Below are 125,741 nucleotides of genomic sequence, written 5' to 3' on the forward strand. Positions count from 1 at the left end.
CCGGTTATCTGGATGACCGGCATAATCCGAATCCGTGTAACCATGCACTAATGCATCCTGTTTGCCAAAACATATGCACATATCCTGTGTGCCCTTCAGGTATCTCATGACACCTTTCACTGCTTCCCAATGCTTCTTGCCAGGGTTGGCCATGTATCTAGAAACCACTCCCACTGCAAATGCAATGTCCGGCCTAGTAGCAACCATGGCATACATGAGACTGCCACAAGCTGAAGCATACGGAACCTTGGCCATATCAGCCCTGTCTCTATCTGACTGTGGGCTGTCCATAGCACTGAGTTTCACATATGGAGGCAAAGGAGTACTAGTCTTCTTCCCCCCGTCCATATTGAACCTCTGCAAGACTTTGCCAATGTATTCCTTCTGAGACAAATACAACACATGCTGATTTCTGTCCCGAAGTATCCGCATACCCAAAATGTGATTTGCATCACCCAAATCCTTCATATCAAAGGTTTGATGCAGCCTCTGCTTCAAAGCATCCATCTCTTTACGAGATTTCCCGGCAATCAACATATCATCAACATACAAGATGAGGATCAATAGACTGCCATCCAAAGCTTTCTTGGTGTACAAACAGTGATCTATGTCACTTCTCCTGAATTTCTGGGATTTCATGAATGTATCAAATTTATGATACCATTCCCTTGGTGCCTGTTTGAGCCCATAAAGACTCTTTTTCAGCTTGCATACAAGCTTCTCCTTTCCACTCACTGCATAATCCTCTGGCTGTTGCATATATATCTCCTCATGGAGATCACCGTGAAGAAAAGCAGTCTTCACATCCATCTGAATCAAGTCCAGATCATCATGTGCAACCAAAGCTAACACAGCTCTAAGTGTGGTCATTTTGACCACTGGAGAGAAGATCTCCTCAAAGTCCACACCATATAATCTGGTGCTGCTCTGCAGAAATCTGATGCTGTTGGAGGGCTCTTCAGGCGTGCTGCAGAATTGGTGGAGACACAAGCTGTTGGTGATGCTCAGATGGCTGGCTGCTATGAAGCTCCCTGGCCCTTCTGGATCCATCAGCCCCAGTGGATCAAACCCATAATCACCTGGCAAACTGCCATCCAAGTAGGCTAGACTCTGCTTGGAAGCAAACCATAGCTGCCTGTCGGCTTTCACAGGCTTGTCTGAGGCAGCGCGCACAACGACAGAAGAGCGCTTGGTGGAAGGCGGCAGAGAGGGGGCGGCGAGTCGGAGAGACCTGCTCCGCCTGCTTCGCCTGAATGCGCTGGCCTCCTTCTTCGCTGGCCTGCCTTCGCTCACGCCTAGTCCAGCGCTACACGTACTCGCTCACGTAGCCAACCGTCGACCAAATCGCCACGCTGCCTTCGCTTGTGTTTGCCTGCTTCGCCTAGCGCCAGTCTGCACCCAGCGCTACACGCTTCTTGGATTCAGCGCTTGTTCGCCAACGCCTTCGCCCAACGCTTCTTCTTCGCTCACTTCAGTGGCTCGCTACACGATTAGCGACCAACGCTTGCTGCTGTATGGACGTATGCTGCCCAGCGCTGACACCCCTGCATTCGCCTTCTTCTCCACCTGCACCTGGGAGAGCAGCACTGCTTAAGCCAGCTGATAGCAGTCACAGGGTACGACCAGCACAGGGTACGACCAGCAGAATGGCTCTGATACCAGTTGAATGGGAGAATGAAGAACTAGGGTTAGAGATTCATGTGGGAGACATACACAGAGAGAACAAGGGAGAGAGAGAGAGAGTTGTGGGGATAAGTCATTTCATAGGAATGAGTGTGTGACTCCCCTATCACACATGTATATTGCACTAGTACACATAGTGCACTTAGTACATTAAAAGTACTAAGTGTACTATGTACTATAACTTATGGGCTTGTACACACTATAAGGGTGGGCATAGTGCCTTTACCCCAACACCAAATGGTGACAACAACCCTGCTATTGTAAATATGTACATACCTCTCAAATGCTTTACCTATAATATCTAAGGCTTCTGTAGGTTAGACAAATGGAGGCTTTTATGGGATCACATAAATAAAAATCAGCCTCATATGGTTTGTTTACAAGAACACAACAAACATGCTTTTGCTGGCAGGGAAGGCTCTTTTGCAGGGTATCACATCTTTGACATGTAGATGGATTCTTGATGTCCTCACATCACAACCCTGTTATTGTAAATATGTACATACCTCTCAAATTCTTTACCTATAATATCGAAGGCCTCTGTAGGTTAGACAAATGGAGGCTTTTATGGGATCAAATAAATAAAAATTAGCCTCATATGGTTTGTTTACAAGAACACAACAAACATGCTTTTGCTGGCAGGGAAGGCTCTTTTGCAGGGTATCACATCTTTGACATGGAGATGGATTCTTGATGTCCTTACATCACAACCCTGTTATTGTAAATATGTACATACCTCTCAAATTCTTTACCTATAATATCCAAGGCCTTTGTAGGCTAGACAAATGGAGGCTTTTATGGGATTACATAAATAAAAATCAGCCTCATATGGTTTGTTTACAAGCACACAACCAGCATGCTTCTGCTAGTAGGGAAGGCTCTTTTGTAGGGTATCACATCTTTTATGGTGGCATGCGGTACTTTTCAGGAGTGGTCATGTTGATTTGCCATGTGTTGCATATAATGATCTGTTGGGAAGATGGATAGCTCTTAAATATTGGAAATCATCTACTTGGCTATTGCATGTTAGTTTGAGAATAATGGAATTCATTTTAATGGCTTATATTTAGTTTCACTTGCAGATTTTGATAGTTTCATGTCTGTAGCATTAGCATGTTTGTGGCGTACTAAGCTGGATAGAAAACGCATCAAGCTACTCAAAAAGCATTTGGTATGTACATCAAGGATGCATGGTGGCCTCAACATACTGAGTTTTCACTTTCTGTTATTGCCAGGAAAGCTTCTCTTCTTTTGAGTTTGTTGGAGAAAAAACAGCCCTGGGGCCTGGACTTTAATGTTATCAAGTCTTGTTGCAACAATGAAAATTCCAATCTTTGGGCATTGGACGATTAGTCATGTTGAAGTTATATTTGGATGCCCGTTTTCTACGAAATTGATTCAAGACTGGCAGATTTGATGGCTCACATTAAATGGTTTGGTAGACCGCCTAATCAAGGCAGCAACTTCCTTCGCAAAGAGAGCATCCATTGGAGTCGTGCATTTAAGCAACCTCTTGCTCTTTTACAGCCGAGAAGGGCTTATTTCCTTTCTACCAAAGCAGTCAGACATGTTGAGGATGTGATGAATGATAGGGGCTATGTACTTTCTTTTCCACAAGCTTTGACACTTTATCATCTAAGTCTACATCAGAGACGAATATGGTGAACCATAGCTTCTTTACTGCATGATTTTCTCCCTATGATGGTCTCACCACAGAAGAAGTTGGCCTAGGGGAGATCAATGGTTTCTTGCTGGAGGCAGCTCAAAGCAGATTGGAGGGGTTTCGAGAGCAGGACTGGAATCTGAGGAGGGGCCTAGCCTCTTTACAGCGGCTTCAGGAGAGTTCCCCAGATAGCCCATGGGTTGAGAGACTATCCATTGAGGAGAGGAGGGTGGTTTTCCCCTCTCATCGGTCCTTGTTACTGACTCCATTCACAGCAGAGGAGTTGGCGGAGGCGATGACGGCATTACCCAGGGGTGGATGGGCTTCCAGTCTCTTTCTTTCTTGGTCATTGGGACCTCATGGAAGGCGGCCTTCCAGCTGCCTTGAATGAGATTATTGTCATAGGTGCCATGCCAGAGAGGCTCTTAGAGGGTTTGATTCACTTGATTCCAAAGGAGGGTGGTGACAGATTGGGGATCCGACAGAGGAGACCCATCACTCTTCTAGGGACCGCCTATAAGATCTTGGCCAAGGCCATCAACAGCATGAGATGTCAGCCCTTTCTCTCGGACTTGATTCATGACACTTAGACCGGCTTTGTTGAAGATCGGAGCATTCTGGACAATATTTTCAGCTTCTAGGAGGCGACATTGTCGGCCACGATGCAGCAACAGGACCTCATAGTGCTACTCCTAGACTTTGAGAAAGCTTATGATAGGGTGGATTGGAGCTTTTTGGAAGGCCCGATGAGCCGGATGGGATTCTCCATGGAGTGGATTCGTGGAGTCTAAGGACTTTACTGAGTATCACACAGCCAGGTTCTCATTAAGGTAGCCCGTGGCGATAGATTCTCCCTCCTGTGCTCGGTTCGGGAAGGCAGTCCTTTGGCACCTTACCTCTTCCTATTCGTCGCCAAGGCCATGAGTATTTTCCCTTAGCCCAGGAGACCGGGCTTCAGGGATTGCGTCTTAACATCCGCATGTAGAACGAGCTGCTTGACTCAGCGTTTTTGCAGACCACACAACAGCCTTCCTTTCAGGAGACGTGGGGAATCTCTAGAGATTCGTGGAGGCGATCCAGATTTTCTGCCGCGCATTAGGAGCACAGATCAACTGGCACAAGTCATGTGGTTTTTAGGTAGGCTCAGCACCCGCCTTGACCTGCCGCCCAGTTGAGGCTTTCCAGTGGATCTCCAAGGGTACTCCAGTTCTTTATCTTGGTTGCAAGGTGGGCATTGATATCTCTCCCAAGCAGCAGCTCGCCCCACTTCTTTTGAGAATGCGGAAGAAGCTTTTATACACTGGAGTTCTGTGAGGCTCTCCTTAGCAGCTAGAGTGGTGGTGACGAATGAGGAACTTCTTGCCACCATGTGGTACATCGCTTCGTGCTGGGCCTTCTCTCGGGCATATATTGGCTAGGAACAACCATTGAGCCGAAACTTCTTATGGGCCGGTAGTGACTGCAGGCCAACCATGGCCAAGGTGGCATGGAGAGTGATCATTCAGCCATGTCGTGGAGGGGGGCTAGCCTATACCTCATAGACCATGTTATTCAGAGCCATGTCCTGCTGGGCAAGCTGATTGTTAGCTGATTGTTAGAGGACAGCTTCTTGTTGGTGAGCTCTGGAGGGATTTCTTATTGGCCTAGATTTCAGCCCCCACCCCGAGTCTTGGGGGCCCTTGGTCGCAGAGTACCACATCGATTTTCACAGAGATGCGGGCCTGCGGTTTTAGTCCAACGTTTGAGGACAAATTTGTAGCTAGCTTACTTCGAGCTTGGGATCATCTCAGGTCGGCCCTTAGACAGATCGCTTCGGCAGCCTCGGAGAAGCGGCTTGGCAACCTTTGGTTTGGAACCTCGTGATGCGTTTACCCACTGACCACATGTTGGGGGCCCGACCCCATGTATCATGGGGCGCCTTGAGCATGGGACCAACGAGGTCTCTTGGAGATTGGATCGCACACAGACAATTACCCCCGAAGGTGCAGGAGAGAGGTCCGGGGTGAGACAGGCTCAACATCGACATCGACTCAGCTATCCCTTAGGAGTGCCTGACTCCTATGCTAGACCCGACCCCCCCAATGTGGCTAGGTGTGTTTACCAGACATATTCTCGTGGCGGTCCACAGAGCAAATGAGGACAATTGTCTGCTCACTTTTTGTATTGGATCCCATGGCATACTTGAGAGATCCGAGCTTCCCATAGAGGACTTCAAGGGATGCACCTTGGAGAGAGTGATTGGCTTTCTGGCACGGGAGTGGCACATAGACCCACCACCGGCCAAAGTGGCCAGGGAGATATTTTGGCGACTATGGATATGGGAGTGCCGACCAGTGAGAACCGGGGGAGTGGACTTGGCATGATCCCGCTGATCGGGAGGAGACTCTAGATACCCCTTCTTTGCATATAGTGTGCCTGAGGATCTAGATACCAGAGATTGATGGCACCTTGGCAACAACAGCACATTGGTAGTCACAGGTTCTCTCACCGTGTTTCCTTTTAGATTTTTGGAAGAGGCTATGGGACAGTTTTCGGCTGAGAGAGATCACCCTCTTTATTTAGCTGATGGCACATAGGAGCTTGGCAGTTGGAGGTAGGCTAGCAGCTTGCCCGCGGTGCAGCCACCCTTAGGAGTCTCAGCGACACTGTCTTTGGGATTGTCCGAAGGCTCAAGAGATCTGCCAACGGATTCTCCGTATCTTCACTATGGACAGGGGCTCGACTTGGATCATTACATGGGGCACTATTGCTTCGGCCCCAGAGGCTGTGGTGGTCAGGGCTTATGAGAAGCATGGGGGAGGGCTAGCCCTTCAGGTCTCTCACCATAGTATTTCGGCAGTACGAGTCATAGTCCCACCTAGAGATCACATAGTATTTCGACTAGGCTCATGTCAGAGATGGAAGATTTGCAGCAGCATTGCAGCCTGGCACATTTGGCGAGCTAGATGCAGCGAGGCCATCAAGGGTACCCATACTCCTCCTGTTGAGCCCATCAGGAGCATTTGGCTCGACATTATTCATACCCACCGCGGTCAGTGGGGGAAGCTTCATGGAGGTTCTGACCGCATGCGGAAGCGGCGGGCTGGAGGCTTTGCCCTTTTGTCACAGAGAGGTGGTGACCCCACTTGACACTACAGTCCCCCTTTGTGGTTCCCGGGAAGAAGCTAAGCTCTTGAAATGCCCTTTATTTGTGCAATTTACATTCTGTACACGTTGTGATTTACTTTAGTTATTGAAATCAATCACGTTTCTGTTCTTTCGTGTGCAATTTTGTTTAAATTTTGTCAAGCTAAGGTATGTTTGTATGGATGTCGTGAATGGGAGTCAGCTTGTGATAGTTTAGGAAATTGCGGCCAGGAATCAAATGAACTAATTTGCGTTGTTGTGATGAGCAGGTTGTGAATAAGTATGGGGTGATCTTTGTAAGCAGTGCTGGTAATGCTGGGCCATCGCTGAACACAGTGGGTGCTCCAGGAGGTACTTCATCGAGCATCATAGGTATCGGAGCATATGTGTCACCCACTATGGCTGTTGCCGCTCACTCTATAGTGGAGCCACCTACTGAAGGGCTTCAGTACACTTGGTGAGTTATTTTAAATTTTAATGCCTATAAATGAAATGTTTTCAAGTTTGTATCCTCAACATTTTTTCCAGCAAAATTAGGACGAAAAGACCATTGTTTTGTCTACCTTGTACAACCTGCCTTTATTTTTTGAAGAAGCCTGACTCTATTCGGCAATAGAAATCAGTTTTTCAGCACACTCTTACTGGGTTCATTCCTCGTTCAAATCTTAACTTCTTTGCAATTCTGTTTTCAGGTCAAGCAGAGGCCCTACAGCTGATGGAGATGTGGGTGTGTGCTTGAGTGCTCCTGGTGCAGCTGTTGCACCAGTTCCTCAGTGGACTCTTCAATGCCGCATGTTGATGAATGGAACATCAATGTCTTCACCATGCGCATGTGGTGGCATTGCACTCGTGCTCAGTGCATTGAAGGTTAGCTGTTTTTAGCGTGTCACTAAACTGTAATCATTAGGAACGTAAAGTTGATTCTGGTTGTCATCCACCCATGTACAGGTTATGTATTCAATTACACTGCATGTACATAGAGCTTATGCTTCTTTTGAAATAGAGAGTTTTTGAGTTGTAAGAGTGTCTGGCCTGCTATACACATGCGAATACATGTTGCCTTGGACATTTTAAAAAGAGTGCAAGTAGTTACTTTTTACCCTATGGAGTTGCAGGCCCAAGGCCAGACTATAAGCCCATGGGTAGTACGCAAGGCCTTGGAAAACACAGCTGCTTCTATCGGAAATGATCCAGAAGAAATCTTAACAACTGGCTTTGGACTGCTACAAGTAGACAGGTTTGCACCTTCTCTTTCTAAGGTTGAAACTTTCCAACTGGCAGATACATTCAGTATCTTTGAAAAACAGGGTGATTTAAGAAACCCATAATGACATTTGGTTCATTAAAGTGGTTTACTTACTAGAAGCAGTATATTTAGCTGTTAGTGGGTGGCACATTTATTTACTAGTACTTCTCTAAAATCCCTGTTAAAAAGTAGAACTAATAGAGGCAATCCTCTATAAAAATCCCAGTACAATGCGAGCGCCGAGACCCGTAGGCTCGTATATAAACGCACATTATATATAATCACACATGGCAAGAACCATAATACATAAAATCATAAGGAAGTACAATCATGCCTAGCATGCACCATGGGAGCAGTAGAGGATAAGGCCCATTGTATGTCTAGGTGTCCGGCTTACCACAAGATACGGGGCAGTTTCCACTGCCTTCTGGAGACGGATTCAGGCCACTCGCACAGGCGATACAGGACGAGGATTAGAGATGGCTGGGCATGTACTTGATGGAGCTCAGACCTTACATTAGGTGGCATGCTGAGAGATAGGCCCAGCCCGGACAGGACACCCCCCACAGAGTCATCACAACGCATTTTTAGAGTCGGGAATGTTGGGGATGGAAGCATCTTCCCATTCCCATTCCCGTCCCATGTCACTCTATAGTCACAGGGAATGGCCATTCTCAATCTTTTCCATCCCCGTTCCCCGTCCCCATTTCGTGTCCCATGTGACTATGCATCAGAGATATCTTTGTGGTACATGCATGCACTACAGAGGCCACCACCCATACATACCAGTGCCTTTGCTTCGACTCCAGAGCCCACCGCCCATACATACCAGTGCCTTTGCTTCGACTTCAGAGCCCACCTCCGGCTCCACACCCTAGAGACAAATTCTTTGTGTGAGAGTCGATCTATTCTACGAGCCAGATGCGACTGACCCAAAGCATCAAGACCCTCCACCACACAGAGACAATGTTCCCATTGCAGAGGAATGGCCCTCTTTCTGTCCTGAGATTGGTACTAGCTAAGGATGGATCATAGGATAATCATTTGCTATCTGATGTTTAGAGACATGGCTGTTTTTTGCATTTTTTAATTTCCTTTTCAGTTCTTCCATGGCTTAGTATATCCATGGTACCATTGTATTACTTTTGGTCTCTGAAACACGGGTACTTAACTTATCCTCAAGAAAACAACAATTTCAAGCATAAAACCTTGAGAAAATCTGAAAATAAACAAAAGAGACATTAGAGAGAGAAGACACCACACTAGGGGTTGAAATAATGTTGGGCTGACCCCCCCCCCCTTTTCTTTGTTATATTAGATAAAACTCCTTGGAGGAGTCTTGAGTACAAGTTCTTAGAGCTAGAGAGCTCTATTGTCTTTTTACATGTCTCACCAATGAGAGAATAGCTGAGTTTGTAGTTCTTGCCCAAAAGCACTTCAGAAAAAGCACTTTAAAACTCACTTATAGTCCAAAAAGCATCTTTTTAATAATAAAAGCTCTTCTCTTTTTAGTTTTCAAAAGCTTTTAATCTTTTCGTTTCCAAAAGCTAGTCGCTTTATACCAAGCGTATAAGGTCATGTTGCGTTGTTTTCTTGCCACGTGTCAATCCCACAGCCCACGACACCATCGCCACATCATCAATACCATGCCACTTTTTATTCAAATTTTTTTTTGAAGTTGTTATTATTATTATTATTATTTTGCGTGCGTTGCGTTGTTGAAGTCTCCACACAAAAAATGCATGTGAAAGCCAAGGGTAGGCTCTGAATTTTTTCCACATTTGAGTTCTGATTAAAGAAGTCCCTAATGCATATACACCACCGGATTCAAATGTCTGTCCATTCACTTGGCATTGGAGTACTATCCATCTTCCCAACGGATTATTACATGCGACACATGGTTGAAATTCATAGCGAATCAACATGACCACTGCCACACAGAATTTCGGACGTAGTGCATCCCCCCAAGCATTTTTAATGGCTGAAAATTGTTCTTGCAAAATATGTATGAAAGTTTGAAGCGTCGGATTTTCACATGCATAAGGATCCGCTTGATGAATTGAGAACTTGGGGAGTTTGTAGATATTATCTCCTCTTCTGTGAGATGCAATGGGTTCTATTACAATGGTTTGCCATTTCGAACAGAAGATTGAAGCGGCAACCACTTTTAAGAAAAAAGTAAAAAACCTATGTTTTATTACCAAGAAACAATATTCATGGGGAGGAAGTACTTCACAGAGAGGAGTCACTCAAGGAAGAAAGCTAGAAACAATAGAAAAAGACTTCAAACTCTGGGATATCAATAGCCTCCAGATGTCGACAGTCATGGCATGAAAGAAAGGATAAGCATCCAGACAAGGCTGTCGAAACATAATATGGTTCGTAGCCTTCCAAATAGTCTAGAGTGCGCTGTATCTCATCCAGATGATGAAAGTGTCAAATCTAGCCCATGCAAGGTTGCAAAACACCAAAAATCCATAAGAGTTTTCTTGCTTTGAACGATGGAAAATGTCCTTGGATGTTGTGAGCAGTTGTTGCGAGAACTTCCTGGACTTTGTGCAATGCCAAACAAGATGGGGAACGGACTCTGAATGTTGTCTACATCTATCATTGGAGATGTGTCGTTTGCCAGAAAAGTAGAAACTGGAAGAATTCACACAAGGCATCTCCATAAGAATAGACACTGTTTGCGAGGCAGCTTACAACCCAACTTATTCGAAGCCTTCATTTCCATCGTTTAGTATTCTTATGCAATCCCCATAACGTATCGGCATGAGGCTGAATCCACGGGGAAGGAAGCAACAATTTGTACACATTACTTGCCCAAAGCACATCCAATCGAAGAGAATTGGTATGACCCAACAAGTTTCCTATCATGAAGTTTGTCCTGATCATCCAAGGGTGGGATGGGTTCAAAAGGCCGGAACAAGGTAGTAATAATTTTCCACACTTGCTTGTGATGTAGATGCAAGTTCTATTTCAAAAAGGCTTGTGGAAAAGTCAACACAAATCCCTCATCTGTTACGACATCCGCCATATTGGTTAGTCCAATAGAGGTCAAAAAGCAGGCCTTTTGTGGTTCCTGTATGTTAAGCGGTTGAGGAAACACTGAAGACCTATGGATGCTTTTCGATCGAAAAGAATTCCGAGTCAGCGCATCTCTACCATCCCGGTGAATAGAAGATAAAGTCAATTTCCAATCACGAAGAAGGGAAGATGCATAAGGTTTGCTTCGAATTTTTTCTTCAAATGTACTAAGCACTGCTTCCAGTGAGAAATGTGCCAATTGCCATAAGCTCTAGTATTGATGGATGCACGCATTCCTGCAAATTTATGGCCCATGGCTGCCGAAGTTGAAAAAAAGTGGCAATCATGGTGGCCTTTCTTGCCAAGAGATGATAATGTGGAACAAGTATATATAATCCACCATGCATTTTAGGAGTGTAGCCCAAAGATTGCCTCCAAAGATGCAGTGCGAGAATGAGAGCAGCTCGAGAAGAGTCGGTGGTGAGGCAGGCATATAGAATATGCCTTGTAGCCAGTGAAGATGCAGGACATGTGGCGAGCAGCAATTTAAGGTAGTGGTGGATTGCACGGGAAGAGGTGTTGGTTGACGCGCCTAATTGAGGGAGGACCAGTGTGGGTGACGCTCCTCAAAAGCGGCACTCAGGTGTGGTAGAGAGGTGATTGGGAGTGGTAGCCGGGCTGAGCAAAGAGGGCGAAGCAATAGGTGGAGCCCAGCAATGTACAAGCCAAAGTAGGTGGTGGTGGCGAGCAACCAGCACATGGCAAACAAACATGTCAGGCACAGGCAACAATGACGATACTGTAGGCACAACTAATGCGCAGTGGAGGCGTTGGCAGCTTGGCAAAGCAACACAAGGAGGTGCGACGGCTGGAAAAGACGCATGGGCATAGTAGAGGTGCTGCCAGTCAGAGGGATGTGATAGCTGGAAGCGCTTGCAGAGCACCGCTCGTGAACAGACATAGAAGTTGGAGGCGACCAGAGACGACATGGAGCACTGCATTGGCTGTTTTTGCTCGGCTGCGCTCACGGTGCTGCACTGGCACTTGGCGGTGCACAACAACAACATACAATAGTCAAAGAGGCAGGAGTTCACAGTAGTGATGTGTCATTTGCCTAGCGACGAGCAGTTTGAAGCAAGCGGGCGAGGAGTTGACGGGCAAGATGATGGTGGCAATCTTCGTCGAATGACGGGGCCAATAGTAGCTGGGCATTTGCTGGTAGATCTCACCAGAGATATCCAATACACATAGTTGTCCTCACTCCTACCTGACATCCAATCCAACAAGGCTCTCTAAGGAACATGAACTCCAATGGGATAGCCCAAATGTCTAAAAATATTGCCATGGGTATAATTTTAACATGCCTGCCCATATTAACCAAATAAACCTCTGTGCCGCTAAGTAGGGCTGATTTGTGCATATTAGTACACAACCGCGAAGCGAGAGAAAATAATTTCGATGCTTCCATAGTTTTATCAATATTTGATTTCTGAGCCCGAAGGAACATGAACGTGTCATCTGCAAAAGCCTGACCAACAATTCGCTCTCCGCTAGGCAATCGCAAACCAACAATCTCTCGATTAGCCGTTGGCTCTTCAAGATAAAAAACCATAGGGTGAGTGACAATAGCAAACAAAAGTGGACTAAGCAGGCAACCTTGTTGTAATGATCGAGTCAGCCCGATGCCTTCCGTCACACTCCCATTAAGCAAAATCCTTGCCACTCCCTGATTGCTGATAGTGTGTATAAGCTTAGACATGCGAGCACCAAAACCCATTACTTGCATAAGCTGTGATAAAAAGGGCTAGCTAACATGGTCATAAGCTTTTCCATATCCAATTGAACCATCACAACTTTCTGATGAAAAGCCTTAGCATGGTCAGCCATCTCTCTCTCTCTCTCTCTCTCTCTCGCTCGCTGTCTCTCACACCATGTCACAGCGGCCCATGAGGGATGTATTAGGGTGATATGAGAGCTCTGTGCAACAAAACCGCAAAACAAAACCCTAAAGAAAGCTGAAAACAGCAAAATGAAACCCTAAAACAGAAGAAACAACAAAACAAAACCCTAATTTTGCAAAAAAACAGCAAAACGAAACCCTAATTCAAGAGAAAACAACAAAACGAAACAACTCTCTTAGAACTCTCTCTCTCTCTCTCTCTCAGTTGGAGATTCAATTGATCCCAATAGTTATAGGGCGATCATGATTGGCCACACATTGGCCAAACTCTATGGATTTGTGCCAAAGGCGGAGCTCAGTTTATTTGCAGAGAGACAGGGATGCAATGCCTTAAAACAGGTAGGCTTTTGGAGGAGCTAATCTACCCTTGACCACATTTTCACCCTCCGTGCCATCATCAAGAGGGTAGAGCAAAACATCAAAGGATTTACTGCTGCTTTGTGGAATTCGTAAAGCTTTTGATACTGCACCCTGAGCCCGCATCCTACACTGTCTACGAGTCGCATTTGACACGCCCTGAAAGAGTTCATCACCGGACGAGTGAGAGCCCTAGGAAGTACATCGTATGAGGTCTGGAGCACTATTGGGGTGAAACATGGCTGCACTCTATCACCTACACTTTTTGGCCTCTACATTGATGAGATCTCGAGCTTCATTGACGGATTAGGCGGGGCTGGTCCAACATTGGCAGGCATATTGATGCCCATACTACTTTATGCAGATGACATTGTCCTCCTCTCAGATTCAGCCGAGGGGTTTCAAAGATAAATGGATGCCTTACAGGACTTATGGACATAGTGGTTGAGTACTTTAGGTACGGTGCGGTATGGTACGTGTACGGTACGAGTATGTAAAGTATGCATCAAGATAAGTACTTTAAGTACGCTCACGTTTTTTACTATATATATAGATAAGTACTTTAAGTATGCTCACGTTTTTCACCCCTTCACATCCAGATTGAGCTTCACATATAGAGGGGATCCTCTGGAGATTGTGTCATCCTATGTCTACGTTGGTGGCACTTCCAGTGGCCCATGCTTCACCATGCTTCCCGCAACACACGCTAGAGTGACACGGGGATTTGTAGCCTTGAGCCTACTTGAGCGGCAGTGTTTCTAGGTACATTTCCAAGAGCCCAACACGAAGGGTTGGCTTTCTCACACCGTCGTCACACTTGCCTTGATGTATGGAGAAGCCTTCTGGGGCCAGATTTATTTGATGAGGATTGGCAGCGAGTTGAGAGGCCCCAAGTCATGATGTTCTCCCTAATGATCCGCAGCAAAACATTAGTCCCAAAAGAGATTATCGAGGCAGAGTTTGTTGTAGTCCCGATGGTAGTGGATGCACTCTTCCATCAGTTGCATACCTCCATTGCATCAGTCACACGGATCCCCACATGTACCCAAGGCTTGCCCTAGAGTCCTTGAGACATCTAGCACTTGAGGACCACTGTGGAGTATGGTATGCATTATTTTCCGCTTGGTTCTCAATATATGGACTCTGCATGGATTGCCTACCACCCCTTCACTACAGTTTGGACTCCCCTTTTCTCTGGCTCTCTCACAAGGATACCAACCGGGTTATCTGGTTAGATCTGCTCAGCCTCTACACCCATTGCACATGGATCACACCTCGAGAGCTCCCAACAAAGATCCACTTCTTTAGAGATCGCTTCCTCACACTCAGTGAAGATGGATTCATATAGCAGCCGGGCTACCTAAGTGTTCACATGTCCCATGCCATGCGGATTGCGATTGGCCAGATACGGGTTTCATCGTGTAACTCGCGGCGGTGCCCGGGGAACTAGGGCCTTTGACACACTTGTTGATACCATCAATGCATATTAAAACATTTAAACATGGCCACATCCTTAACATATATCCATCATCACTTTGCATAAAACATAAAGCTGGACAAAACATCCACAAATGCGGAAAATGGAGCTTGCACATGTGACACTGCATAGAGGCCGGAATGGGCCGACCCTCCCCCCCCCTTGGAGTATTTAATTACCCAAGGAGAATAATATCATGTACAAGCTTTGAGGGCCTTACTCTCCCCACGGGAGATGCCGGATTATCCATATACAAATGCTATAACACAGCCCAACACGAGGCAACTAAGCCGGAACTCAAGCTGTAGAAATGCTGAACCAACAATATAATCCATATACCTCCGTGTGGGTACTGATTCTTTCCCAAAAACCATGGGTCTTCATGCAATAGAGTTGATACAACAAGTACAACTCTCCATTCAGCCGGTACAGTAGGTACAGTGGCTGGTACAGTAGGTACAATGGTTGGTACGGTAGGTACAAAGGTTGGTACAACAGGTACAGTGGTTGGTACAGTCGGTACAATGGCTGGTACAGTAGGTACAACCAGTACAAGGGCTGGTGCAGCCAATACAGTGTCTGATACAGGAGGTACAAGGGCTTGTACAGTAAGAGAGAAAGAGAGTAGCCATCATTAGGGCAGCCTGCAACGGTGGTAGAGGCTAGTGTGCAGCAAGAGAGCCTCTATTAATGAAGAGAGAGGGCTCCAATTTATAGATGGGCCTCCCAAGAGCTAAAATGGCAAGAGAAGGCTACAATGACAAGTGGAGAGCCACTTTATAGCTGGAGTGACAAGTTTGAGGTCACCTGTCTCACTTTGATCCACTTTCTGACAAGTGTGAGGCCACTTGTCTCACTTTGATCCACTTTCTTGCCACATGTCCCAATCTAAGAGATGTGTTTTCCCTTAATCTTTACCTCTAAAAATATCCCAACTAGTAGACATTCTGTCATAGGCACTTTGTCAACTCTTGGTATCTGCTCAATTCCAGATGTAATGACGCGAACAGAATTTCCATCGGAGTCGGTCAAAAATAGTAACTCTCCTAAATTTTAGGAGTGTTCCCAAAGCTTGTACTTTCCAAATATTTAGACATCCTGGAGTCCACTAGATCCCTTTCATACTGGGAAATGTCGAGGCTGGTGACACATCCCAGCGCCTGGAGATAGGACGAACTGAGCGCGTCCTTAGAGCCGAGAAGCTCATACGGAGATCCAGAGAGGAGAGGTTCTGCCGATTATGCTACACAGAGGTTGAGACGGAGGAGCATTACATATGTAGGTGCCCAGTATACTGAGAGATTCGCGGGAGATTTTACTGTCTGTTTCGTGAGGGATTTGGCCCACTCTCCGGGATCATTGACTACCCGGACCAGCGTTGCCTAGGCCATAGTAACCTGGACCGGCAGAAACGGTCGGTTCGGACCGGGTTGGAAACGGTGTTTCCGAGTTTCCGCGAGGTCGGAAATGGCAAGAAACGGAGTTTCTTTTGAATTTTTTTTAGACATGTAAAAAACATGTATAGAGACATCCTATTAAATAAACTTATGTCAAGAGATGCAAAAAACATGCATAGAGACCTCAAACAAGACACATCAAAGACTCGAGTGGACATTAGAATCATAACACTTAACAGAATGTAGATTATGGACATGTATGATGTCGCGGCAAATTCATGTGAACCATAAAAAACTAAAGGCTGAAGGCCGAAGCATACATAGCGAGCTGCAAATTGTGATCATAATACATCATATACATATCAGCAATGATCATCAAACTTGGGAGTCAGAGGTTCAAAAACTACAAAATAACCGACATGCCGGCTGTCCATAATCCCTAAGGATAAGAAAAACTAAACAAAAAACATGGAACATCAGTGAATCAGTGATCACTGTTGAGCCTCATCTGAAGCACCCGAGGAGTCTGAATCCTCCTGAGAGTCCTCATGGCTCTCGCGTGTGTCCTCACTGCAAGAAGATGAGTCCTCTCCAGTAGCCTCCTCTCTAGCAGCACTAGTACTAGCTGCAGCCGGCCTCCCTCTCCTACGACGACCACCACCACGTGTGTCGTGAACTGGTGTTGTGGACTCCTCGTAAAGCAAAGTGTAAAGATCTCGGTCCTCTTGTAGAATTGTGGGAATATCCCGCACCTTCTCAATGTCAATCTTGTCGACATTCACTTGCATTGGCTCAGGACCCATAGCTGCCCGCTCAAGAAGCTTCAAGTTACAATTGCAGAAAACAAGACGCTCAAGTTGGGCTGTAGTCAACTTGTTCCTCCTCTTCGTATGGTAGAGCGCCCATGTGCTCCAATTCCTCTCACAAGATCCAGAGTTGCAATCTTGTGAGAGGACTCGAATGGCAAGACGTCTCTGTTCAAAGAGCAGATTTAGGATTAGTACATTATACAAATAAGGTGTCGCCGTTAAAGCTTAAGCAGAGGGGCTTCTTACTCACCAACGTAGGCACACCATGTCCATATTTCTCCCACCATGAGACCGGCTGAAGCTGCGTTTCTCGAATTTTTTCAGTAGGTCTTGTGAAGTAGCCAGTGTTGTTGCGGAAAGCAAGGAGATCATCCTCTAAGCATCGCAACATCTCCAAATTGCCACCACACCATTTCTCCACATAGGTTTGGAAGCCATCGTTTAGCTCCTCACACTCAAGCTGATCCTCGCTACGCCATAGAGGATGCAACACATGAGCCACGGCATGGATTGGTCTATGAAACCAAACCCAACGGTTTTGCCAAATCTGCTTGATCTCCGCGATTCTACAAGTAACAAACAAAACCAAAGAAAGACTTTAAAGTTAGAACTTAGAAAAGAGCCAAGACAAAAAGGCAATTTGGCAAAGGCTCATGAGCCATGAGTCATGAGCGAAGAAATACGGACCTCTCTACAGATAGGTAGGCATTGTTGTCTAGTGCCTTCCCGATCCTATCCATGTACTCATAAATGAGGCCTAGTGTACTTCCCTCCATGTCCGTAATGCGCAAGACCGTGTAGATGAGATTTAAGGTCTTCACTAATGCCTCTGCCTCTTCCCACCATGCTTCATTGAGGATCTTGCGTCTAAAATCCACAAACTTTGGGGTCATACTCTTACCCGACTGGATCCATGCATCACAGCTAATAGTGCGAATCAGATTTGGCCGCACACGAAGAAGCCGCTCAAGCACTACGAACATGTATGCAAACCTCGTAGTGGATAGCTTGAGAAGCTCCAAGGTACTATTAGCCCTGTACATGCTCAAAACCTTTGGTCTTTGTGTCACAAATTTGACAATGCTCCTCGCGGTGGCAAAGATTTCGCTGACCCAAGAAATTCTCCCCAAATCCTCAATCAATAAATCAAGACTATGGGAGGCACAAGGGGTCCACACAATTGTTGGGAATGCATCCTCCAACATACTCCCCATGGAGACACAATTGCTTCCATTGTCCGTAATAACTTGCACAACATTTTGTGGGCCAATCTCCTCAATCACCTTCTTGATGTGTGTCCAAATAAAGAGACCTGTAACGGTGAGACCCGCAGCCGATGCATCAATGGCCTTGTAAAACATGGTGCCTTTGCAAGAGGAGATAAGCACATTATACACATTCCTCTTGCGTACATCTGACCATCCATCACATAAGATAGTGCAGCCATATTTCTTCCATGTTTCTTTCAAAAACTCAAGCTGGCCTTCTACGTTGAGTTTCTCCCTCTTTAATTCTCGTGTGCGGATTGTCTCAGTCGAGGGACCCTCGCACTCACAGCCAATGCGGCTAACGGCCTGCATGGTCTTCTTCCATTGTATGGTGCGAGCCACATTGAAAGAGATAGCACACCGTATAAACAAGCGCGTGACCTCCCTTGTTGCCTCCTTCATGGCTTGCTTTTGCAAGCCTGCTGTAATGCTTGCTCTTTGCAATGAACCCTTTGCAGGCACTTCCACACTAGGTAAAGGCGTCCTCTTTGCACTAGGGCCCTCACCCACACTCGAAGATACATGTGCACTATCAACATCTGTCTGGCTCTCAACTCTAGTCCTCTTTGAAGAGGCCACTTGGCTCGAGGATGCTTCACCTGTTGCATGTGCTGCCATATGTTGCTCACCAACATCCAAACCAAGGCGTTGCTTTCTCCAACCCTCAAGTGATGCCAATACATCGGGCGGCACATTTTGACATAAAGCGACATCTCTGCCCGGGACATGCCCCAAATGGTCTTTTACCCGGGTCATTGAACCTGTTTTTTCATATCCACAAAAATTACATTTCCACTTGCGGGAACCCCCACCTCCGACATATCCATCCCCTTTTGTTGCATACTGCTAATAGGGATCTGTAGGCATAGTGAGACTTGAAAGCACTTGCCCTCGAGAACACTTGCCCTTGGAGGCTTGGGCTTGAGCCTTGAAGCCTTGAAGAATGGGCTGCCCGGCAGCCACCTGTGAGACTGGAGAGCAGGCTGTTGCAGAGTACAGGCCTTGGGCCCTTGTGGGAGCAAAGGCTTGAGCCTTAGGGCCTTGGCCTTGAGCCTTGGGCCGTTGTGGTGATAGGCGCAGGGTTCGCAGAAGCGCAGGAAAGGAGGAGCGAAATGAAAAAAACGCACGCGGCCCCCCCTGTTTAACCTGCAAAAAAAATGTATGAAAACGGCGTTTCCGCCGGTCTGCCGTTTCCGAAAACGGCCGAACCGTTTCCAGGGGGTGGAAACGCCGTTTCTGGTTACTATGGCCTAGGCCTCTTCTTGCTTGAGCTCCGTAGACACAGTGACACTTTCTTGAGAGAGCTTTGGCCCTAGCCACCTCGCCTCTTCCCTCGCCAGCCAACCATCACGAGTTTCTTCGAGACCCAGGCGATGGACACTGATACAGTGCATCTTGTGGACCCACCTCGAGCTGCTCTGGACCCACCTCGCTCGAGAGGAGTTACGTCTCGGCACTCCAACGTGCTCGACGCCCCCGGCTGTCGGCCATGATCCCCTCAGTAGCTCTAGATCAAGGACATGCTCCACTGCCATGGAGCTACCTTTCCACGTGACATCGTTGAGGAAGACCTCTTGGCCATACTCATTAGTGCCATGCTTGATATTTTGGAGAGTGGTATACCATCTACTGGGGGCTGATGCTGCTCGCATGTTTCTATGTTCCTAGTATTCCATGATGAGTTTCCATGGATAGTTTTGTATCACCCCAGTGAGATAGATGTGTTCATGTTTTGTTTCTATTTTATTTTTCATTCCATGATGAGATATGCCATGGACATTATTGTATCACTTTGGTCTCATAGGCCCATCGGGTCTTTAGTAGACGCTTCTCTCTCTCTCTCTCTCTCTCTCTCTCTCTCTCTCTCATCCTCTTCACGGTGGGACAGCATCCCTGAATCAGGCAAATTATCATCACGCTTCCTTTTGTGTTTGGACGTTTTGTATGAAAGAGTAATTACTCGATTTAAATTTTCAAAGATCAGGTGAATTGTACAATGCTAAGTTGAATCTTAGAGAGTATGATACTCTGGGTCATGTCTACCTTCTGTTCTTGTGTTCATCAGGGCCTATGAGTATTTGCAGAAGTACTATAGCAGGCCAGCTGTTTGGTATCAAGTTCAGCTTAATCGTAGTGGAAATGCAGGTCAAATTTTTTGGCCTTTCGAGTTGTACCAAAACTTAGTGTGCATTTCCTCATAAAATAGCTGAAAATGTGTTCGGTATCCAGTTTGTGAAAACTTTTTTTTTTTCTGCATTGTCAAGTATTCGTGCTATGTATTTTTTTAAAATTGGTTTAGGCGGTTCTGCAAATTTTACTAAAAAGCTATGAGAAATTATATCCTGTTGGCAATGAAACTACAGGGCATTCTTACCGGGGAGTCTATCTAAGGGAACCTGTTGACTGCTGTAAGGCTAGTGAGGTAACCTGTGACATTCATTTGTGCATATTGAAAATTTGTTATGAAGCTGGATGATGAGTCTTTCTGCTCCCATTGCTTGCCACGTGATGCTAGAATTCGAGACATTCTTTGTGGTACAGCCTTCTTGCTCTAGCCTCGTAAATGAGGTTAGAATAATTGTTATAGCTTGGAAACTTGTGGAAACTTTGGGACCAGGGTTGTTAGAGACGTCAAAGGCGCTTGATACGAGGCGGGTATGGTACGTGCCTTGAAAGACTCTTATTTTTAAGACGTTAGAGGCGTGTTAGAGGCATGTGTTATATTATATATATATATATATATATATATATAGAGAGAGAGAGAGAGAGAGAGAGAGAGAGAGAGAGAGAGAGAGAGAGAGAGAGTGATAGATATGTAGATTATTAGAGAGAGAGACAGAGGGTGTCACCTGGGGGTGTATGGAAGAGGGAGAGAGAGAGTGTCTGAGAGGGGGTGCCTTCAGCAAGGTTCAAGCCTTTAGGAAGGGAGACTGTGTATGAGAGAGGGGGAGCCTCGAGAGAGAGTGTGTGAGTCTTGAGAGCTTAGAGGGGCCCTTATAGCCCCTGTCTAGAGACTCAAAAGGACGAAAATGGGCAAATCCCAAATGGTCAGAAACGGGCAAAATCGAAAAATGGTAAAAAAAAAAAAAGAACTATGGCTAGACGCCTCGAACGAAGCCTCGTATGCCTCGGAAGACTCGTACGCCTCGAACGCCTCTAACGGTTAGCAGCGTGCCTCGCAACAACTATGTTTGGGACACAGCTTTCAGCATGTTATTGTGTCAATAAACTTAGTTATTTTATTGACAGACATTTCATCAAGTTGTTGATTCCACTTGGGAAGGTGGGTCCCCATACTAGGAGACCCATTGAATGAACCACCATGTTACTAGAGCCATGGATGCTTTCTTTTGGAGACGACTAGAATTCTGGCACATTACAATCACTTTTGGCTGATAGCTTGTGGTGAACTGCCTGTCAACAAGTCCTGCCCTTCATTTTTTTTGGATACACTGGACCATCAGAGATCGTTGAACATTATGTTTCGTATGTAGAGGCTTACACAGGATGGCATAAGTGCACATTGCTTATGTCTCATATTATGAGAGACAGTACTAGATTACAATCTGACACACTGAGCCGCACATCGAATGTTCTATAGAACGATCTTGGCAGAAATTTCTTCTTCACTGCACTTCACCAGACTCAGCCTGGGAGACTCTTGGGAGCTTGACAGCCTGGCAGATTTGCAGGGCTGGGCATACACAGGTTGTTGGGGACATACACACTTTTTCTTGCTTCTTGTCTGATACGCATACCCTCTCCTGTATTTGAATGGGATTTCAATATCAGAAGAGGTCAGATGGACTGCTTATATGAGTGGTGTGTTTATTGGTTTTCACTACATTGTGAGCTGATAATGTCGAAATAGGGGGTCAGGGTATGTGTGGCAAGGGTCGGATTCTGGTGTATTCGGCATTTGAGGTGAGGTGAGTGGTCCTCTTGTGTGTCTAGACCGTATGGTTCATTGAGTCAAATGTATATTTTGTCTAAGGTGAAATGCTTTTTAGTTAATGTCACTAAGCCACATGGGATGATTGAGAGAATCATGGAGAGGTGGAGTGGTTATACGAGATTTCATGGAGATATTAGGAGAGATGATTATTGGATCTAAAGATGCTCTGGGTGAACTGTGAATTAATGTGTTGGGCCACAAATTTTTGTGTGTGTTTAGTGAAGATTGTGTCCACTTTGCATATTATTTTGTAACTAGTGTTAGTTATAGTCATTATCTAATGAAGGACTTGCTATGAGTATCCGTAGCACATTAGGTTTTTAAGTTGTATCAGAGACTCTAGGGCTGGGTTCTTAGCAAGTGTTTGGTTAGGGGGATTAATACTTACATTAGCTTAAGATCCTACTAGGCTTTGATCTTGCTCCCCTCTCATGCTTGTATAGGACCACTAGTGGGTGAGTAGCCTGTGGAGGATTTTCAAGAGAAAGAGTCCTAAAGAGAGATGTGTGTGTTATCCTCTTCGTGAGAGAGAGAGAAATGAAATGTTATATTAACGTCTTCAAAAGGCCATAATGACCTATGAGACCAAAAAGTTACATCATGGTGGATCTGATACCATGTCTGGATAAAAAACCAGAAAATGAAAAATAAAGATGATACTACTGGCACCTAGACAATGAAACTGGAACTGGAAGGTAGAGAGAGAGAGAGAGTTGTATATGGAGAGAGAAAGAAAGAAAGAGAGAAGAGAGAGAGAATCCTGAGTGAAGGGAGGAGCTGTCTTTAGGGTTTTGTCTACAGTAGAGCTGCTGCTTTAGGGTTTCGAACAGAAATTTGCTGCTGCTTTAGGGTTTCGAACAGATTTGGGTTGCTGTTTTAGGGTTTCCTGTACATGTTTTAGGGTTTCGTCTTCAATAGAGCTGTTGTTTTAGGGTTTCGAACAGAGATTTGCTGCTGTTTTAGGGTTTCGAACAGATTTGGGCTGCTGTTTTAGGGTTTTTTTCTTCTTCGAAATCTGCTGTTTTAGGGTTTTGAACGTAGATTTTGCTGCTGTTTTACAGTTTACAGCAGTTGTTTTGGGGTTTCTGTTTGCTGTTGTAGGGTTTTCAGGCTTTGCTCTTAGGGTTTCCAGGGTTTGTAGCTACTGATTTAGGGTTTGCAGCTGCTGAATTAGGGTTTGCAGGTGCTGAATTAGGGTTTTCAGGTGCTGAATTAGGGTTTGAGAGAACGGGTTTTCTTTGCTTTCATGCATGGATTTGGATGACCCGGCTGCTGCTGTTGGTGGCATGGCTGCCAATAGCCTTAACATGGATCTTATTGAGGAGATGATCGAGAAGGATGTGGGTTATGCTTCAGATGCCTCGGAGCAACAAAAACGTCAAAGGCTTGATGTTGATGCAAGCTACACCCCGGTGAATGTTGGAGAGAATGCAGAGGAAAGTTCTCAGGTACCTTTTCCGGAGTTTGCACATTTGCTGCAGATCACTGGTGAGCTTCTGCAAGAATATGTGAAGGCAAATAGCGTGCAAATGGTTGCAGTAGATAATGCTGGTGTGGCTGATGTATGCATGGAGACTCCTTTGTTGCTACAACAGCTAGCAGATTTTCATGATCGTGTTGCTATCTTCTTCTTTACTGGGCGTATTCCGTTGTTGCCTCGTCTTAGAGCATGGTTGGGCCGCTTGGTGTCGCCTGAGGCACTTGAGGAGATTTATGATGGTCCGAGAGGCTTTTATGAAATACTTTTTCGCACTTCGGAAGCCCGTAGGGTAGTCTTGGAGAAGGTGCCACTCTTTTTGGATGGGCAGTTGGTTCATGTGGTTCCGTGGAAGCCTATGGCAGAGTACCAAGATATGTTGCGCCAGGCTTGCCCAGTTTGGGTTGAAGTGAAACAATTCCCACCAATGTTTTGGCGTGTTTTACCAGGTCTCATGCGAGGTATCGGTGATGTCTTGGTGGTGCCTCGAATGACATCTAGAAACCGAAATCGTCTATGCATGTTGTGGGATACTAGGAGACCTAGGCCGACACATTTGCGTATCAATATGGCTGGGCTGCAACCTTTAATGTATGAATTGAGGTGGGATACATTTGCTGGCCATTGTTTCAAATGTGGTGAGATGGGCCACTTTGTCTCCGAATGTCCTAAGAAAGAACAAGTTGTTGCTACCAAGGATATCGTTGATGAGCAGTTGCCTGTGGAAGATGAGCATGATGCTCCTTTACATGATGCCCAGCACATGGATGTACATGTGGATGTTCAGAATGAGGTTGAGCAGCCATGGGTGGAAGTACGTGGTAAAAAGACACGATTTGTTGCCCCGCGGGGGGATTTCTCAGATGCTGTTTGGCGGGGGCCTTTGTGTACTCATCAGGGGCCCTTACATACATATGCTCGTCGCCCTTTGGGTTCAGGTGCCCAGCAACAGACCAGGATTGAGAGGCCGGGAGGCCAACTTTCTCAGCGTACAGGGGCTCTTGGGGTGGATAGAGTAGAACGCTATCCTATTAGAAGTCGCCTAACAAAAGAAGCACAACAACAATTGCCTCTTGTGTTTGGTTCGAAGGGTGAGGTCATCTCGCCATGGGATGGTCATTACCCTTCGGCACGTGCTCGGGAACTCCAAGGGCAGTTTGAGATCACAAATACCATGTCTAAAAATGCAATGCTTCAAAAGGTTCGTGATTTGGCAGATTGTCCTGGGCCTAGTACATGGCCTTGTTGATTCCTTTTTTGGGAAGGCTTATGAAAATTGTACAATGGAATGTAAAGGGTATTTCTTCGCGCCAAAAGCAGTTCAAGCTTTGGCGTGCAACTTTTTGTCATGATTGGGGTGTTTTGTGTGCAGTTGAACATAAGCAGCATAAGTTGGCTGGCAAAGCCTATGTATATAAGGGGTTTCATGTTTTCTACAGCGGACATCCTGCTTCGCAGTCAGGTGTTATGTTTGCTGTTCGTTCGCAGTTTCAGCCTTCTCTTGTGATTCAAGATGTTCATGGAAGATTTCTAGTGATACAGATTGTTTGGGATGATACGCCTTTATGGTTGTTAGGGGTGTATGCTCCAAATAATGCTCGTGCACGCCGTTTGCTGTGGAATGACTTGTGTGCTCTTTCAATCTCTCATCCTGGCTTTGTGATGGGAGACTTTAATATGTGTGTCTCCAGGGAGCAAGCCACGTCGCCTCATTCTCTAATGGATGGCCGGGAGAGAATGGCGTAGGAAGCTTTTGCAGCAAGGTCGCTAAAACAAGACATGTGGTCTTGGTTGCATCCAGATGACAGGGGTTACACTTATGCCTCACAACAGTTTCGGGGCACTTATGCTAGATTGGATAGGATGTATATTTTACATCAAGATCTCTTTTTGCCAGAGGTTCTTACTATGATGGTTGATCAACAACAGGTTTTCTCGGATCATTGGCCGCTTGTGTTTGAAATGGTCTATCATCCTGTGGATGCATATAAAGGCTTGTTGGGACGCTTGTCTTTGCGCTTAAATCACACTTTTTTGGAGCATGAAGTTTTTGATGTTTATATGCGTCAGTTGATATGACATTTCTCCACAAGAGTGTCCATGGCTGATTATCATGCTTGGCCAGTGTTCCTTAACAACACTCGGAAATTAGTGCGGCATTATGGTCTTGCTAATGCCTCTATACAAAAACAGCATGTGGCTCTTCTTGAGTCGCTTTTAAAGGGCTTGCAGGCGTTCATGTTTACTGACTCTATGGATGCTGAAGTTGTGGATGCCATAGAATGGCTGGAAAAGGAGCTATCTAGGCTGCAGGAAGCACAAGATGTTCGCTTTAAACTACTTGCACGTCTTGATGCTTTGCGGGATGCTAACTGTCAATCTCATCGCTTCTATGATAAGTTGCATCAAAAATATATGCGTGAGAATATTGTTAGGCTGATGGATGCCCAAGGCAACCTTGTTACTCAACCTTCTGAGGTTATTCAGCATTGCATCAGGTTTTATGAAGATTTGCTTTCCCTTCGAGAGGATTTCTCGCCGGCTGTCCTGGCTGCAAGGGAGTCATTGTTTGCTGAAGTACGATATCAAGTTGACCTTGATGTGGCGGTTCAGCTTGATGCTCCTGTTACTTAAGGGGAAGTGGAAACTGTTCTCTCCAAACTTCCCATGGGAAAGAGCCCTGGTTGGGATGGTTTGACAAATGAGTTTTTCCGAGAATATGCTGATCAGCTTGCAGAGCCTTTGACGCTTATTTGTCAAAGGGTTCGGGATGAGGGATATATGCCTGCCGATTGGAAGTTGGGCATACTTCATTTGTTGCCCAAAGTCCCTTCGCCTACTTCTTTGGCTCAATGGCGCCCGATCTCACTTATGGGTATTGTGTATAAAATCTTTACAAAGATTTTTGCCAATCGCTTGCAGAAGGTGCTTCCTACTCTTATTCATCCATATCAATATGGATTTGTGCATGGCAGGAATATTTTGCTTAATATTCTTAATGTTCAAATTGGAGTGGATTATGCCAAGGCAAAGAAGCATGAGATTGTGATGGTGCAGCTAGATCTTGAAAAAGCTTTTGATCATGTCAGCTGGTCTTTTCTTTCTCAGTTAATGACAGCCATGGGCTTTGGTCCCAAAATGGCTAATTTGGTGCATTTACTTGGCTCTGGCTCTATCACGCGGATTATGCTCAATGGAGGACTTTTGGATGGTATTTCTCTCACCCGTTCTCTCAGGCAGGGCTGTCCTCTTAGCCCTCTTTTCTTTGCCATTGCCACTCATCCTATGTTATCTCGCCTAGATGCTATGGCATCGCATGGTGAAGTGGTTGGTTTGCATCTCCCTCATGGCAAGCAATTGGTTGCTCAAGCCCTTGTGGATGACACTTTTATGTTTCTCAGGGCCGAAAAAGCCAATATAGATCGAGCAATGGAAGCTTGGAATAATTTTGCATTGGCTTCTGGGCTGAAAATAAATTCAACAAAATCAGCCCTCATTGTATGCACGGAATTTGATCTTGAGGCATTAGGGTGGCAAGGCTGTGTGGTGCATACAGGAGACATTGTTCGTCATCTTGGGTATCCGGTGGGTGTGGATGTGGACCCCCAAACGCTTCTTGCTTGGATTTCTGCTCGGATCTCGGATAAATTTGTGTATTGGAAAGCTCAAGGGTGGCCTATGCATGTGAGGGTTAAGGTAGCTCAGGTTATTATGCTTAGCAAGATTTCCTATTTTTTGCCTTTGCTACCTTGGACGCACAAATCTCTTCTCCGTTTGGTTGCTCCCATTCGGTTTATGCTGTGGAAGAGGCAAGGAAATATTATGGGTCAAACATGGATAGCTTGGAATCACATTACGATGCCCAAAAGAATGGGTGGGGCTGCTTTACTGGATGTCCGCTTGCATATGGTGGCGTGTAGGTGGGCGCTTTTTCAGGATATGTGTTTGCAGGAGCAGCCTTGGGTATTCATGGCTCGTGACTTAATTGAGTTGGAGGGATTGTTACATGGACGGACACGTGTGCAGGCTTCATGGTGGGACATTGTGAATGCGGCTCATCCTGTCCGTATTCGCTCATCTCACATTTTATCGCATATTCTCCTTTCTTGGCATGAAGTTCTACTATTGGCTTGGTGGGATCCTAGTCATGAAAGACTACTTTTGAACTCTTTGCAGTTCGAAACATTTGTGGAGTCGCGTGTCATTGTTTGGCCAGACAGAGATGCTTCACGCATACGACTCAACCGCATGGTCAGGTTAGGCTTGGTTAGAATCCGAGATGCTGTGATACCTGGTCGTGACAGGCCATATTCGTTTCGTCGTATTCGGCAGCACTTTAAGGTTCCTCGGACATTTCAGCCACTATGGGTTGACATCATGCATGCCGTTGAGCCTTTTACTCCTACCTCGGCCATCTGCAGATCAGCCTTGGCTTGATTGGGCACTATGTAAATCTGGTGACTTGATATCACTTTCAGCTAACCAGGTCTATCATAAGCTCGTATCAGAGAAAGATTGGGTTTCAGGCAAGGCCAATAAGGTGTAGGGATTGCACAAGTCTAAATCATGGTGGCAGAAAACTCTTATGCGTGGTTGGTAGTCTAAACTCCCTTACCAAGGTAAGGTTTTCATTTGGAGGATGTTGGTGGGAGGGTTACCTACACGGGATCAGCTCAGCCGTCGTAAAATTACATTGGCCTCTTGCGTCTTCTGCACGACATGCACGAAACAGTTATGCATTTGTTCATGAGTTGTCCAGTGGCCCGTCAGATTTGGTCTTTTGTCTCTTGCGTTTGGGAGGCAGTAGAGAGGTCTACTGTTTCGGCTCATCAGTGGATATTTGGGATTTGTCCTCAAGTCATTACTTCGGACAGTCACATTGTGATATTCCATTTTCTTAGATGGACAGGACTTTGGCATATTTGGACTACACGGAATGGGTTCATCTTTGATTCCTTGTCTGGAATACATGGGCACATTCTACGTATCCGCGGTTTGCTGCTTTGGCAGTTTTCTTCTCTTCTCTCAGCCCAGCTACTGGATGCAGATGTTATTTCGTTATGGTCTACGGTGGCTCGGCTGGCTCATCTTTGATGCTTTTATTTTGGATGCTTATTTGGCTAGGAGGCTTTCTTATTAGTGTACAGGTTTGCATGGTCATGATCCTTTAGAGGATCTTTTGTGGGGGTTTTTGGGGCCATAGGTTCTGTGTGAGCCATGTGGCTGATGTACATTTTTTACATATAATATAAAACAACATTTCACGAAAAAAAGAAAAAAAAGAAAAAAAAAGAGAGTTGTATGAGACCAAATGGATACAATGCTATCCATGGTGTGTCTGTTCATGTAAAAGAAAAAACAAACAAGTACAAATAACATAGCTCTCTGAAAGTAGAGACTGATGCAATGATCATTATGTGGAAGTACATGGGGTATAAGCTCTAGTAGAAGGGACTCTCATCCCGGAGAACATGAGAAAATGAAGCAAGTGGGGCATATCATCCTCCAGTAGAGGGTACACCTTTGTCAAGTATGAAGAGCATGGGGTTCTTGAGTATGGCCGACAGGTCCCCTTCTGTCACAGTATGTGGGAAGGTGGCGTGATGCGGTGGAGCGTCTTGGATCTACAACTGATGGGAGGATCGTGGTTGGCGTCCTGTGGGCTGGCGATGCAGGGTACGTGCAAGCATGTAAATGCATTCTGAATTGACTCCTCAGGGACGGGGCTGAGCTGAGATATCCTGGGGGTGGACCAGTGGTGATGGTTGGTTGGCGAGGAAGGAGGGGTGGTACACTCTCTCAGGTGTGTATCTCTGTGTCTATGAAGCTCGACTACGAAGAGTCCCAGGCAATGCTCGTCCGTGTGAAGTCCATGATCCTGGATAATGCGCCAGAACCGTCACAGAAGAGACATTGGGACCTTTCCGTGGATTTCATAGTACACTGGGCAGTGACAGGTATAGTGCTCCTCTGTCTCGACCCCTATGTGGCATAATCTGCAGATCATCTCCTCCCGAGGTCTTGGTATGATCTCTGCATCTCTGAATATGCGGTCTACCCACCTGGTCTCCACCTGTAGGCAGTGTGAGAGTACCTGTGGCCAATCGTAATCGGCATGGCATGTGACATGAGAATACCCAGGTAGCCTGGCTGCTGGATGAAGCCATCCGCTGTGAACATGAGCAAATGATCTCTGTAGAAGAGAGTCTTCAGTGGGAGCTCCGAAGGTGCAATCCATGTGCTGTGTATGTGGAGGCTAAGGTGGTCGTACTGGATAGTTCAGTTGACATTGTGAGAGGAGCCTGGAGCTAAAAACAAACGTGGAATGTGGGAACATATAATGTACATAAGGTGAGATGACATGGATCCTTAGGGGTGGCAGAAAACGGAGTGGCCAGAAGTGGATAAGAGCAGGTGCTAAAAATAAAAAATAGAAAGTGTATGGAAGAACAAAGGAGTTGGCGACGAAACAATCCAGAAGGCGGCTAGGCGGTGAGGGGCCAAAAAGGGGGGAATTGAGATAGTTTACACAAGCGTAGACAGAGAAGGAAAGCAAGAAGAAGAAGGGAGTGAAGAGCAAGTGAAGTGAAAAAACTACAGTGAAGGGACTACCTGGAGTTTGAAGGTCTAATTCAACGGTTGCAGAGTGAAGTTCAGTGCAGCAGAGATGATTTTGGATAAATTAGAGTAGAGATTGCGCCGTGGACAAGAGAATAAGTTGGAGGAGGTTTCCCTTTGATTTCTATGTGGCGACTCTGTTAGAGATATGATTAGTCCAATTCTTCCTCAGTTATGGTAGCTATTTGTGAACTCAGTGCTGAATTGTGTCTGTCTAGGGAAGGCTTACAGTTTGTGGTCGTAGGTTCATTGTGTAGTTTGAATAGTAGCTGGGATCTATCGGTGGAAGATCCCCTAGTTTTTAGTGTGCTATTTTGATATGTTTAAAACAATGTCTCAGGGGTGTTGAGACAGAGTCTGTCTTGTTTTCGTGAAGGAAGCTTAGAGTTCAAAGCTTGAATCTGTGTTAAAGATTGATGAGAATTTGTGATATGGAGCTTGATATGTGCTATTCTGATTTACTTTGTTGAAATAGAACAATTATGAAGGTTTGTTTGACGTCTTGGAAGTTAGAGCTATCTCATAGTTGAAGCAGTCATGAAGGGTTAGAAGAGTGTCAGTTACATGCAGCTGTGCATCTAGGGTGTCAACTGGTGAGGTAAAAGGGTCGTTATGATCTTTTTGGATTCAAGGGAAGTTATTTTGAGTTGAGTTTGTGTCACTAGCTTGAACATTTCTTGGTATGAAAGGAGTCTGGTGGACTCCAAGACCTCTAAATATTTGGAAAGTACAAGCTTTGGAAATGGGGGATTATCCTAGAATACAAAGGATCACACTCCTAAAATCTAGGAGGGTTACTGTTTTTGGCCCGACTCCGATGGAAATTATGTTCTTGTCATTACATCTAGAATTGAGCAGATACCAAGAGTTGGCAAAGTGCCTATGACAGAATGTCTAGCAGTTGGGATATTTTTAGAGATAAAGTTTATGGAAGGACCTATCTCTTAGATTGGAAAATGTGGCAAGAAAGTGAGACAAGTGGCCTCACACTTGTCACTTCGGCTTTTGTGTGGCTCTTCACTTGTCATCATAGCCTTCTCTTTCCATTTTCACTCTTGGGAGCCCCAAATCTATAAATTGGAGTCCTCTCTCTTCATTAATGGAGGCTCTCTTGCTGCACACTAGCCTCTACCACTGTTACAGGGTGCCCTAATGATGGCTACTCTCTTTCTCTCTCTCTTGAAGGTTGTCCATGAAGAATACCGGCTATTGGGGACTTTTTTGGAGGCTTCCATCGCGAAGAAATACTGAAGGCTAGGGTATTTAATCATTTTATTATGATTTCTAGCCATGTACTTGTTGTACCAGCCCTTGTACTTGCTGTACGAGCCATTGTACCGACTCTACCAGCTACTGTACCTACTGTACCAACCCTTGTACTTGCTGTCTTGACTGTACCGGCCACTGTTCCGGCTGTAGCAGCAATTGTACGGGCTATACCAGCCACTGTACCTGTTGCACCATTCCTCGTACTTGGTGTACCAGCTATTGTACATGCTATACAAGCTATTGTATTTATTGTACCAGCTAAATGGAGAGTTGTACTTGTTGTACCAGCTCTATTGCATGAAGACCCGTGGTTTTTGGGGAAGAATCAGTACCCACATAGAGGTATATGGATTATATTGTTGGCTCAGCATTTCTACAACTTGTGTTCCGGCTCATTGGCGCCTTTAGAGCTAGGATCCTAGTGTCCTGAAGTTGTAATCCTCTCACATTTTCTTCTTGCGTGTATGATGGTGGTGTAGTAGAGACCATCACCCAGCCAACCACAAACACCACCTTTACGGGGGAGATGAAAAAAAGGACAGTCCACGTTGTAGTGAAGAGGTGGGAGTTGGTCCATCTAGCCCGCGTCTTGAAAACCAGGGGGAAAATCGGGCATGTCATGCCCCTTGTGTCACCCACAACTGCGACTTGTCGTCAGGATTCCAAGGCAAGCCTCGAGTATCTATGGGGGTTTATTGTGCTGATGCGGTGAAGGTATGGTTTGCTGTGAATCATGCAAAAGAACGACCTGGGGCCTCTCTACATAGCGCCAATCCTGCTTTGTTAGATCTGACTCCCAGAAAGGGGCTCCATACATCAAGGCTGGTGTGATGAGGGTGTCGAAGAGCCAACCCTTTGTCCTAGGCTCCAGGAAATGGACCGGAAGCGCTGTCACTTTAGTAGGGGGCAAAGTTACATATCCCCGTCTCATTCTAGTGTGTGCTGTTGTGGTCATGCTAAAGCGGCAACCACTAAAAGTAGCTCCAAGGTACACATGATCAGACAATCTCGATCAGGGCTCCCCTATATGTGAAGTGCAATCTAGATGTATAGGTGTGGGAGGTGTTGAGAACCATGACCTTGGTTCTACCAAGTTTAACAATGAGATCTCGCTGTGTACACAATTTCAGAGCATCCATGTGTCTCTGAAGCCCCTTGGCACAATGTCATTTGCGTAGAGTAGGAGGGGAATAAGTATGCCTGCAAGGGGAGGTTTTGGCCTGCCTGATCTAATGAAGCTCAAGATCACATCAATGATAAAGGCCAGCCCTCTTGCACTCAATAGTAACTAAAGACCTCCTCTGACATCCATGTTGGGGCTCTTACCCATCTTGTGAGTGACTTATAAAAAGGGATGATGCTCCAAATCATGTCGGATGAGAGAAAGAAAGAAAGTTGTATTAACGTCTACATAAGGCCAAAATGACCTATGAGATCTAAAGATACGTCATGTCCATGGAATACATCATCATCATGGGGGGCACGGGGTCCAGGCCATTGGTCTCTAGATAGCTCGATGGCTTTGTCTAGTGTCACTACTCTCGGTTGGGCTCTTGCATCAACCTAGAGGTCAAGTGTGAGGATGGATCTACTTTCGGAGCTCTAGTTTGGAAGAAGTCTGTGAGAGCTTTTTGTGCTCGTCCTCTGGCGGGTGCAACTGGTTTGGGCTGCAATAAGGACTCCTTGTGTCAGCAAAGCTCTAGAAGGAAGAGCCCCAAGCATCTCTGGTTGGGGAAATCCATGATCCTAGAAAGTGGTCCAAATCGGTCTCGGAAGGGGCAATGGAACCTCCCCCTGATCTCATATTATACCATGCATCGACATATATAGTGGGCCTATGTCTCAACCTTTGTATAACAAAGGAGGTGTATCCTGTCCTGTGGTGCTGCGGCCCTGCTGGCCCCTATCTGGTTGTCTCTACTCTCAACTGATGGGATGAGGGGCAGATCTGTCCAATCACACATCGCATCCCAAAGGATAGATGTGTGTCCATGTAGTGTGGGCGTATGATGAAACCGTCCTTTGTCAAGCGAAGAAGATGATCTCTGTAGAAGGCCGTCTTCGTCCCTAGGGGCTGAACGGGTGAACTGAAGGTCCATTGAGTATCCACTCTCACAATGTTCTTCTTGATGACCCTACTTAGGTTTGTGCGGCTTAGAGCAAAGGAGGAGGCCTCTATGCTGTACTGAAATGGGGGGGAGTGCCCTTATCTGCATGCCATGTATACCGAACCAAGTGCTCACCTTTGCATACGAGCATTGCGTGTCTCTATCTAGTGCCAACTGTCTTGAGGACTCTAGGCAAGCTAGGGGTATCTATTTGGTGGGAGCTCCCATAATGTGTGGCAGTACGACACTGTCTGGAATAGAGCCTCTATCACGATTGGTGCACCCCCCATCTTTGCTCGCACAATCTCATGTGACACTGATGGCTTAGGACTTGAGGGGAGCCGGGGGTATCTATCTGGTGGGAGCTCTTATAATGTGTGCCCGAACGTCACTGTCTGGTATAGAGCCTCTGTCGCGATCGGTGTAGTCCCCATCTCCGCTCACACGATCTCATGTGGCACCGATGGCTTATTCCTAATCATGTGCGTGTGAGATCAACATCACTGGGGGCCTTTCCATCAGCTTCCACCCATCATATATATGCCTCTTCTATATTTGTCTGAGCTGGCTGCCCCCTTCGTCTCCTGTGGCACAAACCATATGGGAGCTCCATACAATAGTGTAGGTCTGACGAGTGTGTGAAATAGCCAGAGCTCTGTCCTTAGCTCATTAAATTGTATCTGTGAGCACCGCGTCTCGAGTGAGCCCAGGGCTGCATAGCCATGCATCGATCTGGTTTCAGCCGCCTTTCGCATAGAGAATTGTAGTCTAGCAAAAGTTATCCCAAGATGATATACATAAGAGGTCACATGCTTCATGGGCTCCCCACTATATGCTAATTGCGGTGCGGATCTACCTATCCATTGTGGGGAGGTATTAAAGATCATAACCTTGGTCTTTCCGAGGTTCACACAATGAGGTCCCGACCTTCACAAAAGGCCCGTAATGCATGCAAATTCCTCTGTAGCCCCCTTGGTGAGTCAGAGATAAGGACAATGTTGTCTGCATACAATAGGGTAGGTATCAATGTTGGGTAGAGGCCTGGCACCTGCACAACCACACACACATATGCAGAGAACACCGAGAGCAAGATGGAGGTATACTAGAAAAACGTAGACTGTCCCCTCTGGAAATCCGCTTGCCCTGATGCTCTGAGTTTCTGCTCCTCAGCCCATCTGCTGAGCTCATGCTCCAAGATTGATCCATAAAACTTGGCCAATGTGTGACCAATCATAATAGTCCTATAATTACCGGGGTCCATGGGGTCACCTACCTTCAGAATGGGCACAATGGTATTAGAAGACCATCAGGCCGGGAAACCTTCACATAAGGCCTTGTTGAACATATGCGCCAAGAGTGAAGCCAACACATCCCTCGCATGGGAGAAGTGCTCAGCAAGCAACCCATCATGATTGTGTGCTCTCCCATTTTGCATCATGTCAATAGCATCTCTCATCATGCTCAAGTGGAAGGACGAATGAGGGGGATGAGGCTTAGGTGGGTGAGGGAGGGGTGGCTGCCCGGGGACGTGGTAAAGGGAGGTGGCATAGGTATGCCATATGTAAGATGAAGTGATCGGGGTCGGTTGGCGATGATCTTGGATAGAAAGAATTGGTACAACTTCTGCTCGAGATTGGCTAGATAGGCTCTGGTAGACTATCTCTGAAGCTCTTGGGCATGGTGGGCTTACGACAACAATTGATCTGCACTGCTTGGTGGCGAGACCACCAACTAGAGAAGCCACATAAAGGAGGAAATCTGTGTCCTGTAAGAGTGAGTTACAACCTCTACCAAAAAGTCAGGGAGGCAAGTGGTCCTCTTGTGTGTCTAGAGCATAGTGGCATGAAACGGAAACTGCAATGGCAACGGTTGGACTCTGGAAACGGCAACGGCTCAAAACTAGGAGACGGTGGATGTATGATACATAATATAAAAATAATGAGAAAATTATTAACTTGGGAAAGTTTGAGGAGTACTACATCATAATTTGAAATAAATAGTGAGTAAAATTTGTAGAAAATCACTTTGGAAGCACTAGATGAGACAAATCAATAGGTGGTATTTTGATCGGAGATTAGAAAATGGAGAAATGGAAACGGAAACGGCAACTCTCAGGAAACGGAGTTAACGTGTTTCCGGGCTAGGAAATGGTCGCTTCATGTAACTATGATCTAGAGTGTTTGGTTCATTAAGTCAAAGGTATATTTTCTCTGAGGTTATTTGGGAGTGATGAATGTAAAAGGAGATGGGTAGACTCCAAATGATGTAAGTAGTGATCCTTTTTAGGTGATGTTTTTCTGCCACATAGTTTGATTGTGAGAATCATGGAGTGATTATAGGAGGTTTCATGGAGATACCAAGGGAGATGACTTCTGGATCTAGAGATGCTCTTTGTGAGCTGTAAATTGATGTTTTGGGGGACACATTTTGGTGTGCGATTAATGAAGATTGTGTCCACTTATTGAGCTCATTATAATTTGTAATTAGTCATGTAATCATGGTATTTAAGGTTGTTGAGGCTTTCTATGAACGTCCCTAGCATAGGGTTTCAAGTGATAATATCTCCATTAAGTGGTAATGATAAAAAACTAAGCTGCATGCTTTTATGGATCCAACAAGATCAAAGTGTGGAAGTAGTAAGACTTTTCATGTGGTGTGACAGTCATAGAACAAAAGTTTTTATCTTGATTCTCATTTGAAAAATCAACTCCATACTAGTTTGGATACATTCACTTTGGGTACAAAATCAAGGCTACAATAACTTTGGGTGCAAAATCAAGGCAAGCCTGAGCTTCAACATTAGTTTCTTCTTTGGTGCCTTGTCTTTTGAAGGTGTTTCTTTTTTGGAGGAAAAGGGCATGCAAGGGCTAAACTGCTAGTCCTGAAGCTGTTCTTATGGAGCGTATTTGCAGTATTGGGGCTTTAATATATAGGAGGCTGTTGTTGATAGGTCCTAACATAACATTTTATATATGCTGTGAAAGTCAGTGGTCTGTGCAAGTCAAACCAAAGTTTCATGAAGATGCAGACAAGATAGAGATTATCGTGCCTTTTGAGGAGCGAATACAGCTTGAAAGCAGGGATCCAGCTTGGGTGAAGTGTCCTGATTATGTGTTACTGACTCACAATGGGCGCACTTTCAAGTATGCCTTTCCTTTCATCACTTTAATTAATTGTCATAGAATGTTTGAATTAATTGAGTGTATGAAGACTTCTGTTTTAACTGAGTGAAGTTGATGTTTGGTCTGTTCATTATTATTTCTTCCTTGTCAGAAGATTAAGGTCATGGCTGTATAAAAGGTTAACATTATTATGGAAGGTGCTCTCCTTGAATTTGAAACACCTTTCACATTGTTGTTTTTTGAGGTGTCATATGCAGTTGTGCTGCATTGCTGTAGTTGTTACATAGCAATGGCCTATTCTGCTGGAGCAGTATAGCCATGTATCTCAGAAACACCTTTCACATTGTTGTTCCTTAGTGTCACGTAGCAATGACCTGTTGTGCTGGCATGGATATCTGTCCCATCTTTGTGGCTCAGTGTTGTTCATCTATATGAATTTCTGCAAGCGTCCTTGTATTTCAAGAATCAAGAGGTTCTCTGGAAAATTTGCTGGTGGGAGAGAATCAAAGTTTTTTTGGTTTTTAAATCTACTTACCAGGTGATAAGAGGATATCAGGGTGCCATTTTAATCTAATCTAGCTCTGTAAGGTCCTTCAAATGTCAGAGAAACCAAACAAGAGCACTTGCTAGAATTCTGTTTCAAGCTAGAACTTAATAAGTGTGAAAGGTGAAGCGGAATAAAAATTACATGAATGATAGTAGTTGCATGGAATAGAAAGGTTTGGTTTCACAATGTGAGTGCTTAAGTGGACATGTCTTTATATATGTGGGTGTGCACTCCTGGTGCATAATAGCAAGTGTATGCTGTTTTCTGTGAAAATAGTCATGCTACATTATCACAGGGTGAGGATTCCAGTGATTCTCCCATGAAAATTTGATATCAATAATAAAATTAGATTTAGTAGCATAAGACTTGTGGTAAAAAATGAAAATTGACTTTATGGCTTCATTTGGGGTGGGACATTTCCTTCCCCCGTAGGGGTATCAATTGGGAGGGACCAGGGAGTGAAGGAGGATAGTGAGAAACAGTTCTGAGGGATCTAGCTGTCTAGCTTGTGAATGGTTGGGGTATTGCATTCTGATTCTGCTCTTCTTTCTGTAGTTTTTAATTGGCAATTTGGAACAAATCCGTGTTTCAAACTTAATTAAATACTTCTTACTTGTCTGGTCATTTTACAAAATGAGCTTATATGGTGAGCCAACATTTGTGGTTGCAGTATAATGGTAGATCCAACACAGTTGACACCAGGAGTTCATTATTCGGAAGTATGTGGGATTGATTGTGAAGCCCCATGGAGAGGGCCTGTTTTTCGAGTCCCTATTACTGTTCTTAAGCCTCTTGAGCTGACAAACAAGCCGCCATCTATCACATTCTCAGGGTTAAATTTTGTTCCCGGTAAAATGTCTCTGTGTTTAATTAGTCCTCGTCAGGATCTTGGTATGATAGTTAACTTGTTTAAGCTTATTTTGGATTTGTCATGGCTCTGGTGCCAACAGGGCACATAGAGCGCAGATTTTTAGTTGTACCTGCTGGGGCTACTTGGGCAGAAGCCACAATGAGAGCATCCGGTTTTGACACACCTCGCAGGTTCTATCTAAATGCTGTGCAGGTGATCTCCTACAGTCATCTTGCCAGCTTAATATTCTCCAGCAAGTTTTAAAGACGGTACTGTGTTCGAGCATTGAGGCTTTTCCGAACAGAACCCTAATTCTTTTCTTCCCCTTTAAATAGCTCATTCAGCAAAGAAGGCCTATTGTATCGGACAGTACCTTTGTTCTCCCTGGCCCTTCAGTGAAAAGCTTAACTTTTCGAGTTGAGGGAGGGGTCACAATGGAGCTTACCGTTGCACAGTTTTGGTCCAGTGGAAGTGGAAATCTTGTTCCTGCCATCGCCAATGTAGAGGTGTGTTTATCAGTGAACTTAGATAATATCATGCGATCACAGTAGGATCTGTTTATGTGCTGAAAGATGAGTCGATGGGCTGTGCCTTTTTGATAAAGCTGGGCCATCTTGGCAAAGAAGGCTCTACATGGACTAACCAAAGGAAAGTGATACCAATTGGTTCACAATATAATTGCTGTCATTATTTTGCAGCCTTCTCACTATCTCGCTTTTCTTTCTCTTGTTGGGTGAATCAGCTTCAGTTTTATGGACTTCTGCCAAGCAAAAAAGAAATGTTTTTGAACGGCAGTGATATAGCCACAAGGATTGATGTGACATCTTTACTTGGGATAGAATGTTTAACTCCCAGAGCTACACTACATACGGTGAGAAAGCATACTTCCTTGTCTTGTTTTGAAGTAAGGTCTTGTCAACTTTGCGCACGTTTGTTGCTTTTTTATTCTTGATACTTCAGATATGTGTGCGCGTGTGGAGAAAGACAGAATAAAAGTAAGATGAACGTCTACGAAAGACGCCCAGCGTCTATGAGACCAAAACTGATAAAATGGTGCCATGGATATACCGAGCCATGGAAAGCTGAAAGAGAAAAAGGAAAGAGAGAACATCTAACACTAGTGTGCGTACATGTAATTAGCAAATGATCCTGTGTGGAGTGAGATAAGCCGTGATCAGCTAATGATGATACTAGCCTTGGCTAGAACTGCTCTGATTGCACAGGGAATTTCAGGCCCCTGTGATGAGAGCATGTTGGGTGGTAGAGTCTGATGTGGATGCTTTTACGGTGAAGAAATTTACCTCTTTGAGAGGTGTCTTGTTAACATCGGCCTGTCTTTCAGGGTGCTGCCTCAGTACAGTACTTCCCTGTGTTGTGTGAGCTCCATCCAATACATGCCCAAGTAAACACACATACAAACATATATATATATATGTATATATATATATACATATACAATGTATATGTATATGTATATGTATATGTATATATCTACATATATACATATACATATACATATACATATATACATATATATATATACATATGTATATGTTATGTACATATACGTATACATATATACATATATATACATACATATATATATGTATGTATATATATGTACATATATGTATACATACATATGTATATATATGTACATATATATATACATACATATATACATATGTATATGTATATATATGTATGTATATACATATACATATACATATGTATATATGTATATGTATATGTATATGTACATAACATATACATATATATGTATATATATATATATGTATATATATGTATATATGTATACGTATATGTACATAACATATACATATGTATATATATATATATATGTATATATATGTATATATATATATATGTACATGTATATATACATAACATATACATATACATATATACATATATATATAGAGAGAGAGTTGTATTAATGTCTTCCAAAGGCCAAAATAACCCATGAGACCAAAAGGTTACATCATATCCATGAGGTACATCATCTTGGAAACAAAATAGTAATAAAGAAAGATAACAAAAATCTAGAACTATAAAATCGGATCTAGGTACATGAGCAGAGAGCTCTCATATCACCCTAATACATCGATGCCTCATGGGCCGCTGTGACATGGTGCTCAAGGTGATAAAACTGAGCTGATATTAAATGTCTACCAAAGACCCCAATGGGCCTATGAGACCAGAGTGATACAATGATTTCCATGGCATATCTCATCACGGAACAGAAAATAAAATAGAAACAGAACAAACTAGCTCATTGGAGAGATATAGAATTGGCCATGGAAATCTCATGATGATTCCAGGAACATGTAACATGAGAGGAGGATCAGCCCCCATTAGACCACTCCCCAAAATATCAAGCATGGGGCTGCGGAGTATAGCGGAGAGGTCACCCTCAGCTACATCACCTGGAAAGGTAGCTCGATAGCGATGGAGCATGTCTTGGATTTGGAGCTAATGAGGGGACCGTGGCTAATGTCTAGGGGGCCGAGGGCGTCGGCCATGCTGGAATGTGGCCTGGTCTGAGGTAACTCCTCTCGGGCGAGGTGGGTCTGGAGCAGCCTCAGGTGGGTCCATGGGATCCATTGTATGGGTGTCCTCTTGGGTCTGGAAGAAGCTAGTGATGGTTGGTTGGGTGAGGGAGGGGTCGAGTTGGCTAGTGCCGACACTCTCTCAAGAGAAGTGTCCTTTTGTCTTTGGAGCTCGAGAGGTCCGGGATGTTAATGATCCTCAAGAGTGGGCGAAGTCCTCATAGAAGAGACATTGAAACCTCCCACGGATCTCATAGTATATTGGGCAGCACATTATGTAATGCTCCTCTGTCTCAGCCTTTGTGTGGCATAATTGGCAGATCCTCTCCTCCCTGGGTCTTTGTATGAGCTCCTCGGCTCCGAAGACATGCTTAGCTCCTTTGTCTCCAGTCCAAGGTGGTGTGATGAAACGCGTATTTGCCCAATCGCAATCCGCATGGCATAGGACATGTGAACACTCAGGTAGCGGCGTAGCGCGGCTGCTGGATGACTCCATCGTCAATGAGCGTGAGGAAGTGATCTGTGTAGAAGTGCAATGGGAGCTGGGAAGGTGTGATCCATGAGTAGTGGGTGTAGAGGCTGAGAAGATCTAACGAGATAGATTGTTGGTGTCCTCATGAGAGAGCTCGAGAAAAGGGGAAAACTGTACTGAAGGGGTGGGAGGCGGTCCATGCGGTAGAGCCCATATCTTGAGAACCAGGTGGAAACTCAAGCTGTTTGGAGGACTCCTGAGCAAGGCTCGGGTACCTGTGGGGATCCATGTGACTGATGCGATGGAGGTATGTGGCTGTCTGGAGGAAGAGTGCATCCACTACCATCGAGGCTACAACAAACTTTGCCTAGATAATTTTTTTGGTATGGGAGTTATGGTTTGCTGCGGATCATATGGGAGAGCATCACGACTTGGGGCCTCTCTCAACTCGCTCTGCCAATCCTCATCGGATAAAATTGGCATGTAAAATGATGCTACTCCATACATCAAGGCTCGTGTGACAAGGGTGTCAAAATGCCAATCCTTCATCCTAGGCTCCTAGAAATGTGCTTGGAAGCATTGCCGCTCAGGTAAGCTCAAGTTTGCATATCCCCATGTCACTCTAGCATGTACTGCAGGAAGCATGGGCTATTGAAAGTGACACCAAGGTAGACATAGGATAAGACAATCTCCCCAGGATCCCCCCCTAAATAAGAAGCTCAATCTGGATGTGAAGGGGCAGGAGGTATTGAAGACCGTTACCTTGGTGTTACCAAGGTTAAGAGAGTGAAGTCCCATTCAGTGCAAACGTCTTGTAAGGCATCCAAATGTCTCTAAATCCCCTCGGCTGAATCTGAAAGAAAGACAATGTCATCTGCAAAAACTAGTAGGGGGATCTCCGATCAATGCCTGCCAGTGTGGGACCAGCCCCGCCTGATCTGTCAATGAAGCTGGAGATCTCATCAATGTAGAGGGCCAAAAAGAGTGGGTGATAGAGAGCAGCCTTGTTTCACCCCAATATTGCAGGAGATCTCGCCCGTTCGGTGAAAAAGAAAAGATTGTGTAGATGGCTTTTCTGGTGTGACTAGGTATGGGGTGTTTATGTCTGAGTTACTGAGTAATTTCTTCGTTTTCAGATAAGATCTCCCTATCACTCTGTTGGGAGCTGGTGCTTATGTCCGAGTTGCTAAAAAATTTCTTAATTTTCAGATAAGATCTCCTTATCGCCCTGTTGAAAGTAAGCTTCAGGCTTTACCTGCAGACCGAGACAGGCTACCTAACGGACACCAGATCTTGTCATTGATATTGATGTGCGTGTATGGTGATATTACGTTGTTTGCAAGGTTTCACACCTTATAAATGCTCCATGTATGTGAAATTGAAATTGACACTGATATACCTCTCCATTGTTTTTCTTCTTGCAGTTACAAATTTAATCTGGCAGAGGCTTGTAAAGTCACACCAAGGCTCCCTGTTCTGAATAAGAGAATTTATGACAATGAGTTTGAGTGCCAATTTTACATGATATCAGACGCTAATAAGGTTTCATTCAGATCACCAGAGTTTAGCAAGTTGAAGAAAGCTTCTGTTAAATAAAATCACCATGATTGTCTAGAAGTATGGATGTTGTGAAGTGTTTGTGTATTATGTTTCACGCACTTCAAAGCTTGATGCTAATGTCCAATCATCAATCTACTTTGGGTCATAGTGATAGGTTATTGGGAAAAAGAAATCAGTGAAGTAAATAGTTTTGTTATGATGCCGTATTGAACCATACTATCTCCTGAAGCATCCCTCAGCACTATTGCCTGTGCACTTACTGTTTCTTGGGAGCCATATCCTGGTGATGTAGATCATTTATTGGTCTTTGGAAGAATTTCAGAATTAAGAAAGGTTCCAGGATGATGCATTTGATTTGTGCAGAGGGTTTTTGCAATGGGTGATGTATATCCAAAAGGGGTGAAGCTATCCAAAGGAGATTACACACTGCATTTGCATTTAAGGTGGCCATCTTTTTCTATCTTATGTGAAGTGCCTGGAATGTTGAGATGGCCCTGAACATGAAATAAAAGCTTATTTGAATTGCAGGCATGACAACATGCAGTATCTGGAAAAACTAAAAAAGACTGTTATTTTAATTGACAAAGGCTTGGATGAAAAGGTATGTAAATTTCTTCCCTCTGCGTTTGGTAGTATTTTGAAACCTGAATAAGTAGAATCATGGAACTTTGAATGATTCATATCATAGTGGAAGAATGATTCATGATACTATCTCGAAATAACCTAGGGCATCTAACATGTTGCAATCTCTCCTGTCACAACACCTATCAACCTTGTGGGGTCTGTACAACATTGGTTAGAAAACAAATGGCCAATCAAGTCCTTGGACATAGAGTCTGAGGGAGAATTTGACATTGGTAGGTATGACAATTCTGACTCTCATGATGACGAGAGTATTCCGACTCTCATGGACCTAGAGTCTGAGGGAGAACTTGACATTGATAGGTATGACAATTCTGACTCTCACTGATGAGACCAGAGTATTCCTGAGGTTCCCATCAACAAACTTGGGCAGTACCAGTACTACGAAGGAGAAGATACTAATGCCACCATTCTTATTTCCTACAAAGGAATTCAAGTCTCTGCCATCCTTGATGGTGGGGCTGGTGTTAGTATTGAAACCAAATCCTGTTGGATCAGATGGAGCAAACCACCTTTGGAACATATGGGTGTATTTGTCGTAAAAAATAATTAGGGTAGATTTGGTGAGTCATAAAGCCCATCCAATGAGTCGAACTCCTTTAACTGAAAATTTTTACCATAACATTCAAAGCAATAGGTCTGTTAGGTAGGGTAACTTCTCTGTGGTTGTAGTCGCTCCACCTGACATGAGCACCCTAGTTATTTGTTGGACTAGATGGCCATGAACGCTTCATATATGAAAGGAGAATTGAAAATTGAATTTTATCTTATTTACATAAAATAAGTTTAAAAGTGATATTTTTCTTATACTATCCTACATGGACACAAAGAGAGGAAGCAATATGAGAGAGAGAGAGAGAGAGAGAGAGAGAGAGAGAGAGAGAGAGTTGGCTTCTTCTGCCAAACATGCACAAGCAAAAAGAGCCCATCACATGAACATGGGCCGGAAAGAGCAAGCATTGCAGCTGAAGGAATCTCGGAGTCAGGTCATTACTTGTTGATATTTTGGATTTGCATCATAAACGTAGGACAATCCAGCTGCTTTGACACTTGTCAACTCAAAGCTGCTTTGTGTTGTTGTGGAGAAAAAAAAGGTGCAGCTCATAGAGCATGGGATGTCAAGCTTGAAGGAGTTGTAAAGCAAAATCAATGAGTTGCAAATGACTTCTGCGGGTGTGTGCACACACACATGTATCATTGAAGTTGTAGAGGATTTAGAAGACATTAGAAGAGGGGAATTAATTAAAGGGTGGTGAATCTGGAACATAAACGAGGTAAAAGTAGCTGGGCAAAGGAAGGCCTTTGAGAAGCAGAACTTGAGGTGGAAACTGAGAGGGGTTATTGGAATGCCTTCGTTAAAGTGCCTTTGATGGCAAGAACTAAGGATGTTAAGAGAAATGTCTAATATATTGATAGCGGGAAAAGTCAAGAGGTGAAGTTCAAGATAATAGGCAGATGACTTTTCAGGCAATTTATGATAGGTCCATGGAAAGGAAACCAAGAGGCAGTATGTGGGAGTACAGGATAAACGAGCTCTAGACACACCCCTACACGGACTAGACACGATGCAAGTAAAATATGTCCGTGGCTTCAGCAGTCACCTCTAAGTTTGCTTGATCTGTGAGCTCAAATGTACATTCCCTTTGCATCGGCCTTGAAGTCTACTAAGAAGTGGTGTTTCTAGACAGGCATTTAACTGAAATTTACCTCTTTTCCACTGTAAAGAAGAAACAACCAGGTCTAATCTTGTACCCACATGTAAGGCCTGAAATAGGTGTACAGGTAGTGTCATTTTCCTCCTCAAATTTGATTGTATCTGAGTGTGCTAAGCAAAGTTTTCTCCAAGGTACATGCAAGGGAAACTGCACAACTACAAGATCATTCCAAAAGGCTTCTCTTATAGTGCTATCAATCCAAGTGCAAAAATAGTGAAAGAAAGAAACATCTTGATTCCTTAACAATTTAGACCTAATCTGAAAGCTTGGAGATAATTGTTGGCATTTCATGATAAGTTTACGATGCTATAACACAAGTCCCGGATAACCAAATTAGGGTATTGTATGTTCTGCCACATGTGAGCCTGGCCTTGCTTGGTTGATGGTTGGCTATACATAACTAATTTACGTTAGTGTAACTTGTCAGAGCATATTTTATTACATCGAGGATTGTCGGTTAGTAATATGAAACTGTTCCTGACATTCTTCATCTGTGTATTTGATTGGGTAGTCCTTGGTCAAAATGGGTTGATGAGCATTCAAATAGTTTGTGTGCCAAATAATAACAGCGTAAGGCATTCAGTTGAATAAAGGGACTTTGACATGCCTTGCCTAAACCTCAACGTGTAACTATTTTTTGAGGAAAGGTACTGTGTGTTTTAAGTTTTGGTTTTCCCCACTGGAAACAGTAGCTAATGTCACCAGGAGGTGAAACTTTTTGCAGTTGTTTTCTTTATTTACATTTCTTTATAAACATATATTTTTCTTTTCTTTCTCTTTGGTTGTTGTTGTTTTCCCCTGGGATCTCTTGGAAGGGCTTGGGCCATTGCAATGTCAGAATGGGTCAGCCAGTGGGACTTTGGACCAGTGGTTGGCTAAGCTTGAGAACTGCACTGAAAGATGAATGATAGTGTCCAGGACATGGGCACTGAAAGATGAATGACAGTGTCCAGGACATGGCCACTGAATGAGGGTATAGGCCAGTTTACACTAGTAAGTGGCCGCCACCGAAATGTGAATGTATCTTGAATTCTAAGCAAATTTTGAAGTGACCATAGTGGTCAAAGATGGTCAGGAGACCAGAAGGAATGCAGATGACATCATCCCTAAAATCTAGGGAACTGCTATTTTTGGCAGTGTCGGAATTGAAAAGTGTTCGCGTCAGTTTGTGCGGAATGTCAAGGGGACCAAAAGCTGACAAAGGACTGTTGTGAGAATGTGAACCAGTCAGGAGATTTTTAGCCTGGAAGATTGCATGTGGAAAAGGCTTAAAAATGTGCCAAGTGTCAAATTTTGGTGCATTTTCCTCATTGAGAAGAGGGAAGCGTGGGAATTTGGGAAGAGGAGGCTCATTTGCAGCCATCGTGTGGTTTTGTTGCAGGAAAAACAGCTATGGTGGTGCACTCCCTTGCCCTACAACTCATGAATTGAGGGTTGAGCTTGCTCCCCACAGTCTCTCTCTCTCTTTCTCTCTCTTGCAGACTATGGAAATTTCTCTCATCAGATAAAATCAGGTACAGTTGTGTGAATTTCATGCTTATATGCAAAGGTTAGTTGCCTCCTTGAACAGGAACAGGTGTAGTTGGTTCCTACACCAAAGCAGGGACGGAAGAGGGTGATAACCTCTTCAATACAATGCTGTTTCAGCACTGTTTAGGTGCTGTTTTTGGGCTGTTATGTTGCCCGGTTGATGCCAAAATGCAGTAGGACTTTGCTAAAGTCCTCCGGGACAGTACAAGGGTTATTTTGGGCTGAAAACAGAGCTGAAAACAGGTCTGTGCAGAAAATTACAGCAAGCTGAATTGTGATGTTTTGGACTCCATTGGGTAGCCTGATGTCTATGGAAGTGAGCCTGTCAGTTGGGACTCATTCTGAGATGTTATGGAACAGTTTTAGTGCAGTTATGTTGGCAAATTTCTCCCAGAATTTGTAAAACTCAGCTGATGCAAGTAGAGTGCTTTGTTGCACTTGTGCTTTGTAATTTCCAACCTTTTAACAATAAAGAAATACCGCAAGGGGCGCCGGACTTCGGGGCCAATGTGTTGTTGAGCGAGGGAGCGAGGATTCTGTGATTGTGTGTCTGAGTAAGTCCAGGTTATTTGTGAATGAATTACCGCTTTATGTGTCCATAGACCGGTTTCAGCTAATGATCTTTCATATTTGTCACACAGAACCATATTCGGTTGCCTTTATTTTCCTGTATAGATGGCGGGATCACAGGGAATTTCAGCTTCAAATCATCGACCTTATTATGCGGGTAAGGTTCTGAATTTTGTATGGAACATTTGCAAGTTTTAACAGTAATACTATTTGTATGCATTTTTTGTTGCATAATTTGTATACTGTAAAAATAAGAAATAGTGTTCAAGAAATACTAGATGCCTTGTGCGTTCAGAAGTGCACAATTAAACGACAAGTAAGATGCAGAGAGAGAGAGAGAGAGAGAGAGAGAGAGAGAGCCGATAGGACTATGGGAGAGCTGTTTTAGGGTTTCGAAATGCTGTCTGCTTCTGTTTTAGGGTTTCGAATTGCTGTTTTCTGCTGCTTTAGGGTTTTGAATTGCTGTCTTACTGCTGTTTTAGGTTTTTGAACTGCTGTTTTTCGCTGTTTTAGGGTTTTGGGCTACTGTTTTAGGGTTTTGAACTGCTGTTTTAGGGTTTGGGGTTGCTGTTTTTAGGGTTTTGGGCTGCTGTTTTAAGGTTTTGTACAGTTGTATTCCGCTGTTTTAGGCTCTCAGCACAAAGAGAGAGAGGGAGAGAGAGGAAAAAGTGGGAGAGATCTCGATTTGAATGAAGATTTCATTACCAAGACAGTGGCTGCTATGAGTCCTGACATTGACAAAGGCGAGACAGAGGATGAACTTCGTGAGCTAGCCCTTTCTAAGACGCCTACTTGTTGGGGCGGTGAGAATAAAGAGGAGGCTATGGTTGTTGGCAGCAACCCCAGAGACAAATATGCCCTTGTTGGGTGATGGGTCGAACAATGTTTGTAATGTGCATAGGTGGATTGGGATCCCTTGTTGGATTTCACGAATTCCCTTCTTCAGGATTTTGTGGAACATAATGAATCAAAGGCAGTGAATATCCCTGAAGAGGATGTTTTGGAAGTGTCAATGGACACGCCCCGTGTTTTGCAGGTCCTGGCAGCCTTCCATGAGAAGGTTGCATTTTTCTTTTTCATAGGGCACTTGCCTGTGAATACATATGATCCATCAATGGTTGACTTCCCTTCTGCAGTCAGATGTGGTAGATGAAATTTTTGATGGACCTAGGTTTTTTTTTGAAATTATGTTTAAAACGCCTGAAGCTTGAGAATTGGAGCTTCAGAAAGTGCCTGGTGCATGCTGTCCCATGGAGACCTTGGGTAAGTTTTAAGAAATTCTAAAGGAAGAATGTCCCATTTGGGTGGAGGTGGGGAATTGTCATGCTATGTGTTGGCCCTTGTTGCATGAGGCAGTGCAATCTTTGGGAAAAGTGTTGGTTCTGTCCCGTTCTAGGTCCAACAATTGGAAAAGATTATGTATGTTATGACATACCAGTCGTCCCCGTCGTCCATGGGTTCACCTTAAATCACTAGGAATGAGGTGTATGCATTTCAAGCTGCGTTGGGGAGCTTTTGCTGGACACTGTTTTCGATGTGGTCAATTGGGGCATTTCATTGGTGAGTGCAAGCTCAATGACAACGATCAGGGGGTGCTTGTTGAGGTGGAGTCTCAAGTGGGCAAGGAGGCTTCTTACATGGTTGTGGAGGACACAGGCAATACTTTTGATGTACACCAGGTTGAGGATAGAGGAAAACAAGTAGTTAGGAGGAGGCTCCGATCCCATTAGTTGTGAAGGCAAAAAGATGGATCAGTCATCCGGCGAAGGGCAAATCTGGAATTTTCATAATCCTACTATTACTTATGGTCATCGGGCTACTTCACGTCTTGGGACCGTCAGCCTTTTGTCCAGGGACGTGGATCTCTTCCTATGCAATATAATTTGCACCCTCGAACTAGCTGGGCTAATGAGCCTTCTTCTCCTCTGGCTTTTGATAGACAAGGCCGTGTTGTCACCCCTTGGGATAGAACGTTTACGAGTGAAAGAGGTAAACAATGGAATCCGCCCTCTTCATCGAGTCAACCATCTTTTGGGGTTTTGCAAAATGCTTTTGCAGTTTTGGGTGACTATATGGGTGATGTATGTGTAGCGTTGGCTGCTAATGAAAGGCGGGGTAGGCTGCAGCCTCGCTCTCATTGACTTTGTTTCTAATCAATGGGATGTTCTTTGTGCGGTAGGTCTTTCATGGATACATGCTACAATTGATTGATAATTTTCGGCTATGTTTTATACAGCAAGGAGTGTCTAATGTTCAACGCCTTGCTGGTTAGTATGGTATTGATCAGGCCTCGAAAAGGAGGCAAGAGTTGACATTGCTGCAATCTTTATTAGGGGCCTTGCAATCTTAGGTGGCTATATCACCAAGGAATGATAGAGTGGATATTGCTGTTACTTGGCTCTCTCGTAGAGTTGCTACATGTTAGGAGGCAAGTTATACGAGGGCTAAGTTATTTGCCCGGTTCGAGGCCCTTAAGGATAATAATTGTCAGACACATAAATTTTATGCTCCGTTGCATCCATCTTATGCTAGAGAGAATATTGTGAGGATTGAAAATTCATTGGGAGAGATGATTTCAGAGCCTCATACTATCATTGATTTGTGTGTTCAATTTTACCAGGAGCTCTTGGGCACTCCTGAGGTGCTATCGAATGATATGTTCATCAAGCACACGCTAGTTTTCTAACATCGAGTATCTTCGGACTCGGCCAATGTTTTAGATGTTGATATTACAAAGCAGGAGGCTGGCTTTGTGCTTGCGCATTTCCCCAAAGGCAAGAGCGCATGTTGGGATGGCATTACTAATGCATTATTGTCCAAGTATGCGATCCCAGCCTGGGCATTCACATCCACTTGTCAGGACATCTGGCAATCTGGAGTTATGATTGATTCTTGGAAAGTGGGGGTGATTCGGTTGTTGCCAAAGGTGCCTTCTCCCTTTGCTTCAAAACATTGGAGGTCTGGCTGTACATTGATTTGAGTGAGGAAAAGGTTCATTTTCAGCTGCTGTACTTGCCGGTACAGGTTTGGTACATCATTGGTGAGCACTTAGTACTGTTGTACAATACTTTGGAAGGGGAACAGAGCACATCTAAGGTGCTGTCCTAAATCTGCAGCAACCAGATTTTGGTGATTTTATCACATTCAGTGAGAGAAGAGTAGCATTCGTGCTTCCGCAGTGGGAGATAAACTTTGGGAGAACAATTGTGAGCACTCTGTGTGCTTTGGTGCAGTGTTTTGCACATCTTGCAGGGAGTCAGGCATTGACAAAGGTTGCATATTGCTATGGCAACCACAGGTGAGAGCTCTTCAGTGCTTCACATCAAGAAGCTTGAAGGCTCACATAATTATGACATTTGGCAAACCCAGTGCTATAATGTGTTGCTCCAGAAGAAGCAGCACAAGTCCATCAAAGAAAGGGGTGTAATGCCCGCTTCTCTTACTGCTGAAGAATGGGAAGATATGGATGAGCTAGCAAGATCCACTATCATGTTGTCTGTGTCAGACACTTTACTTTTCAGCATACGTGAAGAGAAGACAGCTTGGGGAATGTGGCAAAGATTGCAGGACTTATATGCCCAGCAAAGTGCCTCAAGCAAAGTGTATTGGTTGAAGAAACTCATAGGTCTTCAAATGAAGGAAGGGGCGTCTATGACAGCCCATCTAAATGAGTTTAATGGTGTTGTCAGCCAGGTAATCAATCAAAAGTTGGCAATGGACGATGAGTTCAAAGCCACCTTTCTCTTATGCACTTTGCCAGAGAGTTGGGACACATTCAGGACAGCCACTAGCAATTCAAATGCTATGCTGTCATATGCAGATGTGGAGGGTGCTCTCCTTCAAGAGGAGATGAACAGGAAAAACAACTCTGTTGGAAAGTCCAATGCAATGAATGCACGTGGGAGATCCCAGCAAAGGGGTAAAAGCCAAGAACGGGGAAGGAGCAAGTCCCGCTCCAAAAAGGACTTGGAATGCCATTATTGTGGCAAGAAGGGACATATCAAAAAGCAATGCTACAAATGGAAGAATGATCAAAAAGAAAAGGGCAAAGGAAAAGACAAAGACAAAGATGAAGCCAAAGATGCAAAGTCAAAGGGCAAAAGTGGAGTCAAGATTGAAGAAGTCAATGTGTCACATGCAGGTGACAGTGAGGATGAAGTCCCATTCACGTCTTCACTTGATGCCCATTCACTTCTTGCAGGAGATGGTCATGGTATGCACTCATGGATCATTGATTGAGGTGCCTCCTTTCATGTCACAGGTTGCAGAGACTTGTTTGTCAGGTAAACTGCTGGCAATGAAGGAGTAGTTTATTTGGGTGACAACCATGCATGCAAGATTCTTGGCAGAGGTGATGTGAGGCTTGTGTTTTCAGATGGCTCACAGCTTATGCTTCATGATGTCAGGCATGTGCCTGAGATCAAGAAGAACCTGCTTTCTACTGGACAGCTTGATGATGCTGATTATGTTACCACATTTGGTCGTGGAAAGTGGAAGATTAGTAAGGGCTCACTGGTTGTTGCCAGAGGCTCTAAGGTGGACACTCTTTACTTCATGCATGCTGGTGTTTGTCACCATGTTAATGTAAATGCAACTGAGCTGCCGGAAATCTCTATGTGGCATAGCCGGTTGGGACACATGAGTGTCAAAGGAATGGAGCAATTGTCTCGTTTTGGTTACTTGCCTTCTCTAAAGTTCTCAAGTTTGCTAAAGAGGTGATAGTCCAAGTGGTAAAGTGTTTGCCTAGGACCGAAACGTCTTGGGTTCAAACCCTGATTGGACCCCTCGGCGGCACCTCTCATCCACGCTCTCCATAAGCTTCTCTTTCGGCGTCGATCGTGTTCTGGCCGCCTTTCCCAGGAGGACTCCAGTGTAGCCCCTCCGCTCTCTGTGGTCGAGTGTGCTCGTCGCCCTCTTCAGAGGGCCGCATAGATGATCTTGTAGCTCACGACACCAGCGTGGCTGGGACGTTGAGCGAGTTGTAATGTTAACTATTAGTAGGATCTCTCTCCCGGGAAAAAAAAAAATAAAGTTCTCAAGTTTTCAGTTTTGTGAGCATTGTATATATGGCAGGCAACTCTAGTGCCCCCACAAGAATGCTCTTGGACAGAAAGATGCTCAGTTAGAGCTTGTGCATACAGATGTATGTGAGATGCCTCAGCTTTCTTTGGGAGGGGCAAAATATTTTGTATCCTTTATTGATGATGCCACACGCAAGGTGTGGGTTTATCCTCTTCGTTTGAAGAGTGATACATTCTCAGTGTTTCAGAAGTTTGTTGCTCATGTTGAGAATCAAACTGGCAAAACACTGAAGGCTTTGCGTTCCGACAATGGTGGAGAGTATATGTCCAAACAGTTTTAGGACTTTTGTGATGCTAAAGGCATCAAGAGGGAGCTCTCTACTCCTTATGATCCTCCACAAAACGGGACAGCAGAGAGGATGAATAGGACCATTCAGGACAAGGTCCGTTCTATGTTGTCACATGCTGCGTTACCTCATGGTTTTTGGGCTGAAGCTGTTATGACAGCCGTTCATCTTATAAACAGGTCACCTAACACGAGGCTTGGTGGGAAAGTGCGAGAGGAAGTATGGACAGGGAAGCCTCCGTCCTACAAGCACTTGAGAGTGTTTGGTTGGGTTGCGTACGTGCACATACGCAGGGAAATACGCACCAAACTTGATCCTAAGTCTCACAAATGTATATTTCTAGGATATGGTGACAGAGGTGAAATGGGGTATAGACTTTGGGATCCAGTGAATAGGAAGATTATACGCAGCAATGATGTCATTTTTGATGAAACATGCATGTATAAGGAGCCCGCAAGGCATTAGGAGCCTGGCAGAGTCATCTTTGATGATGATGGACATCATGGACAACAACCAAGGGCTGTAAATCAGCCATTACAGCAACAAAACCAGCCCTTAAATGGTGCTGAAAATTGTCCAAATGGACAGCCAGAGATGGCATAAGATATCCCTATGGATATCCCACAGTTAGAGGAGATACCGGGCATGATATTTCAACCTTATGGCATGGAACAGGAGCCACCAATAGGTGATATGCAGGCTGGACAGCAACCTGCAAATGATGGTCATTGGGTACGGAGGTCCACAAGACCCTCCAGAGCCCCTGACAGGTTTGTTCCAGGGGTTGACTACTTGATGCTCACTGACTGTGGGGAGCCCTCTTGTTATAAGGAGGCTTTACAGAGGGTAGACAAGGCTCTTTGGGAGCGTGCTATGAAGTCAGAGATGGATTCTCTGCACAAAAATGGAACATGGAAGTTGGTGCATTTGCCTACAGGCAAGAAGGTTTTGCCATGCAAGTGGGTTTACAGGCTCAAAGTTGCACCTGATGCAAAGCCAAGATACAAAGCCAGGTTAGTGGCTAAGGGCTTCAAGCAGGAATATGGTGTGGACTTTGATGAGATCTTCTCTCCAGTGGTCAAAATGACCACACTTAGAGCTGTATTAGCTTTGGTTGCTCATGATGATCTGGATTTGATTCAGATGGACGTGAAGACTGCTTTTCTTCACGGTGATCTCCATGAGGAGATATGTATGCAACAGCTAGAGGGTTATGCAGTGAATGGAAAGGAGAAGCTTGTATGCAAGCTGAAAAAGAGTCTTTATGGGCTCAAACAGGCACCAAGGGAATGATATCATAAATTTGATACATTTATGAAATCCCAGGATTTCAGGAGAAGTGACATAGATCACTGCTTATACACCAAGAAAGCTTTGGGTGGCAGTCTATTGATCCTCATCTTGTATGTTGATGATATGTTGATTGCCGGGAAATCTCGTAAAGAGATGGATGCCTTGAAGAAGAGGCTGCATCAGACCTTTGATATGAAGGATTTGGGTGATGCAAATTACATTTTGGGTATGCGGATACTTCGGGACAGAAATTAGCATGTGTTGTATTTGTCTCAGAAGGAATCAATGGCAAAGTTTTGCAGAGGTTCAATATGGAAGGGGGGAAGAAGACTAGTACTCCTTTGCCTCCATATGTGAAACTCAGTGCTATGGACAGCCCACAATCAGATAGTGGCAGGGCTGATATGGCCAAGATTCCGTATGCTTCAGCTTGTGGCAGTCTCATGTATGCCATGGTTGCTACCAGGCCGGACATTGCATTTGCAGTGGGAGTGGTTTCTAGATACATGGCCAACCTTGGCAAGAAGCATTGGGAAGCAGTGAAAGGTGTCATGAGATACATGAAGGGCACACATGATATGTGCATTTGCTTTGGCAAACAGGATGCATTAGTGCATGGTTACACGGATTTGGAGTATGCCGGTTATCCAGATAACCGGAAGTCTACTACCGGTTATGTGTTTACATTCACAGGAGGTGTTGTGTCATGGATATCCAGGATGCAGAAGTGCACTGCCTTATCTACTACAGAGGCCGAGTATATTGCAGCCACAGAGGCTTGCAAGGAGGCATTATGGCTATCTCGGTTAGTGGTTGATTTGGGTTATAGAGGGGATATTCCATTGTTGCATTGTGACAGTCAGAGTGCCATCCAGTTGGCAAAGAACCCTGTCTTTCATGCAACGACGAAGCATGTGGATGTGAAGTATCACTTCCTCAGAGAGGTGATAGAGAACAAGCAAATTCAGCTTGTTAAGATTCATACGGATGACAACCCGGCTGATCTGTTGACAAAGAGTTTGCCTCCAGAGCGATTTGCTCATTGCAGACACTTGATGGGCATTCGATGAGGCCAGTTTCAGCCTTGATATGGCCTTGTATATTATCATGTACATGCTGATTTTTCTTTTCCTTCATTTAAGGGCACTTTGCCTTTAAGTGGGAGGTTGTTGGGGTAAAGGCATTATGCCCACCCTTATAGTGTGTACTAGTCCATAAGTTTTATAGTACATAGTACACTTAGTACTTTTAATGTACTAAGTGCACTATGTGTACTAGTGCAAATATACATGTGTGATAGGGGAGTCACACACTCACACTTGATGAGTTGACTTATCCCCACATATGTCTCTCTCTGTCTCTCTTCTTCTCTGTGTATTTTTCCCACATGAAACCCTAACTCTCATCTCCCTTCAGTGGGGCTCTATTGGGAGGCTCTAGCTTGATGCTTGTCGTTTCTTGAGATGATATGAATTAATGCTATGATTTTACCTTCTATTTCTTTGGACAGATGAGACATAAAATGACATTACTAAGGGCATTTTGTGGATTTGAAAAGGAATCAAATGACTTGATTGACTTCTAAAAATTTAAAGTAGATTGATATGATCTTTTACTGCCATGATCCTTGATTGTTTATTTGGCTCTGTTTAACAGACAATCTCAAGCGTTGTATATTGCATCTCCACCAGAAGACAAGCTGCCAAAGGTATGACTTAGGTTTTTGGAGGCTTGAATTTTGTGAATACAACCCTTTTCCATCTGCACAACAGTGTGAAGTATGACTGACGAGATAGAGAGAAATGAAATGTTATATTAACGTCTTCAAAAGGCCAAAGTGACCTATGAGACCAAAGTTACAACCATGTGACATCTGATACACTGTTTGGAAAAGAAAAGAAAGAACTGAAGGTAAGTATCTAGCCCTACAATTCATCAGCAGGGAGCATTCAGAAGCAGCAACTAGGCAGAGTGACAAGCTAATGCTACTAGACAAAATGGGGTACATGAGTACGTAGATACATGAATACATGAATATGGGGGAGTACAAAAATGACAGTGGTAACAACAGTATATGGCTGGAGTGGTAATCATCCTAGGAGCTCTAGCATGGGTCTTTGCCGGATGGCCTGGATATCTGCCATAGTGAGATGCCTGGTCGGACGAGCCCGATGCCTCGCAATGATGCTCTGAATCCTCCGGTGTAGGCACCGTCCCCGATGTGAGGATCCGCGAACCCTCGGGTGTCTGGATCTGTCCAACTGGATAGCTCTCTCAACTAGAGTCCCACGGGGTGCCTGCTGCTGGGCTGTCGGCTGTGTCCTCCCGGGTAGTCCCTCTAAAGAAGTCAGTAATATGTCTGTGTGGACTCCCTCCCAGTCGGGCGTCTCCTCTTGATAATGGACTCTCTGAGCCTGCGGATCTCCAGGAGATAAAAACCCAAGCATCTCTGATCACAATAGTCCTTGACTCTAGCCAGTGATCCAAATCCCTCTCTGAAAAGGCAATGGTAGCGCCCTGGAATCTCATAGTATGTTGTGAAGCGATAGATGTAGTGCTCCTCCGTCTCTGACTCTGTCCGACAAATCTGACAAATCCTGTCCCTTGGAGGTATGCCTCTAAATTTGCCTGTCTCTATCTCTAACTGATGTGAAGAGGTGTGGATCTACCCAATGGCACACCTCAATCCATGAGACAGATGGGTATCCATGTAGCTCGGTCTAAGTATAAAGCCATCCTCAGTGGTGCGGAGAAGATGGTCTCTATAGAAAGCCGTCTTCGTCCCCAACTCCTATGAGGGCTCTAGCCATGTCCTCCTATTGTCCAACTGAATGAGGTCTTGTCTGATGACTGTACTAATCTCAGAATGTGTCAAGGTGAGAGAGGGTGGCTCCAAAGAGTACTAGAAGGGTGAAAGTTTGTCTAAACTAAATCCATGGAGCTCAAACCAGGATGCTCTCTGCGCATACCAACATGAAGTGTCTCCCTCCATGGCTAGCTGATGAGAGGACTCTAAAGCAAGTCGTGCATACCGGTGTCGGGGAAGCTCCCAGGTGCTATGAATGAAGGACATTAATCTGGCAAGAGCCTCGACTACGATCGGTGGTGCTCCCATCTGGGCTCTAATAATCTCATGGGGTACAGAGGCCTTGGCCCGAATCATCCTGGAGATCATGGATACAAGTGGTCTCTCCATCGATCTCCATCCATTGTATGTGCGTCCTGATCAACGGTGATCAACTGTGACGATCTAGGCTAGGCCCCCAGATCTGTACTCGATATAGCATCGCCGATGTGACCAGCGTGTCAAAAAGCCACTGCTTAGTGCGTGTTTCCTGCAACTATACCTATGAGCACCTCCTCTCTAGACCTCCTAGTGCTACATATCCTCTAGTCAGTCTGGCATCTGCTGCCCCCCTTATGGAAAATGTGGGCCCAGTGAACACCACTCCAAGATAGAGAGAGAGAGAGGGGGGGGGGGGTGAGGGATGGAGTTCTTCTAATGTCTACAAAAGCCCTAAGGGTCTATGATACCAAAAGTGTTACATTGTATGTATGAAGTGACTGGATCATGGAAAAAAACATAAAGAAGAAAACCAACTAGAATTGTAGGAAAAACATGTATAAGAAAGTGAATGATACAATTGGGGTGGGATCAATGTTTGTCCCGGGCATCAATGTCTGCAGGGAGGCTCTCCACATCTGTTGTCTATGGAGGGGCACTCCTTTGTCTCTCAAGGATGTAGGCGAACTGAATCTGTCTAGTGAAGCATCTCCTTGGACCTATGGGTCTTGGGTGTGTATCTCCTTGCACATGGATCGCTCTGCTTAGACACCTGGGATGTGGGGTGGTACTGCTAGGGTAGATTGCACCACCAGTTGGGTAGCGGCATCCAGTTCTGAGGTTTGATATGGTCGCCAATGGGGGCCTCCATCCTGGGTCAGACAAAGGAAGCTTGTTACAGAGGGCTGCCAGGTATCTGGGTTCTGCATGTGTTCCTCTCTGCATAGATTATCTCTGTTGCCACGCGACTTCATCAGGGGTAAGTCTTAGGCATGGCTGGTCTGGGGAGTCAATGACCCAAAACAGCGGGCCAAATCCTGAAGAGGCAGCGAAACCTTCCTCATATCTCATAGTACAATGGGCATCTGAAAAGGTAGTGCTCCTCCTTCTTGACCTCTAGTGAACAAAATAGGCAGAGCCTGTTCTCCTTACTAATGCCCGCTGCACGCCTAGTCTCCACCTATAGGCAGTGTGATGTGACTATGATCTGGCTGATCGGAATCCTCATGGTATGTGACGCTTGTCCAGGCCTCTGAATGAAGCTATCATCTGTGACCGTTATAAAATGATGCGGATAGAAGTGCATCCTCATAGGAAGCTGTAGTGGTCGCAGAATGTGACCTAGGTCCCTAGTCCCAAGAGGTGGTGGCTGATGAGTCCGTTAATTTCTTGGCGGGTGAGAGGGAAAAGAGGTGAATCCAGGCTGTAGTGGAAAGGGGGCAGGTGATTCATATGAAGCTCGTGTGAGACGAATGAGTGTTTAATCCTGGCATACCAAATCCTAACATGTCTCGCCTGTACTCGCCCCCAAAATGACTCCAATGCTACCTAGGGAGCCTGTCTTTGTCCAAGGTGTCGTGGTGGTATTTTGTACCTAGGATGATGTACCTCATGGATATGATGTAACCTTTTGGTCTCATAGGTCTCTTTGGCCTTTTGAAGGCGTTAATACAACTTAATACATTGATGAGATCTCGGATTACATAGACAGACAAGGAGGACCAGGAGTCCTGATACTGATCCTCTTCTATGTAGATTATATTGTTCTTATTTCGGATTCACTAGAGGGGCTATAGAGGCATTTGGATGCATTACGGGCCTTTTGCGAGGACCGGACCTCACAGTGGATAAGTAGATCTGTAGTACAGTTTACATCCAGTGGAGAACTTGTGGAGTATGTTACTTGGGATCACTTTTGCTCGACCTAAATTCTCGATGTGGAAGGCGGCCGAAGCTAGATTGATGAGGGGATATGCAGCCCTTGGCTCACTAGAGAGGCAATGCTCACAGATACAGTTTCAGGAGCCGAGGACAAAGCTTTGGCTATTTGATACTCTAGTTAGACCTGCACTACTGTATGGTGCCCCGATCTATGGTCCCAGCTTATAGCACAGGAGGAGACAGAGGAAAGAGCGGGCTGAGACAGATACAGAGGAGGTATATGATGGGTGAATCCGATGGAGAGGCCCCTAGTGGCGATGATCTCGCGCGTGATTAGAGGAAAGAGCGGGCTGAGACAGATACAGAGGAGGTATATGATGGGTGAATCCGATGGAGAGGCCCCTAGTGGCGATGATCTCGCGCGTGATTAGGAGTAAGTCATCAGTGCCACATGAGATTGTACGGGCAGAGATGGGGGTTGCACCGATAGTGATAGAGGCTCTATTCTAGACAGTGACATACTGGCATAGGCTATGGGAGCTTCCACTAGATAGATACCCCTGGCTACCGTGGAGTCCTCGAGACAGCTGACACTCAAGGGAGATACAGAGTGCTGGTATGCACAAGAAGGCACTTGGTTTGGCATGCAGAGTATGCAGATGGAGGCACTCCCCCTTGTTCCAGTACAGCATAGAGGCCCTGTCATTTGCTCTCAGTCGCACAGAGCAGAACAAGGTTATCACCACGAAGGACATTGTCAAACTGGATACTCAGAGGACATGGAGTTCACCTTTTTTTTTTTTTTGGAAAAACGATCCTTCTATTAGTTAATGAGAAAACGCCATAAGGCTACAAAGCTCACCTCACAAGGAGGGATAATAAACACAGTGAACACCGGAGCTCCACCCCCGTGGCTGGCCGCTCTTTGGGGGGGGCTACCTAGTAGTACATGCGGGAGGTGAGAAGAGCCAAACTGGAGGCCTGTAGTGCCAAGTTACATCCTCGCCCCTCGCGATGAGGAAAGGGCCAGGCTGCCAAGTGCGGAGGAACGCCTTGCGGCGACCTCTCATGCGATCCGAGTCGCCCTGAAGTTTCCCCCAGTGTCCTCTCAAGGTGTGAATGATGTCCACCCAGAGGGCCTGTATGACCTCCGCCGGAGGAGTCGCCTGGCGGTCTATGGCCTCCCTGCATCGGACATGGAGTTCACCTAGTTGTCCATTAGGGACAAAGTTGGCCTTTTACAGAGATCACCTCCTATGCCTCATAGAGGATGGTCTTATCATCCGCCCACGCTACATGGACACACACTTGGTGAGATATGCAATCGGCCAAATCCACACCTCGTCCCACCATCTGAGAGTGGAGACTGCCAGATATGGACCCAGGGTGGCCGCACTAGAGGACAGGATATGCCAGCTCTGTCACACAGAGCCCGAGACAGAGGATCATTACATATGCCGATGCCCTGTATACTATGAGATTCGGGGGATGTTCCACTGACTCTTTCGAGCTGGGTTCGGACCACTTTCCAAGATCATGGACTTCCCAGATGAGAGATGCCTGGGACTTTTTCTTCTAGAGCTCCGCAGACACAGGGAGTCCTTAGTGAGATGCAGATCAGTTGTACTTGCTCGAGGACCAGCACAGAGAGCTCTCACTGACTTCTTCCATACTAGCACTCGAAGGGCCAATCCACCCACCATACCCGCACCACAGGCTTGTGCAGGAGCGCGGTCGAGAGATGTGACACTTGACAGAGCCACTGAGTTATGTAGAGCTCGACCACTGGGTTGAAGGAGAAAGAGAGAGAGACAGGACCTCTTGTTGAACTCATGCCGAAGTCTTTGGTGGTTGACAAAGGAGACCATGGTGTTGGCCTCCTCAATGAGCGGGCTGATCCATGGCAATGCCCCGATGTCCTTGAGGAGGTTGTTTAGGCAATGAGCCATACAAAAGGACACCGCGACATGTCCATAAATACCTTGGAGAATAGCTACCGCCGCCCTATTGGAAGGCTTCCCATCCGCAACAAAGCCCACTACATGCTTGGGGCCAACAATCTCCATGGTGGTAGCCCACTCTGCCGCAAGCACATCTGCGCTCTTCCCGGTGCCGGATGCATCATGGGATGAGATGTTGTACATCTCTCCGTAAGAATATGCAACCACGCCGTGAATACTTCTCTTGCGGGTGTCACTCCATCCATCCACAATGAGGGAGACTCCGTTCCTCTCCCATTACGGCTTTGTGTTGTCGGCCGCTTGCTCTACAATGCGCTTCTCCTTCTTGAGCAATGTAGTGCGCAAGCTCTCGGATGAGGGGGGCGTATAGGTTGAGCCATACTCCCCAATCTTCTTAACCATGACCTTGAAGTATTCGGACCTATTCAAGAAAGTAATTTGCTGATGAGAAGGGGACTAGGATGATGAAAACATGAATGATGAATTGGCAATGATCGATTGCACTTACCTTGCCGCTTGAAAGGCAATGTGGTTGTGGAACAAGAAGCGGGCCACCGCCATATCCACCTCCTCCTTCAACTTGGGGTTCCAATTCTCCCCAAGTGTAGATTGTCGTCGTGGGCCACGTAATGCTTGAGAGGCCGTGGAGATGGAGGGTGCCGGCGTCGTGGATGGAGTAACATTCCTGCTTGATGGTGAAGGTGATGGTGTGCATGATCCCGATCCACCACACCACACCACTCCATTGTAGAGGCTTGAGTTCCTCTCCCCATCGTCGCGGGATCCACAGCCACTTGTGGTGTCCTTCTTGCCGCTTCGACCGCCTCGTAAACACTAAGCTTGTCAAGAAGTTCTCGTCTCTTCTCGGGCGTGACATTCGTGCAAAACCTCACCTCATGCCCACTCTCATGCAAAGGGTGGGCTCGCACTTTATCGAAGCCACCCGTTTGCCGGTACGGGCAAAGCTTGCATGCCCATGGCCGAGAATTGCCTCCATGAGCGGATGGGGTCTAGTTAACCTCCTCCCACCATGTCCATCCCGTTGTCCTTCTACGGGAAGCCCCGGCACGTGAGGAGGATGCGATGGTTGAAGATGGCTCGACTCTTGAGCCTTGAGGAATGAGAAAGGGAGAGAGAAAGAAAGAAAGAAATAAAGTTGTATTAACGTCTTCAAAAGGCCAAAATGACCTATGAGACCAAAAGGTTACATCATATCCATGAGGTACATAATCTTGGGTATAAAATAGTAATAAAGAAAGATAACAAAAATCTAGAACTTTAAAATCTGATCTAGGTACATGAGCAGAGAGCTCTCATATCACCCTAATACATCCCTCATGGGCCGCTGTGACATGGTGCTTGAGGTAGTAAAGTTGAGCTGGCGCGAGAAGGTCCTGCAATGATGGGAGATGATGGCCCGGATCTTGCTGTGGTGGCGTGGCCGTGGGCAAGGGCCATGGGGTCTGGGGCGTCGAGCTCTGCATAACTCAGTGGCTCTGTCGAGTGTCACACCTCTCGACCGAGCTCCTACACTAGCCTGTGGTCTGGGTATGATGGGTGCATGGGCCCTCGGAGTGTTGGAATGGAAGAAGTCAGTGAGAGCTCTCTTTGCTGGTCCTCGAGCAAGTACAGCTGATCTGGATCTCACTAAGGACTCCCTGTGTCTATGGAGCTCTAGAAGAAAAAGTCCCAGGTATCTCCGATCCGGGAAGTTCATGATGTTGGAAAGTGGTCCGAACCCCATCTCGGAAGAGGCAGTGGAACCTCCCCCGAATCTCATACTACACGGGGCATCGACATATGTAATGGTCCTCTGTCTCGGGCTCTGTGTGACAGAGCTGGCATATCATGTCCTCTGGTGCGGCCGCCCTAGGCCCATATCTGGTAGTCTCCACTCTCAGTTGGTGGGACGAGGTGCGGATTTGGCCGATCGCACATCTCACCCCAAAGGATAGGTGTATGTCCATGTAGCATGGATGGATGATGAACCCATCGTGTGTCACGCATAGGAGGTGATCTCTGTAGAAGGCCCTCTTTGTCCCCAGTGGACGACTAGGTGAACTCCATGTCCTCTGAGTATCCAGTCTGACAATGTCCTTCTTGATAACCCGGTTCCGCTCTGTGCAGCTGAGAGCAAATGACGGGGCCTCTATGTTGTACTGGAAGGGGGGGAGTGCCTCCATCTGCATATCATGCATGCCAAACCAAGTGCCTACCTGTGCATACGAGCACTCTGTATCTCCATGAAGTGTCAACTGTCTCGAGGACTCTTGGGCTCACCGAGGGTATCTATCAAGTGCAAGCTCCCATAGCCTATGCCAGTATGTCAGAGTCTGGAATGGAGCCTCGGTGACTATCGGTGCAGCCCCCATCTCTGCCTCATGTGGCACTGATGGTTTACTCCTAATCATGCGTGAGATCATCGCCACTAGGGGCCTCTCCATCGGCTTCCACCCATCATATACCTCCTCTGTATCTGTCTCGGCTGGCTCTCTCCTCTGTCTCCTCCTATGGTATAAGCTAGGACCCCAGATGGGGGCACCATACAGTAGTGCAGGTGTAACTAGAGTATCAAATAGCGAAAGCTTCGTCCTCGGCTCCTGAAACTGTATCGGTGAGCATGGCCTCTCTAGCGAGCCAAGGGTTGCATATCCCCTCGTCAATCCAGCGTCAGCCGCCTTCCGCATCGAGAACTGAGGTCCAACAAAAGTGATCCCAAGGTATACATATGACGTAACATACTCCACAGGCTCTCCATTGTATGTAAAATGTACTGTAGATCTAGTTATCCACTGTGAGGAGGTGTTAAAGATCTTGATTTTGGTCTTTTCAAGGTTCACAGTAAGGTCTCGGTCCTCGCAAAAGGCCCGTAATGCATCCAAATGCCTCTGCAGCCCCTCTGCTGAATTAGAAATAAGAACAATATCATATGCATACAAGAGGATCGATATCAAGACTCTTGCCAACTGTGCTCTTGGTCCTCCTTCTTTGTCTATGTAATCCGAGATCTCGTCAATGTATAGACAAAAAAGAGTAGGAGACAAGGGGCAGCCTTGCTTCACCCCGATAGTGCTGTGTAAGATCTCTGAGTCACCTCCTGGAGCCCGTACTCTGCCTATCCCATATCCTGCAGTCTCTTGATCAGTCTGGCCCGTGGGACAGTGTCAAAAGCTTTGCGGAAATACACAAAGCAGGAGTATATCCATTGCCCGTGAACTCTCCCCTCCTCAATGATCCCCCGTAGTGTAAAGATATGATCTAGTGTGGAGTGCCCTCTCCTGAAGCCTGCCTGTCCCGGTGCTCTGGTCTCTGCTCCTCGGTCCATCTACTAAGCTCATGCTCCAAAATCGAACGATAAATCTTGGCCAAGGTGTGACCAATCATGATAGTCCTATAATTGTTGGGGTCCATGGGTTGACCTGCTTTCAAGATAGGTACAATAGTATTCGATGACCAGTGGACGGAGAAGCCTTCACATAAAGCCGTGTTGGAGAGGAGGCTGCTCAAGGACATGGTAGAGAGAGGTGGCATAGGTGTGCCAGGTGCCGGGTGAAGTAATCGGAGTTGGAAGGCGATGATCTTGGAAGATCCTCCAGGCCTCCTTACAGTCCCTTCCAAGAAATAGCTGGTATAGCTCCTGCTCAAGCCTTGCTAGGTAGGCTCTCTTCTTTCTCTGTGTGAGATGTCAAAAGATCACTTGCGCCTGTTGGTGAGTGGTGGATCCTAGTGCCATCTCCCGATGTAGAGGGACTCGTGTACCACGACATTCCTCGTGGTACCATCTATTCTGTGGGACTGTCCCTCCTAGTGATGTAGGGTGGCTCTGGAGTGTGGGAAGGCGGCTGCAGACGTATGGAGAGAGAGAGAGAGAGAGAGAGAGAGAGAGAGAGAGAGAGAGGCCTAGAGCCTAGAGGCTTGGAAGTTGGAAGACTCAAGAGGCTTGAGAGAGAGAGAGAGAGAGAGAGAGAGAGAGAGAGTCTAGATAGTAGAGAGTAGGGCGGCGGCCCGCAGGCCTTGTGTGAGAGGCTTGGAACTTGGAACTTGGAAGTTGGAAGCTAGAAGAAGCTTGAAAGCTTGAAAGTTGTGTGTGCTTGTAGTCTTGTAGAGGCTTGTTCTTATATAGATAGGCAACAGAGAGAGGGCCAAGCCTCAAGGCTCAAGGGCCAAAGCCCAAGCCATCCCCAAACGGCCAAGCCAAAAGCCATAAACGACTAGAAAAGGCGAGCGAAACGGTTAGAAAATCGCGCAATGGCTCCGTGCCGTCCCCGTTCCTGAAGGCGTCCCCGTCCCCGTCCCCGTCCCCTGTGAGTGATGATTCCTAGGGGTCGTCCGTCCGTCCGTCCTCTGCCGTCCCCGTCCCCGTCGTCGTCGGTCCGTCCCGTTTCGGCGTCCCTCCGTTCCAAGCCCGTGTTCCTTCCGTCCCCTGTGACTTTGAGATCAAGCTACCCACTATAGGCTTGTACGTAGTGGGGTCCTCCAAAAGCTCACCTGTTTTTGTGGAAAGCTTTTTGTTTTGTTCCAATGGCACTGAAATAGGCTTACAGCCTATCATATTGTACTTTCAGAAACGGGCATTTAATTTGATGTCCAAATTTAGGAGTTTTATCCAATTTGCGGCAAAACTCCCAAATTGGTTGTCCTATTCAAGCAAATCCCAAATTGGACCCAATTTCACCAATTTGGGGGTTTGGGTTAAACCACAAAATTTCCTTTTGATGCCTAAATTCTAAGCAAAACCCCCAATTTTAGATTTGGGCCCAAATTGGAAGTTTCAGATTTGAGCCCCTTTCCTCCCTCCCCCTCCCAACTATTCACGTTTTATGTATATAATCGTTTCAGTCTATCATTTCACTCTCCCCCTACCTAGTGTTGAAACGTTTCGTTCCAAAATGAATCATTTTAGCAACATTTCGTTTTAGGAGTGAAACGATTCACGGTGACCATGAGCATGTGAAATGGATCTAGAGCAAAATATGGAATCAAACACATCAAAGCAAGAATCTAGCATCCATTAATCATGAGATTAGTGATCCAATGGCTCATCACATGAATATACAAAAGAGAGAGAATCTATAAGTGCATGTAGCAAGAGAAGATGCACAAATAGCCTAAGTGTGTTTAACCTCTCACCAAGAGGATGACCATGGAAGGCCGAATCTCCATAGATGGAGCCCAAAGGTACAAGATGACCAAAGTTAGTAAAAGTGTGAAAAGGCCCCTACCAATGTACCCCAAGCCCTATTTATAGTCACTTTCTCCTATTGCCCATGGGCCCCTATGTACATGTGGAAATCAAGCTCTATGGTTCATGACAAACCATCCCTTCCCAAAGATTTTGTCCTCAAAATCATACAAGATATTTACAATTGAATCGCAATCTCAGTGTAAACCCATGGGAAGTAGAGAGGTCTTCAAAAATGCGCCTCGACTACATTTGGAATAGGAAAACCAAATGTAGTGAATCCGGCAAACTCCTCCAAAAATAGCATGTAGGACTGTTATGGCAGCCATGTTGTCGATGAAGCTTCCCTTGAAATTCTTCATGAAACCTCCATAAAAATGAGCTGCAAATGATGCCTAGCGGCACCCAAAAGGGTCCCACATATTTGTCATCGAACCAAATGATCTTCCAAGTATGTTGGAGTAGATTGGTAACCCCAACAATAGATCCAACCAAAGCTGTCCAGAAATTACAGCACATATGAAACCTCATGATATGCCCATTCTTCACATAATAATGATGCCACTTGATCAAGGAATACTTCCATCAAGTAAACCATATTGTTGAACATACTCCATTGATTGCCAAGTAGCCTCATCCATGGGCAAGCGCTTCCATTTCACAAGGAATTCATCAATGTTCCGGTTCCTCAAAACCCTTGTCCTCTTGTCCACAATCCTCTCCGGCTCATAGATAATCTCTCCTACTTCATCCATTGGTGGTAACTCTTCAATCTCTTGAGAAAGAGAGCCCACAAACCTCTTAAGGTTGGATACATGAAACACATTATGAATCCTTGTAGAAGGAGGTAGGTCAAGCTTATAAGCCAAATCACCCACTTTCTTGACTACCAAATATGGTCCATAGTATCTATGTGCCAACTTGGAATTGGAAGACCCTTTGAGAATATTGTGACGGCTCTTAGGAAGCTTGAGTAACACATAATCACCTTCCTGGAACTCCATTTTGCGTCTATGCTTATCCCCATTTGCCTTCATGACTTCTTGTGCCTTCTTCATATTATCCTTGCATAATTGAAGAAGCTGTCTCATCCTTTCCAACTCTTCCTTGGCTAAAGGATTAACCATTTTATCCTCATGGAAGGCAATAGATGGCACATGCACTTGATACCCATAAAGAGCCTTGAAAGGTGACATCCCAATATTCAAATGCTTACTTGAATTTTGACAAAATTCAGCAAGGTAAAGCCATTCATCCCATGATGCTTGCATGTCATGACAATAGTGCCTCAAGTACACTTCGAGCCATTTGTTTGTACACTCCGTTTGCCCATCCGTTTGAGGGTGATAGGCTGTAGAAGAAGTGATTTGAGTCCCCAAGTTCTCATACAGTGTCCTCCAAAAAGTGTCCATGAACTTGGTATCTCTATCACAAACTATGTTGAGTAGCAAACCATGTATCTTGAATACATGCTCCATAAATTGCTTGGCAATGTGAGAGGCTCCATAAGTAGTCTTGGAAGCAATAAAATGAGCTGATTTGTTGAGTCTATCCACCACCACAAATACTTGATCCCATCCATGCTTCGTCTTTGGCAAGCCCGTGATGAAGTCCATGGAAATGTGAGTCCATTTTCCATCCGGAATAGGCAAAGGATGAAGTAAACCACTTGGCAATTGGTGACTATCCTTATTCCTTTGGCAAGCCCGTGATGAAGTCCATGGAAATGTGAGTCCATTTTCCATCCGGAATAGGCAAAGGATAAGGTGAATCACTTGGCAATTGGTGACTAACCACACATTCCAAAACAAACTTCTTGACATCCTTCCACATGCCTTTCCAATAAAAGCTTTTGCTCACTTTGTCAAATGTCTTGAGAACACCAAGATGACCCGAAAGCGGTGAAGAATGCATCTCATGAAGCACCTTGGGAATGTAGGATGAGGTTGGAACTAAATACACCTTATCCTTGTGCCATAGTAGACCATTCCGAAGCTTATAATGAGGAAATTCTTCTCCATCTCCTTGCTGTAATTTTCTGTAAATATGGGCAGCACCCTCATTGCCAAAGGCGACACAAATGTCATATTCATTTCATGCTTGAGTTCTTCCCAAGTATGTGGCATAACTCCTTCTTTGAGCATATGTCTCCACCATTGATGTGCATAGTCTTCCAAATGCAAGGATGCAAAATGCACTTTCTCCCTTTCACTCTTCGGATAGAGCTGAAAGTATGTATCCAACTTATTCATCCATTCTTCCAACTCATGTGGGGCTGAACCATCACCCTTGAAGTTAGAGAGTGAAATCTTATCCTTTACATCCTTTGACACGGTTGACGATGCATTCGCATGATGGTGCGAGGGCTTGTGCTTTTGCATTTGCACAAAAGATCCAAGGAATTGTGCAAAATCCTTGTACTCCCTCTTGAGGAAATTTGGCATTTCCATCCACCTATCATGAGCTTCTCTTTGTCTGTCAATGAATGACATATGTTCCCAATCAAGCTCAACCACATCATCCATATCATTCACCTCCTCTTCAAGCATGGAGAACTGATTTGCTTTGGGTTCCAAAGGTACTCTCCTCGGATCCTCAAAATTTGACTTCTCATGTCTGAATGTAGGTGCATGTTGCTTTCCATCCAATTGAGAAGAACCCGCTTGGAATGTAGTAGACTTCATCTCCCGCATAGAAGGCCTCCTAGCATCCGCCATGAATCCAAAAGTGACATTCTTGGTGGAATGCTCATGTGTTATCTTGGGAGAAACCTCTTGTACCATGGGTAGCTTGCCTTCCCTACGGCCTTCAAAAGCTGTCCCAAATTGCTTGCCTTCATGTAAAGCACCATGACCACTATCATAGGAAGGTTGGCTCATTGGCCGAGCAACCCTCTCTTCCAAGACTTCCATCCTTGTAGCCATAGTGTCAAGTCTACTATTGACTTCCACCCTTGTAGCCATTGTGTCCATCTTAGCATTCATTTCCATCAGCTTTTGCATGATCGAATCGATGGGGATGGTATGCAAAGATTGTGGGGTGTACTTATGGGCACTTCCGACATTCAACTCCTCATTCCCTTCTCTTGAAGTATGCCCAAAAGTATCCCCTTCTCTTGAAGTGTGCCCAAGAGTATCCTCCGGAGCATCCAAAATTCCTTGTTCCATCATTGCCTCTTCATCCTCTACCTCGTCGGAAGCCAAAGTGTTGCGCCTCGGTCGCCCTTTTGGCTTCGGTCCCATGGAAACATTTGGTTTCAGAAATTTGCCTCTAAATTGAGGTAGGGATGTCCGATTGAAGTGACCTAAAGCTTGTTGGAGAGCTAAGGAAGTGTACTAGACCACTATGCAAAGACACGTAAGAGATGAGGTGTGCTACTATTCTCTGTTTTAGGGTTTACAGGGTTATAGGTTGAAACGGTGTTTTGGGTATAACTTGAGCTAGAAATATCCAAATGCAAAACTTTTTAGCTCAAATGGAAGCCCTCGATGAGTACTACAAGCCTATGTAATTAGATCTAGAAGACCTTCAAACCCCTGTGACTGAATTAGGGTTTACTGTTTTTGCAAAAACCCTAAATTCTACCCTAAAGAGATATCGAAATGCGGAGGTTAAGGGCTCGTTGGGTAGCTCTAACGAAGCACTAAAAGCTCATATGGTCCCTTTTAATTCAGTCCAAAAGAGTTGGGACTGAATTAGGGTTTTTGTGAATCTGCAGATTCTTGCCAAAGTGACCCTTTTTGTGCCCAATTGATCCTTGTTTGCTCCCAAACCATCCTTGTTTGCTCCCAAACCAATGTCAACACTTTCCGCACCTAATTGGCATCCCAAGGTCTGCAAATTGTGCTCCACAAGCTTCAATTGTCCATGTATGACCAGAAATTTTGAGAAAAATTTGACATAGTCTCCTTTGTTTTAGGAGCTAAATCTCAATTTTTCTCAAGTAACAATGCAAAATCCATCATTCTCTTATCAATTCCCATCCATTACATAGCATGTGCCTCAACTTGCATCACCAAAAGGCGTTCACCATATGTTTCCCATGGCATAATGCAAGATCAATTCCCATGAGAGGTCCATATTAAGGCGCCATTGCCATGTACATAAACCAAGAGGATCGTCTGTGTAGCACGTTGAAGCTTGCCGATCTCCCGGCCAAGCTCTTCTCATCCCCGTACCTAGTTCGAACCAAGGCACGGGTTGAGGCCAAGTCTTCACCTCCACACCTAATCCTCCACCGTACCGCTTTACCATGGCACTCACGGCACGGTGGATTCAAGGCATGCTTCTCCCCCGGGCCTCTCAGCCAACACTCGGGATACCCTCACCAACATATCTAGTTTCTGGAAATTGAAGTGAGTGCAAACAATTGTGAGGTGCATATAGCTTGAATCTGAAAATGAGGTGGATCACTTACAAAGATGTGGCATGACTCATGCCTATTACAATATACTCATAATTCATTATGCATAAACTCATGCTTATCCACATAGCTCCAAATGTCCGCCACTTATCCAAAGATCCAACATCAATCAATAAGCACAAGTGAGGTAATACCATATACCAATGATATCAATATCCAATTGGTATCACTTCCATAAGCATTGCTTATGAGTACTTGGCATCAAATGGTATTCAAGGGCATGAACTTGCATTTGAATGTAGCATTACCAATTGATTCCAATCACACATCAAGCTCTTCCAATGCTCAATAGTATCATTCCAATGCATAAAAGCATCATGTCCATAGCAAAAACCTTCTCATTATTACCCAACATTCACTCCATGCATGTGGCTCAATCAATGCATCTAAGCATATGCATTCCTTCATCCATTTATGCATGGATTCATCAAAGAATCTTGCATTTGTCTCACAAATGGCCACATGACATCCAAAAAAGAAGGATGTGAGCAATAAGAGGATGTAATCACTTTCCAATGGATCATGAGTTATGTAGGAATGTTAAAATGTTGTAAATTAGGGTTTTCATTCATGAGTAACCCCAATTTGTCCATAGCATGAAGATTAATCACCAATGCTTGAGAAAATAGCCATAGCAACTCACCAATGGTATTCCGAAAGCTTCAATGGTTGGATTGTTGCTTGATAGAGCTTCCAATGGAACCAAATCTTGAAGATTTGTGCAATTTCTGTGGGCTGCTCAAACCTCCTCTTCTCCCTCTCCAATAGCAATGAAAAACTCCCCAAAATCCACCAAAAAGAGGCCAAACATCATGGCTAACAACCAAATGGAAGAAATGCAATGTAATAGAGCTTACTCTTGTGATTTTTGGGCCATGAGGAAGTGTGGGAAAAATGTTGCTCAACGCCAAGCTTCATGAGTCAAGAAAGAAGCAAACTCAACTCCATTGGCCATAGGATAGCAATAGGAAAGCATTTTCAGCCATTTAGAGTGAGTAGAGATGGACAATGGTGAGCTATGTGAGAGAGATTAGGGTTTGGAGCAAAGGGAAGGAAGAGGGAAAAAATTTCAGAAATTTTCAGAAAATTGCATGTAAATTGGTACTCTATGTGTTCCTCTCCTCAAGATTAACAAAAGCCCTAGCAAATGGTAGCAAAACGAGGGAAAGATGAGAAGTAATGGCTATGGAAAGCTTGGAAAAGAAGCACAAAAGATAAACGTAATTAATAGAGAGATTAAAAGATGATTAATTCAAAATTTTTTCAATTTTTCTACCTCGTCCCAAATATTTGATCCAGGGTGTCCAAATTAGGTCCAAATGAGCTAAATCTCCATGAAATCACATGAAATGATGTCTTTCCTCCACTAATCTCCAAAGATTAAGTAGATATTAAGCAAGATTAAGCCAAAACTCCAAGAAATCAAGAGAATTCAGAAAATTATTAAGAAAATGACTAATCTCATGCCCAAAACCTTGAAAATGGATCAAAATCAAGGCTCTGATACCAAATGAAATGGATCTAGAGCAAAATATGGAATCAAACACATCAAAGCAAGAATCTAGCATCCATTAATCATGAGATTAGTGATCCAATGGCTCATCACATGAATATACAAAAGAGAGAGAATCTATAAGTGCATGTAGCAAGAGAAGATGCACAAATAGCCTAAGTTTATTTAACCTCTCACCAAGAGGATGACCATGGAAGGCCGAATCTCCATAGATGGAGCCCAAAGGTACAAGATGACCAAAGTTAGTAAAAGTGTGAAAAGGCCCCTACCAATGTACCCCAAGCCCTATTTATAGTCACTTTCTCCTATTGCCCATGGGCCCCTATGTACATGTGGAAATCAAGCTCTATGGCTCATGACAGCATGAGCCAGGAGCACCACCACTGGCAAGAGGAGACCGAGTTGAACAAAAAATCAAAAAGCAGCTCTAGGCCCAGAAAACGTGGTCCTTGAAGCCAGAAAGGCAAAGCATAAAAGAACTTTGAAAAGCTAGTTTCATATGAGTAATATTTTATTGTACAAATTGAAAAAAAAAGGAAAAGAAAAAAGAAAAATGCAAAAGCAAAAAGCATGGACAAGCTTTTGGCAAAGAGCAAGGCTTTCCTCAAGTATAGCACCATCAATGAGATTATCAAGGCGTGGCTATCAACGTTGATCAACATTGAGAACGTGGAGGTGAAGAGCATGTTCTTCTTCATCATCATCAACTTGATCACCATCTCTTTGTGCCGCATGTTGGTGGAACTGTGCACACTGCCTTCCTCCACGAGAACCTCTGCCGCTTGGGTGTGCTGCTTTTGTGCTACCTGGGCGTACCGCACAGCCGCCCACGTTGCTTGTACCTTTAAGCGTGGCCTATGGCTTCTATATAGCACCATCTGCATTTCCAATTGCAGCCCTGTTCACTGCCATCTGAAGCATTGCTCCTCCTTGGCTACTGTGACTGAATTAATCGCTGATTGCGCAACCTGTTGTTAACCACCACCAACGCTGCCACCTGGCTGCATGCCGTTCACCTACCTGGCTGCTTTATATTAGCACCACCTTTGCTAGACCAAGTGCCACTTAATGTTGGACTGCTTGAGTCCCATCAGCTACTCGTGTCTCTACACCACGCCACCTTCTACTAGGAAGCATTAGTTACATCTATTGTTGTTGGCCGCCGCCTTCATACTATTGACAACATAGTCTAAACCACCACCATCCGTACCGGCCATCGATTGGCTGTTGTGCATCTCCCGTTGAAGTATGCCTACCATAGCTTTGTACCATTTGGTGGCTGCCCAACTGCTTCATAGACTTGTCCTGGTGCATTCATCTCTATGCAAGCTTTCTTGTGGGTTGTCTCTATTCCGTTTTGTTCAACATAACTTACAGTTTGGTCAAGATATACCTCGTCATCTACACAAACCTCATGTGTACCTCGTGTACGAGCTTGGACTTGGACTTTGATTTGGATATTGGATCTGGCACTAGCTCGATGAGAGATTCTTGTGGGTCATCCCCGTGGTGTGCTCGGCATTAGAGATCTCGTGCCTTGACATCGACTTCAACTTGGATATTCTACATCGGCATATTTGTTTGCTTTTGTTTTCATCATTGTATTGATCTTGTTTGCGACTAAATTCCTGAATGGGGGCGGGACCTGTGCCTCACTCATGGTGTGTGTGTACTGTGCAAGTTCCCTAAATCCTATATTTATATCTCTTGGATACGTGGTAGAATCTATCACGGCATGCCTTGCTGGGTATAGTTGGCACAATAGGTTTTTATCAATACGTTCAGGAGCCGGTAGGCCATCTATATCATTAGGTACAGTATAGCCACCAGCAGCTACAGTGTGGCCATCATCTCGTACAGTGGATTATCTACATCGGCACATTTGTTTGCTTTTGTATTTATCATTGTGTTGATCTTGGCTTCCAAGCTCGTGGATTGTTCCTGAATATATTCTTGAAAGGGGGCAAGGCTTGTTCCCTGCTCCATGTGTGTGTGTGTGTGTGTGTGTGTGTGTGTGTGTGTACTGTGCAAGTTTCCTAAACCCTTCTCTCTCTCCCTCTCTATATCTTGTGTCTGTATATTTATATCTCTTGGATACGTTGTAGAATCTGTCACGGCACACCCCGTTGAGCTTACAGTGGTATCAGAGGATGATTTCTCTCGAGGAATCTTTTTGGGATGACAAAGCCATGTCGAGAGTAGAGGGCAACCAAGGGCCTAATGAAGGGAACAACTATGAGGCCGATCCAAGACTTCAAGATGGGAACCAAGTTTGTCGATCTATTACTCACGAGACCGCGGCCTTGTCATCAGAAGAGTACCATGATTTTCATCAATTCAGGCATTTGATCAGAGATGAAAAAATTGCTTGCTTGGAGAGGCAAGAGAGAACCCTACAAAAGTAGGGCTCAAATGTTTGAAGACTTTATCAAAGATAGAGCGAAGGAGATCAAGTTGAATTTGACTCTAAGAAAGCCTTGGCTTTTATCTCCCAATTTGAAACTGCCTTTCATGAGGAGAGTTTTCAGAAGGATCAAAGCTCCGACATGTGGGAATGAATGTACTTGAAAGGACCGTTGCACCCTAGTGGTTGGCAGAGAAGCTTTTCAGCAACACTATTACCACATGGGTTGAATTCAAAACAAGTTTTATGCTCAGTTTTTGCCTCCCAATTTTGCCAAAAACATAAGCAAAAAGTACGATTGGTTGGGTCAAAAAGAGGTGGAATCAGTCACTTTATATGTATCAAAGTTTTGGAAGGTATTGGTGAAGGTGATTCCTTTCGTGAAGATTGATGAATAGGAAAAGAAGAGAAAGTTTTAGTATGGTGTTCAATCCATCTTTCAAGATGCACTTCAAATAATCTACACCAATCAATCTTTCAACAGCTCATAAACCTTCCTAGAATGTTAATGTCAAAAGGATACAATCTAAGATTGACATTAGGTTGGGAAAATGGAAGGACAAAGTTGAACAGAACCTTGAAGAGGATGAACATCCACCTAAAAGGGACTTCAAGGATGTGAAAGGTAATTAGAAAGCTAAAAATTCGAAGGAGAAAAAATCTTGGCATAAGAAGACCACTTTTGTAGCCTCCCCGATGATTACCCTTCCCCCCAAGTCTCCACCGCCACTCTCCCCAACCCCCCCCCCCCCCCTATGGGAGCGCCTATTGACGATAGTCTCCTCATATACCTTCTTGTTGAGGCGCGAGAGTTCTCGAAGATTGCAGTGCCTCTCTGCGCATTTGCGTGGTCTTCCACCACACCCGAGGTAGTGGAGCGATGGTCCTCTCTTTCTCTTTTAGCATCGCTCCCGACAGGGAGTGGCATTGCGACTCACGAGTGTGTCTCCTGCGCCATCCACTCTCAGGTGGTCTCCCTAGCTCAGCACCTAGGAGATAGCCGTCTTGTCAACATCAACATGATATAGTATGTGTTCCTCCACGTGTCAACCACTATCCCTTTGAGACCCTTCTTCGGTTTCCTTTATTGCAACGGATGGAGCACAAAGCATGTAGGGCTAGATTGGAGTGGAGCTTTTTAAACGAAACGATTAGGGATCGTTTGGCCTTCATCCACCCCCGGTGATTATCCCCCCTCCAAACCGTCCCCGAAGACCCTTCGTGGTGAGTGTGTTTTGAGTAGGTCTCACTCCTCCCATCCTTTCTTGGAATGTTCAAGGGATGGGGGATCGCGTGTCCATCGCAGCAGAGGTGTTCTTCTCTAGGAGCTTTAGAGAGCCTGCGTAGTAGGCCGAGTCGATCTCTTGTTTGTACAAGAACATCTCCTCTCGGTAGGGTGCATCCACAAATGTGTGAAGATTTTATCTAGACGTAGCCATACCTTTTGTTCCCCATGCCTTTGGCCCTATGAGAAACTAGGGAGGGGTATGCATTTCGGTCGGTGAGAAGGTGCTTCCATCGGTCTTGGATTCAGGCACCATTTTTCAGGGGAGGGCACAATGGATAATAGTTAGGGTTGGGTAAGACCATGTGGGTTTCCCCAATAGGGTGGCGAGGTAGGCACTTTCTTAGGCATATTTGTTTGTGCACAGGTGGAGATTCGCATGGACATCCGTTCAATCGAGGAGAGGAGGGTGGAATATCGGTACCATGCTAGGGCCTCCTTTTAGACTGAGGCAGGGGACTGGGCCACTCGTGATTTCTTTGAGACAACATGCTCTCACCATCGTAGTGACTAGAGATGAGGAGCCCAGACAGTATTCAAGGCCGATCCCTCCCCTCCCCCCCACCCCTCCCAGATTTAGTCCATAGCCACATGCTTCTTCAAAGATCTCCTTTTAGTAAATCCCCTCACCGTGCAAGCGCAGGCAACAATGGAGAGAGTTTGGCAGCATACACAGGAGGTGGTGCCGCTTGACCTCCAAAGCATCTTGTGCTCCCCTTTCTCTCTCATGGAGCCCTTGGCAAACGTCCAAGCGAGGATGGCTTCCTGGTCACTCTTTCTTTGTGGCTCTAGGATCTCATGGAAGGGCGTTTCATGGCCGCCTTCAATGAGATCATGGCCTCAGGGCACATGTCGGAGAGACTCTCTTTGGGGCTGATTCGCTTGATTCTCCTAAGGGCGGTGACCGTTCAGAGCCATCAGAGCCCTCTTAGGAAATGCCTACAAAATCCTTGCCAAAGCCATCAGCCGTCAGCCGACGCTTGCAGCTTCTTCATCTCCTCGACCCGATCCATGGCACCCAGACCTGCTTCATCCATGATAGGAACATCTTGCATAATATCTTCACCTTTTGGGAGGCGACAACTTCGCAGGGAGGACATAACAGTTCTACTTTTGGACTTTGAGGGCTTTGATTGTCGATTGGGCTTTCCTAGGATGGGCTTTCGGGCTGAATGGATTAGTGGTGTCTCCACCCTACACTCGCCAACTAATAGTTAGGTCCTCTACGCTACCTAGAGGAGGCCTACAAATCGGAAGACAAAAATACACATTTGCAGATCACTTAACTAATATCAACAATGGACATTATTATCAACATTAAAACTGAAAATGACCAATAACACTTGACACCAACACTGAGTCCCTCCCCTCTATACATTTGTATTTCTTGGAGTATTTATATGTATAAGTGTCACGAGCCAACATGCCAGATTTCTCCTCACATGGAGTGAATACAACTGAAAACAATTGGGTAGTTGTCGATGAAGTCTGGACTGTTGAAGAAGTGCTAAATCACAGGCACACTCCCACCTTTTACTAGTCTTTCGGGACCGTGCACCAGCAAGCACGCCCGTACTAGCGAAGGCAAAGGGGTACACCGCGGAGGAAACATTGCCTGGTTCTCCCAGATAAGCTTTGCTCCCAGATTCCCTAGTGTTGCTAACCTTCATTGGCTCTCAGAAATTTTGAGGGCACAATTAGCACTACCACTTAGGGAAAAACTAACCAAACTAGGAAAGCTTCCTGAGTATGGTTAGCATAAACATGCTTTGTTCTTGCTCTGCACAAAACTTAAAAAAATCTTTGAACTTAATTTAGCAAACTTTAGTTTTACACAAATAAGAAATACAAGGGACTTGGTATTGCTTGTAGCAGGAGTCAATGGAGATGAATTCCTAACACCATGCAGTCAGGTCCACCTAGTACAATAAGTATAGGTCTTGGTACAACAAGTACAAGCTTGGTACAAGTACTGGTACTGGTACAACAAGTACAAGCTTGGTACAGTTCATGTAGAGCAGGGTACAATCTAGTACAAGCCAGTACAATCTCATAGTACAGCAGGTACACGTGCAGTCTGCAGGCAGGTACAGCACATGGGTCAGCAACTGGAGGTGGATTCAGTAGGTACAATTCAGGTATAACAGTCGGAGAGAATCTGATTAAAGGCGTGTACGGTTGAAGTACAGCAAGCAGGTACAGGTTCAGCAGCCGTACAGCGCACGGGTGCAGGTACAAAAGCAAATTGGCTAGAACTGGAGGCGGGTATAGCAAACTGGTGCAAGTACTGCAGCAAATGGGCTGGAGTTGGAGGCGGGTACAGCACACAGGTCCAGGTGGGAGGCAGGTACCATCAGGTTGGAGGCGAGTACAACTGAGGTAAAGCAGGCGATGGAGAGAAGGTAGTTGCCCACAACCCACGTGTGGAGATAAATACTAATGCTCCATGCAAAACTTTTTTTTAATGAAGGTTATAAAGCCTTAATACATATTTAACACTTATGGCACCATCCAAAGAAAATGTCCAGCCCAACTTTTAAATGTGTGTGAACACATTTACTAATAAACATTGATTTTACATTTTAAAAGGGCCAAAATGGTAATACTTACCACCTATTCACACACCACACCAATGTGTCAGCAACCAACACTCCCAGGATACACTGGGGGCGTTCTCGTCCAATGTACTCGCACAGCAAAATAGGCAAACACATGCAAACAAATCATGCGAAAACAAGTTTATGCATGTGCACATGTAATGGACGAAATCTCTCTTTCATGAAACTTGTACAAAAAGTTCCTGTCGGGCACAAAATTGGCGTGACGGAAATATGAATATATGTCCTAGTCTTCCTATGGAGTGACAATCCCATAGGTAAGACGCCATCCATACAACACGAAGCAGGTCACACACGGGTGGCACAAAACTCGTTCCTATCCATGTGACGTAGTATTGTTCACACATGGGTGGCATGAATCTAGCTCCCATCCATGTGACACCAAAAGACTGACCCTTTCACATGAGACACCGATCTGGCCCCATGTGAACATGCCACAAATCTGGCCGCTCTATGGAGTGACAGTCCCATAGAAGTGACTCCAGAAATGAAGATGGACCAAATGGTGACATTCCCTCGGGCTTCTAAATAGTTGTCCTCAACTGAAAAGCCTGAAGATATGCCTGCAAAAGCTGAGGGTAGTCAGCAAAATAATCCTCGTCTACCCACTTTCCATCAATTGGTAAATAATTTTTTAAATTTCACAAGGTATCTCCTTGAAAGCTTCCCATGTGGTTCTCTTGTCCTGGCCTCTTCATAAGCCTAGCTTTCTCAAAGTTCAGCAATACCCAATCACCTTCCTTAACTTGCATGTCCCTTCTATGCTTGTCAGCAGCCCTCTTATGCTTGTCTTGTGACCTTGCAATGGCTGTCTGCACCTGAGCAAAGGCTTCATCCAAGTCACGCACATACTTATCGGTTGTAAAAATCTCATCCTTTTTACGAAGGATGGGTGGCAAGACCACTCTGCCGTAAATAATCTCAAATGGGGCCTTTCCCGTGGAGGCATGTACTGTGTTATTGTAGGCAAACTCTACAAGTGGAAGATACTTCTCGCAAGCACTCTTTTGATCCGCCACATAACTCTTCAACAAATCCAACACAGCTGAATTCGCAGCTTTATTTTGGCGATCCGTTTGGGGGTGATAAGCCGATGAGAAATTAAGCTTAGTGTTCTCATGTTATCAAATAAAGCCCTCTAAAAGAGGCTCGTAGTGTTGGGATCTTTATCCCCAACAATGGACTTAGGCATACCATGATGATGCTTTAAGATGTGAGCAAGAAAAACCTTCACCATATGACAACTTTAATGGTTTTGTTGACTAGCAAAAAGTGAGCTTGCTTGCTAAACTTATCAACTATGGTCCAAATAGCGTCATTCCCATGCTAGGATACTATGGTCCAAATAGCGTCATTCCCATGCTAGGATCCAGTCAAATCCATATTGAAGTCCATAGTAATGCTTTCCCATGCTGGAGGCTTTTGCCTATCAAATTTCACCTTTTGGCAAGTAATACATGCGCGTACATATGCCTCAATGTCTTTACGCATGCTCGGCCAAAAGAAATATCTTTCGATCATGCGTGTCGTAGGTAAAATACCTCTATGACCAACATAAGGTGGAGCGTGACATTCCTCCATAACCTTTGGACGCATATCCTTCACCACACATAAGCAGTTATCCTTCATAAGATAACCCTCTTTGATCACATAAGAGGCATGTGAGTGACCAGCCATCAAATCAGTACATATATGGGAGAAATCAGCATCCAAATGATAAAGATCACGCATGGCAGATAAGTCTCCATGACAGGGCACTGAAATTGCAGCTATATATAAGGCTTTCCTGGATAGAGCATCTGCCACCAAATTCTTCTTTCCCGGAGTATGTACAATCTGAAAATGAAACATGGAAACAAAGTTTGCTATTCTCATTTGCTTCTTTGAGAGCTTAGTTTGAGACAAAAAATACCTCAAGCTTTGATGGTCTGTCTTGACTACAAATTCAGCCCCAAGAAGATAATGCTTCCATATCTTTAAGGCATGAATTACAGCCAAGAGCTCTTTTTCATAAATATCCATATGGATCTCGGCATCATGCAATCGACGGCTTTCATAAGCAATTGCATGACCCTCTTGATTTAGGACAACCCCTATACAATTCCCACATGCATCACATTCCACCGTGAATGGCTTTTGCAAATCGGGAACAATCAATACGAGTCCACAAATGATAGCATTTTCGAGTTGCAAGAAGGCATCTTGGTCATTCGATGTCCATTTGAAGGTGGCTTTCTTCTTTGTAAGATCATGCAATGGCAAGGCAATCTTGGCAAAATGCCGGATGAATCACCTATAGTATGAACATAATCCAAGAAAGCTACGCACTTGATGTACATTTTGCAACTCTGGCCAATTTCGAATGGTTTCAATTTTAGTAGGATCCATTCTTACACCCTCTTTGGATACAATGTGTCCCAAATAGTGTATCTCTGAGAGGAAGAACTCACTTTTCTTAACATTTATGAAGAGTTTTTGCTTTTGCAACTCTTCAAACATTGTAGCCAAATGAGTCTTATGCTCCTTCTTATTTTTGGAGAAAACCAAGATGTCATCAAAGAATACACCTGTGAACTTATGATGGGGTTGAAATATCCTGTCCATCATACGGTTGAATGTTGCCGGGGCATTGTTAAGGCCAAACGGCATTATCAAGAATTCATACAATCCAAAAGCTGTGCTGAATGCAGTCTTATGGACATCCTCAGGTACCACATGAATCTGGTGGTAACCACTCTTCAAATCTATAAGGCTGAAACAAGCCGAACCATCAAGCTTATCCAAGATGTCATCTATGCGTGGGATTGGAAACCTGTTCTTGATGGTGAGCTTGTTTAGAGCTCGATAATCTACGCACATGCGGAAAGATCCATCCTTCTTTTGCACAAGAGGTATAGGAGAACAAAAGGGTGAGGAGCTTGGCTGAACCGAACATTTTTCTAAGAGCTCATTAACTTGCTTCATAATCTCCTCTTGTTGCGCGGCACTCACATGATATGCGGGTTTGTTAGGTGGGGAACTACCTGGCACAAGATCTATGCGATGATCCTCAGGCCTCTCAGGTGGTAGTTCTCCTAGCAATGCATCGGCAAAACAATCCTTATATGCACTAAGAAAATTCAGCCTATCTTGAGTCAATACATCCACGTTCACATTACTTTGTTCAATTTTGTCACGAACAAAAACCAAGTACACGGAAAGACTCTTTTTCATTGCCTTATTAATTTGGATGTGAGATACAACTGGGATGGAATCCCCTTCCTTGCCTGCATCAATAACATGCATGCGGCCTCTATGCATAAATGTGATCCTGTTGGTTTTATATTCTTTGTGAGGCTCAAGCCTATGATACCAAGGCTTGCCAAGTAATACTCACATCCATTGAGTGGGGCAATCAAGAAATGCTCATGATCCAAATAACCCTATATATGAATGCGCAACTTTCCAATAAGAGGCGTGACCTGCATCTCTTTGCCAACGAAAGCTGCCTCTGCTTCAATTTGGGGTCCCATGTTTCCAATCTCTATGCCCAAGGTGGCTGCCATCTGTGTAGAGACAAAATTATCTGTTGCACAATCATCAAAACATGAATAAGGCGGGGTGATCCTTGATTTGTCCCCAAGCTTTGCATACCACTCTCTCTTTGCCATCATGCTCGGTGGTACCCTGCACATCGGGTATGGCATGCACATTTGTCTTTTGTGGCTTGTCTTCATTTTTTTGCTTGCGAGTAGGGCATTGCCTAAACATCGGGTATGGCATGCACATTTGTCTTTTGTGGCTTGTCTTCATGCTTTTGCTTGCGAGTAGGACATTGCCTAAACATATGCTCTTTACTACCACAAGAAAAGCATTTTCCCTCTTTGGCATATTGCTCCCTAAGCTCAGGGGTCAAGCCAAACTTGTTCTTCTTTGGTGCAATGTCTTGGATGGGGTTCTTTCAGCTTTACCACCCTTTTGGGCCTCCTGAAAGCTCTTTTTAGGTGGCTGTCTACCTTTTTGCAGGTTGGAACTGTCCTTTCTTTGCCCTTAGAACCTCCCTGATCTTGCTTAATTTTAAGCACCAATTGCTCCGTAGCAAGAGCAGATGCTATGAGCTACTGAAGAGTGTGTTCGGGTTCAACTCAATGCCCGAACGATAAATTGATCCGGGGCGAAACTGCCTCTTCCTTTCATCCTCGGAGAGTTGCATAAAGGGAGTTACCTCAAGCAACACTTTCCAAAACTTATTGACATACTGTTGCACACTTTTACTGTCTTTTTGCTCAAGTCCATCCCACTTTTGGGTGAGAGTTTGCTCCGCATTAGGAGGCAAAAATTGGACATAAAATCTGTCCTTAAACTCTTTCCAAGTGCAAATGGGATCTTTGGTGGTCTTTTCAGTGATCCACCAATGGACAGCTGTCCCTTTCAAGAACATGCTTGCATGACGAATTTTGGACTTCTCAGTGAAGTCCTCATCACTAAAAGCAATGTCAAACTGTGCCACAAAAGCTAGCACCTTAGAGGCATCATACTCTCCATGAAAGGCATCAAATTTCACGGACTTGTCCCCTACTTTGAACTCCTTCAGCTCCTTAGGATGTGGTACATGTTCTTCTCTTTTTCTCTTTCCCTTATCCAATGGGGCAGCCCTCTCTGCATGGGCTTAATGGGCAATCAAAGATGTTTCAAGAGGCACGGTGGCATGTGCATTATGAATCTGTGGCCGAGATGCTTGTGACCTCCCCAAATGATGCAATGTGTCACCACGAGACAACTCAATGGGCAAAGTCTTTCGGCTTGCATGCTGACCACTCTCTCCATGATATACATTCTTTGAATCCACAAGGTCATCATGTCGCCCACTAGCTCCAACATGCACATACTTGTTGCCTCCTGTCCCATGAGGAGTGGATGCATAGCGAGAAGTGACTGATGCCTCTTCCTTGTGTATTAAAGACCTCAATCATTGAGCTGTTGGGTCTCCCTGCTTCAAACGACGTGGATTCTTCAATGGACAAAGTCTTTCGGCTTGCATGCTGACCACTTTCTCCATTATATACATTCTTTGAATCCACAAGGCCATCATGTCGCCCACTAGCTTCAACATGCACATAGTTGTTGCCTCTTGTCCCATGAGGAGTGGATGCATAGCGAGAAGTGACTGATACCTCTTCCTTGTGTATTAAAGACCTCAATCGTTGAGATGCTGGGTCTCCCTGCTTCAAACGAGGCGGATTCTTGAATACTAGCTCTCCATCCTCTCCTTCCTTGAGATCACCCTTTCGGATGAGATAAGAGAGTGCCAACTCCCTTGGCGTCTTGCCCACTTCACGAGTCATGGACTCAAAGGTCATATCCACGATAGCATCACCTTTCCTTGCTTTAATGACACTTAAAAATGGGGATCTTCATGCAGAAATTTCAGCTCTTGCTCCTTTGCTTGCAAAAGCTTCTTGATGTGCTACAATGCAGCCCTCAAGGCATTGGACTCATCCTCATGTATAGGCTCTTTTCCATGGGATGGTTGTCCCATGAATGCATTGTCATAACCTCTCTCAAGAGGTTTGTGCCTTACAAGCAATGCATCATAATCACATGAAGCACTTGATTGACCTCTTGAATCTGGCATCTCCAAAGGATTGCGTTGGCTGTCCATTGAGTCAAGTGTCCATGTATGCTTCCAATCTCAAAACTCCGTGGCTCCTCTTGAGAAAGAGAGACGACTGGGCTCTGATACCAATGTAACCGCTCCCTACAAGAGGCCTACAAATCGGAAGACAAAAATACACATTTTCAGATCATTTAACTAATATCAACAATGGACATTATTAGCAAAATTAAAACTGAAAATGACCAATAACACTTGACACCAACACTGGGCCTAGATCCCCCCCCCCCCCCTTCAATACATTTGTATTTCTTGGAGAATTTATATGTACAAGTGTCACGGGCGAATAGGCTAGATTTCTCACTCACATGGAGTGAATAGAACTCAAAACAATGGGGTAGTTGTCAATGAAGTCTAGACAATCGAAGAAGTCCCAAATCACAGGCACACTCCCACCTTCACTCGGTGCACACCTGCCTTTCACTGGTCTTTCGGAACCGTGCACCAGCAGGCACGCCCATACTAGCACAGTCAATGGGATACACCGCGGAGGAAACATTGCCTGGTTCTCCCAGAGAAGCTTTGCTCCCGGATTCCCTAGTGTTTCTAACCTTCATTGACTCTCAGAAATTTTGAGGGTGCGGTTAGCACTACCACTCAGGGAAAAACTAACCAAACTAGGAAAGCTTCCTGAGTACGGTTAGCATAAACATGCTTTGTTCCTGCTCTGCACAAAACTTAAAGAAATCTTTGAACTTAATTTAGCAAATTTCAGTTTTACACAAATAAGAAATACAAGGATCCTGGTATTGCTTGTAGGAGAAGTTAATGGAGATGAATTCCTAACACCATGCAGTCAGGTATACCTAGTACAATAAGTACAGGTCTTGGTACAACAAGTTCAGGCTTGGTACATTAAGTACAGATCCTGGTACAACAAATACAGGCTTGGTACAGTTTAGGTACAGTAGGGTACAATCTCGTACAGGCTGGTACAATTTGGTACATCAAGTACACGTGCAATTTGCAGGCAGGTACAGCACACGTATGTAGGTACAGCAAACAGGTACAACACCCGGCAGCAACTAGAGGCAGGTTCAGCAGGTACAATTCAGGTATAACAGTCGGTTAGAGTCTGGTTGCAGGCGTGTACTCTTGAAGTACAAGAGGCGGGTACAGGTTCAGTAGCCGTACAGCACACAGGTGCAGGTATAGTAGCAAATGGGCTGGAGCTGGAGGCGGGTATAGCACACGGGTGCAGGTGAGAGGCGGGTACTGCTGAGGTAAAGTAGGCGATGGAGAGAAGGTAGTCGGCCACCACCCACGTGTGGAGATAAATACTAATGTTCCATATAAAACCTTTTTTTTAAAAGGTTATAAAGCCTTAATACATATTTAACACTTATGGCACCATCCAAAGAAAATGTCGAGCCCAACTTTTAAATGTGTGGACACATTAACTATTAGACATTAAAGTTAACCATAGCTTATGGATTTTACATTTTAAAAGGGCCAAAATGATAATACTTAATATCTGTTTACACGCCACACCAATGTGTCAGCAAGTAGCACTCCCACGGTACACTGGGGGCGTCCTCATCCAGTGTACTGGTATGGCAAAACAGGCAAACACACGCAAACAAATCATGCAAAAACAAGTTTATGCATACAATCATATATGCATGTGCACATGTAATGGACGAAATCTCCCTTTCATGAAACTTATACAAAAAGTTCTTGTCGGGCACAAAACTGTCGCGTGACAGAAATACGAATATATGTCCTGGTCTTTCTATGGAGTGACAATCCCATAGGTAAGACGCCATCTTGGCCATACACGGGTGGTACCAACAGGCTCCCATCCATACAGCACGAAGCAGGTCACACGGGGGTGGCACAAAACTGGTTCCCGTGCATGTGTCGCAGTACTGGTCTCACACGGGTGGCACGAATCTGGCTCCCATCCATGTGACACCAAAAGACTGGCCCTTTCACATGGGACACCGGCCTGGTCCCATGTGAACATGACACAAATTTGGTTGCTCTATGGAGTGACAGTCCCATAGAAGTGGCTCCAAAAATGAAGATGGACCAAATGGTGACATCCTTATCCACGGGGATAGGTTTTTGATCTCCAGATTAGTCAGACGAGGATGTCCCCTTGCCCCTTTCCTCTTCGTCTTCTTGGTGGAGGCGATAAGCAGCTTTCTCTTTGTGTAGGATACAACAAGATTGTAGGGTCTCCGCCTCCCCATTGGATCCCACAAGGAGCTTCTTGACTCGAAGTTCGCAGATGACATGCCCGCATACCTCGCAGAAGAGGAGGGGAACCTTCAGAGATTTCCCTCGCCATCATCAAGACTTTCTGCTAAGCGTCCAAAGCTTAGATAAACTAGCACAAGTCGTGTGTTTTTTGGGTAGGATCTTCACCCATTCTAGCTTGGCACCCGTTTGAGTCATTCCTGTGAATCTCCAAGGGCACCTTGACGAGATAGCTCGAGTGCTAGGTTGAGATTGACATCTCAGCCAAGCAGCAGCTAGCCCCCTTCTTCTCAGCATTTGAAAAAAGCTTTCGTATTGGAGCACCGCTCTCCTTTCCCTTGCAGGTCACATGATCCCAAGGCTTGAGCACTATTTTACGGATAGATTTGGAGCTAGTTTGATGGGCGCTTGGGGCCACCTCAAGCCAGCCCTTCACCAGCTCCCCCCCAGCCTTAGACAAGGAGAGACCTTTCGAGCCATTGATCTGGAACTGCCTCTTCAGGATGCCCAACAGTCACCCTTTGGGCACGCATTCTCACATAGCCTAGGACCTCTAAGCTCGGACCTTGCCTGTCTCTTAGCGAGTGGACTAGTTTCAGGCGGCTTCCTCAGGAGGCTCAAGACACACGTCTCATTGATATCCGGGGTAGAGAGAAGATTGTCTTCACCATCGACTCACCCATCCCCCTTCAATTCACATACTTTTTTTCAGGACCACTCCCCTCCCTAGGATCAGATGGGGGAGCAGCTCTCATTTTCCAGTTGGATGCCATGTGGCTCACTTCCGAGGGACCGGATCATCGGCTTCCATGACCTTCGTTTGTACATCGACCCCCCTCCAACTCAGGTATCCAGTGGGACCCCGACGAGTGGGAGTGGATAGACCCCTTTAGCCCAGAAAGCCCGACCACCTCCTTTTTTTACTACTCGGCGAGGCTAATCGCTGGATATAGATGCATGAGATTGACGGTGAAGAATGGTGTCTTTCACATTACGAGTGGTAAATAAAGAGAATGCAGAATGTCTGGGTATGTGTGAGATTTGCTGATGGCTGGTTAGGAACTTTAAGGACTGCTTGCATACATCGACTCCATACATGGGGACCTGTGATGTGTGGTGGGGGATGCCTTTTATTATGGAACTTCCTATCTTTGGTTGAACCAATCAAGTATTCCACTTGCTTCTTCGAAAAAGCTCTCTTTTTTTCGCAGAGAAGCCTCTGTTGTTCCCTCTTGGCATTCTTGCTCAAATAGCACTTTTTATCAGCTTCATTTACTTGTGTTCAAGTTTGTACTCCTCATCATGCTTCTTGTCCTTGATGGGTTTATTTTGTTCGAGGAAAACAACTTAGGGCTTTATGCATCAATTGTGTGAGATAGTGGATTCTATCCTCAAGTAGAAATGCAGTGAGGAAAACTTTGCTACTCGCTGGAAAATTATTTTTTTATTTATTATTTAGAAAGAGAGGCCTCTCATTTTATGCATTTTGTAGGATGTTCCTATTGGTACTTTGCTCCTAGGCAAGATAACATATGGAAAGGTTTATCACGGGAACAACAAAGAAGAAAAGAATGGCCAAGTTTGTCCAGCTTCTTACCGTTTGACATGTGTGGTCCCACCGCAAGTGAAGGTTACAATCAATTCTAGTCATTTTTCACTTTGTATGATGCTTGTCACAGGATCTTACAATTTACAGTTGTCTTGTTGATATTTCCATAAAAAGTTAGGATAAGGGCTCATACATACCCATTTACATTTTTATAAGGACAGAATGAAGAGAAACAAAAGGACAAAGATGCAGAAAAGAAAACACCTGCACAAATTTTTGAGGAACAGGTGAGAGGCATATAAACTAATGAACTGCATGCTCTGTATTTTGAATATACCATTTATGCCCTCCCCATCAAAAAAAAAACAGGTAGATGTGCAGGTATTTAACCTTCCTATCTATCCATTTCCACTCCAAAATGAAAACCTAACAAACACTCTTGGGAAATCTTTAAAATATAAATAAATCACTTATGGCTGTGTTGAATTTTCAAGGTGAGAGATGGCAAAATAAAAGTGCTTTCAAATCTGTCAAGAGGAACTCAGGAAGAGCGGAAAGAGTGGAATGATTTGGCATCGGCTCTCAAGGTATTTGGCCATTAAATTTTAGTTTGGGGTGAAAAAGGTCTTCCATCTCTTTGTATTTGAATATTTTATAAGAAGATTATAAGCTGTTTTTGTTTCATCATTCTTGTAAGCCTCAAATGTTGTATGAATACATGATCTTTGTATCCATGTAGTTGATTTGAGTTCTTAGAAATATGAAAATACATGCAGCTTTTTGACAGTATCCAGGGTAGGTGTTCATTTCATTATCGTGTTCAATGGGTAGCCATTTAGCGTAATGACTTTTTTGGACATCAGAGGTGACCTGATGTGCACTATATTGCTTGCATAGGCATGACTAGAATGATCTGAAGCTTTTTGTGTCTAGAATGCCCTCATTGGCATGTATACATCTTGCCCTCTAAGCAGGCCAGGCTTCAACCTTACATGTGCAGTAAGCCCTCAAGTCCCATACCACCAGGACACACCCCTCAGATGTCATCGCATGAACTAGTCCCTTCCCTGCTAAGCCATTAGTCCATATTTGGTACGATCAACCTCTGATCTGGGCCCAATTATTGATTTGAATTGCCCCTATAAACTTGGAGCTGTTCTTAGCTTAAAGCCTTTTTTCAATGTAAACCTCCGCTTATGATGTCATACCCAGGTTAACATAGCCAATCTGTGGCCTTCAGATGTAAGAAGGTGCGGATAAGTCAGACAACTTTGGCTTATTTAATTGATTGAAAGAGACCCCCAATGCATAGGCAATGAGAAGAGGGGGATTTTCATATCTCCTAAAGATGGTGCAGAAAAGATGGTTGTATGTCTGTGTGGACATTCTTTGAACCAATTAGTTTGAAAGGTGGAAGATACTAAGTGATGGCTTACCACCGTTCATAATCCACTGTGGAACAGTGTTATTCAATACAATAAAGGCACCAAAGGTCATGATGCCTTCAGGAACAGTTTTCTAGTCCTACAGACTGGCCTTAAGAATTTTTCTCGCCCCACAGACTGGCCTTATATAATTTTTAGATGTTATTGTTGTGTACTGATCTTTGCCGTCTAAAGAACCAAGTTAGATCAAATTTGCGAATGTGCACAGCATAGGTCCAAGTGTTGGGCAATGGGCAAGAAGTAAAGGCAACTTTTGTATAGGGCAGCACTGACATGAGGGTGTTACCCAGGCCTGCAATCAACGAGGCACCACCACAGCTCTGCATGTCTTCGAGGATAAAGCAGAAAATAGCAGCTCAAGAGAGCCTTGTTACCTATGCTTTGATGTTAAAGCTGTAGACGGTTCAGGAGCAAGCTTCTCTTGCAAAAGAACAGGAAAACTCGAAGTGGATGGAGGCCATGCAGGCATACTATGACTCCATGAGTACATTGGCAAAGACCTCACTCTGGACCTCGGGGATCATCCACCAGATACCAAGGTCATTGGCACCTTGTGTGCTTGTGTGTGCATGTTTGTATGCACACACATGCAGCTTTGGTGCATTTCTTCAAAAGCCTCCTTGAGAGGCTCCAAATTTCGGTTATATCTTGCAGTTTCTTACAAAATGTTCTGGTAAACAATGGTTCTGTGATCTTTTTTGAAAAGTGGTATCCTTTTAAATATGGAAATTCAAAGATTTTTTTGGGTTTTCAGTTAGAGTATCCAAAGCATTTAAAGCTACTGCATGAAGTGCTCCTGAAGGTGTCAGCAACTCAAAGGAAAGAGGACGGGAAGGATGGTATTGAAGAGGTACATAATGCTTGTTGTTCTTATGAGACTGTATGCTGTTCTGGTTTTTGATTTGTGGAAGTGGACCTCCCTTGTGATTTATTGTCTTCATATGGCAGGTGATAAGCGTAGCAGACCAAGTGATTGAAATTATCGATAAAGAAGCTTTGGCCAAGTTTTTGGGTGTAAAATCTGTAGCAGAAGAACCAGATGCAGTGGTTTGGAACTTACTTTAGTAGTGAACTTTTTCTGCGGAAAACGATTAATCATCTAGGCTTTTGGCAATCTATATCAAGTATTTCTGTTGAGTTTTTTTTTAAATAATCCGTATCATCTCTACACCATTATGAATGGTTGATCTCTCCGTTTTTCCAGCAACTGGAGCAAGAGATGGAAAAACAGCGTGATGCCTTGGTGGATGCTCTTTACAGAAAAGGCCTGGCTTTAGCAGAACTGGAGGACGACTCATTTGTGGGTCCTTTTACTTTTCTTTTTTTCTACTTGTCCCTGGTTTTATTTTGTGTTGGTTGCTGAATGGTTCTGAGTGCTCATAACTTGATTTGATTCTATGCTATACAACACTAGCAGGCACTCCCTTCATGTCATGATGAGCCCATGCAAAGCAGTCTCTATACTTCTTAAGGAGAACTACAAGTTCAGCCTCCTCGGCCTTATTTAAGTCCTTGGCTATGTAGACAAACTTAGGATCTTCTCCTAGTTCAGCCAAGTCTACTTCCTTGACCCCTACCGGTCCATCATAGACTCCTCCACTCTCACTTGTGGGGTTACGTTCTGCATTATCAAACACTAACTTGCTTTCCCCTATGGTGTATAACTTGGAATGCTCAGGTACTGGGTGCAAATCAAGCTCATTTTCCTTTCCTTCGTCAGCTACTTCAACTGTAGCCTTAGCCTCTCATTCCTTCTGTGCGTTGACTTTGTTCTTGAAACAGAGCCGTGACTACAAAAAGTTGGTCCCTTTTGTAGACAGCTTCGTGATACAATGCTTACATCTCTGAAAGGGAGTTTGTAGAGTCTTGGACCTTCTAAATATTAATAGTAGTGATGACTGTATAAACAGGTCTAGATGGTTGTGTAAACAGGCACCTAATAACTTAGTATTCTAGGTTTAAATAAAGCGGTTCTAGTGTGTGTGAACAACCGCTAGTGTGTGGATTCTTTTATGTGTGGCATCATAGTCTTAGTTGTCACGGTACGAAAATACAATACCGTACGGGAATTTTTGGTACAAAATAAAATTTTGGTATACCATATGATAAAATACGGTTTTTCTTTTTATGCTTACAAACTTTGGAGCTTCAAGCTTGAATGTGAGGGAAGGTTGGGGAGGGAGGAGTCTATAATGCTTGATGAACTAGAACATGGAGATGTGTCTCTCTCAGTTAGATCTCCCAGTTGTCTCCAAAAAAGACCCTGCATGGGTAATACAATACCAAAGGTCTCCCAGTGTAGCGTTTATGACTAAGGGACCGTCCTTGCACAAATACGGGCAGTACATCTAGTGTTATACGTTTAGGGACTCCTCTGTAGATCAAAATGGCCTTGTCCAAATCTTCTTCCTCGTACATAACTTGAGGATCTGACTGTCTAGCCTACCTATACCAGGGAATCTAGATCTCTCCAAGTGATGTAGTAAGACTCTCTCATCCTACCAGTCTACCTTGCCAGATTTTTGAGGTCTCTTAGCAACCCCATATGGAATACTGAGTGGACACAAAAGTGTTCATATTTTAGCCTCAATTGCACCTAATTTCACACACAATTGTTGAAATTTCCTACAATTTCTTCAATTTTCCACTTTCTTCCAATTTATGAATCCCAATTTCTTACTTCCAATCTCAACTGCATCTAATTTCACACCCTATAGTTGAATTCGACGTATTCCTTAAATTCTCACTTTTCCCAATTTAATTTGAAGAGTATCACTTCGAAACCTCTCCGTTTTGTCCATAGAGACGAAATGAAACATGTGGAAATGGACGGAATGTTTCTTGTGACTATGGTCCAAAGCTTGCAGCCCTGTGTCGAAAGCCAATTACCACAGCTATAGTGTCTATTTGCTCCCTTGTTTGCAAGTGGATCTAGTGGCTAGTGCACAACCATTGCCTAGCCATAGCAGCCATGCCGCCATCCCGACGGACTAGTGCACACAAGACCACAACCATCGGAGTTCAGTTTTGCCTTGTCTCGTGAGTGTCTGTGTTGCCCATACTTAGGAACTATCCTTCAGTACTCCGTCCTCTGCACTCCTTGGCAGCTCCACTTCACCATCGTCAAGTTGTCTGGGATCTTGGTCATCGTTGGCAAAACTTTGAGATATTGGGTTAGAGTCTAGACACTTGTAGGCAATCGAGAATTCAGTGCACATCTAGGCACTCAATCAAAAGTAAGAAAATGCTAGAAAAGGTCTAATTTAAAAGATAATTATGAGCTATAACTTTTTGGCCTTAAAATTGACTTGATGTAGATGCAAATTTTGATAAAGATGACTTGCATAGTACCCTAAAAGTCCGCAAATTTTTCAGCTTCTCCCTAGATACTTGCAGTACTCACAATGAAAAAGTTTTAGTACATTTGAGGGGGTTTAATGGATAGAAAGGGGCCTATACTAGTCTAGCTGATGTATTGGCACAGAAAGTAATACAATGGAATACATTAAGAATCTTGAGGAAATAAAAGAAATATTTTTCTTGTTATATGGTATAGCTTGATGATCACATCTTACATCGAGTCAAATCCCATTGCCTTGTGTGCACAATCCAGTTCTTTCCCCATACTTTCTCGCAAGCTTGTTAGTGCACAAACAGCTCCCGTTGAAGGGGGGGTGGGGGGGGTATTTTCTTGTTTTTTGCACATAATTGTGCTTTGGGAAATCTCTTACTGTGAGAGGGTGTCACAAAGAGAATGAGATACCTTTGGATATATATGCCCATTGAGGATAGGCTAGATGGGTCTAATTACTCTATGTTGGAAAGTTCGCTAACATCCAGAGGCTTATGGGAGATTGTCATTGGGGAGGAACCTCATCATACATCGCGTCCTCAAAAACAACAATTATACAATTCTCAATAGGTAAGTTGAGTCATAGAGGTTACTAGTGCTAATGAAGAACAACGTAGGTGGGAACCTAGGGATACCCAATCCATGTCCATGATTGCGCTTTCCGTTAAGAGATCTATCATACTTCACATCTAATCTTGTAGCTTTGCTAGGGCTTCATGGCAGGTCCTTTCTAAACCCGCAATGAAGCTAGAGTCATGTAGCTGATGCGAGAGGTGGACAACCTTGATATGCGAGGAGATTCTATGGCAGAGCATCTAACCAAGGTTAAGGACTTGAAAACATCAATGAGATAGTAGGAAGCCCGTCACCATTACTCTCAATTACTTGCCTTCTTCCCATCAAGGCTTTCACACTTCCTTGAATCTTTCCATGAGAGGCGGAGGCAACCCTATTTCTTTTGAAGAGCTGGTTGGGTTACTCCTTCAAGAAGAGGTGGTTCGGTTACTTATTCAAGAAGAGCAAGCAAGGAAAAATAGATCGCGAGGAGATGCTAGTAGAGAATACCAAGCCTAGTTTTCCAGAGGCAAAGGCAAAGTGGACTCATCTCAAGATGACACCAAGAAGAAAGGAAAATGTCATTACTGCCACAAGCTTGGGCACTGCATCAACGAATGCTGTAAAAGACTTACCAAGCTCAAGACTGAAGTTGGATTGGCAAACTTTGCTACCTTTACGTCCGATAAGAAGAAGTAGCAAAACTAGTCTAGGATGGCTGGGCTTTCTAGCCACATTATCACTATGGAGGAGAATGCTAAGTATTAATAGTGATGAATGTGGGAATAAGCAAGTGTTAGGTGGCTGTGTAAATTGGCACTTTATAACCTAGTATTCTAGGTTTAAATAAACCGATTCTAACCTGTTGGGTATTAGGGGTTAATCACAAGCTTTACAAGAGTGATTAAGCAAGAGAGCACGAGATGAACTTAAAAAGATTAAGCATACTCATACCATTATGATAATGGTCCTTTTACAAGAGAGACCCCATACATATGTTGCCAGCACATATGCCACATGTCAAACTATAATGCCAAGTGTCCCTAAGAGGTGTCACCTACATACATCATTGCTTACATAAGATCCTCTTAAGAGGTTGTGGTTGTTCCCCACACACAAAAGAACCCACACACTAGCGGTTGTTCACACACGTGTGAGCAGCCTTCAGGTCTCTGTCCCACTCCAAACAAATAAAGTGGTTCAAGAAAATAAATTGTTTCTAGAATAGCCTATAGACTAAAAGGACTTCAGCTCTTATTATGTTCCAGAGACTGTAAGACATGCCACAAGTATCTCCTAGCAAGATTTATTTCCAATCAAGGGAATAATCATGAACTGGTCTAATAAGGAATGCGTTAACTTCTGCACAACCCTGTTCTTAGGGCATGAATTGAGAAAATTGTAAATGTCCTCGACCTGGTTATGGCATCTAGCACACCTTCCATTGGGAATCCCTAGATTTTTGGTCCTTTTACCGGTTGACAAAGCTTTGTGAAATATAAGCCACATCAAGCAGCTTTTCTTCTCTAGGGTAATCTGAATCTAGATCCTTCGAAACTTTGCATACCATTGTTTAGGAAGACGCCACCTGTTATGGTGAAGACTGGTGGGGGATGAGGAATACAGAGCAGATCTAAAATATCCAAGAGGGAGAGTCCGCACAGTAAACGCAGCTGCCTTCCATGGAGCAATTCTTTATTCAATCAAAACCCCACCTCGTACATGCAGATTGTGGACTGTCTGGAATTTTTGCCAAGACCTGCTGTTTAGAGGATATAGGCTTGCTTGATCTGAGCAAGGGTAAATCAAATCACCAGAAAGCCAGAAACATGAAACAGATGAAACCTTTTGAGACTATGAGATGTATGAGATCAAACCAGGCCTTCCGTATTGACTTGACCAGTGAGCTGCCAACCAATTGTAAGGGAACTGGATGAAACCACCTGCAGCGTAATCCACCTTTTTTTTTTCCCCTGGACTAGCCCTAGGCCCATGATCTTCCCGTGGTTACCGTTTTTCACCGCCCATGGGTGCTTTTTATCCGCTCGTAGGCGGTGCCGCCTCAAGGAAGCACCTTGAGGGTTTTTGAACCCAGGATCTCCTGGTCCTAAGCAAACACCTTCACCACTTGGGCTATCACCTCATTGGCTAGATTACGCTAGATTTGTAGTAATCTGTCAAAATTTCTTTTAATCAAGATACTCCAGGAAGTACACAAGGTTGATAAAAGCTCGTGGTATCGGTTCGTTGCTATCCTTTAAATAAGGAGGGGGAGATTTTGAATGCTCAAGCCACCAACCACCCCGGGGTGCAATGAAGTTCCCACTTAACCTTGGAAATTTTCCTACTCACCGTAGGAAATTTCTGTGAAGTTCTCTAAGAAACTTTTAACTCTGATTATGACGGTTGCAATGGATAGAAGTGAGCATTGTACAACTTCCTATATAAATATTTTGCATACATTTCTAGTTGTCAAATTGTTTCTGAGTTTTTCCACACGCACAACCTTCTTTGATTGAGTGTACCTTCAAATCCCATTGGGATGCCTAGCAATTTGAGAATAATTCAATCACAAATAAGCTGAAATTGGCATTTTGAGTTCTGGTCCCGGTTTTACTGTGATTAATGGAGGATCGTGATGCTCTACAGAAAATCTCTAGGCACCTTCAAAATTGATTAATTGAGTTAATAACATTATTGGGCAGCACATTTGTGTCATCAGCAAATTGCTGTAAAGCCAGCTGGCCGATGTTATCAGGTAGGGTAATGCCCTCAGCAGAGCCATTGCTGAAATAAGACAAAACTCTGTAAAAGCATCCACTTTCATTGGAGAAATACGAAGGTGAGAGATCTGAAGGGCGAATCGTCTAACCTCCTCCTCATATGACACGACGGCCTCGGCTGCAGTGGCCCAAGCAACCGTGCCTCACGTAACATTGTGGGAGGGGCCCCAGTCTATAGTAAAGATGCGAAGGATCCGCTACCAAACATGCTGAGCCTTCGGACAATGCCGTTGGGACTCCTGGGGTTGGCCACACCTTGGACAGACTGCTTGCCTACCACCAATGGCCAGACAAGTGCCAATAGACAAGCTCCTATGTGCTAGTTGCCACAGAAAGAGTGATGTTTCGTGGACGAAAACTATCCACAACTGCTTCCAGAAATTTGGGGGGGTGGGAGGCTGGCGCTGTCAGTGTCCTGCTGCTAGAGTGCCCTCATTCTTTGGCATCTGGATCCTTATGCCCCAACGGTGCGGTGTATGCAAAAAAGCGGTATGAGCAGTCTCCTCCGTGTCTTGTGGATCGTGCCATGTCCACTCCCCTAGGTCCCATTGGAGGCGTGTGAGAGGTCGGGCCTCCCAAATCCACAAACGTAAGAGTCTCTCTCTAGCCACCTTGGCCGGTGGAGGGTCGATGTGCCACTCATGCGCATGGAAACCAATCACCCTCACCCTTTGCAAGGTGCATCCCTTGAAAACTCCATGGGGGGCTCTGCTCTCTCCAGTCTGCCATGAGGTCCAATATAGAAGGTAAGGCGGAGCTCTCATCTGCACCATGGACTACAGGGTATATCTGTTGGAGTATGCACAGGCGGAAGCATAGTCAAGGAAAGAGAGAGAGAGAGAGAGAGAGAGAGAGAGAGCAAAGGGGAGAGAGCACTTGTTGACAAGATCACCTTTATTATAGCGTGAGGCTTTTACAGTGGCAATAACCAGCAAAGAGAGCTGTACAATGTGCAAGGATTGGATGATTTAAGTGATAATAAGGAGATTGTTGCACCACACTTGAATAAACCACCTCCAGAAGCTGTCCTAACTGTAAAAACAGCAGCCACTACATCACCAGCCACTTAGACTTGCACCTTGGCACCCTACAAGGGTTGCACAAGGCATGAGCACCTCTAGAAGAGAAAATGCTAATGTGAAGAGGCAAAAAAGGCAGCCAAGGGCCTTCCAGAATTGAGGTGCGGGCAGAGATCCTAGCCAGGAGGAAGTCCTTCCAAGGAGGACTTCATCACGGATGAATGATCACTCTCGAGGCCATTTGGGACCGGGTATGCCTCCCGTTGTTGCCAGCCCACAGAAAGTTGCAGATCAACCAATGAACCTAACCAATGCAAGCCCTAGAGAAGGCCCAACAAGATCAACCGTTAAACCTAACCAATGCCAGCCCATAGAAAGTTGCATATCAACCGTTGAACCTAACCAATACAAGCTTGGGAGAAGGCCCAACAAAAGTGGTGATGTACCACATGGTGGCGCAAAGAACCTAGTTCGCCACCACAACCCAACCAGCTAAGGAAAGCAAGGTTGAACTCCAGTATAACAGTTTCATCTGAATGCTCAGAAGAAGAGTGGCTAGCTGCTGTGTTCGGAAGATATTGATGCGCACCTAGCATCCAAGATAACAATTAGGAGTGCCCCTCCGGATCCATTGAAAAGCGTCAATTGGATGCCAAGTCAAGGCAGAATCCACACTTGTGCCAGCTAATGTGCTCTGCAGATGCATGGCAGAAGATCTCTATCGCCTTGGTCAATTTGTGGAAGGTCCCCTCGTCTCCGAACAGGTATGTTGTTGTGACATTGGCGAACTTAGAATCAAGCAGCTCATCTGCGTGTAGATGGGAAGACGCGATCCTTGGAGCTGTGTATCCTGAGCAGAGAGAAAACTACTCTTGGCCTTGGCTACAAACAGAAATAGATAAGGTGCTAGTGGACAGCCCTGCCAAACTGAGTGAGAAAGTGGAAATCTGTGGCTTTTGGCTCCATGAATGAGAACCTGGCTATGTGAAGCTAAGTAAAGTCCAGAAAAACCTCAGATCCACTCCTTCATAAATCCCATTTTGCACATCATCCACTCCAAAAATCCCCAATCCACTCTGTCATAGGCTTTCTTGAATCCAAGAAGGAGAACAATAAGATCCTGCTGCTGCAACCTAGCCAAAGGAGTCACCTCCCAGAAAGTGAAGATGTTGTCCAGAATGCTTCAATCCTTAACAAAACCCATCTTTGTACCATGGATCAAGTCAGGATGGGTGCTAGCTAATGGCCTTGGCTAGAATTTTGTAGGTGGTCCCTAGGAGGATAAGTGGTCTCCACTACCGAATCTCCAATGTGTCACCACCCTCCTTGGTAGCCTCTTCGGCATGGCTCTCGTAATCATTATCTCATTGAAGGCAACTCTAAGGCCGCCTTCCATGAGATCCTAGTGTCAGAGAAATAAGGAGACTAGAAGTCCATCCTCTCCTAGGCAATTTCCCATAGGTAGTGCTGTCATAGCCTCCGCCAGCTCTTGTGCAGTGAAGGGAGTCAACAGGAAAGTCCAAAAAGCAGGAGGAGCCACCTCTCGTGTATGTCGCCAAAGCCACTTACCCACATCGAGCATCTATGACGGTAGGGGGCACCCATGAGGAGAGAGTTGAAACTTGTGGCAATGGCTCTCACATGTGGGGGGGGGGGGGGGGGGGGTGGGGTTGGTGGCAGGGGGGCAGGGGGTCTGAAACAATGGATCCATCCTGGCCTCGCAACTTGCGGATACCATCTCTCCACCTGTGCTTGACTTCTTGTTCAAGAGAGCTGAGTTGAAGGTATTTGCTTTCTTGCCTCTTAGCTTTGATGTCCCAAACCTGCATCTTATCTTCAATAAGCACCTGCTGAGTTTCTTTTACTGCAGTGGCCCAGGCGTAATCTGGTTAGGTATCATATTATACCTCTTATTCAGAAAAGTTGTGTATTTGAGGAAAAAAAATCATGTTTTCAAAGGGTTTGAGTATGTACGAGGTATACTGAATTGAGTATTTGGCATTGGCATTTTGTGTTCTGATTCCCAGTTTTACTGTGATTAATGGAGGATCCTGATGCTCTATAGGCACCTTCGAAATTGAGGAATTGAGTGTATCATTATTGAGCAGCACATTTGTGTCACTAGCAAATTGCTGTAAAGCCAGCTGGCCCTTGCTATCAGGTAGGGTAATACCCTCAGTAGAGCCATTTGACATACCTTGCAGAAATAAGGCATTAAATAACCATCCACAGGTATTGCATACAAGGGAGGAGCAAGGGGGCATCTTTGTCTAATTAATGCGTGTGAAGAAACAGTTGGGTCTACAACTCAGGTTTGAAGGGAACAGCAGAGATATGGTCATGAGGATTACCCAGGGAGTGCCTCGCCTTCAAGACATGCCAGAGTCAAGCTACGTATCACCAGCATAGAGATTGGGCATTGCATGGCAGATCATTGCTAGCATCACAGCCTGGCACATTTGGAAGGCTAGATGCACTGAGGCGCCATGCATGGCACTTTGGTTTATGATATACAGTGCATTTGAATGATCCGATGTGATATTTTCGACAAGCTCATGGCCACTTGGGCCAAGATTCAGGGATCTTTGAAAATGTGGCCAATTCATGAGAATGGGATCATAGCATCTTTATCACTACCTCTCGTGTGGGACGACGTTGCTAGCAATTCTTTCTTGCAGTGGGGTTTTCCTAGCCAACTAAATTAAGATAGTTTAGAAGGCACCAGATTGGTTGAGATTTCCCCGTTGCTTGATCTGAAATCTCCCTTCTTGTAATTTTTTTCCATACTTAATAGAAGTCTCTTTTCCAAAAATGAAAAAGAAAGAAAGCTTTGGGTTGCAGTAGTCCAAGGTGGAATGCAAACTTTGTCAAATCAAAGCCTCGTTTGTTGCCTCCTACCTTCACCATTTAGGACCCCATCCTGCCATATCCATGTCTATGACCTCCAAATATAACTCACTACCTGATTTCCTTTATGAAACCAAAAAGGGGACACGGGAAACCACATTCCCCATCTTATCAAGACTATCACGAAGGACATCCACCTCAGAAGATGCTATGCGGATGGCCTCATTAGGCACCAAGCGGCATAGAGGGACGAGTGCCGGTTATGAAGGTCGTCTCTGCAAAACCTACCAACACATCTTGCAATAGGCCAACGCAACAAAATAAGCAAGGAGATATTGATATGGCTTGCACTTGATTTTAACTTCTCAATAAAATGATCATGAAGGCACCTCTCAAATATAATGTACAGGGCTTAAGCAACTTGAATAAATGGAGATTGGTTTGGGACTGTGTGCTTTCGTTGGATTGACCGACGACTCCTATCCTTCCTTGTACTTCTGGACTATTGTTCGAAGGGTGCAGCCAGACATAGTACGTTTTCAGGAACATAAGCAACATGCTTTGGATGGCAGGACTGGATTCTTTGATGGATATTGTAGATATTATGTTGGTTGTTCTACTTTCTCTGATGTGTGTTTTCTTTTTAGACAAGCATTGCAGTTGCTTACAATGATCCAAAGGGCAGATTACTAATCGTGCTATGTATGCTCAATGGTGAGGCATGAGTTTGCATGTGTTTATGCTTCAACAAATTCTGCACAAAGAGCTTGAATGTGGTCAGAGTTGTAGCATTACCCTTGGTTGATGAATGCTTTGATATGTGGGAATTTTAATAACTCTCTGGCAAGGGATGATAATAGTCATGGCAATTCACACATGATTGCAGCTGAAAGAGTTGCTTGGCGAAATGCAAAAAGTCACATGGATGCACTTTGGCATATGGCCGGCCGTGTGCCCTAATAAGAAGGGGTATGCCTTTCATCATGATGCTTATACAACTTGCAGTGCAAGGCTTGAGATGGTATTTTGTTGAATGTTGCTCAGATTGATCCTTTTACATGTAGAATGTGGGTGGATTACTCTTTGTAGCTCTTTGATCATGCTCCTATATGGCTGAATTTGTACTTTGACATGTCAATAGATGATTTATAGCTATCAGCTAAGAGATTATTGCTAATTAGCAATAGTCATTTGATGCATCAGTATTTCAGAGACATGGTTGCCAATATAGTCCTTGCTTTGACAGCTGAAATTTATGAAGATATGGATACTGCCTCGTACCATTTTGCATCTCAAATGCAAGGAGTAATTACAGATTGTCGCAAATGGTATATTGTGAGGAGAGAGAAAATTCAGCATCTTAAAAATCAGCTGCAAACTCTTGAAGAGAGTAGCCATATTTGTCCCTTGTCTCCTTAGGAAGAGGACCTTAGCTTGAATTGAATAATTATAGAAAGTTGCAAAAGTGGGAAGTCAGGTCCAGATAGAAGCCTATCTTGGACTAGGGTTGCTCATCTAAAGCCTTCTTTAAAAGCTTACATGTAAGTAGACAAAAACAATGCATCTCACGAGTGTAAAAGGGCAATGGAGAGTGGATGCAAAATGTATTGCAGCTTAAGCAGGAATGTGTGACTCACTTTTAGCAAGCTTTTGCATTGCCTCCTGCTGAAAGTCCTGCTGTGTCACATGCTCATTCAGAATTGCTTCAAGAAGTGCTTTAGCATGTCATAGAAATAATGGATGTGCAGGAAGCCATTGAGCTAGAAATCCTATTTACATCTATGGAGATACAATGCAATCAATCCTATGCACAATGCAATCAAGGCTTTAGACAAATGGAAATCTCTTGGATGGGATGGGTTGACTGTGGGATTCTTTTTGCAATTCTTCTTGAGATCCATTATTACTTATCATCAATCAATCATGGCAGCAGGGTGTTATGCTATCATCCTGGAATGGAGGACTAGTTAGATTACCAAAGCAACAGCTTTGTCAGAATATTTTGGATTGGCATCCCATTACTCTTATGCATGTTATTTATAAGATTATCACTAAGATGATAACTCGGAGAGTGAAAAAGATACTGTACAGGATTGCATCAAGCCCAATATGGTTTTGTTCCTAGAAGACAAATCACAGATAACATTTGTAATGCTTATGTGGGCATTGAGTATGCCAAATACTCACAACAGATTTACTATTGCTGCAGTTAGATGTTGCAAAGGCTTTTGATACAATTCAATGGGATTTCATAGCTTCAATGATGACAAAACTTGGTTTTGCGCCTAAAATGCAATACTTTATTTATTGGCTCTATAAAGACGGTATAGGAGGTTGCATTTTGGGCAAAGGATTGATCCATCCTTGGATATTGGGTAAATCAGTCAAGCAGGGTTGCCCTCTGAGTGCATTACTATATGCAGTTGCCACTCACCCTTTGCTTCATATATGGACAAACTCACAGATTAAAGACTTTTGCATGGGGTTTGCAATTGTCAAATGGGAATAAGTTAGTGACAAACGCATGCTGGAGTGTCGTGTACGTGTGCGTGTACCCATAACAAATGAATAAGAAAACAAACACACATGCACATGCACTAGGACTTTAGAAAGCCTGTTCATCATTACAGTAATTTGCTTCCATTGTGGGAAGTTCCTTGTCCTCAATGATGTCGGTGTCTGCCTTTTTGTGGTAGGAGTTACCACAACGTCTGCATGGCTTTTTTGAGTAAAAGTCCTCAGCATGGTTGTTCCTTCCACACAAGGAACACGTTATTGTTTTATTGTTGTCCCATCCTTCTTCACTACCTTTTTTTCCTCTTCAATGAAGGGCCACAATTATCATGAGACTAAATTTGAGTTTAGTCTACCAAGTATGGAAATTATTTTCATTAAATTTTTCAATAAGTAAATGAGAAGCCATGATGTGAGAAGGGGGTCTTAACTCTTATAAAATCTTTTAGGGTTTTCCAAAATTCAGGGTTTTTCAAAAATTAGGGTTTTTTGAAAATGACGCTATAGGGTGTTGTAGAAACACTCTGATGCTTGATACCTGCCCTCAATTTTGAATGCTTTGAAAAATTCTACATCATTTTTGAAAAATGATGTAGAATTTGAGATTAATGCTTTGATTAAGCTAGATTTGCAAAAAAAAAAAGTTAAAATCCCTGAATTTCCACCAAATGTTCTTTGTACCTTTGGTTTGCTGATGATGTTGATGTTGCTCTTGAAGCCTTCTCTTCTGGCTGTTTTGTGTGTGGCACTAGTTGCTGGCACACAGGTACTTGAGAATGATGCGTTGCCTATCGTTTCCTTGCACACACTCCCTTGTGAGTTATACAGCCGCTCCTCCTGCTATTGTAAGCTCTACCTCAACTATGCGCCGATGGAGTTGTTGTCTGCTTGCCACTACCTGTAGGCAGCTGAGAAAAGCTGCAGCTGCCATTGAGATACAAAATACTGTTTGCTATAGCTCTGTTGTTGAGGTCACTACTTGAGGACTATTGTGCACTGCCACCTGCTTGTGTGCAGGCAATTTGGAGCACCGTCACGGTGTTGTGGCTGAATGTGTGTTGTGGACCGCTTTGCCGCTGTTAGACAATGGCGCACTCTGTGCTACTATAGAATGCACAGAGGCCTTGATGTTGGGAGATTAAGCAAGAGATTAACTAGCAGTCAGGCAGTAGGTCGGCGCTAAAGCAGGTGGACAGGTGGAGTAACCAGCAGTCGGGTATGGGCTATAGGGTGTACAGATGCAGGCGGCTACTGCTAGGTGGATGCGCAAGGTGTGCGCATAAGAGCTGCTGTGCGTCGGGCTTAAGAGAGGTGGCTTTACACAGGCGGCTGCTGCAACAATGGCAGCCAGCAAGGACAAGATGTGTATGCTCTAATACCAAAGAAGGTATTGAGGGGAGAGAGAAGGATAGCTATGGTGGCTTGAACAGATACATAGCTATGGCATTGGGGCAAAGAGAGGAAGAGAAAGACAAGGCACGAGTATAGAGATAGATACTGCATGACTGAATGATGTGATTAATTCCGTGAAGTACAAGTACTTTTTATGAGTACAAAGGTTGCCTACGTGACATCATTGCTTAGGTCAACTACTCACAAATATCTAGATATTATTCAAAAACCCTCCTAAGAGGTGGTTCACACACTCACACAATTTCTCACTCTAAGAGTGAATTCACACACATACTCACAGGTAAGACCCTGATTCCCAACACTGCTCTGCTTCACTGATCCTTCAGCAAGAATGTTCATCAATTTCCACTAATGCAAATTGATACCACTTAGAGAGTCGGATTGGCACAGTATATTATGGTGTGGGAAGATTTTTCCACCAACAGATATTGTAAGACATGTTATCTATTAGTGATGCCACAGATTGGCTCTTTCAGAAGATGAAATCAAAATTGGAATACTAGCAATTGCCTACCTAGCCTTTACATGTGCGGCTAAGGATAGTACAGTCCATCTTAATGGCTTATGTACAGTTTTTCTTGCCTCTATTTGTATGGACAAAGAAACGTATCACTGCTTTCATGTCTCAGACCATGGGAGTCCTATGTGAAACCAGACATTAGAAGAAAGCTCTTAGGCTCTTGAGGTGTGAAGGGATTTGTTTGCCAAAGATGCATGGAGGGCTGAATATTCTTAATATCCATTATCATGTTTTGGCAAGAAAAGCAACTCTGCTGTCCACCTTTCTTTCCCATTGGACAGTGATGATGGCACCTGTGTGTACTGCACCTTAAACAGATTCTCTTGGTAGGTGGCAATGTACACATTGGGATTTGCTTCTTGGAAAAAGCTGCAAGGGACGATACCAAGCTGTCCTTTCACGGTTGGAAAAAATTCCTCTAGTACTCACATTGGTCTGGAAGACCTTCAGAGATGGGTAACTCATTGAGATTGAAGAGCATTCACAAGAGCAGAAAACCTTACATTCCCGCAGGCACAAAGGATATGGAATTTAGGCATGCATTACAGGGTGATTATGCACGTTTCCTTGCTTGGACACATTTTTGGGCACTTAGGAAACTTGGATTGGCCCCAATCATGTGATCTTTCACTCTACACACATTGACAAGTACTCCTATTTTTGCTAGTCTTTGCACCAATCTTTTTATGATTGCCATAGACTACAAGAGATGGAACAGTTGCAGTTAGACTTGTTTTTCAACTGTTTCTCATCTTCAGGAAGTTTTCCTCAATTTTGAGGGCTTCTTTCCCTGTACAGTGAAGTAATAAAACACTGCTTTTTACCCCCGTTAAAAAAAAATGTTAGGTGGGGGGGTTCCATTTCTAACAAAAAAACTCCTACAACATTATAATTGCTTTGCTTACATCCTTCCAAAACACTTTGTATAAGGTGCTGGTAGCCCGTCAATACTGGGGATGCAAGCATCATGCGATTCATCCACGGTGAAGGGGATGTCAAGCATAGCAGATATATCTGGAGTAGCAGTGGGCTCTCTGATCTGAGAAATGAGAATCCTGCAATGGTAAATCTCTGCATTAGACTTAGGAGGAGGGGAGAAAGTCCCTGCATAATAGTTTCCAGCTTATTGAAGAGAAAGAAAAAGTGTGGTTATGGTCTCCTTGAAGAAGGGGAGGGGGATGAGATCTTGCAAGTATCAATCTTGCCAGCCCACCACTGTCTGGTGTACATTTTGAGATGCTGCACCTCAATAGCTTCTTCCTGTTTGAGCTCATCTCTGAGCTGAAGAAGGTTTTGTTGTGGATGGTCTTTCCCTTGATTGACTTTTTGTTCAAGACAGCTGAGTTGAAGGTATTTGCTTTTCCTCCTCTTAGCTCTGATGACACAAACCTGCATCTTATCTTCAATAAGATGCAGGTTTTGTTGTGGATGGTCTTTCCCTTGATTGACTTTTTGTTCAAGACAGCTGAGTTGAAGGTATTTGCTTTTCCTCCTCTTAGCTCTGATGACACAAACCTGCATCTTATCTTCAATAAGCACCTGCTGAGTCTTTGACTGCAGTGGCCAAGGTGTAAGCTGGTTAGGTATCATGTTATACCTCTTATGCATAATATTGTGTAATTGAGGAAAAAAATCATGTTTTTAGAGGGTTTGAGAATGTACAAGTTATCTGGTATACTGAATTCAGTAGGGACATTATGCAGGTTGAGATAGTCCTTAAAGAAGAGACGAAAACTGGCGAAAGCGCGCACAGCAGGGATGGTACACCTAGTTCAGAGGCCTCACCTGTGGAGGCTTCTGCCGATTCAATTCCAGAGGAAGGGAAGCTTGGATCATCTGTGACAAGTACTCCCCGGGATGATAGGTTTGAGGAAACCTACCGTGAACTGCGAAAATGGGTTGATATATCATCAACAAAATACAGCTTACTCACTGTGATACATGAAAAGCGTGCTGGACGGCTAGGAACTGCTATCAAGGTGCAGACTTTCAATCCAGAAAAAGATCGTGTATCTGGTTGGAATGCAAGCCTTGCTGTATGTGCTGACATGATAGATTGATCTTTCCACAGGTTCTCAATGAGCTGATGCAGGATGAGGGAAAACAACCTAAGAAGAGCCTCTATGAACTACAAATCCGGTTGCTTGAGGAGATAGGATGGCTGCATTGGGCTGCCTACGCGAGGAAATGGATGCTAGTCCGCTTCCCCCACAACCTCCCACTGTTTTGAAGCCTGGATTCTCTTCTATGCAGGGAGGTTAATAACAATGTGTGCTGTTTAAAACTAAGACAACATTGAGCCATGAGATAAAAGAGTGATTAGAGCCAATCAATCCATACATCTACAGTTTCCTCAACAGGCTATTCTAGGTTTGTGTATTGTTATTTTACAAACACTTCATGTCTTGCAAGCATGCAAATGGAGTACGTGTTTCCATAAAATGAGGAAAGTTCAATTGTGAACCTTTCTGGCCCTAATAACAAAGAAGAAGCTTATGGGAAGTGTCTCCTATACTTTTCATTCATTTGGTTATATTTTTTGATGCTACGTCCAATTGAGCAGCTAGTTTGAGTATTTAATGTGTATTGACCAAGGATCAAACACTCTTACCATCATACTCCACTATGAAAACTACACAAGGGAGGTTCTAGATGTACTGGTTTGGAAACGAAGACACTCGTGGCAGCAATGCTAAGAGTGTAACAAACTGATGTATACTTGGTCCTCACACACACACACAGAGGTGCTCTCCACTTGGTGAGGTTGCCACTAATGCCCATTTTAGGGGAAAGCCTGGGTGGTAGCCGAAGGATGCTGGCCACCGGATGGATAAGCAAAAAAAAAAAAAAAAGAGCACTCAACACAAGCCTCCACTTATGACGAGGGTTGTGTAAAGAATGCTTGGTCAAGATGCAACTTTACAACTAGTGTGGTTGACAACCCATATCCAGGGTGTGTACTAAAAGGCAACAAAGAAAACATTGGTTGTGGAACTCCAGAACATCACTTCTGCCCAAGAGCTTGGATGCATGCACGAGAGATGTCAACTAAGTACGGGCACTGGGTAGGCAGGCCTATTACAATCTAAAAAGGCCGGCCTTAAAATGCCCCGTAAGACATTGAGACGGCCATCATATCTAGGCAATTTGCAGCCTCCCGTGCCTACAATTTTGGAAGTTAGAGGCCATGTTCGTTTTCTATTTGGTGTTTAGAGATGCTTTGTGGAGGTCACGCGGCACAACAATCTGTCGTTTTGAGACATCCAGCCCACAACTCGGCAAGGATATGTTGCACCTGGCCAACTATGCGAAACTGGCCTAGATTATGTTTGAGCAAAATTGTACATAATGGCCATGCAAATGCTTGTGAATCCACCCTAAGAAAAACCTATATTCAAAATAATCCAATCCAATAACTTACTACACGACAATAGAGTAAAGACAAGCAAAGAATAGAGCAAGAGTGAGGACGACGATGACGAGCAATAGGAGAAGGACAATGTGTATTGTATGTCCATGATGTGCTTGGTATGTAATGTTTTGTATTTGTATGATATGTCCATGCGTCCATATGTCCATGATCTACTTGGTATGCCGATGAAATTTGATCCATATGGACCATGTGGCATCCTAATTTTGGAAACTACACTTAGAAAGTGATTTTACATGTGCCTCGGTCTCTCCAAGGTGGGGCAATGTAAGTGTTGTCCTCACCTTTTCCCAAAACTGTACATGTGCACTTGGAACTCGAAAATGATGATGGGTTTTTTGAAAAGACAATAAGCGACCTTTATGGCGCAATAAAGCATCTAGTATTTTTACTAGTCCCAATTGAGCCATTCTATTGTATTTTGGTTGCTCAACAAGTTTGTAAGGCCACTCCATAAGTCGTGAAGTAGCCAACATCTCGCTTGTCCTAGAATTTAATTGCAACCATTGATTTGAAGGCTTCCATTGAGTGTGTTGCAACACTTTCTTCCATGAGATCATCAAATGAGAAAGAAGAGGTGAAGCAAACACTTGAACCTGTTGGGAACCATTCACTACATCTTACCATGTACCATCAATCTTGGTTTTACCATGCACAAGTGCGACCTCCTCTTTCTATAAGAGCCTTAGCCATTACCACCCATGGCTCTTGAGATATACACATATCTTGCGATAAAGGCCATCTCCTAGTGACCATATATAATTTGACATCTAATAGAGTTGTCCCTCCACTCCACTTCGGAATAGTAACATGTTTCCAAGAAATCCACGTCTTCCTCCCTGACTTATTTTTTGTTCTTTTCCATAGCATAAATCAAATTGGTTGTTGCATCTAATGCAAAGCTTTGTCCATCCATGGCAATAAAGGCAAGAAAAAATATATCATGCTAATCATAATGGATTGTGTCACTTTGAGTTAAATATGCATAGGTCAATCTTGAGATTTTCAATACATAAACTTATCATTGATCCTTGCAAAAATCCATGCCAACAAAGCCTGTGAATCAACATTAACTCTAATTGGATAACCTAAGTGAGTGTGATGCACCCCCTTTGTATGACTTGTCCATTTCATCCCAAACCAAGCAAATCGCTCTCGATACAACTTATTAGAGTAGATTTCTACATATTAATACATAACCTTGAAGCAAGACCAAAAGTATCCTAAACATCCATTTTGAACATTATCTCTTTGAGCTTTAACGAACGTAAAAGAATAATCTGTCAATGCTTGGTCGACCATCTACTCTTCGCTTGGAAGTGTAAGTACTACAACTTCACCATCCTCCACTAGATTATTCAATCGAGATAACATTGGATGTGTAACAATTACAAACAAGAGGGCTAAGTGGGCATCCCTCCTTGATCGATCTCATCAAATGAATGGGCTCGTCGCCCCACCATTACTCAAAAGCCTAGCCACTGCATGTTGGCAAAGAAGACATACGAGGACCAAATTTCATAGCCTGCATAAGCTGTGAAAGAAAAGACCAACTAATGTAATCGTAAGTTTTTTCAATATCCAGTTGAATCGTAGTCCTTGCATAATTAATTTCAATTTGTACATTCAGATATTTAATAAATCCATATTGCCTTGGATGAATCAAAATTTCAATTTGTACATTCAGTATATTATGCAATATATTGAGATATTTAATAAATTCATATTGCCTTGGATCAATCAAAGTAGGAGGAAAACACTGAATCTGTTGGCCAAGACCTTTGTAAATATCTTATGCATGGTCCCCATCAATGTGATTTCTCCATTAATGTAAATTAATTGGGGGTTGGAACTTTAGACAGTAAACATCTAAGCCTAATCTTCCAACTCACAAGCATTATACATGTATTCCACACCTCTTGAAAAATAGAAGCAAGAGGGGCCTTCAACTCATCAACATACTTTGTGAAAAGCTTATTGGGGAGCCCATCCCATCCTGGACTTTTCCTTTAGGCAAATGCTTCAACAGAGCTTCCACCTCATCCTCAAAAATATCTCTTTTTAATTTATTTGCAGAATCCTCTGATACCTAGTGACAAACCAAGTGAAACAGACTCTCTAGTTGCAATGACATCACGAGATATGACCTCCTGTGGACCCAACAAATGGCGATAAAAGCGTATACACACATCTAGAACATGAGCAAGATCAGTAATCAATACTCCTTGCATCTTGACAATATTCTCACATGCACCCGCATAACCAATGATGGCTTAAATTGAGATTTCACTGTAATCATGACCCTTGATTGTGTAGTGGGGTGCCTACTATAAAACACACAAAATTCCTTGTAATCATATACTTGTCAATCCATGGAATGCTGTTTATTTTCCACAGTACAAAACATATCCCATTAACCTTGAAACATAGTATGCCACATGCAATAATTCTTGGACGATAAACACCTCTCTCTCTCTCTCTCTCTCTCTCTCTCTCTCTCTCTCTCTCTCTCGTCTTAGCTTGTTTTTTATTGAGTGGTCTTTTTTCATAGTGCCACACACAAATAGATAAATTATATAATCGTCTTTGGCACATGTAGTTGCATGTTAAGGATGTCATACAAGCATGCAAAAATAGTAGCAAAAGCTGGGCATTTTGAAAAAGGTATGTTGGTCAATCTCTTGCATTCCCATGGAGCATACTTGGATGTCTTCTTAGACTTTAATTTATCACGATACCTCCTCTGTCTCAATTTTAAAATGATGAGAACTTATTTAGATGGCAACGATTCTATGGATTCCAAGCTCTAGCATTGGTTCTATTAGCCAGTAGGGCACTTTACAATCTCTAGCATTTATGTGATTAGCATGTGTAGTACTCATACTTAAATCCATGTGAACTTTTTTGTATAATTAAGAATCGCCATTAGAGAAGTGCTTTATCAACAAGTGGATTTTTGGAGGAATTAGCAACAAGGAGGTTTTAAGCATCCCATCTTGAAAATTGTCATTTGTTAACCACCTTTTAAGAGCTCGCTTGTGTGTGTCTTTTGAACTTGCGATTGGCTTACCACACAATCTTAGGTAGTGTGCTAAGGATGCATGTTGGAGCTTTATTATGCGTTCAACTAACCTTTTTCTCTGCCAATTGATCTGCCATGCTAATGTTCTCACACATTTCTTGATGAGGTAAGACAAAAATCTATTATGCATGATCCTACGCCAATCAAATGAATCTCGATAAACCCTCCTTAAGAAAACCAATAAACACAAGTGTACCATGATGTAGCCATGCACTTGGGTGGCATATCCAAGTTATCTCCAAACTATTATTGAGTTATGGCCCTTGATGAGTTTGATCATACAATGTACATCATCTTAACATCGACCAATTCTTGTCAAGTTAGATAACCAATTGCAAGGAAAAATAATTCTTGTTGTGAAATTGAATAAAACTAATGACAAGTCTTCAAAATGGGAACCTTAATGCAAGTACTGTGCAGGGCCTCGGACAAGGGCATGTCAATGGACTTTGCCCCATGGATTATCTTGTCCTCCAGCATTATGAGAGGCGTCCTCAGGCTGCCGATCGTCTTCTTAGATTGGGGGTCAAACCCTCTTCTCTTCCCATGAGAATTGTCTCATGGAATGTTGAAGGCCTTGGAGGACTTCCCACCCGTGGGTAGGAAGCGCCTTCTGAAGGACCAGCTTCACCTTGTTGTTACAGGAGGGTCTATGGATATACTTTTGTTGCACGAACACAAATTGGATAGATCTCAGTGTGGCAAAATTGGTAAGATGCTTTCTGGCCACACGTTCTGGTCCTTGGCTGTTGGGACTAGAGGGGGTGTTTGCATTTCAGTGGCAGCATCTGTTATGCCTCATGTTATTGGGCACAGTGTTATCATCCCTCTGCTAGAGCGCATTGGATCTTGATAATGCATGAGGGTCAGAAGTTGGGAATCTTGAATATCTATGCACCTAACGTGAGGTGAAAGGGTGGCCTTTTGGGACACCATTATAAATGTCATTCCCTAGGTTGATCATTGAATAGTGGGAGGAGACTTCAATTATTGAGCAACCTTCTGATGGAGGCGAAGGGGGTTTACACCCTTTGGAGCGAACTTCATGGGAGAGGTTCACACTCTCTTTCTTTGGCAAGGATTGCTAGACTGAGGATGACTTCCAGAGAAGGCCAAATTCTTTATCTTTCTCTTGGCATAACCGCCGCAGGAGCGGGGATAAGAGCATCTTTGCACGTTTGGACAGATTTTATGTGGATGATTGGTCCCTAGGCAAAGGAGGCACCATTGCTATTATGCCTGGCACCACCAAATTCGATCATTGTCCCGTCGTTTTGTGTCTCAGGGAGCGTGGGGCTCGCTCAGCCTCTCCCCGTGTCCGTATCCCTAACTCTCTTTATCTAGATGCTAACATCTCCCTTGAGATCAGAGAGATATGGAGATCTTCTAATGGTCTTGATCCTCGTATTGCATTGGCTCCCTTGAGAGGACCAGCCATCACTATCATACCGCTGCCTTGTCCAAGAAGAAGGAGGCTCTGGACAAGGAGAGAGCTATTAGACGTAGGATTGCTGCTCTTCAGAGGAAACATGGAAAGCATCCACATGCGTCTTGGATTACGGACCTCGTGACCACAGTTAGAGCAGAACTGGAGTTGGCCATGGACAGGAGGGTTGAGTTCGCATTTCATGCGAACGAGGCTTTTTGGACTCAGAAGGGTGGTAGATGCAACAAAGAGTTTTTTTCAGCACACAGGCCTTTCCATAGCAGGGATTCTGTGAGGTATTTGCAGGACTCACAGGGTGAGGTTTAGATTGAGCCTGATAAGGTAAGGGGTATTGCTTCAGATTTTTATCGGTCTTTGTTGACTGCAGAGGTGCCCTCTCCTCCGAGAGATGTGGCATGGCAGAAAGTTTGGGAGTGCATGCCCAGGCTCATTACATATGCTATGTGTTCTTCCCTAGATGCCCCTTTCTCCTCGAAGGATGAATTCCTTCACACACTACATGCTCTTTCCAATGGTTCATGCCCAGGGGATGATGGTCTTTCTCATGCCTTCTTTATTCTTTTTTGGGATCATATTGGAGATGCTCACTGTTGCCCTTCAGGAAATGTGGCTGTCGGGTATAATGTCGCCATACCTCACGGAGGGGATGATTCACCTTATCCCCAAGAGTGGGGGCAAGTCTAACATCAAGCAATGGAGGCCCATTTGGATCTGCATATAAGATCTTAGCTAAAGCCTTGAGTATAAGGTTGCAGTCGATTCCCCAAAGGACTGTCCATGATACACAGAATGGGTTCCTCCAAGGAAGGAGTATATTTGATAACATCTTTTCTTTCTGGGAAGCTGTCAAGTGGGCAAAGTCTAGTCAGCAGCCTCTTGCCATTCTTTTCCCTTGATTTTGAAAAAGCTTATGACAGAGTGGATTGGGATTTTTTGGAGGGCACTGTGGCACATATGGGGTTTTCCCAAAACTGGATCAGAGGGGTGTCCTGCCTATACACGGAGGCTCATAGCACTGTTTTAGCTTGTGGGGGGTGCGGCGAGCATTTTCAGATTTCTCGTTCGGTGAGGCAAGGCTGTCCCCTCGCCCCTTTACTACTGTACCTCATTATAGCTGAGGCTATGAGCAGGATTCTTCGGGCTGCCCTTGGTGTTGTGGGTCTCAGGTTGCCTTTATGCACGGAGGAAGAGTTTTTGGACTCTGAGTTAGCAGATGATACGGCGTTGTTCCTTGAGGCTTCACATGCTTGTTTATGTGCTTTCAGGGACAGCCTTGGAGGCCTTTTGTTTGGCAGCAGGAGCTACTATCAATTGGCATAAATCAGTTGGTTTTTGGATCAATGATTCTCCTCTTGCAAATTGGAGTACAGATGTTGGTTTTATTGGATTGAGAGAGGATGCTCTGCTAGATACCTTGGTTGTCAGGTGGGTGTTGACATCTCGCCTGCACAATAGTTTGCTCCAGTGCTCAAGATTAAGCATTAAAAGCATACTTCATTACACTGGGGTAGGAGGAAGCTCGACTTGGCCTCTAGAGCTTTGGTGGTTAACCAAGTTTTGCTAGCCACGACTTGGTTTATTGCTTCGTGCTGGATTTTTCATAAGGGCTGCAATTAACCAGCTTTGTCGCCTTAACCGGCTTGATGGAAATGCACACACCAAGGCCAGAACACCAAGGCCAGAGTTGCTTGGGAAACCATTATCAAGCCTAAGCAGGAAGGGGGATTGAATATCATTGACCCTGAGGGGTGCAATGTAAGGCTTTGCTCTGTAAGCTTGTTGTTAGGGGCTTTCTCCCAGGCACTGAGTCGTGGAAGGACTTTCTCATGCAGCAGATCACGAAGTGTCCCTGTTCGTCGCGCAGAGGCGACTGGACTCTCAGCTCGCGTTTTATTTTTTCGGATGCAGTTCACCGCTCCCCTTCGCACCCCCTGGTTAGGTCCCTCCTACAAGCCTGGGACTGCCTGAGGAGTTTTTTGGTACACATCTCCCCGCGTTCAATGGAGGAAGCTAACCGGGAGCCCATTCTATGGAATGATTTGATCTTAGATTTGCATGGTAGGCCTCTTGGGGCAGCTATGCATATTCTCTAGGCTGGCTGGGAGACCCTATGTCCCACAATGCTGGCTTGGAAGAGGTTTCAGAGCCTTACCGAGGTGCAGAGATTGGATTTCACGTAGCATTTCAGAGGCTATAGCTAGAGGATTGCACAGATTGATGCAGCCATTCCCAACCACTGGATTATTGGATCTTTTTTGGAAGGTCGTCATCATTCTTGGTTTGGGGTTTTCTCTGGGGACAGGTGTTCCTCTTCAGGTTATGGGTATCTCCTTGCCTAGGGAGGATGATGCACCGGCCTTTTTTTATGTACAGGATGGATGGCAGCTCGAGAGATGTGATGTGCATGACCTTATTGAGGGCCCCCAGATTCATCCAGTCAGAGTTGTTGGCAGGTTAGGGAAGCATGTCTTTGTTGACCCCCCCTGCCGCCGTCGGCGCGGCGGCGGCCGGCAGGATGATCATAGAGAGTGTTAGCCTTTGGTTGTATGGTGGCTACCCTATCAGACATTTGCATTAGGACCTCGGTGAGTGGGAGTAGAAGGATGCTTGTAACCCTTTAAAAAGCATGCTTTTTTCAGTTATACGGTGCGGAATGCCATACATCTTATCTTGGGACACATTCAAAGTGTCCCTACTCGTAGACCCCATTGGGAGTCTTATGGCATTTCGATTGACATTGAGAGGGTATTTTGGCATAGATTGTGGCATTCTTATAGGAAGCCACAGATTTCCTCCTTTATGTGGGTTTCCCTTCATGGTGGTCTGGCCACCAATCAGTGGAGGTATGTTACTGGTGCTTGCCCAACATGCCCTAGATGTGCAAGAGTTTGAAGTCAGTTTACCATTGTTTATGGGAATGCAGGGAAGCACATAGGGTTTGGTCTGCGATTGCACACCTCTTTGGTAGGATTAAGAGGAATGTTATCATTTCTTTTGGTTCTATCATTTGGTTGACACAGTCTGGGCCTCAGCTAAGGTTCGAGGGGACTGACAGGAGCTTGGCCATTATGGTTAAGCAAGGAGTTGCTCAGTAGTGTTTTTAGGATTTGCCACTTTTACACTTTGTCCCTCGAGGGGACTGATAGGAGCTTGGCCATTATGGTTAAGCAAGGAGTTGCTCAGTAGTGTTTTTAGGATTTGCCACTTTTACACTTTGTCCCTCCCGGCGGCACAGAGGTTAGATAGTTCTTGGGAGATTATTGCTAGCATCTTAGCTTGGAATATCTGGAAGGCTAGATGCACTAAGGCCATTGAGGGTACTCCCGTTCTTGTTTCTCAGTGTCTTGCAGGATTTGGAGTGATATTATTCACACCATTATGGCTACCTAGGCCAAAATCCAGGGATCTTCGAGAGCTGCGAAGAGGAAGCGTGGCTAGTTTATGAGAGAGTGGGACATTGGTATCTTTTTCACATTCTCTCATTCGGGACCCTATTGGTAGCACAGGGCTCCTAATTGGTTGAGATCTCCACCTTGCTTGGTGTGAAATCTCCATTTTGTAAGAAATTTCATACCTAATAGAAGTCTCCTTTGTGAAAAAAAAAACAAAATGGGAACCTTAATGGCTTAGGAAGTACGTAGAACCTATTATGAGAGGAGCTTGCAGAATTATCGCCTTGTAGAGAAGTTGGTCATACGATAGAGCTAGAGCTTGGCTCTCAGCGTGGCGAGAAGAGCTTATAAGATGTCAGTCCCAAAGGCAATTGAGCTAAAGAAGTAACCAATGCAAAGAAAAATATTTCTCGTTGTGAAACAGAATAAAGCTGATGACAAGTCTCCAAAATAGGAACCTCAATGGCTTAGTAAGTATGCATACCTATTCCAAGGGAAGCTTGCAGAATTGTCGCCTTGAAGGGAAGTTGATCATGAGGTGGAGATAGAGCAAGCCAGTGGCCAAAAGAGCTTATCACCTTGGGGTGCACTTGTAATGAAGTAACAACTTTAGATTAGGCCTAGGACCATGGTCATGGGCTCAAGTATAAAAAAGAGGGCTCATGGACCACTATTGTATCTTTTGGGCATCTTATGATATTTGGTCGTTTTTACTCTTGGAGCCTCTTGGCATTCATAACTTGGGCTTATGGAAGGTTATTTCCATCCTCTTGGTGGAAGGTTAACACACTTAGGCATCATGGCTATTGTATAAGATTATGTCTTTAATCTTGTGTTAATTCATGGTGATTATCTAATATCTCAGCTTTATGATCACTTTATTTTAATTGGTATTAGAGCTCTTGGCTTAGAATCTTGTTTAGGGAGTGATTAAAAGATTAATTATTTTTTAGATTATTCTTAATCTAATTTTTAGAATGCATTTTTTTATCATGATTAATGATAATCTTTTTTACATTACTATTAATCTAATTTCTCATATTGCATTTTTTATCATAATTAGTGTTAATCATTCTCGAATCAAGAGTTTACATAGTTTTCAAAATACATTTTCTTGATTTTTCTTGTATTTTTTGATGTTCTTGAAAATCTCCTTGATTTTCTTGAATTTTGTAGAAATTTCGAATGAATTAGAGTCTATTTTCATCAAATCTTCACACAAACCCTAGTTTCCTACTATCATTTGCAAGATCCTTTGAGTTTCTTACATTCTTGGGGAGATTCTTGATTGTTGTGCTATTTTAGTGAAAGATTCATTAAGAACGGTGTTGATTATCAAAGATATTGGAGACAGATTACAAATAATGCAAAATCTTGGTGAAGTTCCAAGAAAGTTTACATAATACATTGTTATGTAGTTTCAAGTGTAGAATTTAAGATTCAAGTCATGAGTTGAGAAACATTGAAGATTTGTTTCAAGATCAGTACAGAATTGAAGATTCAAGCGTAGAAAGCAAGATTGATGCAAAGTTTCACAATTGTGAGTGATATTGTGAAAGTCTTACATATTCTTTGCATCTCTTTGTTGTTTGTTATAGTTCTTGTTAAATTCTTGCAAGAAACAATTGAAATGTCAAGAAACATATGAAGTACCAAGAAATAGTTGAAGTGCCAAGAAATGTTTGCAAAGAAAGATTGAACTGTAGTGATTTGTGAAGATTATCCTCAAATTAGATTATTTATAGTCTAATCATACTAATTTTTAAATACTAGTATTACTTTTGAGAAAATATAAGCAAAAAAGTCACAGAAGTGCTATCTTGATAAAGTAAGTGCAATTTTGGACAAGATTGAGTATAGATTGTAGCTTAATGCAAAAAATAGTGTAAATTTATGTATATTTGATGCAAATATAGAGTATGGTCCTGCTAGGAATTGAACCCAGTCCATTGATGTGAGCCAGTAGGTCCCATACACCACAAGGTCCATACAATCAAAACAAACAAGTTGCAAGGACTTCAAACATAACAAGGGAAGGGCAACAAGGTAGAGCAAAATTGTGCACCATTATTTTGAATTTCAAGCAAAATTGATGCATGTGAGGGGAGCAGTAATGTGCACAACAGTTTGTAAGGAACAAAGATCATTAAGCAAGAGAGAAAGCCTGAAGGTTTGCAAGATCAACACCTTGGCCTCCATTATCCAAGAGGCCACCATCTCAAACGAGCTGGAATCTTCAAAGGGAATTCAAAGTGAGTGAAAAAGCAGCAAACTAGGAGCTACACGGATAGCAATGTCTTGAAGACATGAGCAGCTGCATGGGCAAGAGTGTCATGGATGAGTCTCAACCACACTTTGACAATGCCTTGCCTATCAAACACGAAAACCACATATTTTTTAGATGTTGTAACGGATGTCTGTGCAAAGAGCAGCATCATTTTTTATACTTTGAATCGAAACAACAAGCATGTGTCATTATGGGGAATCATTAGGGTGGCCATGGTGAGCCCTGTTTGTTTGAATAGGTCTACAGAGGTTCAAAGTGATCGTGCGGTTCAGACATGAGCTTAGGTGCGTGTCTATGAAGGATTTTTTTTGAAGTATGAGGCACCGGACTACGGCTGGAGTTGGTTTGGACAACAGAGATCAGCGCCATCACCATCGATGCCAGTAGTAGTAGTAGCCAGTAGGCCATCATAAAGCTCTCAGCCTTCTTGTGTGAGTAGCTGATCCACTGTTGAAAGCACTTCAGCGTATAAACGTCTCCAACGACGGCGGCTAACAGCCGCCTAGAATTCTACGTTTCGTCTCTCAACTCAACTTAGCAGCCTCTCTAGCTCTCTCAGTATAGTACAGGATGGAGCTAGCTAGGTTGCATATCATGATTGTATACTCCATGCATATAGCTTTGCATTCTCCTAGTAGTAGAGCTCCATCCCTTCACCACTCATTGTACTTATTGCACACCCTGATTCAGCTTTTTAGTTCAGTACTTTTTCATTTTGTTGGGATGACAGAGGATGGCCCATACAGGTACACCGATTCGTCTCATAGGCCGAGTTCGGTCTTTTGGAAGATGTTAATAAAATCTTTCTTTCTTTCTCTCTCTTTGTTATATTGTCTCATCAGCATTGTTGGCAAAAGCCCAGCTACAGCTTAAGCTGATATATCATATCACATCACAGGAGTTGCAAAAGCAATCATCATCTTGCAGCAGCAGGTGATGATGAAACGCATTGTTGGTGGCTAGTGCAGTGCAGTGCAGCTAGCTTTGGGAAACAGCATGCAACACATTGTTGTTGCGGCAGGCAACGCATTGTTGTATGCAGCGCAGTTGGCTAATTTGGCTTTGAGAGTAACCAAGAGCAAATCTAAATCTCAGAAGACACCTCAGCAAATGTCAGCAAGCGCAACTGGAGCACCTCATTAAAAACTTCAGCAAGACGTTCAAGAAAAAAAGAAAAAAAAAACAGTGTAGCTTCACGGCTGCTCAGCCAACTCAAGCTTAGGGGTCGCCAACATGGGAGTTCCTTGAAGTCTCTCAGCTCAATGGCTTAGCCTAAGAGAAGAAGGGGAAATAATCTCTACTCTTGGAAAGTTTTTTTTTAGGGTTTTGAAACCCTTAGGCTGCCTTTCAAAGTCATTCCCTTTCACATGACCTATACCTAGCCACTATCTTTGCCCACTTCACACACGCCAACTTATTAACCTATTGGGGGCTATTCATACGCAGCTTAGTTATTGTATGGTGTAGGGGAATTATCCACACGCATTGGTGAGTTGTGAGCTTTGTTCACACACTTTGTGTCTTGTGGGCGGATTCACATTATTTTGGTCATTCACACACTATGTTTGAGATGCTCACATGCGACGTGTGTGTCATGGGTTTTATTCACACGCCTTGGGTTTCATGCGATGTGCGTTTTGTGCATTTTTAGCCTTAATTCACACACATTTTGGCATTGCTAGCGTTTTCTCAGACTATTTGTGCTTTTGTAGCCTTGATAATATGTGTTAGCACATTGTTGGCTTGTTGTCACACATTTGGGGAATATTTCACGTGGAGTTCTCTTCTCCTTCTTCCCTTCTCTCTCCTTCTCCTTCATGCTTCTCACTCCACTGTGGCATTGAAGTACAGGTTACGCTTTTCATAGCTTTCTCTCTCTTGCTTCTTCCCACCCAAGTGCAAAGCTCCTTTATAGTGAGAAAACAAAGGAGGTAAAGGTTAAGGACCCTAGCTTTCCACACGAGAGGGTTACTCTACCAAGAGTGGATCGAGGTGTAAACCAATAAGACCCTTGCATTCTTCTCCTTCTCTCTATCTTACAAGGTTCGAATGTTCTCAAATCGGTGAACATCGTTGGCGTCGCTGTTTTGGGAAGTGCCTTTACTTAGGACTCCCTTGCTATACTTTGCATTAGGAGTCTTGACATGGCCCAATTAAAGTGTGTAAATCCATCGGTATCCACCACCACTAGTTGACACTGTTTTTAACTCTTGTTTGTTGTTTGTTTTTTGGTTTATTTGGTTACTTTAGAGCAAGCCTTCAAGCTGGAGCTACATGATTGCAAGTAAGTGTTCTATTCTGTTTCCATTGATTCTTGCTTTTTCCTTCTTATATTGTAAATTTCTAAGTTTTTGTTCATTTTAGAGTTAATCTCACCATTAATCTTTATAGAAAAGCCATTAGGTTGCATTATCAAAACAAAAATAAAAAAACATGCACCATTAAGAAGGATAAAACCTAGATTTTATAACCAAACACATAAAACTACTCTCTGGTTTGCCTACATATGTGCTCAATTGGGCTTACAAACTCATGTTTGCAAGTAGGAATGCACATTCCTAAGTATGACAGGGAAGATCTACATAATATTCTCATCAAGCAAAGGTTAGATAATAGTCTTTCCATAAATGACCATAATGATAGAAATGGTTAAAAACTGACCATCACATGGCCCAAACTTCCACCTTTATAAAGTGGTAAACTTGTTAGAATTACCTATGTGTGCCAAAGTAGGAACGCACGTTCTCATGTTCACAAGTCCACAGACACCTTTGAAGCATAGATCCACGATGATGCACATTACCATCCTTGCCTTTTATTTCTAAATATCTAAATGTAGCACATTTCAAGAATGGTGAAAGATATGTTATACCTTAAGAAAAAGGATTCCTTTAAAAAGAGCACTTTAGATTATTGATGGTAATATCAAATTGCACTATCAATAGAAGTCAAGTCCACATTATCTTCCTCCTCTAGTTTCAAACTAAGAAAGTCAACTCTATCAAAACATTTGCTAGCATATGCAAACAAAATTGCACATTGAAAATCCTTGCCTTGTTGTACTAATCAATGACTTTTTTGTTTCTCCATATAGCCAAAATAGCAAGTGTCAAACCAACAAGTCTTTTGATAACTTGATCGTTGGATAGCCACCCTTATGCTATGGATTTGGAGAACATGATGTGCATCAAGTTGTACAATGTCTAAAAGATCCAATAACTCTATCATTCCTCTTTGATGAATTGTTAATCCAAGAGTATACTTTGTTGGCAATCTTTTCCACGAACACGAGCTTGGGAAATCTTTTTAAAGCATCTGCAACAGCTAATGCCTCACGATGTGCAATGCAATGCATTGGTATCAAGTACAAACCAAATTTCACATCCTATCATGTCAGAGACACTATCAGTAGTAGCCACACCTACCATCTTTTGTGCACATAAAGCTCATTTACGTAGAAAATATTTTTAAGCTTTATAAATTGTCATACCTTTTCCATCTACAATTTTCAAGAGACCCAAGTACTCTAAATGCTTTGACCCTAAACCTTTGTTTTTCATATAAGTTACATAAACAATCAGATACAATTCTCACTCTCGTCAAACATAATTGAGCAACAAGGAGACTCTAGCAAATAGATTGTTTACACCTCTAGAAGTTGAGTGGCTATGGTATAAAGAAATTGATACCTAGAAATTTGACTTGTAATGAGGAGTACTCTATACTTTTTGGCATGTTTCAAACCTTCAAAGACATAACAAGACTACATAAGTCTTTATATGTAGCTATGGACAAATCCCTTTGTGTGAATAAGTACATGAGTTTCATTGTTGCTGTAATGACTTGGGATTTGTTAGCATCATTCATCTCGGCTACATGCGTAGCAATGGGTTTTATTTTGTTTATTTATCTCACATGACCATTTGTTGGCCATTGCGGTTTATGACCACTCGAAGCAGCATGAGATTTTATGACATTATTTTGAATTGTAACACAACCATTCTGAATTCCCCAAGGGCCAAGCATTTTATAATATTCATATTTCTAGAGGGCATATTCCAGCCAAACATTACACTAATCGTATTTTTCTTCTTCTTTTTGGGGTCCATGTAAGATTCTTAACCGCCACCTTATTCAAATATACATACTTATAATTTAAATATATATTTTGCACTAGAAAAAAATCTATATAAAATTTATAGATGTTATAGTCCATTAAGAAAATAATAAAAACTTAAAGTAATAGACTTGGATGTTAATTTGCTTGATCCTTATGTAAGACCTTCCAAAATCACAAGTAAAAACTTTTAAGCTATATATTAGTTTTGATTCATAAAAATAAAGTTTAAAAGTCTTCTAAGATTCTTTTGTATAAACAAATGAACAATCATAACCTGTATAAATTTATCATCCAAAAATTAAAATAAAAAAGCGTCAATAAATTAGAATGTGGATGTTGTGAGTCTAACTCTGAGCTTATTGAGGGAAAGTGAGAACGTGAACTAATCCTCAAAATGGTAGAAACTTGATCAAGAAAGTACTTCAAATGCAAATGTGAAATAAGCTCGATGAAAGCATCCTAGCAATACTCTTGAGATTTAAAATTGGAGTGACCATAGAGGATACTAAGAAAAAAAGTATTGGCAAATGGCTAAAGTAGAAGAATGAAATAAAATGTATTAGCCAATGGCTACTAGTGAGTTGTTTACCACTTCCAATCAATCAATTATTAGGAAGGAGTGAACTCAAGTAAAAAAATAATGAGTTATGTGAACTAGGGTAGGAAGAGAGTGTGAGTCAAATATCTAGTGAAACACATTATAAAATGTGGTAAAAGTGAATATTAATATGGATGTTACGCTTAGATTAATTACTAATAGAGTACTAATTAATAAAAAGGCACCAAAGAGAAAGTGATGGGAGTGGAGTCTTATAAATAAGAAGCACTAAGGATTGGAGGCTGTCAATTAATGTGTAAAATTTATAATATGTTTAAATAACATGCCTATATAAAACTGGTCTTTGATGGGTTGTTTGAAAAATTGCCCATTAATTTGATGATGCTCTAAAAGACTCATGTTGCAATGAAAATAGGAAGATTTTATCTTTTCCCCCTTTCAAAACTGTTATGAAAGGCCTAAAACATGTAAAACAGCCGACATAAAGCATAGCAGGGGCGATGACAAGGGGGGAAGTGGGGTAAGAAATTGAACAAAGGGTTATCACGTTCCCTATAAATGGAAAAGTTTTTGTGTTCCAATTTATGGGAGAGGAAACAATTCTTCAAACCCCATTTATGCCCGTCATGGTTGTGGGAACCTATGTAATAAATAATGATTAGCAACTCAACTTTCGACTCTGTGAGCTGACGTATGAAGAAATGAATGACACGTGCTAGTTGTGGACATTTATAAATTTGACAAGGTCTTGATTGTATTGGGTTATACCTATCCATGGGGGGTTTTGATGTTAGTTAGAAAGTGAACAAAGGGTTATCTCATTCCCAACAAATGGGAAGCTATATTAGTGGCAACCCATTTCTTAGGGGAGAAAATTATTCTTCACACCCCTATTTATGCCCATCATGGTTGTACCTGAGTAATAAATAATGATAAAAGGAAATGCGCTTCCCATTGTATGAGGTGAAGTATGAAGAAATGCACACACAATTAGTAAAACAGGTGAATATAAGTTTGACAAAGTGTTGGTTGTATTAATGGGATATACTTTCCCATGACAGGGCGCTAGGTCAAGAGGGGCATGGGAGGGGGTTTTGAGGTTAAGGTGAAAAAAGGGTTATCACATTCCCAAAAATGGGAAGCTATCACATTAGTGGCAACCCATTTTTGGGGGAGGCCCCTCTTTATGCCCATCATGATCATGGAAACTTGTGCAATAAAATATTATTGACAACTCAGCTTCCCGCTTGCCAGGTGATGTGTGAAGAAATGGATTAGACACAAGTTGTGTAGATGTTTACAAATTTGACAAGCTCTTGATTGTACTAATGGGATGTACTTTCCCATGACACACAACCATGAAGAGGAGGGGTTCTTAATGATTCCTAAAATACCCCTATTATGATTAAAGCAAGATATAAATCCAAAATTATTATTTTATATTTTTAGAATATCTTTTGCATTACTCTTTTGAGATGTTCTCTAAGATGATATTATGTATCACTTAGACCTAACTCTCATAATGCATGACAAAAAGCATCATTCTTTTTGCCCCCCTCTGCCCCTTTTTCCCTCTCCATACTTCTCTAAAAAGCCTTGAGGTTGAGCAGCTTTTTGACTCATGTATATAGTCAAAATTGAGTTCAAAATTGGAGTGCATTGTGAGAGAGTACCCAGTATGACAAGGCAAATGGTAATCATTGATTCTTAAAGATAAGGAAGGAGCATGAACAAAGTGAGCAAAGTTGTGCACAAGGAAACCCAAAGAAGATGAAATGATACACGTTCATGCTGTCTAAAGATAAAGATAACTAGCAATTCTAAATTAAAAATATAGTGCCATAAATATTGCATTACTAAACTCTCACATCATTGAGTAGAGTGATCATAGCATACATTAACCATTGCCACAAATATTGGAACACCAAACTCTCAATCATTGAGAAGAGTGATCATAGCATCCACAAATATTGGATTACCAAACTCTTAATCATTAAGAAGAGTGAACATAGCATACATCAACCATTGCATGAATATTGGCATACTAAAATCTGAATGATTGAGAATCGTGGTTATTGGTTATTGCTTACATCAAACATTAATACAAATATACTTTTACATTACAAATGTCTCATTGATGCCTTTACCTAAGTTAATTATGCAAGGCCCCTACTCCCCGTTAAACTAACTAACACGGGGTAAAAGTCTTACTTAATAGATTCTTAAAATTGACCTGTAAGGCGGCTTAACAAGCAACTCCTGGAGGCTCATAATTGGCTAGTAACGCCCACTTAGGTTGTCCATGGGTAATACTAGCAATGTACCCTAATTTAAAAGAGTGTTAGATGAAGAATTCAATCTTCATGTCTACATCACTTGGGTCCACCCTAGTGCTTTCCATTTTTTGTTTTAAAGGTTTCGTTTCAGAACACAAGCATCCATTCACTCACTTTTGCTTTCACTCACACACTCCTTTGAAAATAAATTATGCACAAACACCTCTTATGTGCATATCCTTAATTTAAAACAAAAAAAACTTCATCATTTACTTACAACATTCATAAGCTTATTTAACATCATTTCATATGTCATTCATATAAAACTTTTCTTATTGCTTGATCCATATCAATTGTTGGCTTGTCTCCTCCCGGTCGATCACACTAATCCGTCACCAATGAAAGCTCCTAGCTTACCAGGACCGAATTTCTCTCTCATAAGCCATTTCTTGATTCCTCTCACCAAGCGAGCCTGACACTTGAGGTCGATTTGCTGAACAAAGAGCCGGACACCCTCCTTTACCTTGGTTCCCATGGGCATACCAAGGAGCACACCCTCCAAGACGCTTCGCCTGGCTCCTCTGGTCATACCAAGGAGCACACCTTTTAGGCTGCTTCACCTGGGCTCCCTCGGGCATACCAAAGAGTACACCCTCCACATCGCTTTGCTTGGGCTCCCCCCATGCATACCAAGGAGCATACCCCAACCGACACATATTGAGATATCGAGCTCAACTAGTGCTACAAACATTGGTGACCCACATCTGATAGCCTCCACACTTATGCCACTGGCATGGTTGATGAGATTATGGGTGATATGCCACCAGTGGTTTATAGGAACTTTGGTGTATTAGAGTTATGGCGTAATTATAGTGCCAACTCATGTAGTCGGGTTCACATTATGGACCGACCATTATATGTTATAGTAGGATAGTATGTCATGTAGTACCAACTCATGTAGTCGGGTTCACACTATGGACTGACCATTCTATATTATAGTACGATAGTATGTACGCTTGTGGTTGTAGAGAAGAGAAGACAAGAGAATATAAGAAATTTCACTCATCTCTCTTGTGTGCTTGTCTACTCTTGTGTGTATGTGTTTGCTTGCAAAGAGATCAAGCTCACTCTCTCCCCCACATTTTGTTCATGATATCAGAGCATCTATTCATGTGAAGAGCTCAAGAGGTAAGCAAAGAAGCAGTACATGGGTAAGGGTAATTCCATTTGTTTCCCTCTTTGATTTTGGAGCAACACCTTTGGGTAACTATGAGAGCTACATGCAA

At 43.9% G+C, this 125,741-nt stretch overlaps 2 protein-coding genes across 2 annotated transcripts; one reads left to right on the forward strand and one right to left on the reverse strand.

Moving 5' to 3' along the window:
* The first annotated feature begins 6,727 nt into the window (after positions 1-6,727).
* On the forward strand, positions 6,728-106,364 carry TPP2 (tripeptidyl peptidase ii). The gene is made up of 24 exons (XM_086803506.1): positions 6,728-6,929; positions 7,165-7,339; positions 7,588-7,709; positions 20,079-20,158; positions 20,377-20,435; positions 36,429-36,583; positions 37,780-37,958; positions 38,060-38,172; positions 38,295-38,465; positions 38,702-38,830; positions 42,211-42,311; positions 42,426-42,543; positions 42,925-43,004; positions 43,090-43,162; positions 47,090-47,175; positions 55,336-55,387; positions 87,358-87,495; positions 87,636-87,701; positions 87,909-88,001; positions 89,614-89,709; positions 89,808-89,906; positions 90,064-90,159; positions 105,566-105,841; positions 105,934-106,364. Exons 1-24 carry the CDS (start codon positions 6,871-6,873, stop codon positions 106,090-106,092), a joined length of 2,775 nt encoding a protein of 924 aa, XP_086659632.1. The 5' UTR covers positions 6,728-6,870; the 3' UTR covers positions 106,093-106,364.
* On the reverse strand, positions 16,204-20,027 carry LOC147634447 (uncharacterized). Its single transcript, XM_086803359.1, has 3 exons — positions 17,433-20,027; positions 16,996-17,311; positions 16,204-16,910 (listed from the first exon to the last, which is right to left on the reverse strand). Exons 1-3 carry the CDS (start codon positions 18,767-18,769, stop codon positions 16,428-16,430), a joined length of 2,136 nt encoding a protein of 711 aa, XP_086659485.1. The 5' UTR covers positions 18,770-20,027; the 3' UTR covers positions 16,204-16,427.
* Positions 106,365-125,741: the final 19,377 nt, after the last annotated feature.

Source organism: Cibotium barometz, chromosome 10 (assembly GCF_041138505.1).
Source record: "Cibotium barometz isolate CiBa-2024 chromosome 10, ASM4113850v1, whole genome shotgun sequence".
Taxonomy (NCBI): Eukaryota; Viridiplantae; Streptophyta; class Polypodiopsida; order Cyatheales; family Cibotiaceae; genus Cibotium; species Cibotium barometz.

What these genes read in the sequence shown, in the direction of transcription:
- TPP2 (XM_086803506.1), top strand. Translation starts at nt 6,871, where the DNA reads ATGGCTGTTGCCGCTCACTCTATAGTGGAGCCACCTACTGAAGGGCTT. An exon ending in TCTATCTAAATGCTGTGCAG is followed by an intron (nt 38,173 to 38,294) that starts GTGATCTCCTAC and finishes CCCTTTAAATAG; the next exon opens with CTCATTCAGCAAAGAAGGCC. An exon ending in ATTTGGCATCGGCTCTCAAG is followed by an intron (nt 88,002 to 89,613) that starts GTATTTGGCCAT and finishes TTGGGTTTTCAG; the next exon opens with TTAGAGTATCCAAAGCATTT.
- LOC147634447 (XM_086803359.1), bottom strand. Translation starts at nt 18,769, where the DNA reads ATGACCCGGGTAAAAGACCATTTGGGGCATGTCCCGGGCAGAGATGTC. An exon ending in GCCTACCTATCTGTAGAGAG is followed by an intron (nt 17,312 to 17,432) that starts GTCCGTATTTCT and finishes TGTTACTTGTAG; the next exon opens with AATCGCGGAGATCAAGCAGA. An exon ending in GACATGGTGTGCCTACGTTG is followed by an intron (nt 16,911 to 16,995) that starts GTGAGTAAGAAG and finishes CTCTTTGAACAG; the next exon opens with AGACGTCTTGCCATTCGAGT.